This window comes from Seriola dumerili, unplaced genomic scaffold (assembly GCF_002260705.1).
Source record: "Seriola dumerili isolate Sdu_G_001 unplaced genomic scaffold, Sdu_1.0 BDQW01000149.1, whole genome shotgun sequence".
Taxonomy (NCBI): Eukaryota; Metazoa; Chordata; class Actinopteri; order Carangiformes; family Carangidae; genus Seriola; species Seriola dumerili.
Genome location: NW_019174404.1, coordinates 16,199,180 through 16,304,546, shown reverse-complemented (window position 1 = coordinate 16,304,546; position 105,367 = coordinate 16,199,180). Strand labels below are relative to the sequence as shown.

At 41.6% G+C, this 105,367-nt stretch overlaps 13 protein-coding genes across 16 annotated transcripts; 7 read left to right on the top strand and 6 right to left on the bottom strand.

Moving 5' to 3' along the window:
• Nucleotides 1-2,015: 2,015 nt before the first annotated feature.
• Nucleotides 2,016-21,411, bottom strand: clic4 (chloride intracellular channel 4). The gene is made up of 6 exons (XM_022750907.1): nucleotides 21,022-21,411; nucleotides 9,157-9,266; nucleotides 6,846-6,971; nucleotides 6,364-6,470; nucleotides 5,208-5,389; nucleotides 2,016-3,982 (listed from the first exon to the last, which is right to left on the bottom strand). Exons 1-6 carry the CDS (start codon nucleotides 21,088-21,090, stop codon nucleotides 3,818-3,820), a joined length of 759 nt encoding a protein of 252 aa, XP_022606628.1. The 5' UTR covers nucleotides 21,091-21,411; the 3' UTR covers nucleotides 2,016-3,817.
• Nucleotides 21,412-22,544: 1,133 nt separating this feature from the next.
• Nucleotides 22,545-33,545, bottom strand: srrm1 (serine and arginine repetitive matrix 1). The gene is made up of 17 exons (XM_022751036.1): nucleotides 33,463-33,545; nucleotides 32,441-32,530; nucleotides 32,082-32,204; nucleotides 29,601-29,771; nucleotides 29,193-29,293; nucleotides 28,842-29,066; nucleotides 28,416-28,601; nucleotides 28,187-28,306; nucleotides 27,744-27,952; nucleotides 27,360-27,440; nucleotides 26,259-26,345; nucleotides 25,917-26,052; nucleotides 25,170-25,256; nucleotides 24,595-25,077; nucleotides 24,292-24,478; nucleotides 23,539-23,712; nucleotides 22,545-23,390 (listed from the first exon to the last, which is right to left on the bottom strand). The coding sequence occupies exons 1-17, from the start codon at nucleotides 33,481-33,483 to the stop codon at nucleotides 23,280-23,282; spliced, it is 2,592 nt and encodes an 863-aa protein (XP_022606757.1). The 5' UTR covers nucleotides 33,484-33,545; the 3' UTR covers nucleotides 22,545-23,279.
• A 583-nt stretch (nucleotides 33,546-34,128) lies between these two features.
• On the bottom strand, nucleotides 34,129-37,567 carry LOC111226018 (L-threonine 3-dehydrogenase, mitochondrial-like; the record flags this gene model as incomplete). The annotated part of the gene is made up of 8 exons (XM_022751093.1): nucleotides 34,129-35,085; nucleotides 35,523-35,792; nucleotides 35,889-35,979; nucleotides 36,062-36,234; nucleotides 36,318-36,467; nucleotides 36,609-36,679; nucleotides 36,769-36,811; nucleotides 37,483-37,567. Coding segments are annotated over 8 exons (1,029 nt in total), but the record flags the coding sequence as incomplete, so codon positions are not given.
• An 878-nt stretch (nucleotides 37,568-38,445) lies between these two features.
• On the bottom strand, nucleotides 38,446-45,032 carry LOC111225551 (myotubularin-related protein 9-like). Of its 4 annotated transcripts, none has more exons than XM_022750497.1 (12): nucleotides 44,951-45,032; nucleotides 44,568-44,835; nucleotides 44,133-44,189; nucleotides 43,566-43,674; nucleotides 43,238-43,363; nucleotides 41,894-42,067; nucleotides 41,595-41,812; nucleotides 41,340-41,501; nucleotides 39,849-39,990; nucleotides 39,131-39,351; nucleotides 38,873-39,024; nucleotides 38,446-38,686 (listed from the first exon to the last, which is right to left on the bottom strand). In XM_022750497.1, exons 2-12 carry the CDS (start codon nucleotides 44,750-44,752, stop codon nucleotides 38,586-38,588), a joined length of 1,647 nt encoding a protein of 548 aa, XP_022606218.1. In that variant the 5' UTR covers nucleotides 44,753-44,835; nucleotides 44,951-45,032; the 3' UTR covers nucleotides 38,446-38,585. The 4 variants fall into 4 exon arrangements, with proteins under 4 accessions (XP_022606218.1, XP_022606219.1, XP_022606221.1 ...); XM_022750498.1 differs by having other exon boundaries at nucleotides 44,947-45,027; XM_022750500.1 differs by lacking the exon at nucleotides 44,133-44,189.
• Nucleotides 45,033-46,101: 1,069 nt separating this feature from the next.
• On the top strand, nucleotides 46,102-48,233 carry fam167b (family with sequence similarity 167 member B). Its single transcript, XM_022750828.1, has 2 exons — nucleotides 46,102-46,554; nucleotides 47,007-48,233. The coding sequence occupies exons 1-2, from the start codon at nucleotides 46,255-46,257 to the stop codon at nucleotides 47,268-47,270; spliced, it is 564 nt and encodes a 187-aa protein (XP_022606549.1). The 5' UTR covers nucleotides 46,102-46,254; the 3' UTR covers nucleotides 47,271-48,233.
• Nucleotides 48,234-50,429: 2,196 nt separating this feature from the next.
• On the top strand, nucleotides 50,430-65,752 carry lck (LCK proto-oncogene, Src family tyrosine kinase). Its single transcript, XM_022750269.1, has 13 exons — nucleotides 50,430-50,597; nucleotides 52,378-52,490; nucleotides 53,061-53,121; nucleotides 54,352-54,442; nucleotides 55,752-55,850; nucleotides 55,996-56,099; nucleotides 56,854-57,003; nucleotides 57,103-57,255; nucleotides 59,109-59,288; nucleotides 61,850-61,926; nucleotides 64,443-64,596; nucleotides 64,850-64,981; nucleotides 65,115-65,752. The coding sequence occupies exons 2-13, from the start codon at nucleotides 52,383-52,385 to the stop codon at nucleotides 65,309-65,311; spliced, it is 1,506 nt and encodes a 501-aa protein (XP_022605990.1). The 5' UTR covers nucleotides 50,430-50,597; nucleotides 52,378-52,382; the 3' UTR covers nucleotides 65,312-65,752.
• A 566-nt stretch (nucleotides 65,753-66,318) lies between these two features.
• Nucleotides 66,319-71,311, top strand: LOC111225619 (probable histone deacetylase 1-B). Its single transcript, XM_022750598.1, has 14 exons — nucleotides 66,319-66,437; nucleotides 67,182-67,294; nucleotides 67,388-67,505; nucleotides 67,584-67,658; nucleotides 67,793-67,931; nucleotides 68,072-68,213; nucleotides 68,297-68,389; nucleotides 68,474-68,582; nucleotides 68,706-68,846; nucleotides 69,322-69,430; nucleotides 69,663-69,793; nucleotides 69,897-70,067; nucleotides 70,216-70,267; nucleotides 70,362-71,311. Exons 1-14 carry the CDS (start codon nucleotides 66,386-66,388, stop codon nucleotides 70,387-70,389), a joined length of 1,473 nt encoding a protein of 490 aa, XP_022606319.1. The 5' UTR covers nucleotides 66,319-66,385; the 3' UTR covers nucleotides 70,390-71,311.
• A 145-nt stretch (nucleotides 71,312-71,456) lies between these two features.
• On the bottom strand, nucleotides 71,457-75,843 carry LOC111225620 (keratinocyte-associated protein 3-like). Its single transcript, XM_022750599.1, has 6 exons — nucleotides 75,722-75,843; nucleotides 74,128-74,324; nucleotides 73,824-73,883; nucleotides 73,314-73,508; nucleotides 73,055-73,192; nucleotides 71,457-71,831 (listed from the first exon to the last, which is right to left on the bottom strand). The coding sequence occupies exons 1-6, from the start codon at nucleotides 75,732-75,734 to the stop codon at nucleotides 71,700-71,702; spliced, it is 735 nt and encodes a 244-aa protein (XP_022606320.1). The 5' UTR covers nucleotides 75,735-75,843; the 3' UTR covers nucleotides 71,457-71,699.
• A 3,963-nt stretch (nucleotides 75,844-79,806) lies between these two features.
• Nucleotides 79,807-88,371, top strand: pabpc4 (poly(A) binding protein cytoplasmic 4). Its single transcript, XM_022750869.1, has 15 exons — nucleotides 79,807-80,453; nucleotides 82,926-83,119; nucleotides 83,838-83,953; nucleotides 84,964-85,103; nucleotides 85,188-85,282; nucleotides 85,364-85,501; nucleotides 85,612-85,707; nucleotides 85,846-86,115; nucleotides 86,642-86,732; nucleotides 86,899-86,994; nucleotides 87,138-87,268; nucleotides 87,360-87,450; nucleotides 87,543-87,673; nucleotides 87,761-87,885; nucleotides 87,987-88,371. Exons 1-14 carry the CDS (start codon nucleotides 80,261-80,263, stop codon nucleotides 87,860-87,862), a joined length of 1,884 nt encoding a protein of 627 aa, XP_022606590.1. The 5' UTR covers nucleotides 79,807-80,260; the 3' UTR covers nucleotides 87,863-87,885; nucleotides 87,987-88,371.
• A 1,021-nt stretch (nucleotides 88,372-89,392) lies between these two features.
• On the top strand, nucleotides 89,393-92,326 carry ppie (peptidylprolyl isomerase E). The gene is made up of 10 exons (XM_022750203.1): nucleotides 89,393-89,462; nucleotides 89,870-89,968; nucleotides 90,089-90,132; nucleotides 90,513-90,539; nucleotides 90,676-90,757; nucleotides 90,853-90,956; nucleotides 91,040-91,163; nucleotides 91,392-91,577; nucleotides 91,682-91,824; nucleotides 92,255-92,326. Exons 1-10 carry the CDS (start codon nucleotides 89,432-89,434, stop codon nucleotides 92,321-92,323), a joined length of 909 nt encoding a protein of 302 aa, XP_022605924.1. The 5' UTR covers nucleotides 89,393-89,431; the 3' UTR covers nucleotides 92,324-92,326.
• Nucleotides 92,327-92,960: 634 nt separating this feature from the next.
• Nucleotides 92,961-96,736, top strand: LOC111226037 (gap junction beta-4 protein-like). The gene is made up of 2 exons (XM_022751119.1): nucleotides 92,961-93,026; nucleotides 93,487-96,736. The coding sequence occupies exon 2, from the start codon at nucleotides 93,578-93,580 to the stop codon at nucleotides 94,367-94,369; it is 792 nt and encodes a 263-aa protein (XP_022606840.1). The 5' UTR covers nucleotides 92,961-93,026; nucleotides 93,487-93,577; the 3' UTR covers nucleotides 94,370-96,736.
• Nucleotides 96,737-97,919: 1,183 nt separating this feature from the next.
• On the top strand, nucleotides 97,920-100,776 carry LOC111225467 (gap junction beta-3 protein-like). The gene is made up of 2 exons (XM_022750359.1): nucleotides 97,920-98,124; nucleotides 98,789-100,776. The coding sequence occupies exon 2, from the start codon at nucleotides 98,860-98,862 to the stop codon at nucleotides 99,709-99,711; it is 852 nt and encodes a 283-aa protein (XP_022606080.1). The 5' UTR covers nucleotides 97,920-98,124; nucleotides 98,789-98,859; the 3' UTR covers nucleotides 99,712-100,776.
• Nucleotides 100,777-102,012: 1,236 nt separating this feature from the next.
• hmgcl (3-hydroxymethyl-3-methylglutaryl-CoA lyase) lies at nucleotides 102,013-104,543 on the bottom strand. Its single transcript, XM_022750741.1, has 9 exons — nucleotides 104,447-104,543; nucleotides 104,143-104,226; nucleotides 103,818-103,925; nucleotides 103,597-103,692; nucleotides 103,288-103,436; nucleotides 103,122-103,185; nucleotides 102,825-103,013; nucleotides 102,568-102,693; nucleotides 102,013-102,272 (listed from the first exon to the last, which is right to left on the bottom strand). The coding sequence occupies exons 1-9, from the start codon at nucleotides 104,531-104,533 to the stop codon at nucleotides 102,171-102,173; spliced, it is 1,005 nt and encodes a 334-aa protein (XP_022606462.1). The 5' UTR covers nucleotides 104,534-104,543; the 3' UTR covers nucleotides 102,013-102,170.
• Between the last annotated feature and the right edge of the window lie 824 nt (nucleotides 104,544-105,367).

The window sequence follows — 105,367 nt, the reverse complement described above, 5'->3', positions numbered from 1 at the left end:
GGTGTTGTGTAAAACCTGCAAACTGAATTGGCACTGCACAGAAAGAGTCGATGCCAAACAGAAAAGGCTCCACTGAACTATAGAGGAGTAAAAAAATACACAGCTGACTGATTTACCTATTGAAGTAAAAGCATAACGGCAAAAATGGATATCAGGGCTAAAGAAGTTGCAACCCTGCAGTTAAAGGGCACAAGATTTTCTCATCCTAACAAAGAAAGATCGAGGGCAACAACTGTGGCTGCAAGCTGTGTGGGTTCATAGTTTGGCTGACTTGTTGGCTCCCTCTCATGGTGTGTGATATAGCCCTGCTCTTTCCACACACGCACACACACACACACACACACACACACACACACACACACACACACACACACACACACAGACACACACACAGACAACATGATTGAGAAACAACACTCTCAGCTCCCTCTGGCCTCACCTTCATTAACCAATTACACTAATACACTCACCCTGCTTGTAATGAGTGTGTGGTCTGAATAATATCCAGCCTTGTTGTGTCTTCTCTTACCTCACACTGACACACACACACACACACACACACACACACACACACACACACACACACACACACACACACACACACACACACACACACACAGACACACACACAGACAACATGATTGAGAAACAACACTCTCAGCTCCCTCTGGCCTCACCTTCATTAACCAATTACACTAATACACTCACCCTGCTTGTAATGAGTGTGTGGTCTGAATAATATCCAGCCTTGTTGTGTCTTCTCTTACCTCACACTGACACACACACACACACACACACACACACACACACACACACACACACACACACACACAAGCGTCTGTCTGTTTGTGTCTGGGTGGATTTCCTCCCAGTGAATTACAAGTGGAGACTGTGTCTCAGTGTTCACCAGTAAGGGAGCAGAGAATGTCTGGAGCTGCAACATGACACTTTAATGATCTGGAGAACATCCAAAAACTGTACGCCCCCACACCTTTTTTTTCTTCCTTTTTTTCTTTTCTTGTGAAACTATGGCTGCAATCATCCCTGCAGAATAGACTTGTTTGTGTGTGCTTCAGAACAGTAGGGAATTGGCTGAAAAACATTGTCGAGTTGACTGCGAGAGGGTGTCTTCAGGGGGAGGTGGAGCCCACAGTGGGTGAACACCCACATGAGACATTCCTTGCAGAGAGAGAGAGAGAGAGAGAGAGCTGTAAACAAACACGCTTTGGCCCAGGGGTCCCCAAACTTTTCTATATTTCTGTGTTGGTGACCTCTAAATCGACTCACATTGTTTTTTAATTCAAATTATGGACTATAAAAATATTAAAAATATTGAAAGGTGGTTTCTTGCAGGGAGTGGTGATAGTCGCTTCACAAGAGCTTCAGCCATCGCTGTCTTTAAATACAAGAGGTTATAATACAACCTCTGAGCAGTGCTACATATTCAGGGCAGATTGGAGGCGTCAGTGAGTCGCTATCAGAAAGGGACAAGACGGGCCAGGGCTACTTGGTTAGCATGCTAACTTCAGTAGAAGAAATGGCCTGACAGAGACAAGAGTAAATATTTATGTTACTCTCCACCTCTGGAGACAGCTCTTGGTGAGTAAAGGAATGAAGTTTGATGCTGAACAATGTTTCTTCCAGACTGGTCAGTAAACAGATGTTAATGCTAACACTGCCCATGTAGGAAGAGCAAAATCTGCAAATAGCTTCTTTAAGATAAAAGGCTGGAAAACATCCATTTAACTTTAGGAGTTGGGCTGTTTATGCAGTAAAGCCGCTGAGCCACTGGAAGTGAGTGATGGCAACACTGGTAATCATCTTGGACTTTTTTGACTAGTCTTTTTGTTATTGAAGGGAGGACTTGCTAAATTGGGATATTGATATGGGCTATGAACAGTAATCTGAAAACATGCAAGCTGTAAATAGAGTTGAGGGCCAAAGGCAGCCCAATCTCTTATATATGACAAGACAGATGTACAGTATACTAAGACTGAAGGGTTGTACGACACAAGTCAGAGTGCCAATAAGAAGTTTATTTCAATTCAGTCAATATTGTTAAAAAAAAAAAAAGCCATTACGTAGCTTGGATATTTTCTTTGTACAACTTCACATGTTATAATGAAATGATCTCAGAAAAAACCTTCTTGCAAAAACATCCGCAGAGAGAAAACAAGTAAGGCAGAGAGGATATGGGTTAACGTAGAATTACAATCCAAGCAGGCGAGAAATGGCCCGTTTTTTTCAAAATTCAGATGACATGTATAAAATTTACACATTGAATTCTGAGCAATCAAAACAAATATTTACAATTCCTTTATTTTTTCTTATCAAATTTGCTTCATAACAAATGTCTGAAAACTGGAGAAAACAAAACAGGTTTGCTTTATCCTCACTAAAGCACTTTTGGAGCTACTGTATCATAACATACATTCACTACCTTTGAGATCAATCTACACACTGAAGAGGACGTGAAATTCAACCAGGTATACAGTATATTTCATTGCTGCTCTCCTTGGTTTGTTTTGTCATAAATATCTTAAGTGTTGCCTTTCCTGGCGCCTGACCGCACATTAGTGTCCGCCATCCTGTAGGCCATGGAGAAAACGGACAGTGAGGATGTGTGGTTTCTTCTGTTTTTTTTGACTTCACTAGTTTATATGGCCGGTGTCATCCTATCCACAGTGAGACCAGAATAATGTGCCGCTTTTTGGTCTGCGATGTGTAATCCAAACTACCGCTACAGTCAACACGAACAAAGTAGAGACTTTCCTTCTTGTTTCATAAGAGAAGAACGAGTTGCTAGTGCTTATATGGACATTTTCCATGGCAATATGGTGATTTACAAAAGGCCAGTCTAAACACTGATACATCCTTGGACGTGTCTGTAAGCTACATATGGTTGAATATTTTTTAGACCTCAGGTTATATTTTTCCTGAGTTGTTATTTCTACAGCCGGTACAGGAAATTTCCTAAAATTCTACTGAGCTGAGCTACAAGACTTTTGCCTGTTTGAGGCAATGAGGAAATCAGAGCATGAACAGCAGGTAGCTTTACCTGCATTACAATTATTTTTGATTTTTAAACAGCTCAACATTAAAATAAAGCATTTCTTGCTTGATATGTCAACCACTCAGGTTTGGATTAGCTTCAGTTTCTACCTAAACCTGTCAAATACTTGAGCCAAAACACTGAAGCTTCAACACTGTTTACAACACCTCTTAATAAGCCAAAAGACAGGAAATAAAAACAAAAACAAAAAAACAAACAGCTTCTCAGTGTTTCATTTTTATAGCAAACCTAGAGAGAGTGACTTCAACATCAAACAGACAACAGAAAATTAACAACAGCTCATGACCTTTCCCCTTCGCAGAGAGAAGGTCACTTTGAAGGTCACTTTATCAGGGAGTGTGTTTGATGAGGCTCCCGACATTGATAAGCACTGATACACTGTCTGGCTGCTTCTCCGTCACCTCATCACCTCACAACATTCATCAGCAAATGAAAATAAACGCAATTCAAGATGGAACAACTGTGACCTTTGCTGTACCAACCAAATTTTTCATTTTCATAAAAATCTGAGGCCAAAAAAAAAAAAAAAAGATCAGGAAAGGTTCATGCATTGGGGGTGGGGGTGAGGGGGTCGCTCTAAATGAGGAGAGAAGGAAAAAGAAGTCCAGAGTTTTTTCTTTCTCGTGAATGAGCACATCAGTCCTGGTGCTGAGGAGAGAGAGAGAGAGAGAGGGGTGTAGAGGGAGTGTAGAGGGGGGAGGTTGTAGGGTGATGGATGGAAGGACGATGTCAGGACAGAGGAGCTTATTTGACCAGCCTCTTGGCTACGTCTGCGTAGGCGATCTCGATCTCTTTGTCGCTGGGGCAGGTGTTGGTGAACTCTTCGCGTGTGTAGGCGATGTTCAGGTACTTCCAGATGGCCGTCATCTCTTTGGGGATGTCGAACCCCCTGTACTTCTTGGCTACCACCTGCAGGGAAAGTGAGGCATCATAGTCCATAAATGAAGGAAATAATAAATAAATAATAACGCTCAAAAATGGAACAACGAACCCTTATGTTTAACGGCATGATTTGTATGTATGTCTATTTCTTTGTATTAGTTTGCAGCTCATCTAAATCAAAACAAAAATCTTCTGTCAAACAATTTCGCTTTTAAGTCTTCTTAAGGAGTCAACTGAAAATTATCTGGAGGTATTTCAATAATCAAATAATTGACTGTTTGGACAAAATGAATGTGATTACATCATTTTAGGCTGAAGTAAATTCTGATGGACATGTTCCACAATTATCAATTAAAATCCAAAAAATAATTTGTTGCAGCCCTATAAAATAATTAACATATAAATAACTTAAAAAGAATTGTAGGATTGTATATTCATTAATTGACCCAAATTGATTAATGGCCATTGTGAGAGAATAACTGTCATGAAGAGCTAAAGAAATAAGCTCAAAAAGACTAATAGCTGTAATATTCAAAAGGTGCTATAAGCAACTTTTATACTTTGAGATGTTAGATGTTAATTATCTTTCTAAACAAGAAAGACCAGCAACAGGACACTCTGCCTCTCCCAGACTTCAGTACATTTAAGGATACGGTTTGGCTGCATTATAGTGGAGCTAAAACAGTCATTTTTGATCAGTGACTTTACTTAATAAACAATTTTGGTGGTTGATTAATTGTTGAAGTTAATAATTCACGAGTCCCCGCTTCTAAAATGTGAAGATTTTCTGCTTTTCTCTGTCCTCTACCGTGGTACAGTATCTTCGGTTTTTTGATTGTTAGACAGAACAAGACATTAAAAAAAGAGATAAAACTGGGCTTTGGGAAATTGTGATTTCTATTTTCTGACATCATCTACATTAATTGCCTACAGTATATTGAGGGAAATAACAGATTAAATCGATAATGGAAATGATCATTAGTTGCAAACATACAGATTTGTATCTTAAACCATTTATTTAATTTTGAGAAACATTAACACCAACAGTTTCTCTGGTAGACTGATACCAGCAGTAACTTCACACAATGACTCCTCCATCTTGAAGAATGTTTTCTCTTATTCAGGCTGATCCCACTGCTCAGGTTGAAGCTGGGCGGAGCTATGCTGGCAATTACGTGAGGGCACCTATTTCAATGTACCAGTAGTTGAAGTTTTCCCTAAATATACTGTCAGCAATGTGTCACTCACTCACCTTCACTATATGCAGCTTGGGCAGCAGGTTGCAGTCGGCCAGAGTCATTTCATCACCATCCAAGAACTTGCGGTTGGACACCTTGACGTCCTCGATGCTGTTGTGGTCGATCTCGTCGGGCAGTGGCGAGCGAAGATACTCATCCAGCTTCTGCAGTGTCTTCAGTAGCCCGCGCTCCAGAGCTGTGAGGAGAAACAGGAGATATTGTAAAAACAGTAAACACTGCTTTAAGTTTAATCATATGTTCAGCATGAGCAAATAATCAACTTTTGACATACTTTTCCTGAGGCCTCCACCACATCTGTTTCAGCTGTATGCTGATCAACCACATGAGGGCAGCATTTCACCACGAGACAAGCCATAGTGTGACCATTATAAATACAGGACATGGCTGCATCATCAACACCTGTACAATCTAACCCAGTCTCACCCTGTATCTATCCATCTATAGATTATTCATTTACACTTTATTCTGTTGTTAGCAAAATATGAAATGAATGTAGCAGCAACCCCGATCAGTAGTCCAAGAGTAGATGTGACCCGGCACTTTGGATAGCACTTATCACTGAACCATGAGATTCAGCCTCAAACTCTTGTTGACATAGCCTTGGCATTCACATCCAGCTCACTATGGTTCAATATTTTCCCAGCGTGGTGAACTGCCAATGAAAACATGATACAAAATCTTGGTATTTTGTCAATATTATAAACATCCTTCCAGGAAGTAATTCCACAAATTGTTTCATCCAGGATTCAGAAACTCTAAGACAAAAAGACTACATATTTTTCATATTATTCCTATCTTATCTGGTAAGTTTATGATGCTGGCTTTCTCTTACAGAGGTGGACACGGTGCATAAACCAAGAACAGGAAGGATGAATGTGAACACTAGTTCACTCTCAGGAGAGCTGCTCTGTGGTCTTCCAGAGAGCTCAGCCAGGTGAGACAGAGAGCATACCGGCAGGAGGAGGCAGCAGAACAAAAGCTCTGTGTTCCTGAGTGAGGCTGTAATCCACCAATCAGGGCAGGGCTTCCAATGTCACCTAGCAACCAGATGACTCTCCCTGCACAATAGGGAGGTTTCTGGATCTCTACTGTTAACCAGTGTACCTAACTCTAGTGCGTGTGTGTATGAGACCAAAGCAGGTAACTTACCCTCATTTGCATCTGGTTTGGAGTTCTTGATGAATGCTGAAAACTTGGCAAAGATGTCCATACCAGCTGTGTTTGACTCGGGGTGTCTTGCACCAAGCTTGATGTACCTGCACACAAGCACACATACATAACACACACGTATGTCACAAATAAGAAGAGTTTAAAAAGTACATGTCTGGTGATATTCTGTATTTTTTACTGTCTACAGCTAATTAATCTGTGCCATAGACCCAAATTTGTTATTCAAAAAATTGAGATGAACATGGAAAATGTTTTGTTCTATTCAGGGGATTTGTTGATGATAAGAAAAGAAAAATATAGAATATTTTCAGCCTTATTCTTTAGGTGAAACATTTGTCTCAATTTAAATCCACATAGGGCCTCTCTACCTTTGCTACATGCTAATGGATCATGTAAAAGCTACCACACTGTGGCAACAGTGTGTTAGCAAGCTGTTATCACAGGGATGAGAAAGCACTCACTTGGGTGGGCAGAGGACATCCTCAAGAAACTCCTCGATCTTGTTGACATCAGTTTTGACCTCACCATTGAAGGTGATGAAGGGTGGGTGTGTGCCGGGGGCCAGGTTCTGGAGGTCTGCTGGCTTCCTGGAGGACAGAGAGTGGGGCAACTTCAGTGGACTGAAGCAAGCAGAGCCAAGTCATGCAACCAATTAAAGACATTTTTATAACGTATGTTTGCAAGTTTTTAAATATCTTCAGATTGTTAAGTTGTAAAAGAACATAGATTACTGACACTGAGTTAGCAATAAAGGGCTTGTAAATGAGACAAGAGTCACAACTGGTCTGATTCTGGTTAAATGTGTGAATAAAACGCACATACTATTCACGTCTTACAGTTCAAGTAAAGTGTGCCGTGGCTCTGCCTGCTGCACTTTAAACCGCATTTTTCTAGAGCCTTCCAGCCGTCCTCCTTATCCAACTATAGCTGCTCTGTCTTTAACTGTGTTTGAGTGCGTTTGTCTCCATGAGTGTGTTTGTGTGTCCCCTTCTCTCTGGCCTTCAAACCAGCACATTTTGTACCAGATGCCTCTGGCAAGCAGATGATACTGACACACAAACAAAAATGAGCATGTATCGAATGAGTAGTGTGAACACAACTCGCTTGTGAAATCCACAGAACCCAGATGCTTAAATCCCTCCATAACGACAACATAAAACACAGCAGTGTCTCGACAGCTTAGAGCCTAACAGATGGGTGTAAGATAGCAGACAGTGTGAATCCGCTTCTGATCTAATATATGAAACAACATCCATCCACACAGAGTCTTAAAATGGTCTGGGTTTGTGGTGTGATGGTGTACATAATGGTGGCTGAGTTTTGGGATAAGTCATCTAAGGGCGCAAAAAACGGGAAATGACTTCAATTCTTTGGCATGCAAAAGGGGAAGTGGCACCCTCACCCGGTGATATCACTGAGGAATGGGTAAGAAGGTGCCTCGAGGTTTTCATCATAGACACAAATATTAGCACAAAAGCCTTGACCCAAGACAAGACCTAAACTCAGGAAACATAAAACATCTCCACACAGGGGAATGACATGTGACTTCCACGTCCTTCTACGAGTGAAACAACATGAACCGTTCTTCAGTTTAAATACTGCAATAAAACGAACCATGAATATGGCAAACACACACCTCCTTTTGCAATACAGCCGTTTTATGTTGACTCAAGATTACAGACAGTATATTGCATGGAAAAAGCAAAGGCTGAAGCAGTTCCAGCAGTCCCAGCTGAACAAAGGGTTGTTTGAGGAGCAAGTGGTAAAAAGACACTGCTAAGTAGGCGGACATCCTCCATTGCCTTATACAGGATACTAGCATGCATTGTTTTATGTTACAGACCTTCTGCCAGGGAAATTATGCAAATGTTCTTTGGCAACCTATGCACTCATCTTGAATGTGCAGGCATGCATTAAAACCAAATAGCTAGTCAAATGGACACTGCTTTCCTCCTAGCTGTTTACAAAGGCCGCAGTATTTATCAAGTACATCTCTGTTGTGTTTTGTCAGCACGCAGTGATCCTCATGTCCTGGAGGAGGAGGGGGAGGCGTCTGGTGTTGAACCAGCTGCCACATGGATGAACCACGCTTTGGAATAAAACGTCAGAAATTTGAATCTCTGAGTCAAACACACGTGACGAAGAGAAAAAAACCATAGAAACCAGACGTCCATCTGACCATCAGCCATGGCTGAAAATAATCTGGCACTTGCTTGTCCTGGCTTAGCAAGTGGAAAAAACATTGAGGGAGCATTTAGATGAATCACACAGACAGAAACATAGTGGGTTTGGTAAAGAGCTTCTGGTACTGGAATCCACATGTGAAAGCACGTTCTCTTGCAGCTGGGAGGAAAAATAAAATAAAAAAAAAATATATATATATATATCCAAGACAAAATTGCAGAGGATCACTGGTTTTCTGATCCCAGGCATGAAAAATAACATGTTGCCCACCAAAATCTAGGCAGGAAGTGAGCGGAGTGAAGAACCTTAAATAGACCCTCCAGAGTCTGTATGTTTATTTTCCTCCGATTTTCTCCGGCCTGGGAAAGGGTCATGGGAAAACCAAATAAGCAGTGGGGAAGCAGCGAGCGTGTTAGAGGTGGGGCTGCATCAAAGAGTTTTCGAGGCACTGAGGCCTTTGTGGAAACACCCAGAAAATGGGTGGGAGGAAAACAAGTTGAATATCTTTTTTAGTCCCAGCCAATGAAATGAGGACAAGCAGCAGCAGAGGAGGATATCGATGAAGAGGAGGATGGGGGCTGGACTCACCTCTTGAGGTCCACTGTGGTGACGTTGAAGACGACTCCTTTAAGCCACAGGATCATGAAGAGCCTCTGAGAGAAGGGGCAGTTCCCGATGCTCTCTCCATCACTTCCCGCCTTAAATATACAGAGAGATAGCAAGTTAGGATAGGAGCAGACTAACTATCAGCAACATATCACAGATACCATTCCTGAAGACAGAGGGCACACCTCTTTCTATCTCACAGGGACCATTAAGTACAGGGTGGAAACGGCCAGGATTTAATCATTGCACGTATAAAACACAAGATAGCAAGATCTTAAAAAACATCTGTAACAAGTTTCTACCACTGATAGCACTTGGCTTATAGCTGAGGCCAAAACGGAAAAAGGGCCCAATAATCTTAGTAGGGATCACATCTCTGTTGCACAATCTTTTACGGCCTGGGGCGTTTCACTCCACTCGCCCGGAGAGGGCCCATTTCAGACAACGACTCTTTCATACACATTACAGGCTGCCCTCGAAAACACTTGAGGAGTAGGGAAAGAGTAGAAGGCAGAGCCCCTTGTTTTAAATGCTTCAGCACACTTCCTCCTCCATTAATCTGCCAAACTGTAAGAGGAAACTTCTGGAGTGATTAAGACTCGGATGGCCTCTTGTTTCCCCTTTTGCTAGACTGCACAAACACAAGACAGAGCGGTGGCGGTGACAACGAGATCAATGGGAAGTGGCGTGCGCCCTTGGAATTAATGGTGAGCGCTCATCGTTCAGCAACAGAACCAAAGACAGGATTCAGGTTTGAGATGGGATTTTAATATCCAAATCAAAACAAGTTCTTTCTTTTTGAAAGCTGATAATAATGAAAAGCTGAAATCCAGTCTGAACACCCCTGCAATGGATGAGAGAAACTTAATAGCTGTGATTTCTATTCTCGCCTCTCACACACAGCAGTAATCAGAAAAGCTATGGGAGGGTGTGCGTCAAACTGTCAGCGATATCTCCCGTTCTCTCAACAACCATCCATCTCTTTTGTCATGCGCTGTCTTCTTTCTCACACTCTCTCCACTACCTCTAGCTTTGCTCCGCTCACAGCCATGTAGGGAGTGAGGAGGGTGTAGAAAAGGACAAATATGGTTTGGATTCTACATCAGGAGGAAGAATAAGCATTTCATTTGATTAACTGAGCTTTGGGCAGTATCTTAATGAAATCTGCTATGCTGACTGCCGCACAGTTATGTCCTCTCCGAGACAACCTACTAGATTTCAAGTTAAGCCACATTGCTGGTAAAAATCAAGAGCCGTCATTGTGAAACCGAAATCGGATATTGTTCTCATCTGCGCCTTGCCATTCACGTTACACCAACAAATAAAATTTTGTCTACATTTTACTTCTTACATACTTAAATCACCAGATGTACATCACAACCTTTATTAAAGATGCAGAGTTGTGGATGCCAAGTGTGTTGAGGTATGTCATTCTCCAAGCAAGGCAGGCAAAAAAAAGAAAAAAAGAAAAAAAAGAAAAAAAGAATGCACCGTATTCATCTATTCACAAGGACAAGCATGGAGGTCATTCACGTATCTACGCCCTGGAATGCACCTCTGCATTCAGTGTAATACTGTAGCAGATCTTCTGTGAAGCAGCTGAATATCGTTTCTATTATGTCAGCCTCTTATGTCGTCAGTCACTCCTCATTCACTGCGCTTCCTCTGCATGTCCTCCTTTTTTTTTTAACTCTCTTTCTTGCAACTGCAGAGGTGGTATGCAAAGTGTTTCAGTGTGTGTCATGCAAAAGACATTAAAAAAAAAAACTCAGTTTTTGCACAAATAATGTTTGCGAAGTTGCCGACAAAGATAAGAATAAAATTTAAATCAGATCTCAACTCAACAGCCGTTACAAGAATATTTGTTTAATATCCGAGATGCAGCTTCTGAACTGTCCTCAATAGAGGACTTTGTTTTGGCGCATTGAGCCAGTCCAGCAGCTCCTTGCTGGTGCGGACAGGCTGGCTGCTGTTGTCCTCTGTGTGACGCCCAGTGGGATGGCTCTGTTTGATCTGCCTGCTGGCTCCCATTGTACTGCGGCTGTCCCGCCCCCCCCCCGAATTCAATATCTGAAAAGCGTGGATTAGATCACTGCCTTTGTTCAGCCAATGAAAGTCCCCTTTTCACCTTACATGATTCAATTCCAAAATAAAGCTGCGGCCGTGAAGTGTTGGCGGTATCGTGGTTCACGGCCGTTACTACACTCAGCTGACATTAGCTGATCCTTATAGGATCAGAAAGACATGAATGAGATGATTATTCCATTTTCCCCACAGCGCTACACCTACAGAGAACCATTCAGTACTGGATCAAGAGTGGCAATGCAGCACAGCAACTGTTCCCATGGCAATGGCCAGACACATATGACATGGAAAGCAGAGCACGCAGTGAGGAGGGGATTACCGATTCACAGGTGAAGCGTCTGAAGTGAGCCCTCTTTCTGTAGGGACAAAAATGCAAACCACACGTTGCAGTGTCATTAGTTGATCAAAAGATGTTTAATATACTCGAACAGAGTGAGCTGCTTTTAAGCTGAGTTCATCTAAGTCCCATGTCTCAAGTGGCCAAGAAGAAGGCCACAGCAGCTGAGAAACACATTGCACACTTTTCTTTCTCTCTCCGTCTGTTCCTGGAGCCGTGGCAAGGCTCCTACCCTCTGGAGTCTGCAGCAGAGCAGACTGCAGCTCTCTGCCAAAGACACTGATAGCAGGGATCTGCTGCAGAGAGAGAGAGATGGCAGCAGAGGCAGAGAGAGAGAGAGAGAGAGAGAGAGAGAGATTACTGGAAGTAGGGAGGAAATTAGGCATCATAGGTAGTGCTAACTGACATGGAAGACATCAAGCAATAATAGATACTTAAAGTGAGAGGAGGAGAAAAGACAGTGAGCTTCAGGGGCTGTGTGCTGTTTGGCACACTGCTTGTTTCTTCCTCCTCCTCCTCTTCCCCCTTTATTCCTCTCCCCTTATCCTGGGCCCCTCTGTAGAGTGTGTGTGTGTGTGGGGGGGGGCATTTGGGGAGGAGGGAGAAACTATTCCAGAAATGTCCTGTTACTCCCACCGAAGAGGGTGCTTTGTTTAGTCAAAGTGATGATGCTGGTGGGGCTGCATTTCCGCTGTCTGTGACATATAAACTACTGCGCTGTTAAGGAGGAGCTACCCTACATTTTGTGTAGACACATGTGAGGTGATCCTCAGCAAAAATTGTCTTGAGTAACATTTCAAAGAAGCATCAAGAGGATGACCTCAGCTGATCAAAGAAAATTAAAAACTAAAACTAGATTTGTACATAAAGCCTAAAAAACCAGTTTGAAGAGGTTAAAAAAATCCCTCCAAACATTGTCGTCATCCTCTACCCTACTAACACTTTCCATAGAGCCGCTATTATTATAGTGTGACATTCAGAAAAGGGCTTCTGGAGAACCTTCTATACACCAACAACACAAAGCACTTTTTGTTTGTAGAGTTTGAAGAACGTCACCAGTTAGCAGGGGTTGAAAAAACACCCCAATAAAAACACACAAGCCAGGCAAGAAATTGTTTCAAACCGGCCCTTATAAGGTAAGGCACATCAGTTGAAAAAGATGCACTTTTTCCAAGAAGTAAACCAGCAATTCACTTCCAAATACAAGCAGCATTCACAAGAACACTGAGCTGCGCCCAGTGTGCAGTCTGCTATTTTGCCTCCCTGTGTCAAAAATGACTCACATCTTGGCGACGGTTACAGCATCTTTCACAAAGATTCAGACTGAGATTTCTCCCTGATGTGAAACGGCTGTAATAAAGTCTGGGCCAGAGAAGCAGCAACAGCTGACTACTGGTAACAGACACTTGTGCTTTATTTAGGCTCAATAGATGGGCTGCGAGTCAACAGATGCTTGTTTATTTAATACTAAACACACACAGCTGCCCAGTGGAGGGTGTGACTCATGCTCAAGTCGGATGTTATCTGCGTACAGGACAGTGTGGCCCCATAGCAACACAATGAGACTCAGTCAGTCAGGGGCCAGACATGTCTCTGAAACACATAGTATCTTCTAAAAAAAGTGAGGTCATTCCTCTTATCACTTCCTCTTTGACTTTGCTCATGTACCCACTGATGTAATGAGCACATCTCAGGAGTAATAAGGATGATGCAAGGCCTTAAACCTAACAACCTTGAACATAATATGGCCATGTATGCACTTGAAGGTATGTGCACTTTTAACAGGTTTCCTCTTCACAAGTTCAGCCCCATAACACTTTACAAGTAGCCACATAAAATGCAAGAGCTGTTCAATTCGACCTCTCCCTCTTGTTTTCTACGACTTCTCACACTTTCTTTAACGAACACTCATCATTATTTTAGACAATGTTTTTTCTTTTAGACTGGTGATGTGAGATCACAGTTACAGTAGCCAGCGCTCAGGGACAATGGATCCTGTTCAGACTGGGCACGGTCCTCCCAGTCTCCGCTCACGGCCTAATTTTAGTAACATGGCAGCCCGTGCCTTTCCCTCCCCAGCACACTTCATATTCTAAATTGGGTGGGCAGCTGAGCAAGTTCCAGCCACACTTTGACCGAATAAGGAACTGACGATGCAGCTTTCCTCCTCCTGCTCTGACACACAGCAGGAATGTCTGTTTGAGAGTGGGCAGCCATGGCAACGTCATGGCAACGCCTCTCCCTGTTTGCTGGACAAGTATGCAGGCTAAACTGAGGTTAGGGCTGTGACTAGACTGTGGAGCTGAACCAAAACCTGCCTGTTACTCAGGGTTACTCAGCCCACGATGCTCTTAGTCGGCTTCACTAAACTTAGCCACCTTAAGGGAGAGCTGTAAATTAGCTTCATGACACATACACTCTGTCATGTGTCCAAGTCCAAAAGGGAGATCAGAGTTCAAGGCCAGCTGCAGAACAACAGCCCTACACCTGGGATGATCTGATACCTTGGGGGCATGTCAGCAGGGTAGATACTTATAGAGACAGGTTAAGATCATAAAGATCACAGGTCACCAGCATCAACTACGCACTGTCTAAGCAAAATATCAGAATGATGTTTTGAAGGCCACTGAGAGTAGAGCTGAAATGAACAGTCGGTTAATTGATTGAAAGAAAAATAATCATTGGTAACTCTCTCGATAGTTGATCACTTCAGTCATTTTTCAAACAAAAATACAATCCATTCTCTATTGTGGGGATTTGCTGCTTTGGATTAATTGACAATAGAATTAATCTGAGGCGTTCATGAGATGTTTAATGGAACAGAATTTTTTTTTCTGCTAAACATATTTTTATCTCAAATCTTTGCTCTGTTGTAAAATATCAGATTGTTTTAAATCTTTGGGCCTTGAAAACAAGACATCTAGAGGTCACAACTTGTAACTAAGAGACTTCTTTAACCAATGATGAGGTGTAGAAAAATAGACATAAGTAAAGAAAAGTATAAATTCTAAAAACTAGTTATCTGATGCCATCTTTTGGTTCTCAACAGTTTGATGCTCTGCGCGGATTTTGCCTATCATAAAAATGTGAGGTTTGGCTCGATGTCTGATTGAGTAGGGCTGGACTGAGTGGGTGATGAGATGACCACTCAGAGAAATGAGTGTACTGAGGAGTCAGACCCTGCTGGATCATGGAAACGCCATCACATCCTTGGTGTGGCTCTGACTCAGGCTGACATCACTCAGTGGAAACCTCAAGACCAGTCAGACACAGACCCTCTGTGCCTGAGCACATGAGCGCTAAGAACCATCGGTTTCTGTGGAAAATTGGAAGTCTAAGTCCAAAAGAGGTTTAACCATGCTACAGCAATGACGTAAGGCCAAGTCAATAATATTAGAACCACTGTATTTAACCTCACTGTAGGAGATAAGATTACAGCAAATTGAGCACAGGATGAGTGTTTGGTGATGAGTAATACAGATCCCAAATGATGGAAAAACAAACAGACAGCCACATGGGAGATCCAAGGGACCCAACAGTCACCCTCGCTCTGTTGTTTCAAGTGTCTAACACAAACAACAAGCTGCAAACTGAAGTCGGCTCCGGCCTCAACTCCACCCACTTACACAATCATAGACCCCAGACTGAAGACAAGGACAGAGTCACACATTCACACCTACATACATAAAACCCACTTTTGTCTTCCTTTGCCCTCTTTTTCATTCCATTTGCAAAGGACGTAAAACTGCTCACCACTTGTCTGCCCTGAAAACCAAAAAATATCACAAACTTGAAACGTCTTTAAAAAGCTAATGTCTCTGGCACAAGGCTGTAAAGATTTGATTCAAACCCAAATGAACTCTGTAGTGACTCCTTTAGGACAAATGTCTCGTCTAGACAGCTGTGAACCTCCCTCAGGCAGAAACACAGTGCCAGCATGCCATTACCACGCAAGCCAGATCAGCATGGCAGCAAAGCCCGCACCATGGCCAAACAAGCACAGGCCTCATCAGTAATTCTGAGCAGACAGTGCGTCTCTCTCTCTCTGGCCACTGGCTGTGTTCTGGCTGGTTGTGCCCACTCTGACCAGCAATTGAGATGTTTTTCAGCATCAGTCTGAGACATACTGCCTAGCTTTTCACATCATAAAAATCAAACATGCAAAACACTTGTGGAGCAGCTTCTGCAGAAAACCTTAAAGTTTGCATGGACAGAGACTGTATATTTATGCATCATATTATCACACGTTATAAATTGCGTGGCATAACATGTAGCACATCAAACCAATATTAAAATATTTAACTTTAGTTTAAAACAGTCACAATGTTACTTCAATGTGAGCTGTTGTTATTGTTTTTATGATGGGTACAACTGTGGGGTTGGAACTTTTGATTTTACATTTTTTATTTCCTCCCTTCGCTCCCTGTTTGTAAACAAAATAGTAATGTTGGACCAGATCTGATGAAGGCAGATTTGGAATTTATCATCTTGCCATCATGCATACAGTCACCACTGAGCTCTGTTTATATTTAAATGTAAACTTCTTTTTTCTTGTAACATTAGCGTTAGGGTTCATTCCTTCCATACTTGCTTGTTAACATTTCTTCCTCCATCTTATTATTTTTTCCACTTTATGGAAGTTGTTTACTGTTCTTTTACAACGCTTCTGGGCATCCCGTGGCAACCACGGTAACCCCGTGTTTAACATCACTACACTATGAAATGCTGGTAATACCCTCAGGCAAAGTGTGTAAAAATTATGATTTTACAGTGAGACAGTCCTAAACCCTCATGGGGTGTCTGCGAGTCTGTGAGGGCGGACATTGGGATTGGGCCACAGTCTTCTACCGCCAAACCTCAATGGATATATGGGACACCGAGGGCCCCCCCATCACCCTATTCTCCATGTTCGGGTTCACTTTGGGTTACATCAGTGGGTCAGTTGGCTCTGCTACAAAGAACGTAGCACGTGAAACACAAGCAGACTGGATCATGTTGAGACTGATTAAGTTACATGTGTAGTAAGGAGGGCAGATTCACTTATTTAAGGGGTCATTCACCTCCTCTGACAGTGAAGATGATGTAACAGAGAAGCAGAGGTGAGTCAGAGGCTCGTTTTTCCTCTGTATCCTGACCTGGTAGGTTACAACTGCTGCAGCGACCTGTACAGCCCTTATTAGCTCACAAGTAAAACGCACCATGAACTAGCAAGAATTCTGAATCTGGTTGGATTCAATCTTTGAAGTCTCAGATCTATGTTGTTCTAGGCTGGCCTCACTTCCCGTCATTGAGCTTGCAGGAGAAATGCCTCATTAGCCACTGGTTTCCTGGTCGGGCAGCACAAATGAGACAAGCTCTTCCTCTGCCTATTAGATTGAACTCAACTTTTCCTCTGGACATTTTGGCACAACATGATATCACACAGGATACATTTATTCAGGCACAACTGGGATCACATGTGTAGCAAAGATCAATCCTATAATCTTCTGACATGAACATAAATAAGTTCTTAATACGCCTCTCCATATAAATACAAAGACTGATTGCCCCTCTTCGATTTGGTGTAATAACACGCTGCCAGAAGGATTAGGCCAGTTTCCAGAGAGTCAGTCAACCAGATCGTTACAGAGAAGAAGCAGTGACAGGTCAGGTGCTGCAAAAGCAAATTCACAGCAACAGCACAGCACTCTACAACAGTAACACGCCATTAATCTTTGTACCCTAACTCATGATGCTGACTGCAGCATTGCTATATGCTTGGGGAAAAATAAACTGCTCCATCGATTTTCCTATTTAAAAAAAAAAAAAAAAAGCCCTCGGTTGCCTAGAATACCACCCATGCCACCCAAGGGGGAGAGAAAGGGTTTATTTTAACTGAAAAGCAATATGCAAACAGTAAGCAAATTTTAGTGTGACATTCAAACAGAGCTATGACTTGATACCTTTACCATCATCCTGTGGATCAACTGAACACTGATAAAAACATGTACAAGTAGCACTTGGCCATGCAAGTAATTTCATGCAACAGCATTGAGCAAAGTAAGTGCTGAAAAAGGTCATTGTGTTTCCATAAAAACAGTACATCACATGGCACAACTCTGATTATCACGTGTTCTGACTGATAGCACAATAGGACATGAGCTGCTCTTCCCAAGGCCTTTTAAATAAACCTCACAGAACAGACTCCTCGTGTCTACTATGACTTCACATGGACCATAGCATATTTTCTCATATACAAGGAAGTGAAACTTAAATCTGAGTGGGCACTGCAATGTGTGTTGACTATTAATTGCGCCTACAGAGTGTGCTGACTGTTCACCCTGATCATCCCTACAGAAGTGCCACTTTGTTGGGACCTCTGCCATGTTGCCGGCTTTCCACTCCACTGTTCCCAAGAGACTGTCCCGAAGGACAACCACAAACACAGATGGGCTCTTATGCCATCCAGACTTAAAAGCACTTCTCTAACATGTTTACTGGCTATGCTGTCACTGCTGGCAAGAGGATGGAAGTTTGGAGGCAGCAGGAGGCTTTCCAACCAGTAACGTGACCTTGGCACATTTGCAGGCGACAGACGCATACACAAGTAGAGATAACGCCTGTCTGTTTCTCTTAACTCATCCATATTCTTTTCACTGCCATATAGTCAGGACATATGGTGGCAGAAAAGGACGCACCAGCATATCTGGCCAGAATTAATTCAGAGCAACTTTGTAAAGCTGTGAGAAACTGAATGAAAACATAATCAGGCCTGTACTAATGACAAGAATCATACACATCAACAATAGTGAATCTCTTTCACCATCCAGTAGAAGTAACACAATACAACCACCTGACTCATCTCAGAGCAGCTTTGAAGAAAACCACTCCGTCTCATTCAATCAGGTAGTGCTATGATCAATATAGAGAAATGGATGGACCTCATTTTAAGAGTCAAGATTTCAAAGTGTAACTTGAATTGCGATGATTCAACATAATTATACGGAGCTGCACTTTTGTTCTTCTCGACTTCAAGTCACAGAAAAACGTCACAATTATCACAGCACATAAATACATCAGATTTAGGGTTTCATGTTACCACTTCAACCATGTTATGTGTGGAAGTGCCAAGTGAAACAGACATGGGAGGATGTTGGAAAGGAGAACCTCTCCAGCTCACCAGAGCAGACTACTCCTCGTGTGCAAAATGATATCTAATCTGCCGGACTGTGATGAGGTCAAGGGTCGACCTTCCCTCTTACAATGTCATTATATCACACTCATTTGCAATTTAGAGCAAAAAATGCTGACAATGCTGAGCTTCACCTCACCGCCCTTGAAGATGAGTCCAATGTAAAGTGTTCCCATAACAATGTTACGACTGTTGTGATAAACACTGCAGGTAGAAAAGTTTTAGTGCGAAATCATCTAAGTGTCTCTAAAGTGGGAGGGTCAACTACTGTTAATGGGTTAACAGCGCTGTCACTGCTCAGTCTATTCAGACAGACACTGTGGAGACTCATGTACTGGAAGTATAATTAGTCAGCTCTGATATGTGGCAGTGCCCTAACAGATCTGACACGGCTGTGCATGGAGAGCAGCACGCACAGTTCCTTATCAGCTGTTCCCAGAGGCCCGGCTCGCACCAGTGTGCCTATGGCAACCTGCATGCCTGCCATTGTCCCCCATGACTGTGTTTAATGCAGCACAGTAAGAACAACGGCATCAATAATAGATGTGGACATGTAGGTAACACACAGCCGCGCTAGAGCGATAGAGACGACAGGCTATCATGTCCCCCCACACAGACACAACGAGAAAACACACAATGGAGGAAACTTCTGTACACAACGGGGCTGCACAGTCCAAAGAGGGAGGGGCTGGGAGGGAAGAGTTGGCCACATATGTAAACCTTCCAGGCCTGGGGATGATGTAACCTCTCCTGGAGGCTGTGAGAGGTAGTTGAGGAAATAATGCTGGCCAGTTCTTTCCCATCAGCCTCTGCTTCTCTGCCTCATCAATACCTCACAACAAAAAGGACTCCCTTTAGAGAGTCAACAGCAACAATACAAGAAAAGGATTTCAGTATTTGTACTGAATCTGGACAGATTTTGGAAGACAGAGAATCAAACTTTTACAGGCCTGAGCTGACAGTATGACACACCCCAAAACAGAAGCCAGCTACACAAGGTTACAAATGCATAATATGATTAAATTTAAATAAGGTGGATTTGTTAATAAACATTTTTAATTAGGCTTATCACAAGTAACTATTCTCATAAGTAGCACTAAGAAATGTATTTCAGAGCTGTAAACATACACATACTATTAAGTGTTTGTTGTTGTGGTCAGTGACACCCCACTGCACTACCACCCACATGCTCTCCCAGGCAATGCAGGACCTCAAACCCCCTCCCACTCCCCCCGCCCCCGTATACAGCCCCTTTCTCCCCCTTTTCTTTCCTCTGTCATTTTCCCGCCCTCCAAAGCAACAGGCTGAAGAAAAGAAAACAGCCATTCACTACCCTCCACCACCACCACAATCATCGGCGTCACCTGTTATAGGAAAAGCAGTGGTGCTGTAGAAAAAAAAAAGATTTCTCTGTAGGTCATCCATCAAGCTCTCTGATGTGTCACCATATGTAAATGTAAAGAACTGTGTTCATAGAAATAACAACACACAATACAGCACCAACACCACTAATGACAGATGCCTGTAACATACTGTAGCAACAGACCACAATTCTTTGTCATATCCTTGTCTTGTAAATAATCTCTAACAAGGGCATCACCAAACCAGTCTATCCATCAAAGATCTATGGTGGCAGTCTGATGATCCAAACACCAAACTTACACTGAAATGACTGGTTTGAGTCTATTCCAGTGTCCATTCATGGCCGTATGGATGGATGTATGCACCTCTAACATAATCCATCACCTGCATATTGTGTCAATCAACTAAGAAATACAACTGCAGCAAGTGTGCACATGTTTAAAGTGTAGTATCGGCTGCTGTGGACCGCAGCTACTGAGCTTTTGTTACCGAATTAGCGCCCAGTTTTTCAGCATGGCAGGCTCGTCCTTCCCCACGATGGGCCGGGGGGGGGGCAAGCTGCATCCGCCCTGCTGGTGACACTGCAGGCTCCACATGGCCACAATGGCAGAGAGGGTTATGGATGTAAAACCTACAGATTTTCACTTCAAGCGACTAGCTATCTTGTCCCAGCCTTTATATCAAATACAGACCCCCGTGAGTGAAACACTAACGCATTGCTAGCTTAAGTGGTCTTAGCTAAACAAATCCCTAGTCTGTAGAAATAATATCGATAGCGTTATTTTCCTTCCCAAACCAGTAATGAAGCATTTCTCATTGCTGTGAACTGATACACGTTAGGTTTAACCGACAATGAAAAACTTCTCCCATACGACTTGTGCTGCGGTCTTACCTTCACAAACAGCTCGATAACGGGTTCGTTATCCGCCTTTACTCCGTTCTGTGGTACCGACAGCGACATTGTGGATGCTACTTTGTGAAGTTTCGCTAACAAAGATGAGTTTCTTTTCTTCTTGCTACCACGCCCGACTTAGCTCGGTCCACCTCTCCACCACCCTTTTTTCCGCACTCAATCCCAGTAGGCGCTTTTTCTCCCCCAAGGAGGACCCGCGGTGTTGGACGCAGAAAGTCTGTTGAGCAGGGCGGACGAGGAGGCAGAGGTGTCTGCCGGATACAACTGTTTTTACGCTGGTGTTTAAACTTCAAGCTGGCTGAACTACAAATACATCGTTGGCTTGTGAGGCTCTTTACGCTGGCTGAGCAGTGACGATGAGGACGGTGGGAGAAGCAACGGGAATATTTAAAGCTGTGATGTCATTGAAGCGCAAACAGAAAATGTGGGAGGGTTTGAGGAGGGAGTCTCTCATTGGGAGGAGGATGAGGAATAACGCTGGAACTGCTGCTCGTCAGTCCCAGGACAGATACACTATTTTTGTCAGAAAAATAAATCCATTTTCTTAAATCGCCTGCCGCCATTAAACTTTTCTTTAAGAGATATAGAGGAAATCCAAAGAAAATTTCTCATTAGGTCAATTGTCCACCACTTTATATTTTATTTATATTTTAGTCTAAGTCCTCTTTTAATGAAAAACATAGCAATAATTTAATAATCTTTATCAGTTTGCGTACATGCTGTACTTTTGTTTTTAAAATTTTATTTGCAGGGCTGAGCAATTAATCGAAATAATGGCAATATGGCCATCTGCAATATCCAAATTGCAGCAGCTGCAATTTCTTTAATAAAGGCAAAGCGTGTCACAACGGACCATAAATGAAGCATTTTGATGCTTAAGAGATGCCTCGGTCTGTAAATCATATTCCCCACATGCTGGTTTGGTACTCCAGCATTCCTACTATAACCGTGACTCATTTCGCAATTGCAATATGTCAAATAATTACTATATAATTAATGGGGTTTTTTGCACAAAGGTTCAGCCCTAGTTATTTGTCATTAAATAACACAATTCAAGAAATCAGTTAGGGATCAACTGTCACTGGCGTGAAACTAAGAAAAAAGTATGAGTAAATGGACTTTTTGGTCTAACTAGTGACAAAGACACCGGTTGTTTTATTGATTTAGTTACACAGAACACATACTTTTCTGATCAGCTGCTGAATATCCTGCAGCATGTTGTCATTAGATGTTTTGACTTAGCAGATACATAAGATTGGGGCCCTGATGTCTCATTTGAATAATTATGCAGTGCAGGCAGATATCATACACCAGCTTCAGAAGATGTAGGTGAACTGTAAGAGAACCAAAACCCAGTAATGACCAATTCTGCATTTTACCTGCTTTTAAAGATTTTTTTTTTATCTGCATCCATCCAAATCGATTGTCAGTTGATAGATCCCCACCAACACAAAACTGAGCAAATCTTCCAGCCCCTTTATATTAAAAGGAAAATACACAAATCCTATAAAAAGGTTTTAATTCTGAAAGGATGACCAGATGACAAGAGCCAGGGTTGCTAAATACAAATTATAGAGCAGTCCCACAGAGATTAGCTTGGTGCAAGAGTGTCAACATAAAATTGCATATCAATTCATTTGGAAAATTAAAGCATACTCTGTATCATATCAGACTGTTTTAGTCATAAAACAAGATCATTTCAAAGTCAGAAAAAACAGCAGGTTAAACAATGCCAAACACCTCTATTGAGTTACAATGTGGGACAAGACATTCTGTTAGGGCCTCTAACAGTGCACACAGCTGTGTCACTGGTTCCACTAATAAAAAGGCAGTAGTAACAGTATGTTACTGTATGTTGGTTTTTCTCTACACTCCATAAGGTCAGTGGTTCATGCACATCAGAGACAATCACTGCACATGCAATAATTTCTCAATGGAATCTAGTGTAGGCTGTGGAAAAAAATTGAAACCTGCCCAACTCTAACCTCCGAGCTTAAACCGTTTCCCTGCTCAACAATTTAAAATGATAGACAACACAAGCTTCTTTACAGTTTAGATAATACACTAACTGACAAATCAAGCTCTTAATGCAACGCACTCTTCAGAATGTACCAAACCAGTAAAAAGAAAAACAAAAGACTCAAGAATTAACAATTTGTACATTCTAAAGCTGAACCAGGTTGATGACAAACATCAAGAGTGAGTGGAAAATTCAAAAGTGAGAAAGCCCCTTGTTTTCAGGACATCTGTGATGGAGACATCTGGGCCTTCCTCATGGAGCGCAGGGCCTTCTCTCTTAGGTGCTTCTCTAGGTCGTCCAAGCTGTCATCTACTTCACTATCTGATTCCTAAAAGAAGAGTGTGAAACATCACTCGTGTATCCACTAGTTTTGTCCACTAGTAAAGTAGTAAAGTCCACTAGTTTCATTTTTTAAGATTTATTGAATAGGGATCAGAAGGCCTTAGTTTCTGTGATTTTTAGTAACCAAATTTTACCTTTCTTGAATCTCCATCCTCCTCCACAACCTGGTTTTCTTGCCCATCTCCATTACCAGCAGCACCACTCTTCTCCTTCTTGTGCTTCTTGTGCTTCTTATGTTTCTTCTCTTTCTTGTGTTTCTTTTCCTTCTTCTTCTTCTTTTTCTTCCCGCTGCCGTCAACATCTGAGTTCTGCAATAAAACAGGTTTTTATGAGGCCGACATTGAGTGCTACTAAATGACACCATAAACAACATAATAGGAATGACATTCAAAGCATTACTGTGCCAAGCAGGGATTATGCAACAGCGGGGTTCCTACTTAATTAAATACATAATTTCCAGGGAATTTTCAACAATTTACAGAATTGGTTTTGCGGCTCAAGATGCTTTCAAGTTCTCCCAGTATTAAAGGTCTTTCCAAGTGTTTAAGAGATGGGATGATGATGCATATCTAATTGTCAGGAGTGTTCAAAACACTTTAGATTTCAAACTGCATTTCCAGCTGCATACTTCCATTGCAACATCATCCCTAAACAAAACCCCAATTACAAACTAACACCCTTTAGGATACTGGACAAAATTCAATTTAGGGGCATGCAACAACCTAATTATAATTTTGTTGCACATTAAAAACATTCAGGCAATGCAGATTTTTTCCAGAATGTGTGGCATTCTGCATGCGAAGACATGCATAATATTCAAGACTGAAGTCATAAACCTTTAAGTGTTAATACTATCAACCATAGGATAATAAGATTAAATATCAAACCTTGCTTGGGGACTGACTGCCGGAACCGCTGCTGGCCTTTTTGGCTGGTGGTGGGGACCCACTAGCAGAGCGAGACGGTGAGGGGGAGGCAGATGCAGGGGGTGGACGTTTCTGAGCTGCTGGTTGAGGAGAAACAGATCTTGATCTGGAAGATGCTCTCCTCATAGGCTGGGGGCTTGGAGAGGGTCTGTGGAGAAGATACAGTTGACATCAGGAGGATGTTCAAAGACTAACTGCACATACACAGGTTCCAGTGTACAAAAAGAATAAAACGACTGTCCTATAAATGCTTGCTTCTTTTACCTCTGGTTGCTGCGTGGCTCTGGGGTGCGGGACACTCTGCGGAAGGGTTTGCCACTGTGTGAAGGGGACTGTTGTCTTCGCTGGTTTGATGGAGATGTGCAGGAGCTTTCAAAACGTCCCTGGGGACTGGTGGAACCCCTAAGATTGCGACTGCGGTTTACAGGAGATGGGGACAGGCGGCTGGCTCCTGCAGCAGGGGACCGTGTGTCCCTGCTTTGCCAGCCAGAAGGCAACATGGGGCTCCTCCTATGTCTTGGTGGTGATGAGGAGGATGGAGGTGTGCGTCTCCTTTGAGCAGGAGAACTTCTGCGCTTGGGGGACCTAGAGGGACGTCGCTTGGGCCCTGGAGAGGAGCGTTTAGCAGGAGAGCTAGACATCTTCCTCTTCTGTGGAGGCAACGGTGAGGGGCTATAGCGACGCTGGATCGGGGGAGAATATCGTCTGGGGGATGGAGATCGTCGACGGGGAGGTGGGGAGGGAGACCTAGGAAGCACCAAATACAACTGTCAAAAACCACTCTGAATCCTCGATTATTAATATTAAATAAAACAAAATGAACATGACCATGCTTATACCTGCGTCTAGGAGGAGAGGGAGATCTGCGACGTCGTGGGGGAGAGGGGGAGCGTCGTCTGCGTCCAGGAGATGGAGATCTTCTTTTCCTGGAAAGGTACAAAGACAAAAAATAATGTCGTCAACTTGGATTTTAGAAGTTAAATCATTCAGATAGTGTGGAAGTAGGGCTGGGTGATATGGCCAAAACTGTTATCACGATAAAAATGTATCGATATTTATCACGATAAATGCCACATCATTATTTCTTTCAAGTTTAAAGGCTGATTTGCGCTGGGTACTGGCCTGGCGCTCGTTGAGGGTCCACTAATACTCGTTTGGGCCTGTAATTTCTCCCTTTGTGTGTGTTCTAACGGCTGATATTGTTTCAAATATGAAACAGGTTTGTGGTGTTGCCTGTCTTTGATGGAACATGTCTCCGGCAGTGTGCAGTGCACATTGCTGTTTTTGTCAGACTGTAAATAGCCAAAATATCTTCAAACTACTGAAGTTGAGTGGCCTCTCTCAATATCTTCCTCCTTTGAGCTGTGTTCTGCCCGCCAGCCACTGCGTGCGTCTGTAAATAATATCATGTGCTGACCTGCATTTATACCTCACTGTGCATCCTAACTTGTGCAATGCAGACCTAATTATATTGAAAACTTATCGAACATTTTTAATGTTTCTATCGAGGAAAATAATTTCTTGATAATTATTGCTGTCGATTTATCACCCAGCCCTATGTATAAGTATTGTGCCTAATGTCTAACCTTGGAGAGAGATCCCTGTGTCGCCTCCGTGGGGAAGGTGTACGGCTTCGTCTCCTCCTGACTTCACCATTCCTTGCACCTGGCCCTGCTGTCGGCCTCTTGGGTCCCTCATCTTCTGAGGAGGAAGACCCTGTATCTGAAACCACAGAGACAGGGGGCATCAGCAACTGTTTCATTGTAGCCTTAACTGTATGCGGTGAGGAAAAGACACCAAGGTTGGGGTTAGGGCACAGCTTCAAAAGTCCATGAGACGATGAGTGCAAGATGACATGGACAGAGACTTGGTTAGAGAAAGGGGTTGGGTATGGGAGAGGAAAGAACGGGGATAAAAACGCTTTTAACCTGAAGACGACTGTCGATTCTGTCTGCGATACTGACGTCGCTGCTGCACCGAATCTGCTGTTGCCCCTTTCTCATTTTTATCCTCCTCTGAAATGTAGAGCATTGAGTGTCCCATCAGTGTTAACAAAACCAGTTAAACAGACTGCCATGGAAAAGTTACAAATATTACAGAAATAGATTTGTTGGTTTATTTATTTGGTTTGAGTTTTGATCATGTTTCAGCATGGCACAGTGCAACAGAACCATATATTTATATTACTAGTGTCCTTTGTGTTGGTATAAGGAGTTTTGTTTCACTCCGTTTATAAGGATGAGTTAACTGGGATCAATACATGTTTACTACACAGAATTATCAGGGCGGTTCCTGGAGGACTGAGCTACGACACACAAGCACTGTGATCCTTATACACTTCTTTCTGTTGATCCGCATGTATACTTGTACACAAAAAAATGGAAAAGGGCCTTATGTAAAATTATCTGATATATTGTATATCTGTATATCTGTATATTGACAATGCCTTTTTTTAAATAAATAAAAAATAGGGGGAAAAAAAAGGGAAAAAAAAAGAATCATCAGAGCAGGTTAATGGGGCACTGTAATGAGGTTATATGGCACACATTTACATGACTTTCTACTTTACTGAACTTTATCTCCATTTTCTACTGTATAAAATCATTCTTGACCAAAAAAAAAACAAAACAAAAAAAAACAAAAAAAACAATCCCAGTAAAGTAGGTGAAATGGAATTCAAGCCCCTGGAAATGTCAACACATTTTTTCCTGCACAGGTAGACCAAGCTTTGCCATCTTATCTTGTAGTACATTTTCACAAATATTCCTTTCCCTCTCGTTGGCACGATTAAAATTGAGCATTTTGTAAATGACAAAGCCAAGTTGCAATGACCCTAGTGAGGTGAACATCCGTATCATCCCCTCCCTCTTGAAAAATCAGGGCAAACAAAACGGGGAAAAAAAAAAAAAAAAAAAGTCCATTTATGACAAGTAGAAGTGGCTGGGAACTCCATACGACTGGTCATCTCTGTTTGTGAGCTGAGAGGTGAAAGGTCATTACAGTTCTTTAAAAGAGAATTTGTCACTTACCTGAGTCAGACCCTTCAGAGTGTCTGGGCTTGGTATTATCAGGTGGAGAATCACCCCTTCCTCCTGGTTTTCGCTTTAAACCTGAAAAACAAGCCACCAAGAATTTTAGATGAACTTTGTGTAATAATAATAATTCTTGTTTTATTATAAAATTTGAAATAATGGCTTACTTCTTACCCATGCACATTTTAATTGAACAGCAATAATTTGGTTCTATGTACCCTCATTTACCAAAGAATTTGAGCAAAGCAACATTTTAAATAATGAAATCTGATTTCTAAGAACCAGAAGAAGCCAAGTAGCTGAAATGGTCACGTGGCTGTACCAGACAAAGATGTAATAAATATAGAGAGCCATGGATGAATTGAATTGTTAAGATCATACCAGATGATCTGGGTGGGGAAGCTGAACCCCGGCCTCTTCTAGCCCGTGGAGACGGTGAGCGCCTGTCCTTCCCCGCAGGGCTAATGGAGGTGTCTGGATGATGGACCTGTTTTCGAGGAGGTGTGCTAGATATTCTTTTCATCGCTTTTTTAGGTGAGCGAGAGCCTGAGGAGCTGCTGCCAGAGGATGAAGCAGAGCGAGAACGCCTCCTGTAGGACACAAATACATTAACACCTTAAAACAGGAAAATTAAGGTCCGAAGTCCTCTGCATGGCCGGGGTATAGTATACACAATAGCACCCTGCAGTCATATGCAATATATGACAATAAAATACTAAAATCATGAAAACAGGAAGAGATCACAATGAATTGAGGCTATAACTTAAGGATGGTCAGTTTAACCACAAGACCACCCTGTGCACCCTGCCTAGGTTCTCACTGACCTGCGGACTGGGGAGCGTCTGTGTCTGTGTCTGGAGCTGGTGGGACCACGTCGGGGGGGACTCCTTCGACGAGGTGACATTCTCCTCCTGGGACTCTGCCTTCTACGAGGGGAGTATGATCTGATGGGGTAGGGAGGGTGAATTGAGGTCCTTGATTTTACATAAAAAGTAATTGAGGCCCAAGACTGGAAGACATTGTAAGTTAATGCCATGAATGTGAATTAATTACCTAGAACGGGAGCGACGTCTGCGAGAACGGGAATGAGAACGGGAGCGGTGGTGAGGCCTTTCCCTCCTGCTGTCCTTCTCCCTTTCCCGAGACCTGGGTCTTTCCTCTTTCTTATGAGTTTTCTCTAGGGAGGGTTCTTTGACTTCTGTCACTGAGTCTGCTTTCACCACCTCCACAACTGTGTCACTATAAACCACAGAAAGAAGATTGAACGTTCCGTCAGGTCGTTATTGTAATCTAAAGGCACGACTATACTACACTAAACCTTACTATACAACCAACAATACTACCTAGACATTTGACTCAAGTAACATCATACATGAAAATAAAATCATGTGAACTTGAAATTATTATTTACATTAAGAACAAATAACTACAAACTTTGGATCCCAGATAAAATTTAAATTTTTGAAGTATTCCACAAACCAGGTGGAAGAAGCTTCTTGGACCACTGGTTCTGGCAGAGCTCTTCCTGATGTATCTGGCTCCACAAGCTGCTCTAAAGGTTTTGTGGGCAGCTGCATCAGGGGTGGAGGGGGTGAGTTGCCACCAGCTGGGCTAGGTTTGCGTCTTGGGGAGCGTGAGGGGCTATGTTTCCTGTCACGCTTCACTGGTGACCTTCGCCGTGGTGATGGTGACCTTGTCTTTCGCCTGGACAGAGAAGAAAACCAAGAACAATTTTCCATTTTCGGCAATAAATACACAAATGCAACTTCTGCCCACTAATCTAAATACTGAAAAAAAAAAAAAAAAAAAAAAAAAAAGTTTTTCTCTTACCTCCTCGGGCTCTTTGACTGAGCCCTCTCTCTGGTTTCCTTGTCCTTTTCCTTCTTATCTTCATCCACCTTCTTAAGAGAAGCTAGCTTCTCTTGCTCAATCTACCAGAAATGGAACAATATTGGATCAATCATCACTTTCATCACCAATATATCTTCAACGTGCAGTGTTCATATACTGACACTTGTTTATTCTGTATTAGCCCGCTGTGATCATAGCATTTTACAAAAATGTGTCTCCAAAGTTAGACACACTATTTCTGCGTATCTATGACTTTGTCAAACTTATTTACACTGTCTTCATATGCCTGGGTTACTAGACCCTCCTACACATCGCCAGAAGCCACAGATCCAGGACCGTGAGCTTACACAGACATTTTGCCAAATTTGACCTCAGACAGAAGCTCACCTGTCTCTGTTTAATTTCCTCTTTCTTCTGTTCCAAAAAAGCAGAGGGGATGCCGGCAATGTTCTCCTGGGCACTCAACAGCAGGGGCCAGAGGTCCTTCATGAACTCACGGGCATTCTTCCCATTCAGGAAGCCTGTCAGGTTGATCTGCATCATCTTGCTGTCCGGATGCTGCAACACACACACGAAGGGGGGAGAGAAAGACCATATGGCAATTGAAATGATTGAAGGCAAATATCAGAGGGAGGTAGGATCCCACAAATGGGGCTTCCTACCTTCTACTCTTCACTAAACTTTACCTGTGACTATGTAGTTAACCGTACTCAAAACATGTTAGATACTGACTAGAATATTTAACGTCCTTGGGTCCAATACTGGACTCAATAACCAATCAAAATAAAAGTGTGATTGATTTAAATTGTACTCACAAACTCAAACTGAGAATGCGAGCTTGCTGAGGGGAGACATATCTAGTCATATAAAAACTGCATGCAATACTGCTGTTATGACCAATTCTTATTTCCCAGATACATAATCTATCATAAAAAAAAAATGCCATATCAATACTTTGATTTCCTCAGTGCTATCCCCACTACTTTACATTTCTGTGTCCCTACCCACCCACTGTTTTCCAGTCTCCCCACAGTCTACACTTCAGGAGTTAAACAAATAGCCACAATACAGAGTGCATTAAAACCCAACACTGCAAGTACAGTTCCGGTGTCTTCAGTGAGTCCCGTGGGATCAGTGGGCACGGAGCTCCCTTGGCTTGCTTCCGCCTCCCTACTGCTTGAGACTCAACCACCTTGAGCTTAATGTTATATCATTTATCTAAATTGCAAGAGACGAACAAGCAATAATGAGTACACAGTTACACAAAAAAGGAGTTTTATTTCAACAACTGATAGAATAATTGTGAGATACCGTAATCTCAATTCAATTAGCCAATCTTACCATTATGCAACAGAACCCTTTAAACTTAGCTTCAACAGCCCACCCCACCCCCCAAAAGCCATGGCAAGCAAAAGATATTTTTTCTTTTTTATTAAAATCATATTTTAATGTGGAAAGCTGGTGTCACATATACCATTATTTAATAAATACATATGACGCTTTTAGCATCTAAGAAGAATGGAAGTCATTAAGGAGGGTTATATGCATATATGCCAAAACTTGCATTCAAGTATACTATGAGATGGAAGCCTGGTAACTAATGGAGGATACTGTGTGTAAATTACTTGTTGTTTTCCCTCCATTAACTCTTTTTCGTTCTTCCAAAAGTAAGTCTGTGCAATGGAAATTACCTATACCCAGATACCCCAAATGGTTTAACATATCAGTGGAGCAGTATGATTTAAAAAAAATAAATAAATAAAAAATAACTCTTGGATATGATGAGTCTATTTAAATAAAGTAGCCTACAGCCTCTGAGATGAAGAACATGCAGTTTAGAGTTCGAAATGAAATACATAACATCAGTTGGGCTTCACATTACAGCTCTACTGGCAAGAAGGACTTTGTTACAGTCAAAAACATAAAGAGTAACTTAAAACCAAGCTGAAAAGTATTGTTACTTATGGTTGAAAATCATGAGTCTGTTACACATCTGACCACACTCACTTGAGATGCTGGTGGAGTCAGAGGTTTTAACAGACTTGTTACAGTGTAACTCAAAATCAGCTCAAGATCTTGTTTTTGCTGACCTCCAGTGGCTGAAGTTCTCAACTTGCCACAGTGATGCAGATACACCTGGGGTGTGATCATGACAACCATCGCATCACTGTTAGGAATGGTTACCAGTGCAACAGAGGACATTTCTGACCACACCCAAAAGAGGTGCAAAAGACATGAAACTTTCACTTAAACAATGTATTTCAGCTTGGTGTTAAAATACTCTTCACTCTTAAGAATGTAAAAAATGAGATCCATTACTCTTAACAATAGGCTGTGGCACATTGTTAAATCCTCACTGTTTTTAGCCTATAATTCCAGTTACATTTAAAGGGATCTGGGCAGTTTAATGATGCACTGCAAGTACCTACGGAGAATATGATTATGGCATTGTTCAGGTGTGTCTTTCACTGACATGATATAGGTGATCCCTGCATATAACTCACCTCAAACCACACACTGCATCATGAAGGGAGAGTTGGGCTCAGTGACTTTGGGCTCAGGAGAGAGCTAATTAGGTGTTGGTGCTATACTTCTGATGCAAGGTATAACATCCATATTGGTTCAGGCCTTTTAAATCATAAATCACATCATCATTAGAAGACTGCTAAATAAAGGCACTTTGTCACATAACAGCAAAACATGGTTATGTTATCATATATCAGTTTTATACCAATTGTTACTTTACCCATTCAATTTCAATTTGACTAGGATGTGCAATTATTTGATTATATCCCTTCTTACTAACTAAGCATTGCCCTCAAATTTATGTTTTGAAAAAACAAAAAATAACACAGTTATAGATCTTACCTTTTCCTCAAGCTGGTTAAATATGAACTCTATGACGACATCATCCTCGAATCCCAGAATCTCTGTCACTCGTTGGGTAATCCAAGGTTTGATGACTTCCAGGTTCACTTTGGTCATGTCCACCTAAGGGTGACACAAGCAACCAAAAGCACCCTGTTTGTAAAATCAATCAGTGACTAAATGACCTGAGGTTACATGTCTACTTGGAGCTGTGGCCTTCAGTTTCATTCAATGCAAAACAAATGAGGGCAATGGTGGCTGGCAAATCACAAGTCATTACATTTTTAAAAGAAACAATTTGTTGAGGAAAAGATACTAACACAGTGGAAAAACTATTGATCATGTGGATGGTCTCATACCTTCTTGTCCAGACATTCTGCAAATTTCAGCTGCTTCAGCAGTTTCTTGTGCTTGTTGCTGAAACGGTTGTCTTGCTCCGCACTCGTGCCCTAAGGAACAATAAACCATCAAATATTAGTTAGCTTGTTTGATGTACGATGGCAATCGTATCCACACGCAAATCAACGTATGCTTCAAACTTCCTAGCCCCGCGTCACGTTACTGCACTCTAAGAAACCGGCAGCACATCGAAACCAAAACACAGAATTTAGGTTAAGTTAGCAAACCCTGGGATACTTGTACTAACACGTGTACTTAATTAAGTTTAAATTTTTAATCAACGTCAGTTCAGGTGACCAAAGTATCCTGTTAAATTTAAACCGTCAAATTGAGTCGGATGTGACACTGATACCAGCAAGCTAACCTTAGTTAAGCTAACAGTTAGCCTGCTTAATCCTCAAAGGAAAACTGACCGGCTAAAATTAGCACAGTCTGGCGGCTACTTTGACTGAAACCGGCGCTGATGTGGACACAATATCAAAAGTCACATTAGTGCAGTAATTCAATACATCTAAATGTCTACATATACTCGCTAACGGGAGCGTATCAGTGGTCGTGACTAGCCCACAGAGACAGAAACGATGCACCGCCCGGGCGCCATCTTTAGCCAAAGCTAGCAAATTAGCAGTAGCTAGCTAGCTAGGTTGGCTCGTCTATTTCCTGCAAATGTTTCCACCTGCGCATTAATGTGGAAAGGTTATAACATTTAAGCAATGTAACGTTACATTGGGCTGTAGGGTAACACACATTGTTTTAGTTAAGACGTGCAGCTTCACTCTAAGAGTTGCCCAGTTGAAACACGACTAATGGCGAAACCCAAGCTTGTTATCGGTTGATAGACGAAGCCCTGGCCGTAACGTTTCTGACTGTATGGCCCTCCGCCGAATTACATATGGCACATCAATGTTCTAAGCAAACAATGTATAGCCAGGCAACTTAACAACAAGACACTTAAAGTCAGAAATAAGCTTAAATATCTTACGCGGAAGAATCCCGCGTCCATTATCGGAGAAAATTGATAATAACAGCCGCCGATGAGAAAGACGTGTGTGGCGAGCCGGATGGAGGGTGCGCCTCTGCAGGAAGGAACAAGCAATACATCTGCTATAATGACCGCGGAGAGGCGGAGGATAAATCCTCACCTGTTGGATAAAATTAAACAGTTTTGCATTGAAATGTGTACTCTAGTTAAAGTGCTACGGTGTCAACTCTCAATAGCAAATATACTTATTAACATTAAAACCTCTCCTTACACAGAATGACCCCTGACTGTTACAGAATCACGAATGTTATGCCATAGGCTTATAATTATTGATGCATGAATGTGTGAGCAGAATTTTAATGTAGTTAGTCAAAGTGGGGACAATCTTAACCTCATAAACTGCTGCGTCGTTGAATCTATAACATTGCATCATACTTTATTTGATGATCATGCTTTTTGCATATACAATCAGGATTTGCAAATTAACCAGTGTTTATAGTAGTGAAATAAATGTAGTGGTATAAAAAGAGTAGCCTAATCATTCTCTCTGAGATGTAGTAGAGAAGAAGTATGGGATAGCTTAAAATGGACATACTCAAGTTCAGTTACTCAAAATTGCACCAATATGAATGCACAAGGTTGAGCAATATACAATAATCAATGATGTTTGGATAAATAACATTTTTATTGTTCAAGGTCTGATTCAAAGTACACTGCATTTTTATACATTGTTTTTCAAAGTTAATAAGGCTTCATTTGTTATTGGTACTCATTCATAACCAAAATCACACTGCTGGCAGAAAAGTAAAATAAAGGCTTCTTGTTAGATGCCACAGCAAGGGTAGTGGGGTTGCATACAGTGTGTGATTTTCACTTGATAGACTATACTATAAAAGACTGTCTCATAAAACAGCCAGAATACACGATGTGTCAATACAGTCCAGTGTTAACTGAGCCAGTCATTTCAGATGATCCTGGTATCAAAGTGTACGACAGATTTGTTACTTTAAATATGCAACTGGTCCATTTTGTGTTAGACATTGTAATAGACATTGTAACAGACTACTGTGTCCATGCATGCAATGACATTTGAAAATCTCTAAAGCTTAAGAAGTAAGTAGTTTTCTGTTCCATCTGAGGCAACATACCCATGTGTAAAGTGATGCTTATACCATGATAACAATTAAAAACAACAAAGATGGAGAGAAGGTTTGACAGTATATTATTCCCTGAAAAAGACTGTGTGCTTGTGCGCATGTGTATGACGTCTCACTGTCCACTGTAGATTGAGAGGTTCTGACTGAGAACTCCCACTTTACAAACAGTCCCTGGCTCATTACTGTAATGGTCCAGAGTAACACAGGATAGTGGTTGACGACGTCTGAAAGTGAAGTGAAAGATAGTGTATTGTTGGTAAATGCAGGCTGAAGAAAAGTCGGGGGTAGGGCATTGGTCCGTCTTTGTGGAGCAGGTTTTGCTAGCTGACTGGCAAACCCTCATTGGTCCTCTTGTCTCGAATGGAGCGCAGCATGTCTGACACGAGTTCTTCGAGCCCGAAGGCCGGTGCCCAGCCCCAGTCTCTCCTGGCATTGGTGTCATCAAACCTCACTGGCCAGCTGTCTGCTGCAAAGTGACAGAGATGACCACATTAGCCCCATCACAACAAGATTAAAGATAGCAATATCAGTCCCACTAACGATTTTCAAAATAAAAGAAGATAAAAAATGCTTTCAGGTCCATCCAGGAAAGTCTTACAGATTGAGCTTTTTCTTAAAATGTCACACACTTTAACAAGTTAACAGTGAGCAAATCACCAGTAATGTTGCAATTTTAGTCTTGAGAGTTAAAGTTTTTGTCCTTTAATCACAAACACCAACAAGTGAATACAAATCAAATTTTATCAAAACTGACCTATGGATTAATAGCCTCAATCAATATAATCTTTTCATATAGCTGATTTTGTGTCATGTCAGTTGGACCCCCACTTTGCCAATTCTAATGTGTGTCATCCCACCCAGATTTTGTATGAAGCTATGTGTACCACACGCGTTGAGACATACCGATGGTCTGGCGGACAGAGTCAGGATTGTAGGTGACCTTGAGGTGAGGGAGATGCTTGCGGATTTCTTGGGCCACCTCCTCTGGTGTGAAGCTCATGGCAGCGATGTTGTAGGTGCGCAGGGACAGCTGGCACTCTGGAGCCTGCATGAACTCTACTGTGGCACGGTGGCAGTCAGAGATATGCATCATGGGAAGACGTGTGTCGGGTCGCAAATAGCACTCGTGATGACCTGTGCTGAGAGCATCGTGGAAGATTTGAACTGCATAGTCTGTGAAGACAGAAGTCCAGAGTGCTTAGTCCATAAGATCCATCCATGTGCTGAATATACACTGTGTTGATATGCAGATGTTAAATGATGCAATACCTGTTGTTCCTCCTCCAGGAGGTGTGTTGACTGATATCACACCTGGGTAACGTAGGCAGCGGAAGTCCAAGCCATACTTATGATGAAGATACTGAAGAAAGAGAAGCGGATTGACATGACACATCTCCAATGGAGTCTCTGTATGTGTGTTTGGATTTTTAAGATCATTTTACCTCCCCCATCAGTTCTCCATGCACTTTGGACACGCCATAGATGGTTCGAGGTCTTTGCACACAGAGGTCAGGGGCCGGGTCACGTGGAGAAGAGGGACCAAATGCTCCAATGGTGCTTGGGACGAAGAGGCGCAGGCAGTTCTCCAGGGCCAAGTCCAGCACATTATGAAGGCCTAGATCAGCAGAAAATCCAAAGTTCAACACAATAATCCCTGAAAAGGTGGTATATGTAAATGCTGTGTGCAGTCAAGCGGACCTGTGATGTTGATCTTGCGTGCCAAAGCCACATTAGCCTCTCCCACAGCACTGAGCAGAGCGCTGTAGTGGACCAGCCAAGTGATACGATTATTTACAATCAGTTCTCGGAGGTGTTTGTAGTCCAGCACATCAGCATACACAAATGGACCTGATGACAAGAAGAGGAGGTGAGGACTTCATTTAAAAGCATTAGCTGTTTATTCTGTGATGTGTGAAATGAGAAATATATGAATTGTATCAGAAAAACAGAAAACAAAAAGTCATATAACTTGAATTAGGTTTTGCATACCACTGCTGAAAACATGAGGTGAAGGCTTCTTGATGTCTGAGAGGATTACATTCTCTGTTCCATACTGTTTTCTACACATGAATATAGATATGATGATGATGACACTCAAATTTCATATTTTCACAAACTTTGATGTCTCAGGAATTTCTAAATATCTCACCTCAGCATTTGTGCAAGCCCCACACCTAACTGTCCAAGGCCACCTGTATACAGAGACAATTTTAACATTTTATCTCTGCAGAAAAACAAATGGAGTTTGATATGAAAATGAAATCAATGTTTTTGGTGCACCATGCTTCAGCTGAAAAAAAAAAAAAAAAAGCTTTTTGTTTGTTCCAAAGCTTTATCCTGGGACAAAAAGTGACAGCAGGGTATTATTCTCCCCACAGTGACTCATTGGCTCTTTTATATCACTAGCACTGTCTGCATGCACTCTATTGTGAAGAGTCAAAATGGGGTCTTGCTGCTGGTGCACAGTGAAAACAACTCGAAAAGAAAAAAACGACTGCACGTCTGTAGTATTCCACTCATGCCATTGATAAGACATTGATATGAATCCTTTCTCCCAATACTATCACATTTCATATTATTAGAAACTTGGGATCTGAGTGTTTTGCACCACTATTGGATCCTTTAAAAGTTGCACTTGTGTAACGCATTCTGCCCCTATTGTAGCTGCTCTGCGGCCAATAGTACAACCCACAGCCAACAGTGACTCCACAGTGAAAGTGGTAGAAAGCAATGGCAGCTTCACAGGTTCAGTGTTTGGGTAGCTGTGGAAAAAAAAACAAAACACATCTTTCCCTGAATATATAAATAAATGTCAGATTGAAGCAGCTTTTGCGTGCGAGTGACAGACAGATATTTGTGTCACCTGTGATGAGAACACGAGGGTTTTCCTGAGGAGGTGGGGGGCTGCAGGTCTCCCGGCTGTTCCACCTGCTCATCTGCCTGGGCAAAGACCTGAAGCTGCGACTGGGCGAACTCTGCACCCTGCTGAGGCAACCTCGGCAAAACAGGCCCAGCACAGCCGCAGTGGGCGCACAGACCAGCACACCCGGTTGCATGTCCAATAGCAGTTCTTTAGGAAGGTTAAACTGAGCTTAATCACACTGTTCTGATTACACAGAACATAATAATCTTAAAACAGCTTTACAGACGCAGATTCAACTAATATAGATGGAAAAAAAATACATTACCTGTGTGCTGACAAAATCAGAAATCCCAGACAGATGATTCTTGATCCAACACCAGCAGATGCAACTTAGTACATCCAAAACTACTCCTCTAAACTAAATTGCAAAACAAGAGGCGATAAGACAGCGTTTGAGGCATTTACGTGTTAGAATGAAAAGATTACCATCCGATTGGTCACCGTTTCAGTTCACCCAGTAACCACTGGATAAATAAGCAGCTATAGAAAGTCATGCTGGGCTATGTGGTTCTTGTCCACTTTGTGTAATCACCAGGGCTTGTGGCTCTTGACTGAACAGGACTACAGTCTCCAGCTTGCAAAGCTCCGTGTGTGCAAACATGCTGACTTGCTGTGCACAGGGATTTGCATTGTGAAGAGTGTTTAGCTGAGCTTAACAGGACTGGGAGGTGTGTCAGTTACACAGCCTTCTTCTTTTGATAATATTTATGAGTGAATATTTGCCAGAAAATAATCATCCCACTGGAATTATGCAAAACACAGGCTATAATTAGAGAAAATTTAAGTCGTTTTTAAAGCAGTGAAATATGATGTGAAATTATAGATGGCTAAAAGCCTCAAATGACACCAACAATTAAGTTTTTTCTAATATTATTTTATGAAAGAATAAAATATACTTTACATTAAATCACTGCAGGTTATTAAGGATTCTGAAAACATTCCCAGAGTCAAAGGCATTGCACATTTTAAAGTTCCTCATTAAAACATGTTCAACATGTTCAGACTGATCATCTTCACATACTCATACATGTTGGACGGTTTTATCAGTTGAGTGCCAGCCTCCCCCACGCAATGACCATGTTTCTTATTTCCTCCTGAGCCTCCTCCAGGTGACGAGCCTGTTGAGTCCACCTCAGAAAATAGCCTGAAGATCAGACATGGGCTTTAGTCAAGACTCCCCAAAGTTATCAACACTTATGCATACAACACTAGCGAAGGCACTGCAATTATATAAGAGGCTACAATACTGAATGAATGATAGTAATGATGCTAACTGACAGGTCAGAAAACACAAGGTCAGGTTTGAATGCATCTGCCAATCAAAGCTCACCTCTCCAGAGCTGCAGGGACTGAGGGTGGACTGAGGGCCAGATTGCCAGCTCAGTGCGCTCATACAGGGGGTTGGAGTAACGCTCTCTCTCCTCGGGCCTCAGCAGGGCCTGGAACAAACAGTGAGTCTTCTCCTTCACTCCTAGAGAGCACCTGAGAGAAGGAGAATGAGGTAACGTGACGCACGTGAAGATAAAGGTTGGTATGACACAGAAAGTTTTGTGTCAGCCATTGATTCCAAATGCCAAGCACCACGGACCTCTCCTGGTCGCTGTTACAGAGGAAGGTGCCGTAGTTGGAGGCGTAGGCCTCAGTCGCCAGCCTCAGGAGCAGCGCCTCGGAGAAGCCCAGAGCCAGAGGGAACTGACGCCACAGTTGCCACACACAGTCCAGCAGCAGCAGGAAGACCGGGGACTCCTGCTGGAGACGAGCGTGGGAGTGGGCTGAGTGGGCACATCGCTGCTGGAACGGGTGTCCTGCCTGAGAGAGGAAATGCACACAGTACATACACAGGCACACTGAGTTCTGTGGCAGGCTGAATGTAGTCTGTGAGGCAAAACCCAGGGGAAAAAAAAATGGCTGTGGCACTTGCAGCTGTTAGTTTGTGGCTACTTTGAGCGTATTGTAATGGCCTAACTGAGGGGGAGTCAGACGACCATATCAACATTTTTATGGACTCAGATCTTCTCTCATCTGGAATATGCTGTTTGGACTGTCAGAGGACAGTGACCAGAGAGTTTAGTAAGAAAATCAACCTGAAAAATAAAAGTGAGGGGGATAGCAGCAGGATTTTGAAAACTGAGGGGTCGTCACGGGTAGTGTTATATCCTCCTGTTACAGTGCATATCATATACTGTATATGCATATCTCTGTTGTTTCTATAACCCACTGTGTGGCCAACATTTATTCCAACAGGTCTTTCCAAAAAGGATATCTTAGCGTCTTCCCAATCTTCTCATACACACACATACACTCACCTGTACCCACTCCCTCTCCAGCAGAGCCAGGAACCCCTCCAGTGTGCGGCAGCATGGGTCCATGATGAGCTGAGCCACAGTGCTGATGAGCAAAGTGGAATCTGTCCCTTCAGAACCATGAACCAGAACCGAATGACCGTCCCTGGACAAAATCAACAAACACAGCACAGTTTTGTAACTCTATATGCATAAAAGTCACGCGTGCATTTATTTCAAATCAAAACAACGACAGAAAGTGCTGCTGTCAGGATTTAAATGCTTTAGTTTTGTCTTTGTTGGTGTTGTCATTATTTGTTCAGTTGTCCTGACATCCTTAGTGTTGTTCCTTATAGTGCTTTTTATAAAAATATGCATTTGAGTTCCTTCAGGCAGTGTACTGCACCGTACCTTTGAACATTTGGCACATTTTTGTGCCTTCTTGTCTGCACGTCTATAGGAACATTTCAGTACCCCTAGAGACAAAAAGGTACCTTTATGTCCTGGTACAAAACTATACCCAGTGGAAAGGTACAGAATTGGTACTTTATGAGGTAAAGTTGGAGCGACACGTCATTTTGTACCTTTATGAGGTAAAACATACCCCTACATTCAGAGACAAATCTTTTAACAAAATTAACATTTTATATGTAAACTAATCCATTTTCATAGCATTTCAATGTATTGTTCTGATTTGTCCTTAAAAAGGTTCCAGCACATGACAAAAAGCGGTGCGTCTCAACATTAAGCTGAAGCATAAGACCTAAGGAGGCATTCTCTAATCACTGAGTGCCACCAAGCAAAATTTCATTTTGGTTTCATACAGAAAACAGGAACAAAGTTAGGTAAAATTACAAAATGCAAATTCATGACTCACATACTGTATTAGATTCAATTAATTCAGTGTTTTAACACTGTCTTTATGAGCCTGGCTCATGACCCTACAACATCATCAAAACCATTATAACAATGTAAAGACTAGCTGAAATCACTAAATGTACACCCTATACACCCAGCTATGTTGTTCATGAAGATGATAAAAATTATTCCAAGAATTGAATGGGAATTGTCACCTATTCTATTACAACAAACCCAACTCTCTATTTAAATCAAGATTTTGTAATCACTGATCTGCAGCATCATCTGCCTGTACTTTAATCTTGTTATATGTACAGTTATGTACCCTTTGCTGTCAGCAATGATTTTGTATTGTTTTGTAAGTTCCACAGTTATCAGCCCAGTTATCACCCTAAGGAGCATTTCAGGACCTTACAGGGTACTTTTCTGAAAAATGTACATTAGGGTACAAAAACGAAACCCTTATTTCTCTGTGTGTACAGTTTGAATTAATGACATCTTTCTATTATAGTATTCAAACATTAGTATTTGAGGATTTTACTATCCTCCTGTAATGTTTTATTTAAGTGAGAAAAAATTCTTCACAGACAGATGCATTTGCATACAGCTCACCAACTGTAATCCCACCACAGACACATAAGATGTGTAAGATCCTACCTCTCCACACACTCTGCCAGCAGGCCAGCAGTTGACAGAGCAGTTTGGACGCGAGACAGCCACTTTGAATTCTCGAGCTTACTGAGCCAACGGTCCATATTATGGGACTCGTCACCACAGGCCTCCACCAGCTTAATTAGACTCTCCTGGAGAGCTTTACCTCTGTTGACACACATATGTAGGAAATGGTGAAAGATCAGTATCATAAAACGATGAACAGCATCCACTCCTAGTACACGTTTCTTATACACACACCTTTCCACCTGTCTGTGTAGTCTCTTCCAGCGGCTGTAGCACGATTTGGACTCAAACCCTCCACCTGTCATCCGGACCTGCTGAGCCTGCTGACTGGAGCGGGTGTCAATAATGTAACCTTTGTCAGAGCCGTCAATCACAGCCTCGAGGAGGAGCTCATCTTCCCTGCAGCGCTTCCTATTGGCCCCCGTCAGCGGCTGACTGCTGCGCATGATTACCTGTAAAGTTTTAGTTTGGTCAGAATTGTTTGGTAGCATGTATAAATTGTAGGCTAGAGGAGGAACACACAAGCCTCTCACCATGCCATTCTTCCTGTGGTAGTAGCAGAGCACGGGGAAACGCCCCCCCTGTCTGAATTTGGCTGCTTTTACCAACATGTCATCATTTATGTCCTTGGGAACGATGACAGCTGAGGGGTAGGTGGGACACACTGAGTGTTCTCTGTTCACAGTGCTCAATCTCCACCTATCATGCTGCAAACAGAGGAGAGAGAAGGTGATTAACACTAGTCACACAAAACAAATAACTAATGAATTACTGAAAACAGCAGTTCCCTGGTTGGAAAATTTCAACTTCATGATATTAATGTCACAGGAAACAGCTCTCATGTGGGTGGGTCTGCATGTGCTAACTGCTGACTTGTTCATTCTTAAAGACCAGGAGGGAAAATACATGTTTTGTTTCACTTTTGGCTACTGATTGGTCACGTCATATAGGTATAAAATGACAAAACTGCAACATGGGATCCCATTCTGTAATGCAAACTTGTACGTGAAGCTAATACGTTTTCCAAAGAAATAGCTTTGAAGAAATAGTTCAAATGTTGTGAAATACACCGACTCGCTTTCTTGCAAAGAATTACATGTGAATATTGATACTACTTTCATGTCCAAAGAGTATATATCAAGCTGGAGCCGGTAGCAGATTATCTTAGCTTAGCTAAGACTGGAAACATGGGGAAACAATTAGCCTAGCTCTATATCATTGTTCTAATTAGCATATTTTTAGTCTTTACACTAAGCTAAGATAACCATCTGGGTGTACAGACACACCTGAGAGTGGTATTGATCTTGGTCTAATTCCTCACACCCCTAACCCTAACCATGTGACAAATTTTGACATTAAATTTTCTTTAAGAACAATCAAGAGTTACAGTTTACAATTTGTAGTTGTCAGCTACACAGGACAGCTCAACTCTCGTGGAAGTGGCAAGAAAGACAAAGACATGCACGCTCCAATCAGGTTCCACTAAGCCAGCCTGATGAAAAGTACAGATATCTCCCATGTTCTGGGAACACTGTGCCTGTAAAACACATGCAACAATGCTGCTGCCCTCAGGGTCCACCCCTCACCATAGCAACATGCTATTCCTAGAGGAAGATGTCTGTCTGTTAAGCATGAATACACATTATGTGCAGCACATTCTGAAGTTAAGGGAAAACAAATGAAAGCTAAGCAACAGGGATATCCTGAATCCTGACCCCTACATTCATTTGCCCCTGGCATTTTCCTGTCATGTGGGTGTTGGGTCACTGTTGGGAAAGGTTGCCTGTGAGACTTATGTGTGTAAATGTGTTTTATGCATGTGAAATTACATGTCTATACAGCAGCAACAAGTTTACAGAGATTCATCTGTTGCTTACGAGCTCTGTCACTTGACTGTAGAGCTTTTCAGGGGATGAGAGACCCCACTGGTCCTCCAGGCTGAGATCAGTAGGTCTGTAAAAGAAAGGATACATCTCCGACACACAGTCCAGACAGGACAGAGTCTACAGAGAGTGAGAAAGAGAATGTTGCAAGACATCAAAATAGATTGTTATCAGATTTTAAGCAGAGACCAGGTCAAAGAGGAAATAGTGAAAGATTTTGTATTCAAAAAAAGATGAGAGCCCATCACAAGACCAAATAATGATTTCCTCAACCTTTTGTACATTTCAGGGCTCAGTACGATTCTTGGATTAATTATTATACCTCGATAGAGCGTGCAATATTGAGACACTGCTCCATGCCTGGGATGTCAAGCTGTAGCACACGCAGATCTTTGCACTTGATGGTAATCGTTCCTGAGGATCCAGATATCCTACACACACACACACACACACACACACACACACACACACCACTATGACTCTTGCAAAAGAATGTAAACAAAACATGTATTTCTACCCCCCCCACCCCCACCCCCCAATGCTGCATGTCTTGATTCTTGCAGTGCAGAAAGTTTGACTTGCAGCAGAGAAGGAAGACAAACCCAGTCTGGGTGTGTGTGTGTGTGTGTGTGTGAGAGGGGGCTTTATATTGCTGACAAGTCAGTGTGCAACTCCTACTCTCTGTTACTGACCAAAAATATATCCAGTGGTTTCAGCAAGGCTTAAGCTTCTACAAGGCTTAAAAGCAAATAGCAAGCAACCCTCAACACAAGCGTGTGCAGGGTGACAGGAGAGCTGCTGTAATCTTGTTAGCAAATTTCATTCTCCAGTACTGTGGACAATAAGGGCAGCACAGAGCAGACACACTGCAACACAAATGATGTCCAACCTTTCACTGCGGCCTGCATTAGAGAAGAGGGCGGAATAGCCCAAAAGGTTTTCCACACTAGTAAAAAAAAAGATTTGAGGAATAGTGTAATTAGACATGAATTAGACATTAGATCATTCACTGGCACAGTAGAAGCAACTTGGTGATGGTTAGTTATTGTTGATTAGTGTGATTGATTATTTGTTTGATCATGCACAAGTCTGCAACCATACTCTCAAGAAATTAGTGCTTGAAAGATTCCTCATTAATTGATGTAATTAGACGCATTAAACATTATGGCTGTTGATGGATTCCTGTTGACTCAAGAGACGTGTTGTTGTTTTGACCGACTTCTACCGTTGCACATCATCGATGCAGTAGGAAACTAGACGACTTGGTAAGATGTACATTGTCACAGTTACGATGACCTCTCACTTCTCAGTCGACCTCCCTCACCTTTTCTCAATGGCATCGATGTTCCTGAGGAGCAGTAAAACCTGCCGGGAGCTGCCCTCCCCCCTGTCCGAGAAGAGCAGGTGGTGGCCGGTGATGCACAGGGTGCCCCTGCTCGGCGGGTGTAGGGGCTGTCGGAGCACAACATCCTCCACATTGGCGGTCTTGATGTGGTCAGAAAACTCCATCAGCTGCCGGTTAAAAATCAAAACCCACCGCTGGCGAACTTAAGTAGCACAGACCTCGACTTCAAATCACTTCCTCGCCTCTTCTGTAAGAAAATGAAAGCAGTGAGCCTCCTCTTCTGTCTACACCGCTGTTGCGCTCTGTTTGTTTGACGATAAGGAGGTTATAAATAGATTTCATTTTTCTGTGAACATACCCACCCAGCCTCTGGTGTATAGCTACACCTTCTCAAACACAGGATGGTCACCGAAATGGAAAATGTGTTGCTTGAGTTGACTGAAAACGGAAGTGCACGTTTCCTGAGTGACAGCAACACTGAGATGTGTCACACATTGCTGGTGAAAAGTTTTGTACATCGTGTGGGGGGGGGGGGGGGGGGGGCGAGGGGGAGGGGGGGGGGGGGGGGACAGAGAGAGAGAGAGAGGCAGCGGCGATGTGCTTGATAAATGACAGATGACCACTAGATGGCAGCATAGGCAAACAGAGAGCGAGCAGGTCTAAATCACGACCCACCGGTCAGACTTTTCCTGTTTTGTGCTGCGGTGGAGGAACTGCTTGAGTCTTTTACTTTACTTCTGCATTCAATAGCTAATGGAAGTATTTAGAAATGAAAGTACTTTTACTCATGCAGAATGCCTCATTTTAATAAAAAAAAAGTACAAGAGTACAGTGGTGGACTGTAACCAAGTACATGTACTCAAGTACCGTGCTTCATTTGAGGTACTTGTGGTTTACCTGTATTTCCACTTTATGCTACACTTTATCCTTCCACTGCACCATATTTCAGAGGAAAGTGAAACTTTCCATGTCCCTGCACACGACATGTATTGACTCTTTGCTGATTGCAGCTTTTGCAAAACACATGGCAGGCTTATGAAATTGTAGCCCACGCATTGTGTTAGATTCAACTACCCAGGAATGTAAAGTAGTTCGATACAGCTCCACATCGACCAGCTACATTATACTGCTTCTTACACATGAATGCACTAAGCTAATAATGCAGTATAGGGTACAGAGAATAATAAAGCACTCACATTGGCAATTTTCCTGCATCATGTACTTTTAATTTGATTTTACTTAAATTGGTATTACTTCTGTATTTTGATTTAAGTAATAGTTTGAATGCAGAACTTGTGTTTTTACTTGTATTGGGGGCATTCTACACTGTTGTAGAAATACAACAGTAAAGAATCTGTCTGCTTCCTACACCACTGCTTGTTTAGAAATATGAAATAAGATAAAAGTTTGACAAAGCGACGCCCAGTCTCTCCTACAGTGTCTGGAGGAAGTTAAGGGAAATCTGTCTTCGTTCATAAAAAGCCTATAAATTCTGCAGCCTCCCTGTCCTCCGCGGGATGGGCGGTCACTGCTCCTTTTCTCCCTATAAAGGAGGTGAGGACCTGTTGCGCTCAAATCGCCAAGCTGCAAAAACCTACGAGCGAACTCAACGCGGATTTTCCAGGGACTGAGTTCTGTCGCGGTCTGACTCTCCTTCTCTGGAGCGATGGATTTTAAGGAGTTTGGAGATGAGTCCTCCGAGGGACGCGCTGAGGATCTGGACAGCGTGAAAGCGCTCACAGAGAAGCTGAAGCTACAGACTCGCAGACCATCCTATCTGGAGTGGCAGGAGCGGGTCCAGAGCCGACCGTGGAAGGAAGGCTGTCCAGCAGACGCTCCTGGCTCTGGGGGACAAGTCGTTTCCATGCCTGCGATTTTGCGAAATGAGAACTCAGAGCTGGTTGTGCGCAACATCTGTGGCTTCGATACTATTGATGATGCTTTGGAGTTTCTGAGAAAAGAGCTGGTGAGTGACAACCAATCATTTTATTTCATTTTATTTGACCCACATATATGGCAAATTAGTGTTATTTTTAGTGCAAATAACGTCATAAAAGTTGAAATTCCTTCATCCTGTCAAACCAAAAATCAACAATAATACCCATCTACACATAATAGATGTTCTATGTTCCAAAGATCTGTCAGTGATGTGCTCTGCATAAGTCAAGGCGTTGCATGACTGACTTCATGCAGTCATCTTTGCATAAACAAAGTCTGTGGAACAAACAGATGTCTGTTTTCTCACAGTCCCAGGATGCTGTACCCGTATATAGCACATACCAGTGATTAACACCCTTTGATGAGTAGATAAAACTATGATGAAAAAAAAAAAAGTTATCTAAATCCAAACTTCCACATATTTTCTGGTATCTCACTGATTCTCACTTTCTCCTCAACCTCCTTTGCTCCATCGTCCAGAGGGAGATGCAAGTCCAGGACAACCGTCTGGCCCGTCAGCTGATCCGTCTGCGAGGGGAGATCCACCGGCTGAAGGTGGAGCAGGTGTGTGACCGCCATAAGGAGATGCTGGACGATGCGACCTACGAGCTGGAGGAATGCGGAGAGGAATCAGACCTGCTGTGTGACATCCCCATGAAGGCCGCCTTTGCTCTGTCCACCCCTCTGAAACACCTGGGCCTCACCAAGATGAACATCAACTCCAGACGCTTCTCACTTTGTTAAAACAGTCAAGATGACTGTGAATGTTCCCATGGCTTCCTCTCTGGTGCTGTGGGCATATTATTGGGGTTATTTCCTCCTTTGAGGGTGTTTTGGTGACAGACTGAAGAGTGGCTGCCAACTACTGGTGCCAGGGGTGAAAATGAAAATAAACTCTTTAGATGTGCACAGTGGCTTGACATGCATGAGGAAGCTTCTGTGTGCAGACCTGTAGGGGCACACACCCTTAATAAACCAACACACCTTCCTGCTGGACGGAGCCTGGGCTGCTCCACTATTGACTGTTCTTTGCACAATGCACTGTGCATCAAAGTAGATGAAGACTAAGAGCAAGACTGAAATGTAATGATAGCTACGGGATGGGCATTATGTTATATATCTTATAAATATCACATCATTAGTAATTCACAGATATATAAAGTATAAAGGTGGCACATCTGGTTCAATCTGGTCTTATCAGATAAAGCAAACGTTAAGGGTTCAGTATCCTCACAGGAAGTCGGTGGTCGCACTCCTGCAGATTTATACCCCTTGTTCCTCACAAACCAAAAATATCTCTATACGCTCACCGCTGCAGTGACAGGACCCAGGAGGCTACAGTATGTGTGATGCATTTTGTTTTCCATTACCACAGTGCACATGCGGCAGAGCACAGATTGTAAGCTATATATGGCAGGATAGTGACGGAGCGGACTGAGGTGCTCAGTGGGCAGTTTAGGCCATGTTAGATGGTCTATTATATAACAAGTAAGAAGAGTAAAATATTTTTGTTGACCGATATTTTACATCTCTTGTAATTGTGTTAAATGTAAAAACATTTATGGACATTTTTATCACTGATATTGTTAAATCATGCCACTGTAATATGAATGTACATGACAAATGAGTTTAAAAGCAAAATGCCTTAAAATGTAAACGGCTATTTTTTTTGCATATACAACACAATATTAAAGAGAGTTTACTATGCCTGTCAGTTGTAAATTGTATTTTATTGGTACATCAAGAAGTTTAAAATGCAAGTTATTACATGATTGAAAAGTGTGCTACTATCAGTCTTACCTTGCCTAAATGCCACCACATGCCACATGATCAGATCCATCTCAGGTCATCCATCCTTGTTTCTTAAAGCCACCCGTGCACAATGGTCTCCTCTTTCCCTCCACAAGACATTCATGACCCGGTGTAATATCCACTCATATGAACGGAGCCCTAGGGGGATGTGCATAACCACAGACATTGTTGAGCATAATTAGTTGAACAAGAAACCAAATATGCCTTAGCAGAATGCGGTCACTGTGTGAAAATGAGAGCAAAAGTAGGATTGTTGAAATGATTGTAACATGCCATACTTCAGGACATGGGTGACCTCATTGTGTGACGTTAAACCTCGACAGTGGAAATTAGTGTTATATGGAGAATGCAGGTATGATACCTTGACGCTTTGTTCTTTAGTGAATGCTGAAGTGCTGCAGACTGGTGTGCCACTCCGCTCTGCCCCGCTCTTTCCCTTGACCCCCCCCCCCCCACACACACACACACACACACACACACACCACACCACTTGTCATCATATGAGCGGAAGCTGATATCCGTGTAAAATAAAGCATATACATCTATCAGTTTATGATATTTGAATTTGTTAAAGACTGTGTTTAAGTGTATGTGAGTAAGCGTCAGCAGCAATCGAGAGCCACACTTGCTCACATGAAAGAGGCCAGCACCTGCACTGTGAAGCGGGAGGTAGGAGGGCTGGAAAACTTTCTGCATATTGATAGCATCTCAGTTTGATTGCGTAACAGAATGCGATTTCCAGCCACATTTGGAAGTCGTGACAGCTGTGAATAGGGATACCCTTAAAGCCTGTCACAAGCTGAACTCCAAAGATGGCGAGGCTCTTTTATTTATGTCCCACTTGATCCACGATATTATTTCATCCTGTATCTGTACCTTTTTGTTTTCTAGTTGTTTTACAGAAATGAGCTCAGTAAGAGGTTCTGTAACAGACCACCGACTAAATGTCAAAAAGTGAAACAGCTCCACTCAGCCTCTTAGACTGCCACTCTAATTTAACAGTAAAAGACACAACTCGGTGGTTTCATCACGAGCGAGACTTAATCTAAGCTGTGGCAGTCTTCTAAGCACACATTTCCGTGCACTTCCTGTAATGTTTGGACTGACTTCCTGCCGGTGCATGCTATGTAGCAGCAGCCGTTCACCACAAGAGAAGAGATGCGGTCCACAGCTCGAGCTGTCTCTGAGGTAGAAAACACGACAGCTCAGGCTCACAGGGTGTCAGCAATCTGAGATACTTGTTATTTCACACACACACACACACACACACGCACACACACACCCCACTGCCCGAGGCTTAAGGTGACCATGATGTGGACTCCATTCAACAAAAAGCTTTGGTTAAAATAATGATTAGCGAGAGGGTCATGCACTCATTGTTGGTTTTTGCCTCTCTAAGTGAGATATCTTTTTTTCATATTTGATTAGTTGGTGAAAACAAGGCCGAAGTCTATTTTTAAATGCTTCACTGGCCACAGGCAGACCCAAACCACAAGTACGAGTGACAAAAATAGCCTTTGTTGTGCGCATAATGCACCTGAGGTTTGCAACCATTACACAACTGAATCAAAACAGTCCCACATGGTCTTACATATACATGGGACAATGGTCTACCTTTAAGACCAGTCTGATGAAATCCCCTCTCTTATCAAATACTCATACAATAAGATCTTTAGCCATAACCCTGGACCATCAACTCAGCCTCACACTGATGGTGTTCCTCACCTTAAAGGTCACTGACTAACAGATGTTACAAGAGCAACACAAAAACATGTAAATATAACCTCAGCCTACCATAGCCTCCTTTCTTAACTGTATTGGAACATTTACATCTTGGCTCCCACTTTGGGAAAGGTGCTGTCCTGACCCCTTTACCATGGAGCCCATAACGTTCCCCTCAGCTCACACACAGCTGCACAGTAAAGCACCTGTTAGAAGCCTGCAGAGCAACCCTCAACCTTTCAACGACAGGAAACTCTCTGGGTTGCTCTCCTCCACTCCTCCAAAGTGTGTGCTTGCGTATGTATGTATGTGTGTGTGTGTGTACAGATACCACATCAGTAATTCTAGCAGTGAGTTAGTTATAATAAGAGAAGCGGATGATGACATCTTCACACTCTGGCTCCAGTGGTGAAAAACTCACCTATTGCTAAATAGCTCTTTTAAAAAAAAAAAACAATTTAATTAAGAATATCTCGATGGCGGGACCTGAAATCTGACATCATTGGCTGCCTTAAGAGACATTTCGTATTTCAAGAGGTGAGTATCAAGCTCATGATTCTTTCACCGTTACAAAGGTTTAGAAATAACTGTGACAAAGGTAGATTGCCTAACATCAGTTTCCTGTCAGTATTATGTGTTATAGCAAATATCCTTCAGAAATCAGAGAGATTGTTTTTTGATCTTCTGACTTTTACATGAAATATACTGAAGTTTCAAAACTGACGTATAGAGAGGAGCAACATCCACACCCAAAAATAATGGCTAGAAATAACAAATATCAGCTAACAAGAAAATAAGCCATCCTTTGTTCTCATTTGTGTTGCGTGGTTTAACATAAAGGATTGTAACAACACATGTTCAGATACTGGTTGTGTTATTGTCACTGCTAATAAAAACTCAGTATTACAAAGAAGACGGGACGACATACGATCAACAGCAGACTTTCACATTGTAATAGAATATAGCCTGTATCTTATTAATCCAATTTACAAGCTTATAATTAAAAACAGAAGGAGGATTCAGGCTCTTATGTGTTTGTTAATTCACACCTGTGACATAGACATGTCTACATATGTGGGTAAAGGCAACTGGGTGTGAACTATAAATAGGAATTAAAATGTGAAGTGTAAAAATTGTTACTGTGATTTTGATGCTACTCTGAAAAAATTGTAGAAAAAGTCTTCTTTTTTTCCATGCAGGGATGTTGTCTCTTAGTTTATGGTGTTCTGAATGGCTTTTGAAATATCATAATTTATCAGCCCACAAGCTCCACTGACAATGCCAGTAAATTAAGACGAAAGACTTGGGGTTATTCTTATAGACCTCACTTAACATATACATACCCATAATACGTTGCAAACAGTAACAATCAACAGGATTTGTTTAGAAGGGTTTTCAGCTGCATGTCATAAAAATTAGAGGGTAGCCCCTCAGTGGAAAATGCTGACTTTGTTTGTGTGACTCCCAGTTTGTGGGCCAGTAGGCGTAGGAGTGCTGATAATTCAAAAAAAAAAAGAAACTTCTTCATACCCCTGTGATTCTCCTGTGATTCATTTCTTGGGGTCTCAGTACAGTGGTGGGTTGTTATTGCCGGGGTCAGGCCTCAGCAGATTTTTCTCATGGCTCTGAGCCTTTGGGACAGACGGCTGCTGCGATTAGCCCACTGACCCTGTTCCATGAGTGGTCCAATGGGAGCCCAGTGAGCTTGAGAAAGCCAGTTTGTACAGTGCACCACAATGCAGCGCACGTGCAGACGCTGGATTATACAAGATTAGTATTGGGACAGTTTTATAGAGCCCTCTAAGGCCTGTGGTTCGCAGCACGGAAAGTGGTGGTGCCACATAACATAGTTGTTTGTCATAGTTTAGTGATTGTATTAGACTACTGTGTGCATGTTTACACGGTGTCAGAAGAGTGTCTAAAATGAAAGATTTTAGAGCTGCTAGGCTCTGAGTTAAAAGCATGATTCACCACTGAGCCTCCATTTTGAGGTGAGGCCCTCACTCGCATCCGATTAAAGCAGTGCTCAGAAACAAAAACAATTTGTGTCTCCTGTTCGTGTTCTCCACTTGCAGACTTTAAAATGCAGCCATTTCTTTCCTGAAACATTTTTATTTATATTTATTTTTGTCGACAGTATTTAATGTGTTAGGCTGGTATGAGATTACGTTTATTTTTGGACACGATGTCTACCTAGAATGTTAGCCAAAGAGAAAATACTTTCACTGCTTTTAAAATATTAGTAACTATCATGTTATTAATGTTCTGATGCCCTTACAATACCTTTAAAATAATCACGCTAACCTCTAAATTGCAGAGAAGATGGGATGTAACTGCAGTTCGGACTATTCAGACAGTGACTGGATTGAGAACTTGGATGAAATCTGTGAACACTGCAACTGTCCCATACCCCCCCAGTCATGTAATCCAGTAAGTGAATACATTTTGTATGTGCAGTAGGCCTATGTATTTGTTTGCACATGTATATGTGTCAATACACCATACTGTATTATAGTTTATGAATGAGTGTTTGTGTGTAGCTTGACATGAATGAATTTGGGCTTTTGTGTAGATGAATGTGAACGGCCACTTGGGAGACATACACAGAAGCAGGCTGACTTATCTTACCAAGAGAATTCTAAAATACAATCTGCTATTGTATGTTTGAGTCCAGAAATATTTTATAACTTACATAACTGCGAGGGAAGTTGTCCTTTGTGTGTGTAATCGAAAGTGAGCGTGTTTATTCCCCCAATGTTTCCTCTCTGTGAGTTAGATGTCTCATTAGATTAAAATAAAGGAGAAAACCACCTGTATTAGCCACAACACACCGAGACACTTTGTCTGGGAGAAAAACCAAAACTGTTGACGATTTACCGTTGAGATGTGCGTTAGTTGGTTTTTACTGTGAATGTGACATTAGTCTCATGTATTACCTCACAAATCTTCCATTATTCTTGGATGTCAAATGTACGTTCAATCTTGTTTTCCTCTTGCCAGTACACAGATCAGCTGATTCCTTACCCATCACAACATTCACCCCCTACATCGCCTTTACCAGGTAATAAGATACAGTATATTTTTCCGTGTGTCTGCGTGTTTATCTACAGGTGCATATGTCTGTAATGTTACTACAATGTAATATGATGAGTTAAGTCAAGGTAAATCCATTTGAATTTTGTAGCCTAAGATCACAAATTTGCTTCTGAGGGCTTTACAGTCTGAACAACATGGTTGGTATCAAACACTACAATAAACTTTAGGATGAGCAACAAAAGAGGAATCCCTCTTCCAGGATGGATTTTATTTTAAAAGTATAATTGGAGGTTAATAAGATGATAGTGTTTACTATTACTAAAATTCATTACAGGTTTTTTTCCCTTTATTGGTTATTAGCTATATTAGTTTCTTAAGCCTAGCAGAAATTAAATCACCTCAATTAATCCATTCAATTGTCTTATTCATAACAGCATTTTCCATTTCTTTCACATTTCTTTTTCCAGTTTTGCTTTTTGGATAGTTTGTTTGCGGGGTCTTATGGTCGCTGTGGAGTCTGACGTTTTGTTTATCAGTGGAAACATGGGCACTGGCTAATCACTGTGTGCAAAAAGCAATTAAATTTGTTCCTTCTTTCTTTTTGACATAACTTTAAGTGTGCAAATGTTTAACGATGAGCAGAAAAAAAAAAAAAACCCACACATCTTGTGTTCCTTCTGGGGCTTAACATCCCGGCTCTCACAACCCCATATCGTCTTCCTGTACCTGCAGTATTATATTTCTGTTGAAGTAAAAAGCAAATCATTGTAAGCTTGAATCCTTTGTAGGTTCTTGTGTGGTTGGATTCTCTTTGGAAACAAAATATTGTTACTCCAGTAATCAAGGAAACAATTTACCGCATCAAAAAAAAAAAAAAAAAAAAAAAAAAAAAAAATCAGTCAAAAAGCCTTTGTCAAATAAAGCTTTCATAATGTCAACTGAAAATTTCTTCTCTCCACACAAGAGAAATTTGATTTTGGTGGATAGTTTATTAATTGGGTTATGTTTCTGTACACTTCACCTTCAGCCATATTGTCAATAAGAGGAGATCGCCACAAATTTCATACTGTACAACAGGACTAGACAAGGATGCCCTCTCTCTTCCTTCACCATTACAACCGAGCCTTCAATACCGAAGGAATTCAAACACCCAAAACACAACATAATCCTGTATTGTAATACAACGATGGGAACTGTCCCCAGTGTATTTTACTTATGTGTTACTTAACTAAAACCCACAATGTTCCTCTTGCAGACAACCTTGTGGTGGCCATATACAGCTATGAACCCACCCACGATGGTGACCTGGGCTTTGAGAAGGGAGACAAACTCAAGATCATCAACAAGTAAGCTGCTGATGAACACATAGTAAAGCCTGGTAAAACTGAATTATTATAATATTTCAGCCACAGACAACAATTTGATCGCTATCCACTGAGCCCCACGTCACCTTTTGCCTCATTTAAGTGTGTGAGTCTACAGCACGATAACCCCTATAATACTTAACTGCTATACTAACCATCATTTATAGCTCCAAAAATAAACCTGGGTTGTCGCGGGGACCTACAGTCTAAGGTGCTCAGTTTGTATTCACATTATCCCTGGTTCATTTTCCGACCGGAGACTTTGGTTCACTCATTCGCTCGCTCAACCCATGTTTCCTGTCTCTCTACTGTTGACACATGGTTGGAAAAAATGTCAAAAAAAGTTTAACCAAATGATTACATTGCGGGTGTGAAAGAGGAAACAAGGTAATGACAGGAAACACATAAATAAAGAAAATAAGAGGTAAATATCACGCTTACAGATGTGCAGTGCTTCAATTATTTTGAGAAATAAAAAGATGAAAAAGAAGAAAAGAACTAGTTTATTTGCCTTTATTTGACGACCAAGCCAGTATCCACCCTGCAAATGGTAATGGAGTTTAAACCGACATAAGGGCTGTAGCCACCACTGAGGACAGGACTGAGGACGTCATGTCCTCTGTAATATTTGTGACATTTTGCAGGGGAAATAATGACAGGAACAAGAGTTAAAATTTTCTGATTATACATAAACTACACATATTGTTCTTCTAAAGGCCAATTATAAGATTTTTAACTTAAATATATCAAAGTAAAGTTAAAGAAATTTAGCATTATAAGTATCAGTGATCAGACCATAAATTACAAAAACAGTTGTTTGGTTGTCGGTTGAGTTTGGTTGGTGGCCAGACAACATTTCCTTAGCTGGGTGAGTTCTTCGAGGGGAGTCAGGACTGCTGTTCCTAAAATCCTGGCTCTGGCCCTTGGGGACATCGATATGAAAATATAATTAATTTTAATTTTAACAATTTCAACTGAAAATAGAGTCCACTGAAAAACTTTTAAGATTTAAGAGGCTGTATACAATATGGTGAAGATTAAAAGTCAGTCATGAGTGTGTCTCTGTTCTCAGTAGTCTCTCTTGGCTCTTCTGCTGTGTAAGACATTTTACCCGCCTACTAACTGTGATGCGGCCCATTTCATGCAGTGATCATTTACGTTGCGAAGCATCCTTTTGCCTATAGGGGGTAATTTGAAACTGCTTTCTGATCTAGAACCGTCCGGACTGCTGTGAGGCATCACAGACCTGTAACTCACTCATGGTATTATTCTTGTCTCTTTTGACATCCAGGGATGATCCAGAGTGGTATTTGGCAGAGTCTCTCACCACAGGCCAGCAGGGCTACATCCCACACAACTTTGTTGCTATGACCACAGTGGAGACTGAACCGTACGTCATACAGGAAAATAATGATACTGTTCTCAACACCATGTCACTCAGCCTCAACATCATCTCACATAATGCATGCTGCGTCCCTGGGAAAAGGGAAGTGGTTAGCTAAAAGCGTGAAGCATATTATGTGTTTGTGCTATAGGTGGTTCTTCAAGAACATTTCTAGAAATGAAGCCATGAGGCTCCTCCTCGCTCCTGGGAATACGCAAGGCTCCTTCCTGATTCGAGAGAGTGAGACAACCCCAGGTGAACTCATCGTTTTGTCATCATAGCATTTACTCCTATACTAGCTACATGGAATTACACAGTGCTTTCTAAGCAGTATATCTGAACATGTCCTTCCTCTGTTACATTTTAAACATCAAAATAAGTGTGTCACGTGAGTGTAATGAGACTGGTATCCTCCGTAAACCTCGGTTTTGTTATTACTGACAAACAAACAACAAACCTTTTGTATCCCAACTCGCTTTATCTATGTGATTTCAGTTTTGCTTCACTGCTAAGAATGAAAATGGAGGAAGACATTTTTACATGTATCTTTACATCATTCCATTTGTTTAGCAAAAGCAGCATGAACAGTGTTATGCTAACCCCACCTGATATGTGCCATAAACCTTCATAATTCGGTCAAATCTGAACACACAGGCATGGTACACATATCTTTAGATTCAGTGTGACTTACACTTCCTGAGGATACCATCTCCAATGTCCAGTGTGAATACATTTCCATAAATCTACTAAGAAATCACAGGAAAAAAAGTATCAAAGTAATCCGCTGACAGTTGTCACTCCATTCATGGGTACACTGCAAACAGGACCTGCTAAAAGCTAATTTGGCATACTTTTAATGGTGACAATTTACCAAAATATAATAATCCATTAATATTAACTTTTTTATTGTTGCACTATCAATATTCAACTTTTTGTTTATCTCAACTTTCATCTGTTTGTGTAAACTGCACACTCCTTCACAGAAGATCATGCCTCCTTATCGTTCTAGGGTCATACTCCTTATCAGTCAGAGACTTGGACCACAACACAGGTGAAGGAGTCAAGCACTACAGGATCCGCAACATGGACAATGGTGGATTCTACATCACAGCCAAGATTTCCTTTAACTCGCTGAAGGAGCTTGTCCAGCATCACTCACGTACGTACAGCCCTTTGAGGATTTAATCAAGGTTACTGACTACTGCGCAGGGTCTTCATCTGAATCCTTTCATACCTGTCTCCTCTCTCTGTCATCCAGGCGATGCAGATGGGTTGTGCACGAAGCTGATGAAGCCATGTCAGTCGAGGGCACCGCAGAAGCCCTGGTGGCAGGATGAATGGGAGATTCCTCGTGAGTCCCTGAAGCTGGAGTCCAGACTGGGAGCGGGACAGTTTGGAGAAGTCTGGATGGGTGAGTAACAGAGAAGACGAAAGAGGAAAGAGTGAAACTAAGCAGTGAAAAAGCTGGTGATGGATTTTGAAAAAGAAGTTTGTCTTATCTTTATATTCTGTACAGAGGAACCATTTTGCACAAATACATCACATGTACAAAGCCCATTTGCTCAATCACTTGTGGGCTTGACAGCGTCTGCCAGACAGCCTTTAGCCAGGGGTTTTCTGCGGTGTATGCAGAACAGTTTCCTCAGCACAGTCTTAATTGTAGGCTTGTTTGAGCTGGTTAAACGGAGGATAATGTGAGGTATTAACCTCATTACGCAACATCACTCAAACTACATGAATCTACCTTATCAATGAGCTAATTGTTTGGAGGAACCGTCTCTGAACAATTCTTGACATGAATGTCTATTGTTATCGTGGACTATTAAGTTAAACAACAAGGCAAACTGTTTTGACCACAAGGGCAACAGTTGATATAATCTGTGCCACAGCCCCCTTATTATTCAATTGGAGGGTTATTTCCCCTTCCATTTTCCATCACCATTTGCCAGCACCATTCAACATCCCAAACAAACCACTATTAGAGCTAAACATTGCCAATCATGGAACTCATTTCACAGCCACTTTCGATTTACAGTATCTTCATGCGTGTAGTCTGGGCACCATGTATGTTTGTGTTCTCATCCAAACATCGGTTCAGGGACATACTTGAATAATAGGAGTGACTGTCATTTGTTATGAAAGGTTTATTCACATTAGCTAACATGAAAATATGCGATAACCATCCTTTATACTGAGGAGATTTCCGTTGCAGATTAAAAAAAAACAGAAGAATGCTTTGAATAGTGAATATAATTTCTTCCCAGCATTGCTACGCTTCATGCATGGTGTGAGACGCAGTGTGTTATATGACACAAGATAAAACTAACTGGCGGTGGGTTTAGTTAACATGATATATGAGAGTGTTAGTGTACCAAGGCTGGAAGGAGATCCTGTTTGAATGAGAGTCCTGTGGATCTGTTGTTGTTAGCACCTTCTCGATCACGACTCCTGACATAACCACTGTTTATGACCCCTACTGCTGAGATGAAAGCTGTGTGGGTTTATTTTAACATTAAACACAGTTTAGTAATTCATGTGTACACTTTTTTTTTTTAAAGTCATGCTAGCAGCATAGTCCTATATTAGGCAATGTTGTTCTGTCCGCCACAACTGGATTGGTCTTCATGAACTTTTGATTGTATTATGAATTGTATTTACATTCATGGTCCACAGAGGTCAAATCCGACTGACCTTGGTGACTTCTACTATAGCACTAGCTTGAAGTTGACAGTTTTGGTTTTGAGTGAAACAACTACCGGCCATTCAAATTCGTAGAGATGCTCAAGGTTCTCAGAAATGAAAGCCAATGACTTTGGTGAGCCCCTGACCTTTTTTTATGCCACCACAAGGTTGCATAAGTGCTTAAGTGAAATGTTTTGACCTACTGAATGGAGTGCTATGCAACTTGCTGCAATGTGCAATGTGATCTCTATAACTTTTCATCTAGTGCCATCATTAAGTCAAAATTTAGTTTGTCTAACACTTTGGTTTGTGACCAACTAACCAAATTATTTCCATTCGCTTCAGCTGTGTTCAGCAATAAATAGCAATGCTAAACTAAAATGGTGAATATGGTTAACATACTAAACATCAGCATGTTAGCATTGTTACTCTGAGCATGTTAGCTTACCGATGTTAGCATTTAGCTCAAAGCACCACTGTGCCTGAGGACAGGCTCACAGAGCTGCTCTCATGGCTGTAGACTTAGTCTTGTTTTAATCAATGCCTCTCAGAGACCCACTGATGTTTACATGTGTCTTGCAGGTGTCTACAATAATGACAGGAAAGTGGCCATTAAGAATCTGAAGATGGGCACAATGTCGGTGGAAGCCTTCCTGGCAGAGGCCAACATGATGAAGAACTTACAACATCCTCGCCTCGTCCGCCTCTTTGCTGTGGTCACCCAGGAGCCAATCTATATTGTCACGGAGTACATGGAAAATGGTAGGTCAAAATACTGTATGTGTTATGGCCAGGAGCATTATACTAATGACACCAACTGTCAAGTGGGAAATGCAGATATCACTGAAGGCATCTGAAGCAAAGAAAAACCTGGTTCCAGGGTATTTCCATGAAATGAATGCTCGTTTGATGATAAATTAAAAAGAAATCCCTCTGTAATCATACCAGCTATTTTCAGTTCAGTAAATGAAATCATGTCTAAGCCTGTCTGAAACAATCGTTTCCTTAATCTCCTGCGCTGTAACCCTGAACACCAAAGATGGTGTCGTCACAGTGATCTCTGGAGCAAAGACAAAGACAGTGTAGTGTTACAGTCAGGACCATGTTATAGACTTTCAGGATCAAACATGTTGATCTGTTATCGGATTCTGGGTGAGAACACATACCCGAACAAAAGACTGGGCCGCTCCATGTGTTTCACCCTTTTCATGTTTTTACATGTACTCTTCACTCCAGTGACTCTGTTGAATTAGCTGAGAATCTTTTGATCACAGCCACAGCTGCGTTGCTATTTACTTGTGTTTGATATAAGATATGATATGAGAGACACATTACTGGGACTAAACATAATAATCACCTGTGATACGGGACATGAATGCAGCTGTGTGAGCAAACCTAAATAAGGGAGCTACAGTAAGTCATGAGCGTTGCCTCTCAAAGCATGCTGCTCTGCTGAAGTGGCCTGGCTTCTGATAGGCTATTTTCAGCTTCTCCTGTATGACCCTCCTGTATTTGTTATTCTACGCTAAAATGTTTCAAAGCAAATATGAACTTTCACTTCTTCTCCGGGCCCTTCCAGACAGTTTACTGGTGTTTACTCACAGAAGGGAAGTCTCTCCTGGCAAGTCTGAGATGAGGGGTGTTAAAATAGGAGTCGGTGATTCACCATGTTATTGTTCACTGAAACCCCTGATGAGAGTTGGCTACTGTCCAGAGTCTGTATTACGCACATGCACAGACACATGTAGACAAGTATTGGAACACTAAAAGGCTGCAGTTGTAAACAAACTTTAACAATCTTGCCACTGGATCTTGCCCTTTTTTCCTGTCTTCTTTTGCAACAAAGTACATGTTAATTTACTGCAAATCACAAACACAGTAATAAAGTAAATAGTAAGTAAGTAATAAAATGAAACAACTTTCCATATTACAACCTCAAAGCTCAGTAAAGATTTATTATGCCCAAATACTGCTGTCATATGAGAGTGATCCAATATCTGTGTCACTATCAAAAGTCTTTGTAATTCTTTTTCACTGGGACGAACAAGGACAAAATGCATAGAGAGATGTTGTCAGAAACACAACAACAGTCTTACAGCTGAAGTGAATGGAGTTCCATTGTATAGTCTTGTATGAGTAGCCTGTAAACCACCAGCAGTGCTTCTACATGAGGCTGCCTCTTTGTCTGGCATCCACGTGTGGACAGGGCACAGTTGCCGCCTCTGTTGTCAAAAGAAAGGATGGCTTGGAGTTCCCGTTTTTTCAGTTTGTCTCTTTTTTTATTATCAAAGACAACAAAGATGGAAAATAACAGGCGTGTCATCTCAGCTTCCCTTTGTGACCTTGACAAAGAGCGGTTCTCTGGCTCTCAGACTTCAAAAGCAGTCTTCCGGACTTAAGCAGAAGAGCAAATGCCTCCTCTTTCCTGGCACAGTCATCCCTCTTAAAGTATTTCCTTTGGTTTGCCTTGGTTGGCCGGTGTGCAGAGGTATTGTTCCATCCTAATCAAACTCAACACAAAGTCTGATGTCAGAAACTATGCATCAGCTTGACTGATGTTTCATGTACTTCCTCAAAGTGTTATGTTCTTCTGATATGAACTGCTATTCTGGTCCTACTCCATCTATATCTGTCTGTGGGGAATCATGATGTTTTTGACAAAGGAAAACATCATTAGTCGTCTGAACAAAGCATGATTTTACCTTTGTTTTCCAATTAATATTAGGCCTGCCTTTCATTGTTTGTTAATCTTCTGTACATAGCAGCTTCAAATACAATACAATAAACTACAGACCATCCTGCCATGGTATCTCATCAGCTGCAACGCCTGCCAGCATGTTGACGTTCCAACCCATGAATACTCAGTCAGTACACATGGGTTGGATCACACCAATCTTTGTTTGGTGACTGTATCTTGCACCGTTATGATGCTATCGCAGTGACAAAAAATCTGTCTACAGACACATAAACCTGCTACAGTGCTCAAAACCGCCTTTGTTGTAGTTCCCGTTATAGTAGGTGTCTCCAGGACCACATTTTGCCGTGATGACACACACACACACACACGCACACACACGCACGCACACACGCACGCACGCACGCACGCAGGCACGCACACATGCACATACACACACAAGGTAAAAACAATAACAGCCACAAGCTGCTTGTAACAAGTGTATGCATCTGCACTGGTGCTGGTAAACTAGTTTATTTGCAGAAATAGGTTGCTAGAAGAGAAATGTTCAGCTCACTTAGCAGCAAGTAGGTTAATGAAAACATGTATCAATGCTGAAGAGATATAACTTGGATGTGATTTCTTACAGGCAGCCTAGTGGAGTACCTAAAAACGACGGAGGGAAGCAGTTTGCCCATGAACACTCTGATAGACATGTCATCTCAGGCAAGACACCTCTTTTTACTTTAAATGTGTTTTTCGTCTTATCTCTGTATCCTTTCACTCCATTTACCAGACACCCTTTCGTTTATTCTTTCACTTCCTATTCTCTCAGCATGGTCCCCATAGACAGGAAACTGACCACTGTTGTAGCACATTACATTCATCACTATTCTTGTAATAGCAGTAGAGCTGTGTTTGTGCAGATATGTGTAATATGATTTTTGTCGGTCTAGACACTCTGGGACAAATAAATCAGTGTTACTACCAAACACGCACACTACATTTCTCATTTATTCACAAAGGTTCCAACTCAGTTTAACCTTCAAAATCAGGGCATGGTGACAAAACCAGGAAATTAATGTATGATGCAGACTCTCCACTCAATTTCTCATAATTTGTCTTACTGTCTTTCATCGATATACAATTTGATGCTCGGTGACATCTCTGCCAAGGTGATAATTATTGTGTAGTGTGATCCCAATCAAAGTTAATGTTATGAAATATACCATTTAAGTACTGACAAACGACTCATTTGGTCAGTTGAGCCAGATGTTTGAAATGGGCTTTGACAGAGGCTACAAGTTAAAGTGATGGCACTGAATGTCTGCACTCTAAATGTGAAGCTACAGCCAGCAGCCAGTTTCCATAGGTTTGTTTAAACGTTTTTAACTAGCTGCAGACTCTTGGTTGCAGAGCTAAGACTCCAGAAAGTCACTGCTCGTGGCCACATAACCACTTCATTTTTGTACGGATTAAACAAACAGTAGCTGCTTCCTACTGTAAGTTAAGCTAAGATAACCATCTGCTGGCTCTATCCTAACATTTAGCATGCAGATATGAGAGTGGTATCAGTCTTATCTGACTCTCACAACAAAACAAATAAGCATATTTCCCAAAACGTCAAACCTTTTCTTTAAAGGTGCTATATGTACGTTTTTGCTATCACTACATAGCCACCATTATCATTAACAGCAGTCTAGAAGAAATGTTGTGAGTTCAGCATCAAACTTCATTCCTTTACTTGCCAAGAGCTGTCTCCAGCAGGAAAGTAAGTCCAATGTTTTGCTTCAAATTAACCCATTTTATTTATATGAACGTAGTTTCTTGTCCTGTTGGACTGAGGGTAGACTGGACACTACAGTGACTCACTTTCCCCCGGCGAGGTACAATGTGGTATTACGACACAGGACTACCCAGGGCTAATGGATTAACATGCTAACTTCAGAAGATATTATTTGGTGTTTGTAACACAATACATAAACGTCTTTAAGATACTGCTGAAACTGTTATTCCTTCACTTTCTGTTGATAATTTTAGTTCATTTTTGAATGTTTTAAACTAAAATACTCACATATAGCGCCTTTAAGCTTTATCTTCCATGACTATTCATTAAGAATTTCAATTCATGCTGACGTCTACTGTTTGAAATGTTACATGTCAGTAAAGGAACTCTGACTTATGTATGTTGTGGGTGTGGGAATGGAAAATTCAACCACAGGAAGACAAGCTGAGGTTTCAAAGTCTAACGAGACAAAAGATTCTTCATTCAAAGTAAGCAACGTCTCGGACACCTAAGAGCGTCATAGAGAGGTAGAGTTTCTCCAGAGCCTTGTGGCGAACATACAGTATTTTACAGAATGATGCTTTCAAGCCAGTCGTCATGCACTGATGGCATTTTTGGTGAAAGCTCAAAGAAAGTAAATCATGTGATGGACCATAAGAATTTAAGTGATTTATGACTTTTACTGCAGCATTGGAAACTCTGTCCACATCCTTATGTCTTACACTTAAAATATATACATGTACGCAAAGAAGATACCTCACCTAATGAATCCAAAATAATTTTTAAAGTTTTGTATTGATTCATACCACAATCAAATGAATGGGACGGTGAGAGTTGGGGGAGGGAATCGGCGTTAGGTCGCCTGAGTGGGGAGTCATGACAACAGTAGAAGTTTGTGAAATACACACCTACGTACATCTCATGTTTCTGACAAGATCCTCAGGACCAATCACACCTACGTGATAGATTCTTATGTCTTAAGTATTTACCACTGATACAGGAAAACATTGATGGCTAAATATTTAAACGCAGATTTAGTAACATAGATTGCACAGATGCATATTAAATGTGGGTGGGGAATTCTGCAGAAATCATTAGCATTTTCTTATTGTTAACACCTCATAAACCAGTTTGCTCATACATTAGGCCAACCATGGAAATGACTCATATAGTATTTGACTGAATCAGAAACAGTCACTGGAATATGCAGTCAGTTTGGGGTAAGGCAAAGGCAGGTCGACAGGTTTTAGTATAAGGAAGTGGAGCAGGCACAGCTGTGTACCTGGGTGGAGTACAGAGGTAAAAGGGTATAAGGAACTGACCTGGGGAAGTGGTCAACTCCCTGGTTTGGGAATGTTTCTGCTCATTTGTCCAACACACACACACACACACACACCCCCACAGGACCCCCACAGCTAGGCATTTCATGTGTCTGATGATATGCTGTCCCCTGTAGGTGGCTGATGGCATGGCTTTCATTGAGCAGAAAAATTACATTCATCGAGACCTGCGAGCCGCCAATATTCTGGTGTCTCATGAGCTCATCTGTAAGATTGCTGACTTTGGACTTGCAAGACTCATTGAGGACAACGAATACACAGCCAGAGAGGGTAACAAGATCTTGCAGACACTTAAGATCTCTTATATTACATGTTCTTTTGAACTTTGAAACTTTGTTCAGGCTAAATAATGTGTCATATTGTTTTTTTTATTATCATCATTTAGGTTTCTGTTTGAGTGCATTTGGCATCAAAAGAGTTTAAACTGAATCACAAAACATGAAGTGTAATAAAAATCTGTGCAGTTGCTCCACCATGTGTTCATGTCTTTTTTGAGAAATAAAGTTTTCTCCTCTGTTTGTAGGTGCAAAGTTCCCTATCAAGTGGACTGCTCCAGAAGCTATCAACTATGGCACCTTCTCAATAAAATCAGATGTGTGGTCTTTTGGGATCCTCCTCACAGAAATAGTGACATATGGACGCATACCTTACCCTGGTAAATACTCATTCAGTGTACTCATTCAAGTCCATCTCAAAATCCTTTTCATAATGTCACCAAATTACAATATTATAAATGTTTAAAACATCATATCCAATGCTCACTCTGCTACACTTTACCTATTGTGCAGGAATGTCCAACCCAGAGGTGATCCAGAACCTAGAGCGGGGCTACAGAATGCCAAGGCCAGAAAACTGTCCGGACGGGCTTTATGACGTCATGGGTTTGTGCTGGACGGAAAACCCAGAGGACAGGCCCACCTTCGAGTACCTGAGGAGCGTTCTGGAGGATTTCTTCACTGCCACAGAGAGGCAGTACCAGGAGTAGCCCTGGTGGGGCAGAAAGACATAGAGACATACATTAAATATACTCAAACTAAAGTCGGAGCCTGTGCAGGTGGATGACGGATTTTGTTTTGTTCGTTGAAGAGTTCATACCTTTATATTGATAGAGTACAAAATGAGATTTGCCAAATAAGAGTACTTTGTTTTTGCATCAAGCTTATTCTGACGTGTCCTCTTAGATTTCATACAATTATACATGGACTATATGAACCTGAATCTCTTGTGACAGCTGGATCACTGAAGAGCTAACAACAGAGAGGAGAGTGATCACCGTGCTGCTTGAATAAACTGAGGACTGTCTGATGTTGCTGAATACGTAGCTGCTCTCCTGGTGCTCATTATTAAGATGTAAATACTGTCAAAAGGCTTCAGCTGTGTTTTAACTCTGCAGTTTAATAAATGTTTTCAAAGTGTTTTACTCACAGTGAAAGGCTTTTCATGGATGTTGTTTGTTCTTTCATTAAAGTCAGAAGAACCCACATCACCTAAAATGAGCCACTACCAGCGTTGGTGTTTTGTTTCATGACATAAATTCTCAGTTTCATTTGTGCAATATTTACGTCACTTTAACGTAAATAATTCACTGTAAGGTTTTGTATTCAAAAAATAGCTCCACCTGCATTATTCAAATAGTTAATATTGTACAAAAATATCATAACATCATTCTTTAGGAAACATTCTGCTGCAAAATGAGAACTTTTACTTCTTTAAGTACATTCTGATGATAAAACTTCTTTAATTATGTTTTACATGGTTTATACAGTTTGAATGCAAGACCCTTAATTGAAATGGAGACATTTTAGGAGGTCCAGGTCAAAATAACTCCATCACTGCTGAGCAGGTAGAAAAACTGTTAGATTGTCACAGTAATTGACTAGGTTAGGGTTACGACCTATGGTTATGACCATATACTCTACCGGGTAGCACAGAGTCGGTCGCCCCCTGTCGAGAGCAGGTAACATTACATCCCGTTGATTGGACGTGATACAAACTATCCGCCTCTTGTCGCTGTTGTTTCCTGCGGTGTGAGTGGTGAAAGCCTGCCAAAAAGACTAAAATGGCGCTTACTTCTCAAGGAACAAAGAAAAAAGTTTGCTACTACTATGATGGTGAGTACTCACGGGCCTATACTTTTGACAGCCGATGCACGCAGCGGTGAAATCCGCCACTTTGCGCCAACAAAGGTTGCAGTTTATTTCACCTCTTGCTAACCTGGCACGTTAGCTAACCTAGCTAGCTTGAGTCTCAGGCGGCTCTCATCAGTCTGACACTGAGTCCGCACACACTGTTAACGCACTTATAACATTTGCTCAGTTTCCGTAAATGCAATGGTTGCCTTGAATGTACTATTTTAGACGTTTATCTACCGGATCTTAGTACTTTAACTAGATTGGTTAACGTTACTAGCTAGCGAGCTAACAATGGGAATGTGAGTACTTCATTGTCACCACAATTAACGTCAACACCAAGCTAACGTTAAAACGGCTCATTTTGCTACCTTCAAAGGCCAGGTAGTTAAGCGGAAAATAATGTTTCGGTCATTTATCTTTGTATAAGTTAACAAAGCATCACCGTGTAAATGTACCTTGGTAGTTTGTAGAGTTGAACAGAAGCGGTTTGATTTCAGTATTTTGGCTGGGAAAGTTAGAGGTCCGGTTGCAGCATCACAACAGTCATGCAGTATAGTATTGTTGAACACACTCACCTAGCTTTTCAGTGGACGGACGTCTTTTGCCCAGACACTTACAGTGACAGGGTGATCCCAGTCTACTTCATTTCTGCAATTGTTTCGATTTTTCAGGAAAAATAAACCAAAAAATCAACATCGTGTGTTTTGTTTGTTCTCATTTTAGGTGATGTTGGAAATTACTACTATGGTCAGGGGCATCCCATGAAGCCCCACCGAATCCGCATGACACACAACCTGTTGCTCAACTATGGCCTCTACAGAAAGATGGAGATATACGTATGTTGCGCTTCATAACCTATTTGCTTAGTCAAATCGCTGGGCTTGCTTTTACGATGTTTCCCGGGAACCCATTTGTCCTCTGTGTTTCAGCGTCCGCACAAAGCCAGTGGAGAGGAGATGACCAAGTATCACAGTGACGACTACATCAAATTCCTGCGTTCAATCCGGCCAGACAACATGTCAGAGTACAGCAAACAAATGCAGAGATGTAAGTTTGCGACAGAGGTTGCCTGTAGATAAACTGTGTAAGCAATACAGTGCTTAACTCTGTGCTGTTGCTTTGCAGTTAATGTGGGGGAGGACTGTCCAGTGTTTGATGGTTTATTTGAGTTCTGCCAGCTCTCAGCAGGGGGTTCTGTTGGTAAGTTGCTTCTCTTTAAATACTTTTCACACAAACATACTGTGTTGGACTGTAATCTTGCCATCACTGCCCCAGTAATCTGTTAAGTTTAGTATAAGCAGGCTGTTAATTCTTTCCTTCTCACTGTGGTGCAGCTGGTGCCGTGAAGTTGAACAAACAGCAGACAGACATTGCTATCAACTGGGCTGGGGGTCTGCATCACGCCAAGAAGTCTGAGGCTTCTGGGTTTTGCTACGTCAATGACATTGTACTGGCTATTCTGGAATTACTGAAGTGAGTACAAAAGCCCTGTTGCAGCCACTAAAGTACAGGGTTGTTGTGAATGAGTAGATGGTACGGTTCATGGTTGGTCAAATGAAAATTCTCTTGGATCAAAAGTAGCAGAACATAGAGGATCTTTCCTCTCTTTCCAGATACCACCAGAGAGTTCTGTACATAGATATTGACATCCATCATGGGGACGGTGTTGAGGAGGCCTTCTACACCACAGACCGCGTTATGACAGTTTCCTTCCACAAATATGGAGAGTACTTCCCCGGCACGGGCGATTTGAGGGTAAGCCTTGAATTATTGGTAGATAAAAGTCATGTTGTCATAGTCATAATACAATGAGTTGACATTTATCTTCTACTCTGCAGGACATCGGTGCTGGGAAGGGTAAATATTATGCTGTGAATTATCCACTGAGGGATGGGATTGATGATGAGTCATATGAAGCCATATTCAAACCCGTGAGTAAATAATGATTTGTTTACTGTCCATATCTCCTCTTGTGGTTCAGACACATTTGAAAGTGGACATTGTTGTTTGTGTAGATCATGGCCAAGGTGATGGAGATGTACCAGCCCAGTGCAGTGGTTCTGCAGTGCGGAGCTGATTCTTTGTCAGGAGACAGGCTCGGCTGCTTTAACCTCACCATTAAAGGTAAAACATTTTGGTCCTTATGGTGTTAGAATATGAGCAGACGTATGTAACTGTTTTCATGACGTATAACTGAGAAACAAAAGTGTACAATTTTCAATAATTTTTTTCCATGTGTGTGCTCAGGTCATGCCAAGTGTGTGGAGTACATGAAGAGCTTTAACCTGCCACTGCTGATGCTGGGTGGAGGAGGCTACACTATCCGTAATGTGGCACGCTGCTGGACATATGAAACTGCTGTAGCCCTTGATTCCTCCATCCCTAATGGTGAGTCTTAATGACCGTGTTGCACTGAATATAGGTAATCTGGTTTTCATTTCAAATCAGCTTCTACTGTGGTGGTTATTAAAAGCTTTGTCTTAGTATTGTAATATGTATAATACATAATACATCAGGAGTAATACAGGTAACACAAATGATTTGTCAGTGGAAAATTTTGGTAATCGGCTAAAGAAAGTCACAGTCTGCTGGTTACAGCTTCTGAAATGTTATGATTTGCATGTTTTTGTGTCATGGCATTTCTCATTTTCTCATTTGACATTTTATGGACAATAATAGCTGAATCTGTAATAAACCTTACTTGCAGACCTGTTATTTAACTACTTCAGTAGACTCTTCAGGTTTTCTTGGCATAGACACAAAGAAGGAGCCTGACTTGAAATATTTGTAACAGCTTCTTACAAAACATTAATTCAATAAAAAATGTGTATTAATTTTTTAACAATTCTCCTCAACTCTACAGAGCTCCCATACAATGACTACTTTGAATACTTTGGACCGGACTTCAAGCTGCACATCAGCCCCTCCAACATGACCAACCAGAACACCAACGACTACCTGGAAAAGATCAAGTGAGTTCATGATAGTGCCAGTCAAATTCATCTTTCTTTCCTCGATGTGTGTTACAAAATGTCAAAATGCATAATGCACAGCATCATCTAATTAAGGATTCACCAGTTTCAGCAGCAGTTACAGTAGCTTTTGTGTTTCTTTAGCCACATCATAGGTAATAGTTAAGAGTCTCAGATTGTGAATTTGTTTGTGCTTGTTGTCAGTATGTTCAACCAATTTTTTGTCCTCCAGGCAACGCTTGTTTGAGAACTTGCGTATGCTGCCTCACGCTCCGGGAGTTCAGATGCAGGCCATCCCTGAAGATGCTGTGCAGGAGGACAGTGGCGACGAGGAGGAAGATGACCCCAACAAACGCATCTCCAGTAATAACCTTTTTACAGTGACCCTTACTTTGTCATCGTGCAGTCCACACACAACGGTAGCATCATGTTTTGATTTTATCCTTTCCTCTGATAATGTCCACAGTCCGTGCCCACGACAAGAGGATAGCTTGTGAGGAGGAGTTCTCTGACTCAGAGGATGAAGGTGAAGGCGGCCGCAGAAATGCAGCCAGCTTCAAGAAAGCCAAGCGAGCCAAAACCGAAGGAGAGAAAGAGGGAGAAGAAAAGGAGAAGAAAGGTGAGGAGGAAACAAAAGGTATCTACCCTTTTTTTTTTTTCTTTTTTTTTTTCATTCTTATATCACCCCACTTTTTTTTTTAAATAGAGATCTTATTAGAACTTTTTATCTATTATTATGATGGCTATGAGTTTGTTTGTTTTTTTTTGTTTTTTTTTTCTTATAGAAGTAAAAGAAGAGGAGAAGGTGCCAGAGGAGGAGAAAATGGACACATCAAAGTGAGAAAACACTGCACACACTGATTGACCATGTTTTCCAGCAAGGGGCTGATGAGTGGGAGTGTTAATCATTACCTTACTCTGGGTCCTTTAGGCCAAAAGAGGAATCCAAGACACCTTGAGGTCCTCAGCATCTAAAGATGCCAGAGCAGCTGATCAGAACTGATCACACCAGATTTTTTGGACTGATCATCTTTCCAGGCTGCTGCTGTGGAAATCGGTGAAGGACTAAACCTTTGTTATGAGAGGTCCTACTCCCTCAAAACGGGACGAGGATCTTACCATGTTTTTCTAGGACAACTTTTCAACTTTGCTGTTTATGGACTAGAGTCAAAATGAGTGTTTTTGAGTATTGTTTTTGTATGCTTTCTTATTTTTTTGTCTTGAATCTTTTTAAGCGATGACATGTGCTTTTCCCTTGTGAAGCAACTCTGTAAAAAAAAAAAAATGGCTTAGTACATGTTTGCTTTTATATATCTGACTGATTTAATTTATTTAAATCATAGATATTTTGGCTACTCTGTTTTATGTCTTTCAGTCCCACTTTAGTCCCGTGCCTTTTTGAATATGTAGTTGAAGCATGTTTGTACGATAGATCCTTTTCTTTAATACATTTGTTTCACTGGTCTTGCCTGCTAAGGTCACCAAGAATGGTTAAGATGGTTGTCTAAACCTATAAACCTCTTACATGTCACAATGTAAGTTTATTATATTCTTATATCTAAGGTTATGATAGGATGTGCCCTTTACTGGCACACTGGCATTTTCTTTGTTAAATTTCTGTGACTCACAATGTTGAAAATGTTTGGGTCCAGTATCAGGCTTAGATTCCACTGAAGTTTGGACTTGAATGTCCAAGATACTGTATAGTACTCAGTGTAAAATGAGAGGCAAGGTAAAAGCCAGATTTCATTCATTTGTTGTATATATTTGTATAAGTGTTTCACCACAGAGCTTGCAAGTGTCATTTAAATCAGACAGACCCAGGTGTGTGTTGACCACATTTTAAAACACCAATAAAAACTGCCATAAAAGTTATGTAAATCTCTTAAGTTGTGAGTTTTTCAAAATAAGATTTATAACATGTTATGTCTGCTTTGATGAAATGTTTGGCGATAACATTTAAATTACGAAATCATTTTAAAGTCGGAATAGAGATGACAGAAGCTTACTGTATTTTCAATATTTTCAAAATCTATACAAACAAAAGCTGACCACTTCAAACCAAACCAACAGCAGATAAAAAAATTCCTCCTTTTTACGTAAAGGTAAATAAAATGTTATTGCTTTTCCTGGCTTATGTCCCACAAATGTCTTCTTCAGACATGTAGTGTGTAACAGACATGTGATGTGCAATAACTCCACAGATGAAGCTGCATCTTATCCAGTTGATCCCAGCAGTATGCAACCTATCTCATTAGGTTTAGCTGCTTCAGAGCCATTCACTCTGCTCCACTGCGGTGTTGCCGTCCAGCAGTTCATCCCGCTCTGCAGGCTCAGCTTCAGCGCTGATCTCTGGATCCCGTGCTGGCGTTGGGGTTTCAATGCGTCTTTGGATACGCACCTGAAACAGTAAATGAATAGGAATTTCAGAGAAGCCAACTCACATTCGTGACCTTAGCGGAGCAAATGTACCGCACTTCTATTCTGTCCTCAACCCTACATAGGAATTGGAATAAATTTCTTAGTATTAAGAAGGTTAAGCAGGAAGATATTGCTGTTAACTAACAGACAAAGTCTGAATGGAAAGTGACTAAAGTAGGTGGAAAAAATGTAATAAAACTAAATGTCTCTAAAATCAGCCAACAGGCACAATGTTTTTTTTTTTTTGTCCTGATAGTTTTGACAAGAAGAAATTTAAACACATACTGACTTTAACTACAATAAAGACCCCAGTCATAAACAACAACACATACAAAGTGTTTACAATACTGTTTAAATTGCAATTTGAATATATCATATAATTTTTCTTAATGTTTTAGGTTAAATGGCTCTTTAGAAAGAATAGATGGGGCCATTAATATAAATCAGTCCAGATAACAATGTAATTTGTTTCCCGGACTGTCATGCCAAGTAAATTGAATGTGTATTTTAAATAAGAATTTTAATGTTACTCCAGTGCTGGTAATGCATAACAATTAACACATGAACACATATGAAACAAGCGTTTACATGAAATGATGGTGAATGAACCAAGCCACTGTTCATGATGTGCGCTTTTTCAGTTTACTTTCATTTCACTTTCAAGATCAAACCATGTGATCATGCACGGGGACAGCACGAGATGAGGGAAACAGTTACCACACTGCCCTGTTGAAGTTTGCCTCGTCAGCAGGTCTTTCCATTGGTCTCTATTAAATTCAATGTCACATTACTATTTCAGGATAGAGTGAACCAGGGGTGTTCACTGTTAAAACTGTTAAAGCTAATGTTTTTGCTGCCGCTGTGTCACAACTAAGCCTTGTATTAGAATAATTGTTACCTAACTGTTACCTAATACAGTGTTGTTATAGTATTTTTTAACACATTGCTATTTAACCTCAAACAGTAAAGAAGAAAAATGAGTATTTTCCTGCCTGCCTTGAAAAACCTCTATCATCCTATTTACATTTATGCAAACCACATTTTTTATATTCAGTAACTCAGAGGTCTGACTGAAATTCGTTACTATAAAGTGACACATTACAGGCAGCATAACATTAATCTATGCTCTTTCTACAAACACACACACACTGCCTGTGACAAACACTGCAGGGCAACGGAGTCAGTGATCTGACGGTGGCTCACCCTCTTAGCCTGGATCGGCCTCCTCCTGCAGGGACAGAGGTAGAGGAGCGTAGTGCAGGCAGCGAAGCAGCGGAAGGAGAACACCATTTCCACCACAGACATCAAGATGAGGGGCACCCACAGAATGATTGTGGTCGCCTGGTCAACATTAAAAGAAAATGCCACGGCACATAACTCTGATTAATAAACATTTTGTTTTTTGCAGCAATTTAAGTAAATGTCAAAACTGCCAGTGGGTAAATATTTGCATTCAACTCACATAGATACGGGTGGGGTCAAAGGGGCATTCATATGTGATGCTGGAAGAGCCAACATTATTATTAGAATTCCTGCAGTGTGTTAGCAGACCCTTGCCTTTATCCATAATGGCTTTTACCATCGAAACTGACAAGCCCAAGGTGGAGGCAACTGCCAAGAGACCAGCCAGGAAGCCGAAGACCAACAGGACCCACTGCTGCAAAGACAACATGATGACAAGCTCTTGTTGAGTGTTAAGGTAAAAAGTAAAACAGTTAATATGTGAAAGACATTGTCCCCCATAACAGACAATCTGCTTCTCTTTGTCAAGCAGATGTAACAGGGAAGTAGGAACATGAATTGACATTGACATATTGACATTATTTAAATAGATCTTCCATATCTTCACACACCATGCACTAAGTCAAAACAAAGGGCAAGTTCTAACAGGAGCCAGAAAAGACCAGATGTGAGTGCTGATTGTAGGAGGGAGAAGCTGCAGCAGCAACAGCAACGGGGGAAAGTTATTTACCAGGATCCTGTTTTTCTTGTTTTTGGACAAGACAATGGCTGTTATTCCACCAATAATTCCCTAAGAGACAAAAGATGTTACATGTTCAGTAAAAATGACATACACTTCATCACATACAGATGATAATATAAAAAACAATTAATATTTTAAAATATTTCTACTCAAAATGGCTCTATTTAAGGATGAATGATTTACCTCCATGGACACAACTTACAGGTATAAGCTATCTGCTGATACCTTTAATAACTTCAAAGTAAATATCAAATTGCTTGTAGGTTTTTTATGCATATGTCCTGCCACTTACCACCAAGCCTGCCACGATGGCAATGACATTAGAGATGGCGTAGACCATGGTCCGGGCCTGAGAGTGCACGTTGATGTGCCTGAGCACAGCGCCGTGCACCAGTGCTCCAAGAAGAAAGTTGACATGGCCCACCAACACCAGCCCCAGCCCCATCTTCATCAGGGCTTTGTTGTCCTTGAGGCTGGCGCAGCATACTCCTAGAGGAAGCAGAAATACATTATGTTTACCTCATAATCTTAACTTAGCTCTGAGCACTGTGACTTCTGTCAAAATCTAAATGATAAACAATAATTACATTATGTGTACAACACAATCTGTATTGTCAGAGTGAAGCATAATCCAAAACTATGTGTATAAATACCAGTGGCATGTATCAGTATGTGTTGCTGACAGAAACCAACAAACTAAACAAGATGAAATTACAGTGTGCACATAGGTTTATGAAATATGATCTGAAATATAGAACAAGCTGTAACTGCACTACACTGACAACTTGTGTGAGAACTGACTTTGTTGAAGCCTTGTGGTTTTAGCAAAGCGAAGAGGAAGCGGGCCAGTGGTTAGCACACTGTATCAACACATGAGAATAAGTCAGTCACCACAGTTATCCCCAACCCCTGCAGAGATGGCTGAAGGTGTCATCCTCTGCGTGCAGCAAAACCCTGCAGCTATGGTGACAATTCAGAGAAGGGGTCTGACGGGGATTGTGTTGCACTATTTTCTTCCGTCCTCTGAAGAAAGGTGAAGCACCCACCCTCAAAGTCCATGTAAACCCCTCCTGGACCTAACAAGACAAAGCTTTGGGTGGGGTGTTCAAACATTCACCACCTGGCCTGAGGGGTGAGGTAGAGACAGATAATGGCTCCTGTCCTACTGGTGGGTGCTGCTGTGGAAATACTCACTATGTTTTAGGTCATAATATTGTTTGCTCTGTCTAATGTTTGCTGCCATTCAAGTGCTCACTATCACATTTTGTCACTGTAGTGTATAGATTAACAAAAACCCCAGGATCTAATATTTGCATTATTTACATATTCATGTAGTAACTGTAAAGATATCACACTTAATAGCCCATCTCTTATATTCCAATGTGGTATTACATTCTCTGATAGTTACACAGGGTCAGCATGTCTGTTTCATTCTGCCTGGTGCTGTTTGATACTTTTGATTTTATTTAGGTTGATAATAATGATAGGATATATAGTATGGAGCCCATACTATAGTACACTGTTGTATGGACCTATATCTAAACCATCAACAGCCCATAATCTTGAATCCTATGCAACCTGCGCTAACCAAAAAGGTTCAGTTTTATTTAGGTGAAACTCTGGATAAAACACACCTATGTAAGGCTAAATACCTTATCCAATTAACTAATAAGTTACTAACATAAGTTTACATGAACATAAACTGGCAACACAAACACAAAGATATTACATTGAGTTCCGTCAGTCAAACACCAAAAACTGAAGGTGAGCTACGTCTCTTCTCTGAGCTCCGTTTACAAATGCGCAGACCACGCCTAAAAACTTTGTCTCGGACCACAGCCATGTAGTCTGTCCTTTCACTGAAGCAAACATATAAGTTCACTTACCTAAATACACCATGGTGGGTTTTTTTTTGTCCTCTTAGTTCATATTAGTGTACAAGTTGTATTAAAGTCATTTCTGACAGCTTTTTGACACGCTCCTGCTGGTGGGTCCTTGTCTTCCTCAACTGCCGCTCACCTGTAGACAACCGCCTACCTATGCGGAAGCTCCTCCCCCAATACCTTTACACACGTCACATTTGAAGGGGTGAGGATGATCTATCTGCGAAGAAATACTGCAGCTCTGTTCCCACCAGCTATTAAAATACCTTCCAATATTTAAAGAAACATCAAAGTAAAATATAACAAGAAAAAACAAGACATTTTTTCACATTGGTCTGAGTTTGTGTTTACTTGTTTGTGTAGAGCAGGGGCATTACTCTTATTTAAGATGAACCTGCCTTTGATTCATTTTTGTCTTATTTGTTTTCCAGATATAAAAATCAGTGCGTAAGTGTGTGACATGTCTATAGAGTCAGTAATTGTAATGTCTGTAAAGATGATGAATGCAATGGCAATGATATTTTTAACTTAGAGTTTACCCTCATAATTATATATATGTGATCCTCTGTCATTTGTGGTCTTTTTCTTTTTTTTACTCCTTTTTTTTCCTTCACTATAATTTTCTTGTTATTCTTTTTTAAATTTACACATTTATTTATTTATTTTTATTCAGTTCCTCCAGGGGAAAAGGTTAAAAAAGGAAAATAAATGTGTGATATGTAAAATGGAAATGTAAACCACACAAATAGAATCACAAAAACAATTTAAAAAGTAAATGTCAATTTAATCTTTAAAGATTACAGCAACACTGTGATACCATAAAATGTTGGAAAAGTCACACACACAGATTTATTTATGACTTACACAAACTATAAGGATACGAATTTCATATTATTCATCCTTCATTTTTTTGACTTCCTTTCAGTGAATGTGTACGTAATGCTGCTGTTATTGAAGATGATAAAAACCTGGCTGGTTACTTAAATATTAACTCAGCTGTCAAAGATGCTAAATATGTGAAATATTTGCAGTCAGGAATAACATGAACAAAAGACACAATTTCCTTTAATATTTTTAAAATTGTAAATACCTCTTTCAGACAATAATACACACAAAAAGCATCACATACTACATGGGTGTAGTAGTGGGTGAAGGTTTCAGAAACCAATCTAAACACAGCATGACTGCGTGTCAGCCTCGTTAGCTTGATTGCCAGCACCTGTCCCTCCTGCCACTGCACCTTATTAATGTCACAGGTGTGGCAGAGGAGCCGACAGAGTTGTTGGCCCACTTTGAGGTTTGCGATGGGGATAACAGAGATATTTCTTTGCATTTTTGTTGGACAGTGTGTTGCTGTTCAGTCAGTAATAAAAGAACAGGATGACACATTTTCCCAGAATTTTCCAGGATTTTTTGACAATCTCATGCCGTTTCCATTTGAAAGAAATTTTGATTTGACTCCATATGACACCATCTTCAGCTCCTGGCGAACCCGGACCCCTGACTTCCACATGCTTGCTGAACTACCTCCCATCATGAACGTTCCCAGAGTACAGGTGTTTTGTGATGAATCTCGGCTGACTGTGCTGGTTGATAAGAGATCCTATGGTGTCATGCTGAAGGTAGAGGAGATACAGCTGGGTGATGGCTGCTATAGCAACAGAGAGCGACCAAACCAATTTGTCTTCACTTACAGTGTTAATGAGTGTGGAACTACACAAGCGGTGAGTTGGCCAGATTCTTTTCTTTTGCTACTTTTTATTTATTGTAAGGATTTTCTGAAAGCACCGTCTGTCTTGCAGATACAGAATGGCTTGAAGGTGTTCACAAACTTGCTCCACTTGAATCTCAAACCTCTCACCTGGCAGCAAACTCCTTCCACATTGCACATCTCCTGTATTCCAAAAAGGTGAGCCACTAAAACATCTGTTAGTGGTCATAAATAACCATACTAAAGACAAATGCTTGTCATTTCAGGTCTTATGATAACCCAGGCCTCTTTACGGCAATGGCTCCCTCTGAGAGTTTCACGAGCATTAATATCAAAGCCATGAATCGTGAGTGATAAACTGAGTCGAAAAGATGCTGTTTAAGTTGAGAATTTCATTTGTAAAAACAAATGATTTTTTTTTTTTTCTGGTTTCCTGCAGCGTCCTGGACCAGCACCACAGAGTCAAATGTCTACGAAAGAGGCCAGGTTGTAAACCTCAAGGTTTCTGCTAAAACCAGGCCTGATCAGCAGCTTTTCATCCAGTCCTGCTTTGTCTCTGCATCCCCCGAGCCTCAGACTAAATCTCGGCATGCACTCATAATGAATAAAGGGTAAGCAGCAAGTCTGGTGTACATCATTTCTCCACTGTTGTCTAATTTTCTAACCACCTGAGATGCCATTTGTCCCAGGTGCACAGCCCCGTTGGGTTCACCTCATCCTGTCGTACACTTTGTGGCCTCCAGCAGGGGGGATGTGGTTAATTTTGCTCTCAACACATCTTATCTGATTTCTGAGGTGAGTTTTTCAAACGGCCATGGCAGGTCTTTGATTTCTGCTTCTCGGCTGTATGACCTTATGAACTCTTTCCTTTGAAGCTGTACATCCACTGTAGTGTGCTCATCTCAGACCAGGGTGTCACCATTGGCTCCAAATCCTGCAACTACAATGTTATCCAATCAAGGTACAGTGCTGGTGAATACATAAAACTATATTTTGTGACCTTTTCATTACTGATAGGGTTTTTTTTTTTTTTTCTTCTTCCCATTTCAGGTGGGAAGAGCTAAGTGGAGATTTCGAGGTGTGTGAGTGCTGTAGCTCAAGGTGTAAAGGCCCATCAGTCAGACACTTTCCTGAAGGTCAGTACTTTGTGTTTTGTCTTTTTAATCACAGTGCAATAAGTGAATATGAGGGTATCTCTGGGTCTCTAACTCAGTGGCTCATGTCATTTCAGCCAAGGCTACAGTCAGCACTGGTCCCTTAGTCATTGTGGACAAGATGGTCTCTGAGCCTGCGATCTCTGGACCACAAGAAACCACCCCTGTCCCTCTAACCGACTCCATGCTGTCTGATGCTGCAGTGTCGGACGACACAATCGTTTCTGGTACTTCTGTATCAAGAAGCAAGTTCTCCTCTCCCCCACAGGGTGTAGTGGTTGTGAGTCAGGACCCAGTTGCCAGACTGACCCTCTGGCTACCTGGACAGGTGCAGGATACTGAACACAGCAACAATATTGGTTCTGAGTCTGAAGACAGTTTGACTGTTGTGTTAAAGGCGAACGACGTGGTATCAAATGACCTTTCTGTGCCAAGCACAGATCAGGAGTCTCACCTGAATCCACCCACAAACAAGATCAACTTCCCTCTGCCAGCTGAGATGACTGTAAATGACCTAAACCAGATTGATTTTAATCAAACGGGAGAAGACCTGGCTCAAATGCAGGTAGATGCAGTTGCCATGTCCCAAGAAGGAACAACTGATGTCCAACCAATAATTCGTTCAAAAATCCAATTTTCCAAAGGCATGGATGGATCGCAGACACTGAGTTATGAGGAAGAAGTGGTAAAGCCCAGGCAGAAGGGGCTGCACTTAATTTTCTTGGATTTGTTGAGGTACCTAAACTTGGAATCATTTATTTCTTTCCAGTTTCTGCTACTGTGAATGCATGTACATATGCATGTGAATATCACTAATTTATTATCTCTCATCCTCAGGAGGATGGACAAGGCAGAATAACTGCATCTTCATTGGATAATTTTATAATGGCACTTTAAGTGAATAAACTTACTGCAACAATAAATTAAATGCTTGTTCTTTTTTTATTCAATATTTTTCTTTCAGTAATAATAAACTATTCATCAGTAAAGGACCCTTTCAAGCCTATATAGTATGTTTCAGTGAGAGCCTCTTGTATTCCCACCCAGATGTCGCTGTGGGGAGCTGGGCTCTGTAGTTAGGACAGTACGGTGTGCGCTCTCCCTTTTACACCGCATGCTCAGTGTTTTTTTCTATCCCAAGTTTGACCCTGGCCACTATTTCCTCCGCACCGCCACTCTCTATAAAGTGCCCATGCTTTCCTCACGCAGTCTCTTTCCCCGGCCACAAAACAACCGTGAGTGTCCAACTCACTGTTCTTGAAAAACTTAAAATAAAAATAATATAAAAAATATAAAATCTACAAAATCTTCATAAAAAGTACATTAATACTTAAAGAAATACAAACGTTAAAAAAATCGCAAAACATTAATTAAAAAAAAAAAAATACCATAAACAGGAGGCCTCGGGCTTAACCCGAAGTTGGCGTCTTTAAAGGAAGAAATACTTCAGAAGACATCGAGATTTTTTTTTTCTTTTTTTCTTTTTTTTTTTTTTTAAATCGTGATTTTTTCAGGTTTGACATTTTCTCAACCGGCTGGATCAGGGAGCCAGCTGTCCTCTCACCGTGTCTTTATTAGATGAATTGAAGCGCAGCTCGGACTCGAAACGGTTCACACCGGCATTTTTCTGGCTTTTTGTGAGGGCTTTACATACATTTAATTTGTCAAGTCCGAGATATGAACACAGCGACGGGGAGTTATCCGATGGCTTCTCTCTACGTTGGCGACCTGCACCCAGATATCACGGAGGCTATGCTGTATGAGAAATTCAGCCCAGCCGGACCGGTGCTCTCCATTCGGGTATGCCGAGATATGATCACCCGGCGCTCCCTGGGATATGCTTATGTGAACTTCTCACAGCCTGCTGACGGTAAGAAATGACACCTGAAGTAATATGTGTACAGTTTGAGAATGTTACGTGCACGCGTCGGTGCATGCAGGGGCATGCAGGGTTAAGAGGCAGAAAGCATGCATCCCTCAAATGTTGACAATGTCACCATATGCTTTCAATGTCAATCCTAAAACTGCCCACAATCTCGTGCCAAATCAAGGAAACGCTTGCGATGACTAGAGGAACATGGGTTTTCACTGAAATGTTTTTGGATATTATCATAGGACAGCCATGGCAGTTCTTCAGACTGGTTGAAGCAGTCATTTGACCCATATAAGCATGTCCCAGTTCTGGGATACTCCTGGAATTACAAGTCACCACTATTGTTAAAACCCACGCCAAATGCAGAGTTTGAGTTATGCTTTAAAGTCAACAGAAAAGTCATTTTATGCTTATCAGTTATATCACTGCATTACGGGAATGTAAACATATTTAGTTGGTCTTTCTTATTCAGCCCAAAATGACCCATTTCTGCTCCTATTTAAAGGGCCACTGAGTGAAACAAATTCCCATTGCCCTCTGCTGCTATATTCACTGAAAGTGAGGAAAAGGACAAGCACAGCTGAACAATAACCCCCAGCACTGGCCTGCTCCACAAGTCAGTTGTTGGATTTAATCCCAGCTTCATTTTTTGAACTGGTTGGGAATCAGATGAATCATATTATTTATGTGTAATATCTTAACCGCTTAATCTGCATGTTGACTATTAATCTATGAGGATCTGATACCTAAGCATGCCAACTATGTAAATATTATATTATATAAGTACTGAGGTATCAGAAGTGTTATGTGTCTTTATTGTAAGACTCCATTTACAGCCAATGGTATCAAAGCATTGAGCAATACTAGTAGCAGGTGTTGTGGTTGTCAGCACAGGCCTGGTGATAATGTTTACATTGTGTGGACTCTTTCGCGGCGTGTATCAACGTTAAACACCTGTCACAACCTTTCTGTGCTCAAGTTGGTTACCAAAAGCCGAAGTAATGACAGGTTATAACTGGCTCGCTTCCAGAGAGGTTGCAACGTCATTCACTGGAGTAAATGTGAGAAGAGCCACAAGTGAGAAGACACCATTTGTTCTTGGAGGTGTAGACGTGGGGGGTTGTGGCTGCTGGGTATTTTAATGGCGACTAAACACGTGCCTGTGGGTCAATAGCTTTCTGCCTTTAAAATACCACTAATAATGACATGGTTAATGAAAAAGAACCGTCACAGGTCAGTACAGATGATTTCTTCACATCTCAGCTAGATGTGTAAACACTCACGAGACGTGGTGTTGCTCGTCTGAGTATTCTTGTTGAATGTGTCTCTTCCCCATCAATGGTAGAGAATGCTCTACTCACCCACCATGCCAGCACATACCTCTCAGGACCCCTCTCTAAATATAGTGCTTCTGTCTGAGCAGCCCAAAATTTGCCTGCCCATAATATTTTAGTTCTTCAAATGACAAATGTTTAACAATTAACAGTTTACATTTTACAACACTGACTCATTTCACTATTCATTATTCTGACTGACATAACTTAATGTTAGAATAATCATCCTGTCCTGTAGATGCTTTGGCTCTTTTTAAAAAAAAGAAAAAAGAAAAAAGAAAATTAAGATTTCCCACTGTGAACCTTCCAGAAGTCCACATGTTTGACAGTGATCACACACCTTCTCTGAGCACACGGGTGGTGAAGTACAATTGCAAGCCAAACTGCTGATGCCAGCAGACGCAAGGCAGCTCCGTTTTGTTTACCAGACACTTTTAGCTGGAAAGCCTGGCCTGTGTGTGTTACTGTGGAGTGACTGAACAAAAGGATGTTTGGCATTTGTGCCCACACAGACATAAGAGCCTATGTGATAATAAAGAAGAGAAAGAATAGACAGAGGAAAAACATGTATAAATTAAACCTTAGACTGATTTGAACAAATGAAAAATGAAACACATTACTTAAAAACACAGTTTTAGTCTGTTTGTATTGTCTGATGGCCAGCTGCTCTACCGCTGCTCTAGGTGGGACGTGGCCCAGCAGCATGTGGTAAGTCAGAGAAGAGGGCCATGTGTTCCATGTGCTTGCCCACTGCAGCTGCCCCCCACACTCGTCCCAGCTGCTGGAAGACAGCTCATCAGCCACATGGTCTACCGCAGTATCTTAACCATGTTGCACGTGCTCTGTTAATGGGCTGGCGGCAGGGATCCTCCATTGTGGCACACACAGCACAGAGGGATAAACTGTTTTGATACACTCTACTGTAGCCCCGTGTTGCTTCTCTGGGAATGTTATCAATGTAGTGCAGGTGTTTGTGGCTTAAATGGGATGGCACCAATAGAGAAAAATACTACGCATGATGAAAGCATGACATGTGGCATATATATTGGCAACTGATATGTTTTCAGACTCTTTGCTCCATGTAAACAACCAACCGTGACCTTTCCCTCCGCCTCTCTGCCCCTCCTCCCTCCAGCTGAGAGAGCCCTGGACACCATGAACTTTGACGTGGTGAAAGGGAAGCCGATCAGAATCATGTGGTCCCAGAGAGACCCCTCCCTCAGGAAGTCTGGAGTGGGCAACGTGTTCATCAAGAATCTTGACAAGTCCATCGACAACAAAGCCCTGTACGACACCTTCTCTGCCTTTGGCAACATCCTCTCCTGCAAGGTAGAGTTTGTTGTAAATGTCACTTAAAAACAGGAATATTGTTTTAATGCTGTATAAACTGATCCTGCTTGGAGTAAGATCAAAGTCATTGTCCTCATTTAACTCTTTAAAAGCATCCAAATTTAACATACATCTTGGTTTGAGATACACATAACATTTATGTAAAGTAAAAGCATCACTGCTTATCTCTTTCTGCCTGCATGTGAATACACAATCACACAAGTGCGGTAAGGTCGGCTGTTGATGTAGTTGACAAAAGAGGAAAGCATTTATCCTCAGAGCTGCTGCTTTAAGAAATACTTCCTTCTCCTCACCTTCTTGTTGATAGACAGCAGCCAGTTAGCCTAGCTTAGCATAAAGACTGGAAACAGAAGAAAACAGCCTGACTCTGTCCAAACTGTGGTTTTACAGGGGGGGTTATTTGTGGTTTAACCCTCTGTAAAATCACAAATTGCTTTTTGTTACACAACACTCTCGCTGTTTTCACACAGACATTCTGGTTGACAGAGCCAAGCTATGTTAAACAGCTGCTAGCTGCAGCTTCATATTCAGCAGGCAGATATGAGACTGGTATCAGTCTTCTCATCTAAATCTCTGCAAGAACATGAATAAGCATGTTTCACTAAATGCCAAACTGTTCCTTTTTAAAGTTGAAGAACTGCCTGCGTGATGCATTTTAAAGTGCACATATTCACCCACATGTCTTCTCCTGCTGCAGGTGGTGTGTGATGAAAATGGCTCAAAGGGCTACGCTTTTGTCCACTTCGAGACCCAGGACGCGGCTGATCGCGCCATTGAGAAGATGAACGGCATGCTTCTGAATGACCGCAAGGTGTGAGTGTCCGATTATCTAGGAGCACATTGTTCTGGTGTTTCCTCTTATTAGTTTTAAAGGTGTGTTTGAAAGCACTAGAGATTATAATGTCTGTCCAGACGTAGAAGGTCGATGACTAGGTGATGGCAACAGCTTATGTGGATCAGATTGATATGAACTGTGATATATTTTGTGCCTGATGTATAAATCTGACCTGTCTGTTCTACACTTGTGTTGAGTGAACTGACTTTTCGTGTCTTTTTCAGTTGGTGAGTTTGTGTGTGAATAATCTGACTAATGCGCTCATCTCTCACTACTGCCAGTTTGAAGAAAACCTCTAAACTGATAGATAACACACTAAAACCTCTTCCTTATCTTTTCCTACCAGATGCATTTTCTGTAGCTTCATTTTGTCCACTTGGTGGTCACCCGTCTTAGAGTGTTTGTGTGTGTGTGTGTATGACCACGCTTGTGTGTTTTAGTGATGGATCGAATGCAGGAATGCAATACTGGATGGCGGAAGGGGAGAGGTCATCATAGCAAGGTATATAAGATCATTTGGTCCTCCTCAGCTTTCCTTTGTACTGTGAGACTTTGTTCCTCCATCCCTCTCCATCCACCTCCTCATCAAGTCTTGGACCAAGAAATATGATGGTTGTCACTGTGTTGTCTAGCATGCCAACATATCTGCCTGCCTCTGGTGATATTAACAGCAGTTGGATGGGGTTTTTTTTTGTGTTTTTTTCTCATGGCTTACCCCAGGAATGATGAGTCACACACGATGAGATGTAGCTGTGAAGTTGTCTTGTGAACGTTGTCCCTGTTTTTGTAAAAGAATGTACTCTCTTTTACTTATCATGCTTGCGTGGTCAGGTCTGTGCGGAACTTTCTTTACGTGGAAACCCGGATAACCAGTGTTTTTTAGATTGGAAAGAGGAAGTCAAAAGAGATGGAGCCTGGTGTTTGCTTTCACAACTTTGCCAGGACTGTTTTACAAGAGTGTGTTTCGCTGCTCTCTCTTTATTTTCAGGTTTGTGGGTCGTTTCAAATCTCGCAAAGAACGGGAGGCTGAACTTGGCGCCAAAGCCAAAGAGTTTACCAATGTGTACATTAAGAACTTTGGGGATGATATGGATGATGATCGCCTGAAGGAGCTTTTTGACAAATATGGTAAACTGAAACAAGGTCCATTGATTATTCCTCTTAATTCATTCTAGTGCTGCTGTCTTACGTCCACTTTTTTGGCCTTTGCAGGTAAAACCCTCAGCGTGAAGGTCATGACAGACACCACTGGCAAATCCCGAGGCTTTGGATTTGTTAGTTACGAGAAGCATGAGGACGCTAACAAGGTACTTTGACCTCATGTAAATGTGATAAGTGTATCTTTATCTCTTAGAAATTTTCTCTGATAATTCTTACTTCGCCCAAAGGCTGTAGAGGACATGAACGGCACTGAACTCAATGGCAAGACTGTGTTTGTGGGCCGGGCACAGAAGAAGATGGAGCGGCAGGCAGAGCTGAAGAGGAAGTTTGAGCTACTGAAACAAGAGAGGATCAGTCGTTATCAGGTCAGCAGAGTCTAGGTCCACAATCAAATTAAATCCGGCCAATATTAGATTTTGATTTCGCTATATCAAGGAAGCTACTCAGTGTGACGACTGATTGTCTTTGGTTTCAGGGTGTAAACCTTTACATTAAGAACTTGGATGACACAATAGATGACGAGAAACTGCGTAAGGAGTTCTCTCCATTTGGATCCATTACAAGTGCTAAGGTGAGTAAAATCAGACCAATGGTGGAATGCATCACCGCTACTAAAGACATAATCCTGCCTGACATCACTGCCATAGCAACATCATGGACAATATTTGTATGTTTGAAGTTACTCAGGCACAGTCTGTTTATAATTCAGGTGATGCTGGAGGAAGGTCGCTCCAAAGGCTTTGGCTTCGTCTGCTTCTCCTCCCCTGAAGAGGCCACCAAGGCTGTGACTGAGATGAACGGACGCATCGTTGGCTCCAAACCCCTCTACGTGGCTCTCGCTCAGCGCAAAGAGGAGCGCAAGGCCCACCTCACCAACCAGTACATGCAGCGTATTGCTGGCATGAGGGCCATGCCGGCTAATGCCATCATTAATCAGTTCCAGCCCACCAGTGGCTACTTCATGCCCGCTGTGCCACAGGTGTGACAATTAAAGTCTAAGATGACAGTGTATGTTAAAGCAGCTGTGATATATGTTTTTATATTCAAATTGGATCATAGTACCACAACTTTACTTTTTTGGTTCAGTCTCAATGCTTTCAAATGAATGCTAGTGTCACTTGACGCATGTTGGATATGTAAATAAGTAGTAATAGTAATAGTGACCATAAGCTAACATGTTTGCCAACTTAAAAGGGGATAATACAGATCTCAGTGTTGTGTTTAGAGCTTGTTTCTGATGCCTGCAAATGGCCAAAAAAGTTCTTAGGTCTGGAGCATAGAGAATTGGTGGGTGTGGGGAAAGGTTGGGGTCAGGTTAAGCATCCTAAAAGATGACTTGTTGGGGTTTAGGCTAAGACAGGTTAAAGTAAGAGGAGACAGTCTTCCACACAACGGATGTAAAATATGCTAACATGCTTCATTGAAAGAAATGGTAGTCACATCAGTGGTTTTATGTGTGACTTTTAATGCCATTAGATGATACAGCTCTCTCTCGTGTCCACTAGGCCCAGAACAGGACTACATACTATGCACCTAATCAGCTGGCCCAAATGCGCCCCAACCCCCGGTGGCAGCAGCAAGGTGGTAGAGGTCAAGGTGAGCGTGGGGTATTATTGGATGGTCTATCTATCATCTATTTGTTACATCATTTACCTAAACATCATCATTATACTGTAATGCACCATTTAAAAAATCTAATTTCCAGTGCAATTATTTATGTGCCCTATCTCATTGGTTTTATCTCTGCTTCTGTCACTTCCAGGTGGTTTCCAGGGGATACCTAACTCACTGCGTCAGCCAGGACCACGTGCCAGCATGAGACACATGACTCCTGGTGGCGGCACACAGGGCCCACGAGGTGTGTTCACCAGTGGCAAATGGCCACAATGATCATCATCACTTCACTGACTCTGGTTTTGGAATTGTATTGTCACTACATACACAGTAGAGGTTGTCAAGATACTGTGTGAATCCCGCTGCATTTCTTCTCCTTGCCACCAGCTGCTGGCCAGTCCATGGCTCCTCGTCCCTCAATGGGAGTCCCGGGACCCCGAGCCATGCCCCCTTACAAATATGCCACCGGTGTCCGTAACCCCAACCCCCAGGTCGTGCAACCGATTGCCTTACAGCAGGTATGGGCAACAGATCAACCACATCATCTTATCCTTCAGCAAATAATTATGAGTAACTTTCCTTACTATGCCCTTTATCTGTCCTTTCCAGGCTCAGCCAGCTGTGCACGTTCAGGGCCAGGAGCCTCTCACAGCCTCCATGCTGGCTGCTGCACCCCCTCAGGAGCAGAAACAGATGCTGGGTAAAATTGGTATTTCACAGTGAATGAACTGCAATTCTTCTCAGTTTTCAACAGGTTGATTTATTCTCCTTCACATTTTTTTTTTTAAACAGGGGAGCGTCTTTTCCCTCTGATTCAGGCCATGCATGCCAACCTGGCAGGAAAGATCACTGGCATGCTGCTGGAGATTGACAACTCTGAACTGCTACATATGCTGGAGTCTCATGAATCTCTGCGTTCAAAGGTACTTGACTAACTCTATCTTTGTCATATTGTCACACCATATACTGCTCTGTCATTATTATTGATGGCTGATGGTGTCTTTGTTCAGGTGGAAGAAGCCGTAGCCGTGCTACAGGCCCATCAGGCAAAGAAAGATGCCACCCAAAAAGTGGGCAGCATGGCTACTTCTGCTGCTGCTGCCACATCCTGAAGACCATGTGTTGTACTAGATTGGTATGATAATACATGATCAGTCAAGCTATTCACACTTGTTTATTTGGTCATACATAGTTTAAGTTTTGTGGCACTAATAAAAAGTCATTGTGTTGTTTCAGGGCACAGAAGAATGAGCAGAGATGGGAAGAGACACACTACACTGACTCCAAACACCAGAGTCATCTGAACTATTATGCAAAAATAAAAACCATGAATAAAAAAAGGAAAATGTAATTTTAAAACATACTTGAACATTTTGAAAAATATTACAGTTCATAATTTTCTAGTTCTGTAATACCAAAAGCAATAGTGCAAATGAATCTTGAATGAAGGCCCTTCATTTTGTGGCGAAGGAGAGAAACGTTTTTCTAGACGGAAAATGAGCCTTGTTCTTTTTCTTTGCTTGACATTTTTATGCTTGATTTGAAATGATGGACTCCTCCATCCTATCATGTTATCATGGGTGTGTGGTATTCTCAATAAAGGGATGATACTTCAAGGTTACCAATCTTGTGTTATTTAATCCTTACATGTAACCTGTTTTGTTCAGTTTTCAAGAGTGTATGTGTTATCTGACAAACCCTTACCTAGGCAGTATGACAAAGAAGGCCAATGCAGGGTAAATGGTAGAATAGTCAGGGCACGGCAGGAGAAGCACAAATGATAGTAAAACCATATTATATGTATTATATGTTTTGTTTAGCTAAATTGGCATCCGTCTTTGGACAGATGGTTGATACAAGCAACATAAGAAGGGAAAAGAAAACTTTTAAGTTTGCCTCTAAAAGAGGTATTTTTGCACTCAAGACAGAAAGATTGGAGAAAGATTTTTTCCTTTGCCAAATTACCCTTCAGAGATATTGCCACTGAGCTCCTGCAATAGAAACCTCATGGTAAAAATCATTGTCATGACTTCATGACTCATGTGTTTTGATATTCATCTCTAAAAATGCAAAATCTCTAATTGCATCTAATTTTGTAAATAAGTCTAATGTGTTGTAATAAATAAAAATGTAAAAACGTCAATTTTATGTTCAAATTGTCATTTTTACGGTCGTCTGGGATCATCAGTATAAAAACTGTTAAAGAAATAGGCAATGATTATGTTGTCTTTTCATTGGCTTAAGTAAACTAGAAAAAGTGTTTGTGCTAATATTTAAGCTTTTAATTTCCCTTATATATAATACTTTGTCTGATAGCCAGACAGAAGGACAAGCAACGGTAAAAATATTGGAGTTAACAGGAGGGGGCAGAGGAAAGTGAATATCAGTGGAGCAGGTGGAGGAAGACATTTTGGATTATTACATGAATTAGTGGATGGTTATTGTAAGGCTGTCAGGCTGGTCTGCCAAACACTAAACAGTGCAACATGGTTTAACAGACCGTTTTGGAACCGAGCTTTTGTATGGGTGTATACAGTCTATACTGAGGGTGTGGAGGGTGTTTCCTCCGACAGGTGGCGCGAGAGCTCACGAGACTAGAGAGGCGGGCTTTAGTTTCACTCCATAGTTTCTCTGAACCAATGACGAGCTCGTGGGGTTAAAGTTGAAGGGTTAAATCAAATATGGCGGCGAACAAACGAGTGCTGTATGTCGGTAAGTTATTCTTATTTTTCACAAAAATAGGATAAAATCGCTCTATTTTGGTATATCTAGTTCAAGTGCTGGAGTTATTACTTTTAAAGCATCAAAGCAGACGCAGCTAAACGTGTATAAAGTGGATATAACGTGAAAAACGATACACAGAGAGTCAGCCGGCACAATATGTCGCTAAACTATTTGAAACTTCGCTGGTTGTATACTAAGCCCAGTTTCATCAACACCTTTTGTAAAGCGCATTGTGTCTGGTTGAGTGAGGAAATGAAATAAAACTATAAATAACGTTAAAAGGTCCAGCTTCCGTCACTTGAACGCAACACGTTTACATAATTTGGATGTAAATCATATCTTCTCACATGTTCAATGTTCATTAGCTTGACATCGGCACTGTGTGTTTCTGTCAGGTGGACTGGCAGAGGAGGTGGACGAGAAGGTGTTACATGCAGCGTTTATCCCGTTTGGAGACATCACAGACATCCAGATACCGTTAGACTATGAAACAGGTAAGAGCTGGAGTTTTACTGTGAAGTGTGATGGTAACTGAACTGTGTCTATGTCACAGTAAATACAGCGGGTAAGAGAGAGATGCAGCTCTATTGATGTGGCTTTTGTTCTGTTTTCAGAAAAGCACAGAGGATTTGCTTTTATTGAGTTTGAACTGGCAGAGGTATGTAGTATTTATAGTGCTATTTAAGTATTGGGTACTAATATTCTCAATGAGAAAATAAACGAATTAAGTCACATTTAAAGGTGGAATTAATTCAAGACATTTGTATTTGCATTATTGAAGTGCACATTGTACACACCTTAACTGAGTGATTGAGTTTTAACTACACTGTGCAACACCCAGCAATACAACTGTTGGATGTAATTTCTTTGCAAGTTTACTATTAAAGACAGTAAGAGTAAATTGATCCTGTAAAAACTGTTCCATTGGAAAGCATTATTTTGAAGAAGGTTAACAGTAGACTGACTGGTGAATGCAATGTAAATAAAGTAATTTACTGCACATATGGTAAATAATCATTCACCCTTTACCTTCTGTAGGATGCTGCAGCAGCTATTGATAACATGGTAAGTACATTGCATTGCTGCACACACATGCCAGTGATGGTTTATTCCTGTCTCTAAGGCCTAGTTTTGTTTACCCAAGAGGTCCAAAAAATTCTCCTCCTGTTTCAATATCAATGTTTTTCTTTTTGTCTACTAGAATGAGTCTGAGCTCTTTGGACGGACTATCCGGGTCAACATCGCCAAGCCTATGAGAATCAAAGAAGGTTCATCTCGACCAGGTGCTTATTGAAAACCTGTACACAGATGGCTTCAGCTGTGCTGTAATTTTAATCCATAGCTCCATAGCTCTAATTTTAACTCTGCTCTCCCTCAGTGTGGTCGGACGATGACTGGCTGAAGAAGTTCTCAGGGAAGACCTCAGAGGAGGCTGAGGGGGAGGCAGCAGGTGGAGAAACAACCAACACGGCAACACAGGATGTGAGATGGCTTTCTTTCTAGTGCTGATGTGTCTGACTCTAACCATATTAAGATAGTAAGTCACGTATGATTTGGTTTTGTAGGCTGAACCCCCAGCTAAAAAGGGCCGAGTCAATCCTCAGGTCTATATGGACATCAAGATCGGCAACAAGCCAGCAGGAAGACTACGCTTCCTCCTGCGGGCTGACATTGTTCCCATGACAGCAGGTCTGTATGCAGTCTCCTGAAGGGTTTTAACCATCATATCTTTGTAAAAAAAAAAAAAAATGTATACTGTAGCTGCACATCCTTAAGTGTTCAAAAAGGACGCTATATTAAGCTATACAGGTGTAAAGAGAAACCACAAGTGCCTAATTAAAACGCCTCTGTTCAAAAATAAAAAAATTAGTTAAGGCAAATATTGACACAAGTATCTCTTCTGGCATGACCGTGTAGAGAACTTCCGCTGCTTATGTACACATGAGAAAGGCTTTGGCTACAAAGGCAGCAGCTTCCACCGGGTCATCCCTCAGTTCATGTGTCAAGGAGGCGACTTCACCAACCACAATGGCACCGGTGGCAAGTCCATCTACGGCCGGAAGTTTGATGATGAAAACTTTGTCCTCAAACACACAGCTCCAGGTAAGGAGTGTGGTGAAGTCTGAGAATGAGGTTCATGGTTTGTGTTTACTAGCAGATCCTGTTGGTAACAGGAACCAAACTTGCGGTCTCTCTTGTGCTCACAGGGCAGCTCTCCATGGCCAACTCTGGGTCAAACACTAATGGCTCTCAGTTCTTCATCACCACTGACAAAACAGACTGGCTGGATGGCAAACACGTGGTGTTTGGAGAGCTGGTGGAGGGGATGGATGTCCTCCGTGCAATGGAGGTAAAGGATAAAGGGATTCACTAAGGGTTTGATTCCAAGATTAATAAAGGGCTATTTCAGTGATGATAGTTTAATTTTTATGCCTATATATCACTACAGCAAAATACGCATAAAAATATTCCCATTCCCAATGTTTTACATGCAGTGATTGTTGCTTCTGTCTGTTCCACAGTTACTATGAATGGTTGTAGAAGAAACTTAAAATAAAAATGAGCAAAAGCTATTTAAGAAACCAAAAAATCCAGACAAAGCTTCTTTTTTTTTAAATTTTTTTTATAACTGATCATACTGTTGGGTAAAAGTATGTAAATTAGTACCCATTATTGTGGTACTAATTGTGGTAATTAGTAAATTATCAATGTGGTTTTGTGTTACAATGAGCAAAAAGTCATTTATATTGTGAAATCTTATGAATAATTTTTTTCTGCAGGCTCAGGGGACAAAAGACGGGAAGCCGAAGCAGAAGGTGATCATCTCAGACTGTGGAGAATATGTGTGAATGGAAAAAAAAAAAGTATGAGTTTGACCTGTTTGTGTGTGTGTATGGAGGAAATGTATGTCTGAGAGCATGAGTATGTTCATGGTCTTTTGTACTTTGAACCAACATCTTCTGTCATGTAAATATTTCAATAAACACCTTTTTTTTATGACGAACCCACAGTTTGATGTCTGTTACTCTTTATAAATGTCACATTGTGGTAAGGACTTGTTGGCTTTCTCATTTATAGTTGCACAACTATCTATTTATAGCGCACGTTTTCTTAATTATCAAGGAAAAAAATAAACGTTTTTCTCACGAATAAGTGTCAAACCGCCACATTGTTCACTCTGGTTTTCATGCGAAAATATGTAGATTTTAATGCGTTTCAAGCAAATAATAAATACGAATTCAAAATGACTACGTGCTGGATGCAGAGAGTTTGTTTTGGTCGCTTTTTAACAGCATTTCAACAACCGAACCAAATTTGAAAAATGGAAGAGTGAAAGTCGTCAGTTCTCTTCCCTTAATTGGTCAAACAAGGCTTTGGTGGAATGGAGCAGCCACACCTGAGCAGGTTGAGTGCGGAGAAGACACGGTAGACTAACAGCTCCACCCCCTCCACTCCCGTCCTGTTGAGAAATCTACTGAATCTCATCGCTGAGCTTCATCCAAAGCCTCTTCCTCCGCCCCGACACGGGACCGCAACAGCAGCTTTCAGACCGTGAGTATTCAGATTGATTTTAAAATCGTTCAATACTGAGTGTGATAGTGAAGCGAACTTGTTTGGATTCATAGATAGGTCGGTTTTAGGCTTTTTGGATACGCGCAAATTGCGCACGAATGTAAAAAAAAACAAACAAAAAAAAACTTGAAAGTGGCTAGAAAGTGAGTGGCTTGTTGGAGTAAGAGTTCTCTGATTGTATCTCCGCATAGCTTCGAAATCAAAAGTTGTTGCTTATATAACCGCAAATTCACTGGTTTAATAATAGACCCGGTCACTTTTCTGCTCATTGCGCTTTTTTCTGTCATTTGTTTTTTTTGCCTTAAGATACGTATACACGTGAATTCATCTCTTAACGACCCAGTTCCACCTCTGTTAGTCTCTTTATTTCTTTGTTCTCTTGTCCTTTTTCTATAACTGTGATATGACTGTGTTTTTTCTTTGTGTCCCACGCTGCTAGATATACCTAAACTTTGTCTGAGCCATTTCAACTGAAGGGAACCTTCCCCCTGTCTTCCATCAGCAGGAAGAGACTGTGAGCAAACCTCGTCATGAACTGGACATTCCTCCAGGGCCTCCTCAGCGGGGTGAACAAGTACTCCACAGCCTTCGGCCGAGTGTGGCTCTCCATTGTCTTCCTCTTCAGGGTCCTGGTGTTTGTGGTGGCAGCAGAGAAGGTATGGGGTGACGAACAGAAAGACTTCAAATGCAACACGGCTCAGCCCGGGTGCCACAATGTCTGCTATGACCACTTCTTCCCCGTCTCCCATATCCGGCTGTGGGCCCTGCAGCTCATCTTCGTCACCTGCCCCTCACTCCTGGTGGTCATGCATGTGGCCTACAGGGAGGACAGGGAGAAGAAACACCGGCTCAAGTACGGCGAAAACTGCCGCCGTCTCTACCAGAACACTGGCAAGAAGCGTGGAGGCCTGTGGTGGACCTACGTCCTCACTTTAGTCTTCAAAATAGGTGTGGACGCCACCTTCGTCTACCTCCTCTACCATATCTATGAGGGCTACGACTTCCCATCTCTCATCAAGTGTGAACAGAAACCCTGTCCCAACAAGGTGGACTGTTTCATCGCTCGGCCCACTGAGAAGAGAATCTTCACCCTCTTCATGGTGGTCACCAGCCTGGCCTGCATCTTGCTCTCTGTTTTTGAAATTCTCTACCTGGTTGGCAAACGGTGCCGTGAATGTATCACCACATTCCATCACTCTCGCCGAGTCGTGACCAACACGATGTCCAGTGGGAGCAACTTGATGGAGTCAAATAATCTAAAGCTGACAGGTAAAAACAACCCTCAAACACCTGCGCCCTCATACAGTGTCGCCATATCTTGAGATACTGAGATAAAGGCAAAGACTATTAAAGACATGACAAGTCCCCAGGCACTTCCTCAAAAGACTTGACAGCAGACTTTGTCTACTCTGAGATTGAACTACGATGGAGTTGGTTCCCTACTGTTTACAGAGTCCACAATCAAAGGAGTTCAGGACATCAGGACTCATGTGTCATTGATCTGGAATGTGCTCAATGTTGCGGGTTTGCGAGTACTTACAGATGTTTTTACAGATAAAGTTCAACAGCAAAAAGAAAAGTCAAGGAAGTTTGTGATGCAGTGTCAGATTTAGCTTCTCGTTCAATTAAATGAGTCACTCCGGGGTTTGGCGAGTATGGTTTTATAAACGTGGTTTTCTTCGTAAGATTTTCCCTCTGCTCGTGCCCGACCTCAAAATGTTTACTTCTGACTGTGCTGTGTCTCCTCCCTTCACTCACACGTTTGTCGTATCTTGCTGTAAATGCTGTACTATATATAATTTATCAACAGGTTTGAAAGATTGTGCTCTTGTGTTTGTTACTGTTGTTGTCATGTTTCTGCGTAGTGGCGGAAGAGAGCAATGCTGTGGAAATGCAGTTTTTGAAACACAGTTGTTATTAGTAACTCAGGATTTGCATATTTAACAGCGTTGAGGTGCAGCGTGGCTGCATAGTTGTTAATAATATTTTCATTAAAGATCATTTTCATATTTTGAAAATGTGTTTGTTTTTCATAAGATCAAGGAAGACATGTCTCTACACAGTGGTGAACACTGCATTCAACAGTTACACAGTCTTTTCATGTACTAAGGAACAATGTGCCACGTCTCTATAGAAAAGGACATGTTGATTCTGCAGTTCTGTGGTTCGACCAAAAAACACAGACTTTCTTTCTGCTTCCACTTCCACTTTTTCCATGCGTTTCATAAAGCCCTCCCTCTCCACTGGCCGCACAGATTGCTCTGTTGCTATGAGCAGCACCCTCATTTTTTAGGTTGATTGGTACTTTGAGAAGGGCAGAGGAGGAGCCTCCCACTCCTCTGATTCATCCATGCTGACGTGTGGAACCACCCAGTGCAGGAATTTGTCGGTCCGTGCAGACGCTGAATGGGGGATCGCAGTATTTACACTGCAACGTGCTGGAGGAGAGATGTAGTGAGAGTAAAAACACATCTTTTCTCACTTATGGTCTCTCCCTGTGTGGATATTTTCAATTTGAATCTGCCAATAGACATTTCAGAGGAAACTGCTACTGGCATCTGAAGATAGTGAAGGTGAATACATTTTGTTACTGCTGGCCCGAATGAAGACTGACATTTAAAAACTTGAACAGCAAAGTGTCTTTCCACAAACAATGACAGGACAATCAGCAGACACCACTGTTAACAGTTTTTACTGGAACCATTAGATCTATTTCAGTAAACAGTCCCTGCGATGAAAACTGTTAACAAGTGAGGTGTGTGGATTATCATGGTAACTAGGACACTGTTTTAGCAAAGACAAGGTGTTGTTGAAATGAGATAGCTCTCCTGCAGTGTGCCACGTGCCACAGCCTCAGCAGATGAAACCAAAAATACGATTAAATGGAAAAATCATTAAACGGTAATATATTGCCCCTGAAAACATAAGTGAGATCCAGTATGTGCGGTTCTGTTTGTCCAACCTGGATTTGTGGTTCTGTAAATAAGCCAAAAAATAACTCTCATTATGAGACCCTCCCAGCTCTTCCTGGTTATTATCTGTCATGGTCCCAGCTCTCTCTGCTCTGGTACATTTCCTTCCTGTCGCAGCAGTGGAAAGCAACGGGTTTATCCTGTTGTTACGTCTTGTCGAGACTTGCAGCTCACAGAGGTTGAGTCCTCCAGGTATGTCTCAGCAGCCTGCCAGTTGTTCAACTGGAGAACCCCCCCACCCCACTGAATGCACTGGACTGCTGTAAATGTTGTAGTACAGATGTTGTGTTCATAGGCTCAAGCTTTAGGGCATTGATGACTTTCCTGAAAAGCACAACTGCAACTTGATATTTCTAACAATGTCATCGCTGCGAGACCTTGAGATGAGGTGTTTTATTTAGAGAAGGCAGCACCACAGCTTGTTACTCTTCACTCCTGGGGAGTTAGACACATCCCGCCTCTTACAACAGCCTCTTACAACAAAGTGTTTATTATTGTGTTTATTATTTGTGCACAAATGAAAATATGAGCATAATGTTTTAGCCTGGTTCCTGAGTTGCTGTCCACACCTGAGTTCAGGTTTTCACTCTGCTTTTATAAACACACTTTTATGTTACAGGATATTTGTATGAAGTTATTAGAAAAAGTTTTTTTGCTCTTCATTGTCTTCTCAGAAATTGTTGGGTTTGTTTGGAAACTGTTGCGAGCATGAAACAAGCCCACTGAGATTTTATTGTACTGATTGATACAAATAAACGTGACTTGACTTGAAGCGGGTGATGTATGAACAAGTCTGTAGTCTTTATTATGTAAACACAAAAGTCAGTAGATCTGCAAGACCTGGCAAACTCTGGCACAGCGAGGGCATTTTGAACAAGCCATTTGATATTCTTTAGAGCATCTGGGGGATTACATTCCTCTACTAACACAAGAAGTTTGGTTGAAAAAGTGAGTGGATAGTAAAGTGGAGAAAACAGTGGAGCTCTTGATCTGACAGTGAGGATGAGCTTGAGTCCACTGGTAGTTCATGAATTGTGACAGTGTTATCTGAGTAGAGCCTGGCTTTAAAAAGAAAGAAAGAAGGAAATACAATACACTTTTTTTTGGCACTCCTGGGTGTTGCATGAAAAAGCCAAGGGAAAGAAATGAACAGGGAAACAAATACTTTTCTAGTTACATGATGAAATGTTTTTTTTACTCTCCACCTATCACCCCACCTTTGTCAACAAACTACCCCTTCATAACATCTCAGAAAATATGTTGCTTAGCAGTCTTTGGAAGAGTCCAACTGAAAGATACTGAAGACGTACAGCAACACAACAATACATTCACCTTAAGGTGTGTCTGCCTCCTATGTGTACACTGCCAAGTATGCAGAGGCAAGTTCAGGCAATGTGACAGTCCTGTTCCTGGAGACAAAAAATGAAGCCAAACCTGTCGCCCCTGAAACTATTTAAATGAGCACAATCACATCTTTTAAAGACGTTTTCCCAATGTAACCCTCTCTGAGAAGACTTAAGCTCTCGGGTATAAAACTCTGTATCTGTCTGTAATGTATGTGTGGAGATGACAAGCATCTATCCTTTTTGAGTGATCTCATTCATTGTGAAACAAAACGAAATTGTTCCTCAAGGCGCTGCAGGGCCCCGCAGGGTGATCCCAATGTTTCCCACCCCACGTCTGACTTATATGTGGTCTGAAATCACCAAGGCTGTGATTGGTACGCTGGTTCCAAACATGATTGATCATGTGTAAACCTTTTGGCAACTCTTATTACAAGAACCTGGAGATTGTTCCTGCCAGCTGTGACAACTGATGTGCAAAAATATTTATTATCACGCAACCATGGCGTGTGAGAAGGAGAGACGGAGGCAGACAAAGAGAGGGAGGGAAGTAGAGAGCGAGTAGGAGACATCGAAGGCAGCTGCAGTCTTTCTTTAACCCCACCCACAGGCGCATTTCTCAACACTGCGCTCCTCTACCTGTCGAGGGGAAATCAAATCTGTGCGTCAAAAGACTAAAACGCCATTAAAACTGCGAGAAATCACCGGACACACATTCACTCACGTGCCTTTTTAACTAATCATGGACTAATGCTTCTTTAGGTAAGTGAAAAACTCCGTGATGAACTTTTCATCTGCCTGAGATGAGTTAAGCTTCGTGAATTTCCAAGTTCGCGTTTCATCTCACTGGAAATGAGTGTTAGCAAATCTGTTCATTCCTTGGTTTTTATACGTATATGATTCCATCATTTGTCTCTGGTCGTAGGAGAGGGACAGTATGTCGGTAAAGAGCCACGAAAACACGTTTAAAGAACGCCCACAAGCTGTGCGTAAAAGACAGTTTTTTTTGTTAGGAGACTCATGTCTTCTCAAATGTATACCAACTTATTACCGATAATGTGTAATCTTATGAAATAAATGTTTGCATAAATGATCTAAAGTAGACAGGCTGCCTTTTCTAAATATATGTTTAAGCTCTGAGTGTGTTAATAACTTTGGTTCAACTCGTTTCCTTTACGATTGGTTTTGCTGGAGGCCCACTCCTTACTGTGTGTTTTTATTAGGAGCTGGTAAAAGGTGGGGCTGATAAATGAGATCTGTGGGAAATGTTTTAACATTAAATCAGCTTTGGAAGATGAATTACTGACTTAAAAAGCCATAATTAAGGGCGATTTGTTATGAAAGACTCCTGGAGTAAGTGAGACACCACCATAACTCAGCAGACAGTGAGAGCATGTTCACTCATTGTTCATTCTGCCTCATCCAGGTTTAAAGATAAACTACCACCAGCAACAGAAGATTTCCAGAGAAAAGGGATTTTGACGGCCAGCCAAAGACATGGACTGGAAGACCTTCCAGGCCCTGCTCAGTGGGGTGAACAAATACTCGACGGCGTTTGGGCGGGTATGGCTGTCTGTGGTGTTTGTGTTCAGGGTGATGGTGTACGTGGTGGCAGCGGAGAGAGTGTGGGGCGACGAGCAGAAGGACTTTGACTGTAATACCAAGCAGCCCGGCTGCGCCAACGTCTGCTATGACCACTTCTTCCCCATCTCCCACATCCGCCTATGGGCCCTGCAGCTCATCTTCGTCACGTGCCCTTCCTTCATGGTGGTCATGCATGTGGCTTACCGTGACGACCGTGAGCGCAAGCACAGGGCCAAGCATGGTGAAGACACCAAGTTGTACAACAACACGGGCAAGAAACATGGCGGCTTGTGGTGGACCTACCTGGTCAGCCTCTTCGTAAAGACAGGCATCGAGGTCTCCTTCCTCTACATCCTCCACAGGGTGTACGACAGCTTCTACCTTCCAAGGCTGGTCAAGTGTGAGGTGGAGCCTTGCCCCAACCAGGTGGACTGCTACATCGGCCACCCCACCGAAAAGAAGGTCTTCACCTACTTCATGGTCGGAGCGTCGGCCCTCTGCATCATCCTCAACATCTGCGAGATCATTTATCTCATCGCCAAGCGCATTGCACGAATCGCAAACAAGCTCAAGAGGCGCAATCGCAACACGGCCGTGCATCATGAAGACTACAGCGACGACCCCTTCAACAACTTCAACCAGCCAGTGTCGAGGCTGGACATGAAGGAAAAGCCTCCATACTTCAAGTCTTCGTACAGACCTTCAGCACTCAAGCTTGAAGAGAAGATACGGGCCTCTGCTCCGAACCTGTCCACTACCAAATGATAAAAGCTGTAATGAGGGCAAATATCAAGATCTCAGCAGCGCTTGGGCTATAACCCAATGACAAACCTAAAAAAAAACAGACTCAGAGCTATGAGCCAAACTGCAGTATGTTTGAGACCCAGGAAGCTGAGTCATCATCAGTTCTGGATTCATCATGCGGGCCCCTGTGTCCACATCTAAGACTCTTTTGGAACGCATCAACTTTGGTTTCCAAGCCAACATCCATAATATTTACATGTCAGGTACAGCCAAATTGATTTGGTAATGATATGTGAAGTTCCTTTTTGAATACAATAAAGGTCTGTGTGTCTTCACCACTTCACCCTGTTAGAACATTCCAGTGAAGTTTCACTCAGTCTTTCCTGTGATTGGAGTTTTGACACAGGGAAGGAAATGAGTCACTCAGCTGCACACAAGGAGGAGGCAGGACACACCTGGCAGAGGTATTCTCCCACCCTGCCAGTGTCAGGGTGTACAGTGGTGTGTCAGGGTGCTCTGTGGTCCTTGAGTGTAATGTGTACATTCCAGTGATCTCTTGTTATCATGGCTTCATATCACAGTTGCCCTGATGATCTCAAGTTTGTAAGAACAGTAAAAAATTCTACATTGGAGTGTAGATGCTCCCAAAGTCATAGAGTTATGGCTGAAGAATACTTGAAAGTGTGCAAACTGGCCCAAAATGACTTTGTTATTGCATTTACTCTCTTTGATAAATAAAAGGCATGGATGATTAGTATATTTTGTTATCTCAGCAGGCATATGCTTGCTCTCAGGTTTATGCCGCACAGCCAAACGTTGTATAAAGACTGCCTGTGCTTTGACATGCTGGTATACAACCTCGCCTGATGCAAGACCACTGTTGATTTAAATAAGGCGACAGGAATGCTGCTGTTTAATTCTGTGTTGGTAGAACTGGAACACAGTGGAGAACAAACAGAGGGTTCATTGAACTATTATGCAGTTTTGTGAGTCGTCCACTGTTCATCATCAGATGAAAATGTATTTTCTGCACTCGTTGTGACAAATGTTTTTATACAATTATATAAATTAAATTAAAGTTTATTGAACGTGTGTTTCTGTTTGGAGTTTTAACAGTAAGGGCTGATTATTTATACCTTGTGAATTTGATATATAATATGTATTAATATGGTTTCCATTTGGAAAATTGCTTCAGATTCATAGTTTAGCAAATCATTTAAAACATGTTCACGACCACCACTAGCTTTCTAAAGATAAAACCTTTCATCTGTAGTTGTATAAACACATTTTTATACTCCCACGATAGTATCTAAACACTGTTTACGGAGTTGGATTTTTTTCCATTGCTGCTGACTCATAGCCAAATTTCCTGCTCGAACCAGGCCTGCATGCCAATTAGCCATTAATCATCTGAATTTCCTGTGAATCTCCATGACTATGGCTATTTTCCTGTCTTTGATACTTATGATGTTTGTTTCTAAGTGTCGCAGAGGGCTGCTTTGAGAATCTCAGTCTGCCCGTCAGACTTGTCAGTCAGGTTCCCCCAAGGTGCGGCAAAGAAAACAGTTTTTGTTTAATCTGAATCATTTCCACAACAAATTGTAAAATCACTATGGAGATTGTGAATGATTAGCTCTCACTTTAGTACCTTACATGGCCAATGATGGCTTTAAATCTATTCTTTTGATGCAACATCTGTAAAACTGATGTTGAACATGAGGGGAGGATGTTACAGCGTCAGTCAGACATCATGTAGCTTATCAAACTATTTCAGATTAATGACACATTAATCAGTATTGTTTTATTTTTAAAACTCAATCTTGTTTGATATGTACAGGCATATTAAAATAAATACTTAAACATATTAAAAAGGTAAAACAAAAAATCATACATATGTAAAAAAAAAAAAAAAATCAATCTGTGGAATACAACACATCCCTATTTTTCGCAAACCAGCACAATTTCCAACCGATGGTCTCCACAGATGCTCCCAAGATAGATCATTAATATGAAGACAATGATCACAGCATACAGAGGATGATCAGAAATCAAAACAACACTTCTGTCTTTTCTGACATCAACAGTGAGTTTATGCATCCCTAAGATATTTTACTGGTTGATTTGACATAGTATTAAAAAGATCTTTGCACTTTGGCTAACCCACTGGCCAGAAAGCAACGTAAACACACCATTAAAAAAAGGTTTTAGACAGACAGATTCTGTATGATTAGATTGACTTTACATAAGGCACTGTTCCAGCTATACTATCATGTAGTGAATACCTAATCAGACATTTGATTTTTTTTTTTTTTTTTTTTTTTAAAAACAGAGTGGGGTCAGTCCCATCCAAATTTTGAAATTACATTCTCATACTGGTAGATGACAAACCAAACCAAACCAATGGTGATAACTGTACATACAGAGGGTGACGGCTCCAGCTTACATGGTTATGCTGCAGTGTACAGTCTGTGAAAGATTGATTACAGTTTGCAAGGGGCCTGCGCCACTTTGGAGCTGGTCTTTCTGTTGAGGCTTCGGCAGATGAAAGCTCCAGCATTCATCAGTTTGGAGAGGTCCACACCCTGCAGTGAGGACAGAGAGTCAAAGGCTCAAACTTCAGCATTTCAAGAGGTAGCTTACAGTGTAAACAAGAACTGCTTATTATGTGTGATTTCAGTCTATTTGTCCACTGGTGAAAGGAAATTTAAAGGTTTGGTAGTTTGTTAATGACTAATACAGAAAAAAAGAAGAAGTCACTTTCTTCCTTCATTTGTACATAACTAAACAGTAAACACAATAGTGTTGCATCTGTAATATCTAATATGAAGGAACTAAAAGACAGGGAAGGTTAAAGAGAAACAAAGTGTGGCTTCTTACCGTTTGAATCCCAAGTCCATGCAACATATAGACTACATCTTCAGTAGCAACATTCCCAGAAGCCCCCTGGGCATAGGGACAGCCACCCAGTCCAGCTACTGATGAGTCTACCACATTGATTCCCATCTGCAAAACGAAGACAATATTTACCTCTGTAAGTTAACACTGCTCTAATAACTAATCAACCACTTGCAAATCATACTATTTGCTTTCTTGAAAGACATGGTGGGGTTAAAATAACCAGAACCATGACTGACCTGTAAGGCTACCAGGATGTTAGCCAGGGCCTGGCCATAGGTATCATGGCAGTGCACTGCCAGGGCACTGACTGGCACCTCTCTGCTCACTGCCTCTAACATTTGAGTCATGCTCCCTGGAGTCCCCACTCCAATGGTGTCACCCAGGGAGATCTCATAGCAGCCCATCGAGTACAGACGCTTTGCTACCTGCAAGACAGAAGTAAAGTTAAGCTTGACTTGTTATGTTACTTGTAGGAGAATACACAGATTTTTGGCATTTTACATTATGTAAACATGTACTAAGTGAGAACTCACGTGTGCAACTTTTTCAGGTGCCACCTTGCCTTCATACGGGCATCCAACAACACACGACACGTATCTGTGTAAACAAGACATGTAGATGAGACTCATACAAAAATCCAACTAAAATTTCAATGGTTTAAAGGTTTGCTCACAGTTAAGCACAAGCCTGTATTCCTACCCTCTAACTGGCACACCAGCCTCTTTAGCTGCTTTCATAACCTCATCAAAGCGCTGTAAACTCTCGTCGACGGAGCAGTTTATGTTCTTCTTACTGAAGAGCTCTGATGCAGCGCCAAATATGGCCACCTCTGAAGCTCCTGCCTTCACCTGTGGTGAGTAAGAGCAAGGAAAAGGCATTTTAAGGGAAAATTTAGCCCAGTTGTGAAACTTTTAAACATCCTATCTATAGTATAAGAAGCTGCATATAAAGTATGTCTATGTAGCTATTGTGTGTATAGTGCGTTGGAATATAATGCTTGACACTCACAGCAGCCTGGAAACCCTTGAGGTTGGGGGTAAGGACTGCATAAGACACTCCAGGTTTTCTACAGATCCCCTTCATCACCTCCACCTGGTCTGCCATCTGACATTGAGTTAAAATAAAAAAACAAAACAACAGAAACCAGTTAGTGCTGCAGTTTCTGCACTGCCCCCAGTGGGGTGTGTGCAGCACTTTGCATGTGAATTCCTCTGGGAGAACGGACTCACCTGTGGAACCCATTTTGGAGATACAAAGCTGGTGGCCTCAATGACTGGCAGCCCGGAATCTGACAACAAGTCGATCAGATGAATTTTTGTCTCTGTTGGTACGATTGTCTGAGTGGGAACAGCAAAACAACATGAGGCGGAACTGGGATTGTTTGTTCTGGTTACATAACACATGACCTGTGCACCTGCCCTACCTCAGTACAACAGCGATGGTTAAAACTGTTTTGAGGAGTGTTAACGTCACATTGAGGCATTTTTGAGACATTTCCTGCCTGTAATTGATGCTGTGTAATCAAAACAACCAACCATTTTTACACAAAGTTACCTTCTCATTCTGAAGACCATCTCTGGGTCCCACCTCCACTATTTTCACCTTCTCCGGAAGAGCTTGACTTGCCCTTACGCCAGCCTACACACAAATACACACACATCCCCACACATATACATTAAACACACAGGTGAAGTAGCTTTAACTGTTCAATTAGAAACAGTATGATATGTAGCTAGCTGACTTCCTACCGTAACTGTAACCTTAGAGGACGCTGACAGCTGTCTGACATACCCTGCTGGACAAACGTCCACGCTAAAATTTGCTGGCACAAAAGGACAAAAAGACTCAATGCTCTCACCTTTGCTGCGGAGCTGAACGCCAGGTACTGCTGACCCATTGTTGAACTTAAAGTGCTTCTGTTGACAATCCTCATTATAGCCGCCATGTTGGTCCAGCCTCTGGTCTGACGTCACTTCTTCCTCGGGAGCAGAGTGAAGCGGCGGTCCTCACAGCTGATAAAAGCACCGCGAGGGCGCCATCTACTGGCTGGAAATTTGAAATGAAAAGTATTTTTTGGAATTTAAAATATGAATTTAAATAAAACGTACACCCTGTAAATTGTGCGTGCCCAGATACCCAGGCTCCAGAAGTACATTTAAAGCGCCTGAAAATTAATTATTTATAACATTACACGATTAAATAAGCACGTTAACGTTAAAAACACCATACATTTTGACCTGTCTTCCAAAGAAAAGCATAGGTCTTAGTAGCAACATTAATTATGTCATGGCTTACTTTTGTCAAGTGAGCCCTGACAGTGTGACACTGAGCCAAAATGCACAGTATCAGGACCCTGAAACCAGGCAGCTAAATGGAACTACAGTATTTACAACTGTGATTTTCCTATTGTGACGTAACAAAATGTCTTCAGTGGAAAAAGGCCACTGTCATTGCATGTAGATTGAAATATTGCTGAAGTTTGACTGGCAAAAACAGGCCACTGTCTCACTTCCAATCCTTCCTTTATTCTACATGAACGTTTCAATGTTTCATTTACAAATGTTCCTCCTCAGGTGTGGTTGAAACATTGTGGCCATATCGTTATCATGTATCATTTGTATTTTTGCTGGGCCTCTTGATGCTTACCTAAATCCAGATTGGTACACAAAGGTGCATGACATCACCTATTTCCAACTGAGGCCCACCCACTTCAAATTACTGAGAAAAAGACAGGCAAAAATGCAAATGCAGAAAGCTTTCAATTTAAGTAACCAAAATT

Excerpts from the sequence above, each read along its gene's own strand:
- LOC111226037 (XM_022751119.1), top strand. The coding sequence starts at position 93,578 with ATGAACTGGACATTCCTCCAGGGCCTCCTCAGCGGGGTGAACAAGTAC.
- clic4 (XM_022750907.1), bottom strand. The coding sequence starts at position 21,090 with ATGTCGCTGTCGGTACCACAGAACGGAGTAAAGGCGGATAACGAACCC. Across the intron at positions 6,972-9,156 it reads ACCACAGTGGACCTCAAGAG|GAAGCCAGCAGACCTCCAGA; the intron begins GTGAGTCCAGCC and ends TCTGTCCTCCAG. Across the intron at positions 3,983-5,207 it reads CCAAGCTGCATATAGTGAAG|GTGGTAGCCAAGAAGTACAG; the intron begins GTGAGTGAGTGA and ends CTTTCCCTGCAG.
- pabpc4 (XM_022750869.1), top strand. The coding sequence starts at position 80,261 with ATGAACACAGCGACGGGGAGTTATCCGATGGCTTCTCTCTACGTTGGC. Across the intron at positions 86,116-86,641 it reads TCATGCCCGCTGTGCCACAG|GCCCAGAACAGGACTACATA; the intron begins GTGTGACAATTA and ends CGTGTCCACTAG. Across the intron at positions 86,733-86,898 it reads GCAAGGTGGTAGAGGTCAAG|GTGGTTTCCAGGGGATACCT; the intron begins GTGAGCGTGGGG and ends TGTCACTTCCAG.
- LOC111225619 (XM_022750598.1), top strand. The coding sequence starts at position 66,386 with ATGGCGCTTACTTCTCAAGGAACAAAGAAAAAAGTTTGCTACTACTAT. Across the intron at positions 67,932-68,071 it reads GCTATTCTGGAATTACTGAA|ATACCACCAGAGAGTTCTGT; the intron begins GTGAGTACAAAA and ends CTCTCTTTCCAG. Across the intron at positions 68,847-69,321 it reads TGATTCCTCCATCCCTAATG|AGCTCCCATACAATGACTAC; the intron begins GTGAGTCTTAAT and ends TCAACTCTACAG.
- fam167b (XM_022750828.1), top strand. The coding sequence starts at position 46,255 with ATGGATTTTAAGGAGTTTGGAGATGAGTCCTCCGAGGGACGCGCTGAG. Across the intron at positions 46,555-47,006 it reads AGTTTCTGAGAAAAGAGCTG|AGGGAGATGCAAGTCCAGGA; the intron begins GTGAGTGACAAC and ends TCCATCGTCCAG.
- hmgcl (XM_022750741.1), bottom strand. The coding sequence starts at position 104,533 with ATGGCGGCTATAATGAGGATTGTCAACAGAAGCACTTTAAGTTCAACA. Across the intron at positions 103,693-103,817 it reads CTCCAAAATGGGTTCCACAG|ATGGCAGACCAGGTGGAGGT; the intron begins GTGAGTCCGTTC and ends ACTCAATGTCAG. Across the intron at positions 103,186-103,287 it reads GCTGGTGTGCCAGTTAGAGG|ATACGTGTCGTGTGTTGTTG; the intron begins GTAGGAATACAG and ends TTGTTTACACAG.
- srrm1 (XM_022751036.1), bottom strand. The coding sequence starts at position 33,483 with ATGGACGCGGGATTCTTCCGC. Across the intron at positions 27,953-28,186 it reads AGACGCTCCCCAGTCCGCAG|GAGGCGTTCTCGCTCTGCTT; the intron begins GTCAGTGAGAAC and ends TGTGTCCTACAG. Across the intron at positions 23,713-24,291 it reads GCAGTCAGTCCCCAAGCAAG|AACTCAGATGTTGACGGCAG; the intron begins GTTTGATATTTA and ends GTTTTATTGCAG.
- LOC111225620 (XM_022750599.1), bottom strand. Across the intron at positions 73,193-73,313 it reads TTGACCCCACCCGTATCTAT|GCGACCACAATCATTCTGTG; the intron begins GTGAGTTGAATG and ends AATGTTGACCAG. Across the intron at positions 71,832-73,054 it reads GGCCGATCCAGGCTAAGAGG|GTGCGTATCCAAAGACGCAT; the intron begins GTGAGCCACCGT and ends TTACTGTTTCAG.
- ppie (XM_022750203.1), top strand. The coding sequence starts at position 89,432 with ATGGCGGCGAACAAACGAGTGCTGTATGTCG. Across the intron at positions 90,758-90,852 it reads AGAAGGTTCATCTCGACCAG|TGTGGTCGGACGATGACTGG; the intron begins GTGCTTATTGAA and ends GCTCTCCCTCAG. Across the intron at positions 90,957-91,039 it reads CCAACACGGCAACACAGGAT|GCTGAACCCCCAGCTAAAAA; the intron begins GTGAGATGGCTT and ends TTGGTTTTGTAG.
- LOC111225551 (XM_022750497.1), bottom strand. The coding sequence starts at position 44,752 with ATGGAGTTTTCTGACCACATCAAGACCGCCAATGTGGAGGATGTTGTG. Across the intron at positions 44,190-44,567 it reads ATCGATGCCATTGAGAAAAG|TGTGGAAAACCTTTTGGGCT; the intron begins GTGAGGGAGGTC and ends TTTTTTTACTAG. Across the intron at positions 43,675-44,132 it reads AATGCAGGCCGCAGTGAAAG|GATATCTGGATCCTCAGGAA; the intron begins GTTGGACATCAT and ends GTGTGTGTGTAG.
- LOC111225467 (XM_022750359.1), top strand. The coding sequence starts at position 98,860 with ATGGACTGGAAGACCTTCCAGGCCCTGCTCAGTGGGGTGAACAAATAC.
- lck (XM_022750269.1), top strand. The coding sequence starts at position 52,383 with ATGGGATGTAACTGCAGTTCGGACTATTCAGACAGTGACTGGATTGAG. Across the intron at positions 52,491-53,060 it reads CCCCCCAGTCATGTAATCCA|TACACAGATCAGCTGATTCC; the intron begins GTAAGTGAATAC and ends TCCTCTTGCCAG. Across the intron at positions 64,982-65,114 it reads TGGACGCATACCTTACCCTG|GAATGTCCAACCCAGAGGTG; the intron begins GTAAATACTCAT and ends CCTATTGTGCAG.